Below are 144179 nucleotides of genomic sequence, written 5' to 3'. Positions count from 1 at the left end.
GCTATTGTACAAACATGCATATGAGGCCTAAGTGTTGGCAATGAATGAGGCAAGTTGTTTGTTATTCTGGATGAGCATCCAAACCTTCTCTAACTCTGCCTCTTACCATGTTTTCTTTCCCAAGTCAAGTTGTACCCCTTTGTATTGCATTGACCATTCATGCATGATAGTGATGAAAACTTGTACATTCCTGAGAGTTTTAACAAACTCTTTACACTTCTGCTGCAAGCCATGCAAGTGGAAAACTTCCTTATGCACAATAACAAGCTCCTCATAAAGACTCCGCATGGTTTCTAGTAGTGTCAATACTTCACCAAGTATCGCTTCCCTCAACTCTTCTAGATGGACCTCTACGGAAGCTACATTTTGTACCTCTACTTAGAGTTGTTCAACCTTTTTCCTAGAAACATGCAAGCTATTTTCCAGTTGTTTGTTCTCGACCATCGAATACTCCATGCTTGACTTCAAAGCACTTACAAAGGCCAAGTTGGATGCGACAATGGCACTTGGATTTATTCTGGTGTCTGTCACAATCACCCTTTCTCGAATGAATGTAGGAGATGCAAGGTCATCCAGAAAATGTTTCTTCCTCGATTGTAAAATCATTTTCCGAAGCTCATCATAAGTCAGATTATACGTATCCTTAACTAGACCATCATCGAGAGGAAAAATTTCCTCTTCCACGCTTATAGCTTGCTCTGTTGGAGGACAGGGAGACTGAATGGTGACCTACTGTGTACTTGTCATCAGGTTGAAATCTCAGTTTTTTGGCTCTCATTCCTCCATGTCTTGAATTTTGATCAACTCCTCTATCTCTTGAGCGAGCTCTTTGTCCTGCATCTTTTTTCTCTCCTCCTTTAATTGTCAGTCTTGTTCTAGCTCTTCAACTTGTCTCTGTGTTGTTTCTTTTGCTATTACATTTCACCTTTACACTTCTTCCTATGTTTTCCTTTCCTCCTCCAATCTCTTCTTCTCTCGTTATTCCCTTTGTTTCCACTCTACTTCCTACACCCTCTATTTCCTCTTCTTCTTCGCTTCTATATCTACTCTCATAATGAATGGATATCCTTTCATATTTTGGCTTCATTTTCCCCTTAGACTATGCACAACCTTCCTCTTTCCCCTCTCATGCATTGGGTTTCACTCTTCTTCTGGTGCTTCCTCTAGAGTAGCTTCCTTTTGCGGAGTAATCTATGAAGTTCCTACAAAAATGATTGGTTCATGAGACTTGAAGGAATTGTAAAAATTCTTCCATGGTTCCTCCTCTGACTAGTGAAAGGTCTTGTTTAGCCACTAATAATGAATCCTCACACAATGGTATCTATAAATGTTCCAAGGATCGTATGGATTGAAGTCTAGAGTACCAAATGAAAACATTTATATCACATTCCCTTCAGTATCCATGACTTTCATATTATTGATACTGTATAATCTGATTTGCATAGGAAGAGCAGGCCAAGGTGCTTTCTTCTACCTATGCAAAGTTGCTGAAAACCTTGACGAGAGATGATACACAACTTCTTGCATGAATATCTTATCAGTGGCATACCTCATAAAATATGCGGAGACTTCTATCAATCGAATACACTGAGGAAAGTGTCATTCAATGAGGCAAACCAATCTGTTATTTGAGGTACTGCATCCATTTCCCCATGTGACATGCAAGGTGGCTCTTCCTCAAATATCATCTTGTACAACTAACTGAGGAAGTGATTAGTTAGCTTCTCCATTAATCCTTTATGGTTGCACTCTGAAAGAAGATTGCAATAAACATACACGCCAGGCTGCCATGGTGTCCAAGTTGAATTCATGCTAGGGAATGCATTGTGTGCGTAGATTACATCCAGTAGATATGCAGACATATAAAATATAGCTTTCCCACCCTTGGGAGGACTATGGGAGTTACATACATGGATCCACAACTGTCAAGTCAAAAAATATGAAAAGTTGAATGGTTTACCTTAGTTCACAACCTGGTCCAGAAAGAAGCCCACCCTTCAGGAAAGGTCTTAGTGCTCTACCGACTATGGATTCTACAAAATAAAACTATTAAAAAATGATAGGCTCTCCTAAGATATTTTGTCTTGTATGTGTTGGCGGGTGTGTGAAGAAACTCTGTTGGTTCTTTTACCCTGCCTTTAACAATCTTGTTGGTGGTCAACTAGTTAGTTTTTGCATAGAAGTATTAATGCATGAGAAATTATGGCTCAGGAAAATGGTATATGAGATGATAGTCTACTCCCAAAAAGGAAGCAAGTCTCCATTAGTTGGTACTTATAAGAGTCATAGTATTTGGGTCTATGTCAAATAATATCCAACTAATAACATCTACACATGGTAATGTTGGGTACCTGAATGAAACCCTATGGAACCCTGACTTTTGGACATTGACATACACCTTTCAGTCTTCTAGATATGCTTTAAAGGTTCTTTCTTAGAAAATTTCTTTCACCTTCTTCCATGTGATATCTGATTCCTTTTATACAAATAGTTGAGTGTCTTAGAATACTAGCAAGTAAATTGACGTACTCTCAGCTACCTCCTCGGTGCTATTCTCTATAGTATCCTTTAAAGCATTTCTCTTGGGTGCCATGGTAATAGCGATTGATGAAGAGAAGTGCTCAACACCTGCAATAACTGTGGGAGAAAAATACACTCATTGCAGACATAAGTTAGCTTTAGCAAATCAACTTTCAAACAAATATCAAGCAATATACCAGTGAGCTAATGACGAGTATTGAACAATTCGTGAGGTAAAGGGAGGGATACTGGGTGTAGGAACTATGCATTGCACAATATCAGAAGCCAATGATGTAGCTTGAGGCTAGAGACTGTGCAATGCATAGTCTAACCTCAGATGATTGTGGGAGAGAGTGCACATTGTGTAGTCTTAGTGGCTAAGAGGGAAGGCTTGAACCCTAGAATTTTTCAATGTGTAGTTGGGTCAGCCTGTATTATGCATTTTGAAGTCTTAGAGGACAAGATGAGAGCTTGAGCTTCAAACTTGCGCAATGACCAGCTAGACAAGGTGATGCATGGCCAGTGGAAGGACAAATCTTCCTGGTGAGAGTGTGGGAAGAAAGCATATCTGAGTGATGGTGCATGTTAAAGTGTAGATCTAACTAATTATTGTTAGATCAATGAAAAACAAGTGCGGAAGATGAACATGCAAGAGGAAAAAAAAATATGCATGGAGAGTCTCCTCAACGATGACCACTAATGGGAAAAAACACAAAAACTAATGTGACACTTGTGAAAGGTGAAAGAAACATTCAACAAGATTCATCCCAAGGAAAATGAAATAGTTCATAAGCATAATAATAAGTTAAATAACATACATTATAAACATATAAGAAATAGTCCTATTGTATTCACAACATATGCATGAAAATGTGTTGGCTCTAAGATTTTATTAAGTGAAAGTTATAATCATACATATACCATCCATTGACAACTATCCCCAATAGTGGAACATGAAGTCATCACCTACTCTTCGAAATAAATATACTCCCTCTATGCCATGAAGAAGCTAAGGCTCTCTCAAAATCCCAAGCTCCTGATTCTAAGCCTCAGCCTAGCCAAAATATTGGCTCCCCCAAAATCCCTTTACATGATTTATGATGATCTATTTATAATAAGAGGGAGTGACTCTTCAACTCCCATTTGTGACTCTTGGACTTCATGACTCTTCAACTTCTTTACAAAATGGATCTTCAATTACATTACATCATGACTCTTCACATTATGCAATTGACACTTGGAATTTCACTTACAAACTAATTACAAAATAATGTCACAATTTTCTCGTACCCATATAAGACAAAATTGGGTAGAGCCAACTACACAATCTAATAGGAAAAAATAATTAAAGTTGGTTTTGTCGAAACTCCTGTTAGAAAATTATATATTATAGAGCAATGGAACACATAAAATATTGCAAAACTATAAACATAGAAAATGCATAAAACAAGAAAGAAACAGATATACGTGATTCACCCAGTTTGGGCTACGTCCATGGAGAAACAGCCAGTCCTTCTTTTTATATTATCTAGCAAACTGAAGAGATAAAACCTACATTAAATCCACTGTAATTCCCTCTTCTCTCTCAATCTCCTCTCAATTCCTCACTCAAAATACATGTATACAAAGACGCAATACAATTCCCTCATATATAGCGAGGGGTTACCTTCTAGGGAATAAAACCCTAAATTAAACATAACTTCTACCATCATATCTCTACCTAATGAATGGCCTAGATTGACTACGAAATTACAACATTTTACAAGGCAATTTTACATCTATTGTTAGCTTCGGGGGCGTTGTCCCCAATCCCCCCACCAGGAGGGGGCTCCCAAAGGTCGCAACCACCCCCCTGGACCCCCCCAGTAGGGAATATTTTACGGGTGGCGTTGCTGCCCCATTACGAACTGGGGTCCAATGTGGGGATACCTTTGAATACAGAAGATAATTAGGCTCCACACCCAACAAATCCAATTGAAGAACTTCCACTTAATTTTTCTTAACTATGTAGCGGTGCCAAGACTTGTACTTCTTGATGATATCCCCAAACTATGTGATGGTGTCAGGCTGGAAGAAAGCTCTACCCTCCATGGGATTCAGGTACTATGACTTGGAACCAATTTTTGTTTCTTTCTTGAGAAGGAGAAACATTTTGTTGATTTGGATAGGGCCACCTATTTACTTGTGCATATTCTGGTTGTTCAATTCAAGATCTTCCTTGATGGTTACCTATCTCAACTGTTCCAAGTATTCTTTGGTCTCTTGCTTGACCTGATTCATGCACTTAATCTCTATGACTGAGCCAACTAATGGGATCCCATGTGATTTCACCAAGAAGTCCAGGCTATTGTACAAACATATGCATATGAGGCCCGAGTGTTGGAAATGAATGACGCAAGTTGTTTGTTATTCTGGATGAGAATCCCAAACTTCTCTAACTCTGCCTCTTACCTTGTTTTCTTGCCCAAGTCAAGTTGTACCCCTTTGTATTGCATTGACCATTCATGCACGACAGTGATGACAACTTGTATGTTCCTGAGAGTTTTAACAAACTCTTTACATTTCTGCTGCAAGCCATGCAAGTGGATAACTTCCTTATGCACAATAACGAGCTCCTCATAAAGACTCCGCATGGTCTCTACCAGTGTCAATACTTCACCAAGTATTGCTTCCCTCAACTCTTCTAGATGGACCTGTGAGGAAGCTGCATTCTGTACCTCTGCTCAGAGTTGTACAACCTCTTCCCTAGCAGCATGCAATATCTTTTCCATTTGTTTTTTCTCAGCCATCAAATACTCCATGTTTGACTTTGAAGCACCTATGAAGGCCAATTTGGATGTGACAATGGCACTTGGATTTATTCTAGTGTCTGTCACGATCACCTTTTCTCTAATGAATGTAGGAGATACAAGGTCATCCAAAAGATGTTTCTTCCTCGATTGTACAATCATTTTCTGAAGCTCATCATAAGTCAGATTATACGTATCCTTAACCAGACCATCATTAAGAGGAAAAATTTCCTCTTCCACACTTGTAGCTTTCTTTGTTGGAGGATAGGGAGACTGAATGGTGACCTGCTGTGTACTTGGCATCAGGTTGAAATCTTGGTTTTTTGGCTCTCGTTCTTCCATGTCTTGGCTTCTGATAAACTCCTCTATCTCTTGAGCGAGCTCTTTTTCTTGCATGTTTTTTCTCTCCTCCTTTAACTTTTGGTCGTGTTCTAGCTCTTCAAGTAGTCTTTGTGTTGTTTCTTCTGCTATTGCATTTCACCTTTACACTTCTTCCTATGTTTTCCTTTCATCCTCCAATCTCTTCTTCTCTCGTTATTCCCTTTGTTTCCACTCTACTTCCTGCACCCCCTATTTCCTCTTCTTCTTCGCTTCTATATCTGCTCTCATAATGAATGGATCTTCTTTCATATTTTGGCTTCATTTTCCCCTTGGACTATTCACAACCTTCCTCTTTCCCTTCTCATGCATTGGGTTTCACTCTTCTTCTGGTGCTACCTCTAGAGTAGCTTCCTTTTGCGGAGTAATCTATGAAGTTCCTACAAAAGTGATTGGTTCACGAGACTTGAAGGAATTGTATAAATTCTTCCATGGTTCCTCCTCTGACCAGTGAAAGGTCTCATTTATCCACTAATAATGAATCCTCACACAATGGTATCTATAAATGTTCCAGGGATCGTATGGATTGAAGTCCAGAGTACTGAATGAAAACTTTTATATTGCATTCCCTTTAGTATCCGTGACTTTCATATTATTGATATCGTATAATCTAATTTGCATAGGAAGAGCAAGCCAAGGTGCTTTCTTCTACCTGTTCAAAGTTGTTGAAAACCTTGAAGAGAGATGATATGCAACTTCTTGCATGAATATCTTATTAGTGGCATACCTCAGTAAATATGCATAGACTTCTATCAACTGAATACCTTGAGGAAAGTGCCATCCGATGAGGCAAACCAATTTGTTATTTGAGGTACTGCTTCCGTTTCCCCATGTGACATACAAGGTGGCTCTTCCTCAAAGATCATTTTGTACAATGAAATGAGGAAGTGATTAGTTAGCTTCTCCATTAATCCTTTATGGTTTCACTCTGAAGAAGATTGCAATAAACATACTCACCAGGTTGCCATGGTGTCCAAGTTGAATTCATGCCAGAGAATGCATTGTATGCGTAGATTGCATCGAGTAGATATGCAGACATATAAAATATAGCTTTCCCACCCTTGGGAGGATTATGGGAGTGACATACATGGATCCACAACTGCCGAGCCAAAAAATATGAACAGTTGAATGGTTTACCTTAGTTCACAACCTGGTCCAGAAGGAAGCCCACCCTTCAGGAAAGGTCTCAGTGCTCTGCTGACTATAGATTCTACAAAATAAAAATATTAACAACTGCTAGGCTCTCCTAAGAGATTTTATCTTGTATGTGTTGGTGGCTTTCTGAAGAAACTCTATTGGTTCTTTCACCCAGCCTTTAACAATCTTGTTGGTTGTCAAGTAGTTTGTTTTCGCATAGAAGTATGAATGCATGAGTGATTATGGCTAAGGAAAATGGTATATGAGATGATAGTCTACTCCCATAAAGCAAGCAAGCCACCATCCGTTGGTACTTATGAGAGTCATAGTATTTGGATCCATGTGAGATAATATCCAACTAATAACATCTACACATGGGAATGTTGGGTATTTGTATGAAACCCTGTGTAACCCCGACTTTTGGACATTGACATACACCTTCTGGCCTTCTAGATATGCTTTAAAGGTTCTTGCTGAGAAAATTTCTTTCACCTTCTTCCATGTGATATTTGATTCCTTTTCTACAAACAGTTGAGTGTCTCATAATACTAGCAAGTAAATTGATGTACTCTCAACTACCTCCTCGGTGCTACTCTATGTAGTATCCTTTGAAGCATTTCTCTTGGGTGCCATGATAATAGTGACTGATGAAGTGATCAACACTTGCAATACCTGTGGGAGGAAAATACACTCATGGCAGACATAAGTTAGCTTTAGCAAATCAACTTTCAAAGAAATATCAAGCAATAAACCAGTGAACTAATGAGGAGTATTGAACAATTCGTGAGGTAAAGGGAGGGATACTGGGGGTAGGAACTACACATTGCACAATATCAAAAGGCAGTGATGTAGCTTGAGGCTAGAGACTACGCATTGCTCAAATGATTGTGGGAGAGAGTGAACATTGTGTAATATTAGTGGCTAAGGGGGAAGGCTTGAGCCCTAGAATTTTTCATTGCATATTTGGGTCATCATGTATTTTGCATTTTGAAGTCTCATAGGAGAAGATGAGAGCTTGAGCTTCAAACTTGCACGATGATCAGCTAGACAATGTTATGTATGGCCAGTGGAAGGACAAATCTTCCTGGTGAGAGTGTGGGAAGAAATCATATATGAGTGATGGTGCATGTTAAAGTGTAGATCTAACTAAGTATGTATAGATCAATGAAAAACAAGTGTGGAAGATCAACATGCAAGAGGAAAAACAAACATGCATGGAGAGTCACCACAATGATGACCACTAATGGGAGAAAACAAGAAAACTAATGTGACGCTTGTGAAAGCTGGAAGAAACATTAAACAAGATTCATACCAATGAAGATGAAATAGTTCATAAGCATAATAATAAGTTAAATAGCATACATTGTAAACATAACAAGAATAGTCCTACTGTATTCACAACATATGCATGAAAATGTGTCGGCTTTGTAGGAATTTATAGGGTAAGTTCCTTAGACATAACACCAAAGGACACTGCTCACAAACAGATCACAAATCAATAGACCAATATTCTTAATGTGGTTAAAACCCTCAAAAGGAGAAATAGTCGACGGCCTGAGCTAAGGCGGACACTTCAGGAAATTTACTAATAAAAGAATTAAAAGTTACATAAGCTTCTCTCATGAATGGTTTCCCTACAAATGACACCCCATGCTCTTTAAATAGAGATCAAGGACCAATCGGGTGTTAAGCCACGGATAAAGTGTTAGTAATACTGAGGAGAGAATGAATTGTCGGATCACTACATATCATGACCGTCGGATTGTAAGTTACAAAAGTACATAGTAAAGAAACATACTTTACCTAACTCTAAACTAGACCAAGTGATACTTAACTATTTCCTATGTGTCGGAATATCCTAACATCACCCCTTAAGAACAACTTGGGATAGGATTGAAGGATGTACAAATATGACACAATAGGAGAAGGAAGGAGGCATTAGATATATGACACAATAGGAGAAGGAAGGAGGCATTAGAGCCTAACCCCCCCTAGTGACAACTTCCTAAACTCCAACCATAAATCGAAGTTTACTAAACTTTGCCTCTGTGAGAGCCTTTGTAAAGATGTCTGCAACTTGATGATCTATTGAACAATATTGCACTTCAAGGACATGGTCATGAATGAGCTTTCTGATGAAGTTCATGTGTAATTCAATGTGTTTTCTGCATTGATGTTGGACTGGATCTTTGCATAGTTGAATGGCACTTTGATTATCACGCCAAAGTGTAGTGGGATGCTGCTGCTGAAAGACAAAATCTAACAGGATCTGATAAAGTCACAAGGCTTCCTTACTAGCTTCTATGGCACCATGATACTCTGCTTCTGCTGAAGGAAGAGAAATGGCACTTTGTTTCTTGCAAGCCCATGTAATAGGTCCTGAACCAAGAGTGAGCACATAACTTGCAGTAGACTTTCGATCATCAGGGTCACTAGCCCAATCGGAATCAGTGAAACCAACCAATAGAGGAGATGCTTATGCATTGTAATGAATCCCAAACTGAACTGTACCTCGAACATAATGAAGCATTCTTTTAGTTACTTTCCTATGACATTCATGTGGGTTTTGCATATGTTAGTGTCAGTCTTCCCAGCCTTCCTACAGTGATCAAATATGCTCTTACAAAGTGTTCTCAGAGTGTCAAGGTCAAATTTTCTCATTTCAGTGAGTCTTCAAGCAAAATTTGGTCACTAGGCATTAGGTCTAGGGTTTGCCCAAATGTCAGTCCATGTCATCATTCAGCTGAGCCTATCATCATTCAGAGGGTTTTCATTATCATGTCCGTGTCTAATGAGTCATTTCACACCTTGTTCATGGTTCAGTTGCACCTAGACAAGGTCATGTCCCTCTCCTAGGGTTTTGAAGGCAATTTCTCTTGGATGGTCAAATCACCGGCAAAACTTGTTTCTGGATGTTCATACACCTTCCCCTATCCTTAAAGTACCTTATCAAACACTTCCCAACACTCAGATCCCCCAAATTCCTCATTTTTTCACAAACCCTAGTTTCTAGCTACAACCTGGTAATTTTCTAGGTTTGGCCTGTGTTTTGCCCTTTTCGACCCCTTCCGCTCACTCAATCTCTGAGATTCCACTTTCCCCTGCTTCCTAACATCCCTCCCCACTCCCAAAAATTTCCCCAAGAATTTAGAAGCCCCCTATCCCCTTCATTTCGCTCCATTTCGACAAAATTCCTTGTTTCACACATCGGGACAAGTTGCACTCAAATGATGTTTCAGAGCAATAAAAGATGAATTTTGGAAAAATGAGAGATATTTTTGTCCACAACATGCCAAAGAAGAAAAACCTCCTTCACTTTTGGCACAGGTGTCATGGTTTTAGAGAAATGCCAAAATTACAATCGCCGGATCCAAGGAGTTTGGCCAAGGCACAAAAACGGAAAAAGAAGACCAATCCACTCCGTATCTTGGCTGAGGCATCCCTCAAAGATCATGGCACTCACTAGCATCAGCTACAGCACAAATCCCAAAAATTTTGGAGAATTTTGGGTAATTTTGGTATTTTTGGGAAATTTACAGGTTTTGGCTTCTCAACGGGTCTAACCCCCGGTGAGACCCTTTGTCATCGTAGCTCCGTTTTGTGGAAACTCAGCATTGGTGGATTTTTCATGCAAAGTTACATATTCCCATCCATTACCTTGAGTTTTCATGGAGTTTTGGGCCTCCAAAAGGTCAAAATACAGTCAAATTTTGACTTTCTGCCCCTTTTTTGAGCTGCAGAAGTAGTCTTGGGAGAATTGACTTGTGACTGCGTAAATGACCTCCAAATCCAAAAATTCCAGTTGGGTTATAAAGTAGACTCAGTGACCTTTCCAACGAGATATCCTGCACCTCATTCTGACACCGGGAAGGCCTCCAAACAGGGCTTCAAAGTGCGCGACCCGTTGAGCAGATTTGGCCAGATTTGACCAGTTCAGCCCAGAATTTGCAGATTAGCACCAGTTTGACTTGCTGAGGTCGATGATGATCCTTTTGACTGTACTTGTGGCACTTTTTGGATACTTTTACTCTTGTTTTACTCTTCTAGAAGTTTCTCTCATGTAAAAGGGTAAAATTGACTGTATGAACTGGTTTCCAAGTTTTTAGAGGCAAGTTGTTTTGACTGCCTATTTTGTAGTGCTTAGTTTAGAAGTTGTTCAAACAGCTCCTAGGATAGTGAGCTCGACCCATGGAGGAAGGGAAAGAGGTTAGATCATCTATATTATGTATTTTTATGCTCATTTTCATGGTTGGACTCTTGAGGGAGGAGCTATCATTGTATATTTCACTTGTATCTCTACAATTTTTGGCTAAGGAAGACCAGGGTTTTGCAGTCATCATTGGGATTCTTGTGGACTCATGTGTTGATGGTGTGTTTCTACATGTTATTGTAAGCTTTTTTATGTGATTCATTTCCTTTCTATACTGTTGCATATTAAACAAATGAAGTGATAAAGTTAGAATTCATGCTAGCCATGCTCTGCTTTTAAATTTGTTTAATTTCTATGTTTTCTGTTGTCTAAAGAGAATTCAAATCCATTGTTTTCTCTCTTTAGCCCTCTCATCTTTCTTCCAGATCATTTATTTCAGCTAAAGACATCTACACAAGCTCCTACCTTGCCCCAAAGACCCCCCTGCAGAAACTGTGTCAAATCCCCGCACCCTAAATTGCAGATCCTCAATTTGCCACCAAAAACCCAAAAAACCCCAAATCAACCTTTAAATCAGTTTACTAGCCTAATATCTGTGTTACCTTGATTGGTCATCTCTTCCCATTGAAAATTTAACGAGATTGACCGGAGAGAGCCTTCTCCTGCCCCGTAGGGCTAGCTACGAGGCTGAATGGTTTGATGTAGCTTTGAGATTTGCCTTTTCAGCCTGAGGTGAAATTTCAAGTGCTAACAGCATAAACTTAGCAGTAAGGCCAACAACAAAGGAAAGGTTAGGACGAGTATGGGTCAGATACAAAAATTTTTCTACAAGTTGATGGTATAAGGTAGCATCAAATTTAGGGGAAGTACAAGTGACTGAAAGTTTGGCTCCAGACTGAAAGGGAGAAGGGACTGGATTACCGTATTCCATGTGAAAATGGCGTAGAAGATCACAGGCATACTTGGACTGGGTGTCCTAAGTCTGTCATTTCAAACTTCCTTTTAAGGCTATACTTCACATGGTTTATAAGGTTGGGATCACTACTAGTAAGGATAAGATCATCAACATAAAGAACAAGAATGATAAGAGACTTGCCCAATTTCTTGGTGTAGACAATATTGTCATAATGACACCTAGAAAAGCCAGTTTCTAAAAGAAATCTATCCATTTTGGCATGCCAAGTCTAAGGGGGTTACTTGAGACCATAAAGGGATTTCTTAAGCCGACATACAAGGTTGGAGTTTGTTCGTATAAAGCTAGTAGGTTGTTCCATATAGACTTCTTCATGCAAGTCCCCATGTAAGAAGGCAGATTTAACATCCATCTGATGGACTTACCATTTGAAATAGGTATCAAGGGAAAGAACACGACAGATAGAGTTCATTTTGGCAATAGGGGAGAAGGTTTAAGTATATTCAATGCCTTCAACTTATGAAAAACCCTTAGCAACAAGACAAGCTTTATGTTTATCAACTTTTCCATCTGGTCCATACTTGGTTCTGTAAACCCATTTGCATATAAAAAGTTTTCATCCCTTTGGAAGAGGAACAAGATCCCAAGTATCATTTGTCAATAATGAAAAATATTCTTCATTCATAGCTGCATCCCAATCTGGATGGCCTGAAGCTTCTGCAAAGGTGTCAGGATCATAATTCGTTGAAGCTTGAGCCAGTAGATAAGAGGCTCTATCAAACTGAGAATGTTTACGTCAGTAATCTGTAGGATCACCGGCAAGAGAACCTGCTGCATCCTGAGTAGCACGAACCCATTTTGGAAGCCGAGGAGCTAAAGGAGGATCCCGAGAAGGTGGGGGAGGATTGTCATCCTCGCTGTCATCATCTGAAGAAGAAATATTTTCAGAAATAGAAGGGATAGAGAGAGGTGGCACATCTGTCGAACTAGGCTTGTAGGCCGATATATTTTCAGCAAACTTTACATCTCTTCTAATGATAACATTTTTGGACTTAAGTGGAATAAGTCTATATCCTTTGACATCTTCAGAATATCCAACAAAAATACATTTTCACTCTTAGGTTTGAAAGATTTATGTTTCTCATCTGGAATATGGGTTCATGCTTCACTTCCAAAAACATGAAAGTGACTTACATATGGCTTAATTGAGCTCCATGCTTCTTATGGAGTGATATTCTTTAAAAACTTAGTAGGAGTGCAATTTAATATGTAATTTGCACAGTTAATTGCTTCTGCCCAAAAATTAAGACTAAGTCCTTTAGATTGAAGCATACAATTAGCCATTTCCTTTAAGGTGTGATTCTTCCTTTCAGCGACACCATTTTGTTGTGGAGTATATGGAATAGTATGTTGCATTTGAATTCAATTCTCAGTGCAAAATTTGATGAATTTGTTGTTAACGTATTCTCTGCCATTATCAAGTCTTAGCTTAAGAATTTGATGTCCATATTTTTTTCAACAAAGGTCTTAAAGGCCAAGAACATGTTAAATACTTCACTCCTGAGTTTTAAGAAGCATACCCAAGTGAGTTTGGAGAAATCATCAATGAAATTTAGGAAACACCTGTAGCCAGAGAATGAAACAACTGGAAGTGGACCACATAAATCACTATGCACAAGCTATAAAGGGGCTGAGGCATGCCAAGAGGCATGCTTTTCAAAACTATCTTGATGATTTTTTCCGAGTACACATCCAGAACAAACACCATCTCTACAAGATACTATTAGAAGACCTATCACCATATTTTCTTTACATAGATTCTTAAGGGAGCAATAACTTAAGTGACCAAATCGCTCATGACAAAGTTTTCTCACTTCATGATTATGAGAAACAAATACTGAGTGAAGATTGATCACCCAAAGTTGTTAAACTTATACAACCTTGTAGAATCATCAACAATGCCAATAGCTAAAATCTGTCTACGATCTCTTAGGTCCTTAATTACAACATTGTGAGGTGAAAATTCAACGATTTTACCTTCACCTGAATGAATTATTTGATATACAGATAGAAGGTTGCAGGATAAGCTTGGAACACATAATACATCATTAAATTGACCATTGTCTAGATGGAAAATTCCAGTCCCTAGAACACTAAGAGATCTATCATCACCAACATATATATATATATATATATTTGGTGTTACAATCATTTAAAGAAGAAAACATGGCTTTGTTTTTGGCCATGTGATAAGAAGCTCCAGAATCAATGAGCCACTCATGAGAATGAGAATAAGAAGATACATTTAGTGCATAACCAGACCGAGATGCTTGACAACCATATGTAGAAAGTACTATTCCTGAAGATGAGGTTGAAGTTGAAGAGTTCTACAAATGGTTGTTATGCTTCTTCATTGCTGCTTCTAAGGCTTCCATCTTTTTAAAGCATTTGGATTCTAAGTGGCCATCTTGATTACAGAAGTGGCAATGTCTATCAGTCTTCTTCCCTTTGTTTCTATTTTCCTTATCATTTTATTGAAATGATTTTTCATTTTGAGGCTGAAATTGCTTAGGACCCTTGTTTGGTTTAGGACCATTCTTTTTAGGATACTGCTTCTTAGGATTCTTTGAATTTGGTTGCTACTGGGTGGCTAAGGCTTTCTTAGAAGAGTTTCCAAGATTAAGAAGACTAAGATATAAGAGATTTTCTTGTTCTCTTATTAAAGAATCACAAAAGGCATCAAAAGAGTGGGGCTTGTAGTCTTGTCCTTGAGAAATAAAAGCTTCTCTAGTAGAATGGAAGGTGGAATCAAACACAAAGTAGGTTGGTCCCAACTTAGTAAGAATGGAATAGATAAGGCTACCATATTTTTTCTTAACCTTAACACCTTCCAAGAGAAGTTTAAGGTTCTTGAACTTGGACAAAAAATCTTCAATGGAAGAAAAATTATTGGGGTCCAATGTAAGCAACTCATTTTCGAGTTGATGGGCTCTAATTCATTTTTAATTCCAAAACTTTAGTGATCTATTTCATTGCTTCATTAGGAGTATCAAGTTCTAGGATATGGCATCTAAGGTATGGAGAAATAGACATCCCTATCAACCCACATGCTTGATCTTTCTTATTTTCCCATTTGGATGTCTTATCTTCATCTTGAGGTTTGGTTTTTTGGCTTGAGGCTATTTTGTAAAGACCTTTACTTCTAAGTAAATCCACAATGTAGGACCACCATTGGAAGTAGTTGGTGCTGTCAAGAATAATTTGGCATGGAATTTCCATTTTAATAGAAACTAAAATTGTAGATTTTGAAACTAAGTGTTCCAATGGAAAGATCTTGAAAAAATTGGCTGATTCAAATAAAACAGCTCTGAAAACAGCTTCCGGATGAAGAAGTTATGGCTTTTTGAATAAAATTTGTTGAAGATGCCGATGAAGTGCGTGAATGTGCGGAAATGAATGATAATGTTATATTTAAAAAAAAATCCCCCCTCCCTTTCTGAACATAATCTAATTAGCTCACTTTAAAAAAAAATGTGACTCACTTTTATAAATAAGTTAAAGTCACTTTTACAATGGTACTTTATGAGCTACCCACTAAATTGTAACTTAAATAAAAGATAAATAGACTTTAGAATTATAAGTGACTCACTTTTTATAATGGGTGAGAACACTTTTACATAAAGTAACTTTAAAACATAAGCTACATGTGATTTTTGAAAAAGTAACTCAACAAAAAGAAAGACTTGAACCCAAGACCTCTATTCTCATAAAGCAACTTTGGACCAAGTGAGCTAGTCTAAAAGGTTAGTAATTTTTGGAAAAGAGGAAGGTGTTTTTTTTTTAAGGCACTGAAGCTTTGGGGTGCGTGCTTACTTGAGAAAGATCTTTTTTTTGCCTACAAAACAAAAACCACAAAACCCAACATGGACATACAAACAAAAACAAACCTTATGGTTTGAAGTTGGATTTACCTAAAAACTAAAAAATTTCCTCAATGTTTCTGATTTTCCGAGATCACACTACGGCACAGCGGAAAAGAGCTTACGCATGAAAAAAATCCTTCCTTTCTATTTCTAATTTTCCTAGATCGTACAGAGTCATGGGGAAAAAATAATACAAAAAAATAAGAGGTATATATCCGGTAATACAAAACAAAGAGATAAATAAACCGAAATAAACAGAGATAAAATAACTACAAACTGCAAATAAACACTGTATACATCCAGATCTTAAAAATGACGTAGCTAGGGCTACCAGAAACATTTTCACATGAAACAAAATGGGTTCCTCATTGGAACAGATTCTCCTAACACAATAGAGCAGTCCTCTCAGCCCAAAAGCAGTCAAAAATAGTAGATCTACGAAACGACAGTTGGATGCAGTTGGATCACCAATGGATGCGGCCCTCAAATCGCTCTGATACCATGTAGGAATTTACAGGGTAAGTTCCTTAGAAAGAACACAAAATGACACCACTCACAAAGAGATCATAGATCAATACACCAATATTATTGATGTGGTTAAAACCCTCAAAGATGGAAACAGTCCACGACCTGAGCCAATGCGGCCACTTTAGGAAATTTATTATTAAAAGATTGAAAAATTACATAAGCTTCTCTCATGAATGGTTTCCCTACAAATGACCCTTCATGCTCTTTAAATAGAGATCATGGACCAATTAGGTGTTAAGACATGGATCAAGTGTCAGTAATATCGAGGAGAGAATGAACTGTCAGATCACTACATATCGTGACCATTGGATTGTAAGTTACAAAAGTACATATTAAAGAAACACACTTTACCTAACTCTACACTAGACCAAGTTATACTTAAATATTTCCTATGTTGAATTGAGGCTTCTATGATCCATAACATTTTTAAGAAGAGTTTCGGCGTAAATCACATGTAGAAAACCTTTGTCGATGCGTTTCGAACCAACCAGTGTGGTTCATCGTCAGGACAAGTTGAAGAGTCAGATCATGGCTGCATATTAAATAGGGAGAGAAAATCTTCCAAACGGCTACGTTGACCATCAACGGCTATATAAAAACGGCTAGATTATATAATAATATTATAATGTTAATCATGGGTTAATAAGTCAAAAGGTAATAACTCATAGTAATAATATAATATTATAATCATAGTAAATAATTTTCTTCTTAATAAATAATTCAATAATTTATATATTATAATATATTATATATTTGAATCTTATTCTATTTTATTTTATTTATATGTTTTTATTTGGTTATTAAATTAATTAATTTAATTCTTTTTAATTTATTTAATGATTTAAATCCAATAGGGATAAGATATACTCAATCTAGGACAAGTAAAGGGGGGTTTTATAATAATATTGATTTAATATAACTAATAATTGAATGGAATTAATAAATTATTATTGAATATTGGTTAAATTTTTTGGATTTATTAAGGTAAGGGTAAAAGCTTAATATCAAAATTATAAGTAAAGCCATCTAATGGATCTAGGGATGTTAGTACAAGCAAGGATTGATAATATTAAGATATTATTGATATGGTATTAGTAATAAAATATTATAACAAGAAGGTCAAGAACAGGACAATTAATAAAATAAATTAACCATAGGAGAAACCCTCGAAGGATAGAAAAGTCATGGCTCGAAGGAGAAGGATACAGGATAATACGGGGAAATGCGGGGAAACCTAGAAAGCTAGAAAAGATCAAAAAAAGGGTCCGGGGGCGGGGGGGGGAGGGGAAGACACGACTAGGAAGAAAGGGTAGGGATCTAGCAACAACTAATCTTCCAGATGTCATATCTATTGAGATTGTTTGGCCTTCTTTCTATTTCAATAGCTTCCCTGAATTTACGGTGATGGAACTGTTCAACCTTGGCAATAACCTTGGCCTCCTTAATACAAACATGATGATTGGTCTTTTCCGCATGCTCTGCTAATGCTGAAGACCTGGTTCTCCCATGGTTAGCTACATGTTCGTTGATCCTTTGATGGATGGAGCACCCTGTTTCCCTGATATAGGGGGTCCCACAAGAACAAGGAATCATGTAGACACCCTTCATGTCCTTAGGGTCAATAGGATCCTTCACTGATCGGAGGGATTTACAAATGGTGTTGAGGGGCCTAAAGGTTGAGGGAATATTATACTTCTTAAGAATTCGAGCAATCTTGTCCAGGTTCCCTGGACATAGGGAAGATGGACACCTAGGAGACATTCTTTAGGTTCTCTTTTAATCACTGAATTTTTGGAGGCTTTAAGGAAAGACTTCTAACCAGGGCTTCTACTACAGCCATTCTCCACAAAGACATTAAGGAGATGGGATTTCTCCTTATCGAAGCTCTTATTATTAGAAATCCTAAGGGCACGAGTAGCGAGGGTGTTAAGAACACCCAATTTTTGAGCAGGGAAATGATGGTAATTGGCATGAAGATACTGCTCAGTATGTGTTTTCTTCTGAAACACTGAATATCCTATGTGTCGGAATATCCTAACAGGCTCTGAGATTTTTTAAGTGAATGTTCTAATCATACATATACCATTGATCGACAACTAGCCCCAATAGTGGAACATGAAGTCATCACCTACTCCTCGAAAGAAATATACTCCCTCTATGCTACGGAGAAGCTAAGTCTCTCTCAAAATCCAAAGCTCTTGATTCTAAGCCTAAGCCTAGCCAAAATATTGGCTCCCCAAAAATACCTTTACATGATTTATGAGGATCTATTTATAAGAATAGGGGGTGACTCTTCAACTCCCATTTGTGACTCTTCAACTTCTTTACAAAATGGATCTTCAATTACATTACATCATGACTCTTCACATTCGACAATTGACACTTGGAATTTCACTTACAAATTGATTACAAAATAATATTACAATTTTCTCATACCCATATAAGACAAAATTGGGTATAGCCAACTAGATAACCTAATAGGACAAAACAATTAAAGTTGATTTTGGGGAAACTCCAGTTGAAGAACTTCCACTTGATGTTTCTCAACTACGTAGTGCTGACAAGACCTGTACTTCTTGATGATAACCCAAAACTATGCGATGGTGTTAGGCTAGAAGAAAACTCTACCCTCCATGGAATTCACGTACTATGACTTGGAACCAGTTTGTGTTTCCTTCTTGAGAAGGAGAAACATTTTGCTGATTTGGATAGGGCCACCAATGCACTTGTGCATATTATGCTTTTTTACTTCAAGATCTTCCTTGATGGTTACCTATCTCAACTGTTCCAAGTATTCTTCGATCTCTTTCTTGACTTGATTCATGCACTTGATCTCTATGACTGAGCCAACTGATGGGATCCCATGTGATTTCACCAAGAAGTCAGGCTATTGTACAAACATGCATATGAGGTCTGAGTGTTGGAAATGAATGAGGCAAGTTCTTTATTATTTTGGATGAGAATCCAAAACTTCTCTAACACTGCCTCTTGCCTTGTTTTCTTGCCCAAGTCAAGTTGTACCCCTTTGTATTGCATTGACCATTCATGCACAACAGTGATGAAAACTTGTACATTCCTGAGAGTTTTAACAAAATATTTACATTTCTACTACAGGCCATGCAAGTGGAAAACTTCCTTATGCACAATAGCAAGCTCCTCATAAAGAATTTGCATGGTCTCTACCAGTGTTGATACTTCACCAAGTATCGCTTCCCTCAACACTTTTAGATGTACCTATGTGGAAGCTACATTCTGTACCTCTACTCATAGTTGTTCAACCTATTTCCTAGAAACATGCAAGCTATTTTCCAGTTGTTTGTTCTCGGCCATCAAATACTCCATGTTTGACTTCAAAGCACCTACGAAGGCCAAGTTGGCTGCAATAATGGCACTTGGATATCTTCTGGTGTCTGTCACGATCACCCTTTCTATAATGAATGTAGGAGATGCAAGGTCGTCCAGAAAATGTTTCTTCCTCAATTGTACAATCATTTTCTGAAGCACAACATAAGTCAGATTATATGTATCCTTAACTAGACCATCATCGGGAGGAAAAATGTCCTCTTCCACGCTTGTAACTTGCTCTGTTGGAGGATAGGGAGACTGAATGGTGACTTTCTGTTTACTTGGAATCAGGTTGAAATCTTGGTTTTGTGGCTCTCGTTCTTCCATGTCTTGAATTTTGATAAACTCCTTTATCTCTTGAGTGAGATCTCTGTCCTACATCTTTTTTCTCTCCTCCTTTAATTGTTTGTCTTCTTCTAGCTCTTCAACTTGTCTCTATGTTATTTCTTCTGCTATTACATTTCAACTTTACTATTCTTCCTATTTTTTCCTTTCCTCCTCCAATCTCTTCTTCTCTCGTTATTCCCTTTGTTTCCAATCTATTTCTTGCACCCTCTGTTTCCTCCTCTTCTTCGATTCTATATCTTCTCTCATAATGAATGGATCTTCTTTCATATTTTGGATTCATTTTCTCCCTGTACTATGCACAACCTTCTTCTTTCCCTTCTCATGCATTGGGTTGCACTCTTCTTCTGGTGGTGCCCCTAGAGTAGCTTCCTTTTGCAGAGTAATCTATGAAGTTCCTACAAAAATTATCAGTTCACGGGACTTAGAGGAATCTTAAAAATTCTTCCATGGTTCCTCCTCTAACTAGTGAAAGGTCCTGCTTAGCCACTCATAATGAATCCTCACACAATGGTATCTATAAATGTTCAAGGGATCATACGGATTGAAGTCCAGAGTATCGAATGAAAACTTTTCTATTGCCTTCCGTTCAGTATCCATGACTTTCATATTATTGATCTCTTATAATCTGATTTGCATAGGAAGAGTAGGCAAGGTGCTTTCTTCTTCCTATGCAGAGTTTCTAAAAACCTTGACTATAGATTCTACAAAATAAAACTATTAACAACTGATAGGCCCTCCTAAGAGATTTTTTATTTTATGTGTTGGTGGGTGTCTGAAGAAACTCTTTTGGCTCTTTCACCCACCCTTTAACAATCTTTTTGGTGGTCAAGTAGTTGGTTTTCGCAGAGAAGTATGAATGCATGAGCGATTATGCCTCAGGAAAATGGTATATGAGATGATAGTCTACTCTCAGAAAGGAAGCAAGCTTCCATTCATTGGTAGTTATCAGAGTCATAGTATTTGGATCCATGTGAGATGATATCCAACTAATAACATCTACACATGGGAACGTTGGGTACCTGCATGAAACCCTGTGTAACCCCAGCTTTTGGACATTGACATACACCTTCTGGTCTTCTAGATATGATTTAAAGGTTCTTGCTCAGAAAATTTCTTTCACCTTCTTCCATGTGATATATGATTCCTTTTCCACAAACAGTTGAGTGTCTCAAAATACTAGCAAGTAAATTGACGTACTCTCAACTACCTCCTCGGTTCTACTCTCTGTAATATCCTTTGAAGCATTTATCTTGGGTGCCATGATAACAGTGACTGATGAAGAGAAGTGCTCAACATATGCTCATGGTAGACATAAGTTAGCTTTAGCAAATAAAATTTCAAAGAAATATCAAGCAATAAACCAGTGAACTAATGAGGAGTATTGAACAATTGGTGAGGTAAAGGGAGGGATACTGGGCATTGGAATTGTGCATTGCACAGTCTCAGAAGCCAATGATGCAGCTTGAGGTTAGAGACTGTGCAATGCGCAGTCTAACCTCGGATGATTGTGGGAGGGACTACACATTATGTAGTCTTAGTGGCTAAGGGGTAAGGCCTGAGCCCTAGCATTTTTTATTGCATAGTTGCGTCAGCCTGTATTATGAATTTTGAAGTCTCAGAGGACAATATGAGAGCTCAAGCTTCAGACTTGCACAATGACTAGCTAGACAAGGTGATGCATGGTTAGTGGAAGGACAAATATTCCTAGTGAGAGTGTAGGAAGAAAGCATATATGAGTGATAGTGCATGTTAAAGTGTAGATCTAACTAAGCATGGATAGATGAATGAAAAAAAAGTTCAGAAGATCAACATGCAAGAGGAAAAACAAACATGCATGGAGAGTCGCCACAACGATAACGACTAATGGGAAAAAACAAGAAAAATAATGTGACACTTGTGAAAGGTGAAATATGGCCAAACTAACAATTGTACAAGATAATATACATTAAAACACTAGAAACCATGAAAATAAACAATGAAAAAACACTCACAAAATCCAAACAACAAAAAGCGACAGTAAAAGCGACAAAAGATGACAAAACAAAAACTCACCCAGAAAAGCGCCACAAACTCCACTAGAGGCTCCTTGATCTCCTTGGAAATGCTATAGCTCCAATATTGAATGTACAAATGATCTCTAGCAGTGTCAATTATATATATATAGACTGATCAGGGTTTATGACACACATGCCTAAAATCAAGGAAAAAGTGACACTTGGCAAAAAGTTCGAAAACTAGTAAGTGTGCCACCTTCGGGAAAGTAATATGTGGATTCTTTTTATTTATATTTTTTTCCTTTTTACCTTCTTGGTAAACTTACATGCACACAACCAAGAAGGATTTCACAATTCTCGAGGACCAGGAAACTTCTTGACTCAGTGCATTGTGCATTTTCTGAGCTCAAGGGATGCTTTGTGTTGTTTCCATTAACAAGGCTAGGTTGCCATCTAAAATTGCATAGTTTTCATGCTCAAGGCTATCCTGCCAAGAAGAATTTCGCATTTTCTAGAGGAAATATTGGCCTTCCTTCCAAGATTTTACGGTTTCTAGAGGCAAGCCTAACAATGCTATAAGGTCAAATCAAGAGTTAGCTTGTGTTTGAAAGATGTCAAGCTGAGATTAGTACATCAGAAGAAAAGCATGAAAGGATAAGTCTTTATCATAGCATGAATACTTGACAACAATAAAAGATAAGATCTTATGGATAGAAGGAAGGATCCAAAATCAAAGCATGGGGAAAATTTTGGAGGGTGGTTGTAGCAGCTACAACACTTTCATACTTAAAAATCTTAATATGTTTAGCAATATTTTTTATAGAATAACTACTCGCAAACCCAAGTGATAAAACAAAGACTTATGTTACAATTACAAGTGATATGGCATAATCTATTTGGATGTGAAATGCATGTCATAACTACAGGAACAACCAATCTAAGTCTCATCTTAAAACAACAACATTTAAAAACCAACATGTGAATTCATTTATGCATCAATTTTCTTGAATCCCAATGAGTAACCACTAGAGCTATCCACAATTCACAATTGTTATGAAAAGACCATGTTTCTCCTAATGGGTTGATGCATGAAATGGAGAATTAATTCTAAGTTAATATTGTTTGCAATCAGTGAATGACTAAAGGTTTACGAAGACCATTAATGATAATAGTTTCACTTCCACTAAACTAAATAAAAGGAAGAAAAGTTATTGCAGGTTTTTCAAGTATTTCCAGGCATACTATGAAATTTTCACTTTTGGTTATAAATGAGAAAGATTAAAAAATGCTAAAAAATCCCATGAAACTATATATTTACATTTTCTTCAATCAAATAGGCATAAATTGTGAAGAATAACATATGCCCAACTTTTTACCAACGCTGAGAATAAAGTTCTACTAGTCTCCATTCATGCTTATGATATTATGACATTCTAATGCTAAAACTCACATAACATGATTGTAATACACATAAGCATAGTTGGAATATATTGCCAAGAATTATAGATTGTTTATTTCTCACAAACACACATGTGAAACCTACATTCAAGCATATAAATATAAATTATTGCATAATCATAAATTTCCTTTTTTATGTTTAGTAATATTGTCAAACAATTTGAAGACAAACTTTGCACAACAGTAATATAATTGTTACATCTTCCCAAAAAATGTTATAATTGTCTTGTTTTAAATGTGCAGCATGAGAGGCATCCTCCCGCCAACCCTATGGTTTGAGATATCACCTCATGTCAAACCCCCCCAACAGAGGGAATGCTATGAAGCATTGATCTTGTTAATTAACATGAATAAACAAATCCTCTCCATGAATAAAAAGTGAATGACTTGTAGTTTACTACACCTATAAGGGAAATTCCTCCTTTTGCCCTTGCTCATCCTCCTAGGCATACTATTTGTCAAGTGGATTGGTGGTGCATTTTTCAAGACTTGCATGATCTTGAGTATTATTACTCATATAAATGACACTTGGAATTATCTAAGGTAGCAAAGTTACATTTATCTACACTTCACAAAAATCAAACCTCCACTTCTCAAAATGACTATATTAACATGCAATAGCTTGTGCTTTATGATGATAATTCTTCCTCTTTTGGAAGATTTGTTGTAGAAACTAGGATTCAGCCCTCTAGACCCTTTCTTAAGGAGTTGAGGGGGCCAAAGCTAATATTGAATAAAATGGAAAAATAAATCTATTATGAGTGGTATATCACCTTCTCCTCCCAGGAATACAAAACCCTAGGTCTTGAAAAAGGTTAATTTATCTAATGAACAACAACCTCCATGGTTTTCAATACCAGGACCTTATGACATAGTTGAATATATAGTGAAGGTCCTAACCCATATAAATTTATTAGATGCTCTTAGGGCACTTTCTCAATTTGAATTTATTTCTTTGGTCTTAAAAGCCCCTCCTTCTTAAGTAGAAAGGAGATCTCTACCTTCCAAAGAAGCCTCCTCTCAACCAAAGGAGGAATATAATGTCATTGAATTATGACCAAGAGTTCCTCCTTTCTATTTTTGACTTTGTGCTCCATAATTGTGTCATTGATTTAGGAGCAAGGCACAATGTCATGCCTCTTTAGGTTATAATGATATTGGATCTTGAGTGAATGGGCCCTTGTAAATATGTTCTATCTTTGGATTCAATAACTATAGAAAAAAATTGTTATATCAAAGATTTATCCATTTCCTTTAACCAAGCTCTTGATGTAAGAATGCTAATACATGTCAGTGTAACTGATATACCAAAATAAAATGGATTTCTCTTAGGAAGGGAGTGGTTCACGAAGGTAAAAAAAGGTTTCTATTTCATGGAAGGAACCCACTTAATATTTCCTCAATAGGGGGCAGAGGTTTTCATTAAGAGAGAGCCAAAATATCTAGAACATGTTATACCTACTTCTTACCACCCAAGACAAGTGTATTTTAAAGAAACGTAGATGGATACTGATAATGTATTATCTGAAGAATATCTTCATGTCCTTACTCCTGAACGATCCTAAATTATTTCAAGAATGGATTTTGATGGTGCCAAATCAAAGAATGGATCTAGTTCCAATGTTCTTTTGTGTGATCCCAAGGGAAAGGAAATCCATTTCTCATTTTGACTAGATTTTCCTAATACTAATAACATGTTTGAAAATGAAGCATTGGGCTAGGGTCTCTAAAATGCCTTAAATTTACGAATCCATCATTTTTTGGTTAATGGAGATTCAAAGTTAGTTGTGAATTGAATTAAGGAAATATATATTGTTCATAACCCTCCCCTTAAAAAATACTATAAAAAATCTAAGTTATCAAAAAAATATTATCTTTCAACATTTAATCGATACCTAAGGTTTCAAACCACATAGCTAACACTTTGGCCTTAGAAATCTCATGTTTTACCTAAGATTTCATAAATTTGTTTGAGGATATAAAGGGCCAAATTATACATACTATTGACTCTAAAGTTTTTGATACCAATGAAAAAATATGTAGATTCCTTCATAACAAGGCAAAATTCAAATATTTGCACATTTGTCATGAGATATAAGAGGAAAATAGGAATATAATCCAACTATAAGCCAATAAAATCCCCCCTAGGCTATCCATCTTGGAATCCATTTTTAATTACAATGATTCTTCTATCTCAACACCTAATATTAATAGTAATTTTTTTAGGAAGGTGAAAGGAAATACCCTTATAAACTTGGGAAGAAAATAAAATCCAAAAATGGTTTATTGGGTTAATTCCTTCCCTTTTAAAGTTCACTCAATTCACAAAACTATTAGTAGTGTTCAACAATCATTTTTCAAGTCCTATGAGGACCTCAAAGTATTAAATATGTAGGGGATATTTCATGCCATACCCATAATCCCTAATTCAAAGCATTTTAAATGAAAACAAAAGAAAATAACCTTGCCTTGGAATAGATAATTAAGGATGAATTATATAATATGGAAGCAGTAGGATCATATATTCTATTCATTACTCATAATGGGTATCCAATTTGGTTTGTTATCTTATGGGGCCTAACCTAGGTTCAACGTTAGTTAGCCAAAAAAATACCTACACTACTGGCCCTTTCAGCATTAGCCCCAGAGCATGAACTGAAGTCTCACCCGAAGCAGTATGGGGGGATGCTGGAACCAAGTTTCCGCACCCTTGAGATGGATGTGATGTATTTTTATTCCAGCTATACCTGCCTTCGTGCAGGTTGCTTAACCCTCTATTCCACCCTTTAGTACCTTCACGAAAGGGTACAATCATCTTCCGTGCAACCCTAACCAAGGGTTGAAGTCCTTTCGTGCTGCTAGGGCAATGAACTGTGATATCTTCCTAACTAGGTTAAGTGTCTTTATTATCAGATCTTAATTAGCTTCGTGTAAACAGATGTTCCTACTTGTGGTTACTTATCCAACACAATTACATACATTCACACATTATATAAGCATTATAAGTGAAATTTACACCCAATATAAGAGATGCATAAACAAGAATAAAGACTCAAAAATTGTAGAATACTTATCTTTATTGATACTTCCTAACAATTACAGACCCAGCCCACCCCGCACACTCAGCTGTATGGTGACGCGTACTCAGCTGTAGACTTCTAGGCCTCTGTGCACTCAACTGCAGATCCTCTACCTACGCTACGACCCAAAACTGAGACTTCTACTCAGAGATATCTCTCATACATCATATATTTCTTGATTCCATTATTCAATAATACCTCTAACTACTTATAGCTTGGCTCTATTTATACAAGCCCATGGTCTGCAGACCATGGGTAGATCTTCTACAACCGACATTACATTTTCAAAATAAGGGTGAACAACCCTATGACTCTTTAACAACTATACACTCCGTGACCACAAAATTCAGAGCCTTGACATTTCGATTACAAAATTTGACCAAAATATGGGCTTTTAGCCCCAAAACTTCCCTTGGGGGATCCTGCGCCCAATAGACCCTCAACCAAAAAATCGTGACTCACCCTCGAGTCACTCTACAACTGTGGAGATCTTAGCGTGAAGACCTCCCAACTATGTTTGGATCACCGCAATGTCAGTAGTGCATTGAGTGACCACCTATTGGACTTCTTCCACTCATTGTTTGGTGACATCTGCTAAACTGCTGCTTTGAATCTTCTATTTAGTTGCCTGCAGTTTCGCAAGCTTTCCTTCAATGGAGGCTGTGATCATGTAAGCCTCATCTATCCATGGCTGTAGGCACACTTTTAAGACTGCTTCTTTATGCCGAGTGGCATCCACCTGTTCCTTGAGCACCTTTGCCTCCTGTATCCATGCAAGCCTCTGCGTAAGGGCAACCATTTGCATGGTCCCTTTTACTTCATCATACCTCTGTTGTAGCTTGCTCGCCTATCTCTAGGTGCTCTACATTCGGGTCTTCGTATAGGGTGGTTAGGACCTCGAATGACTGTTCAAACAGCTGCATGCAGTTTACCACTACACTGTCAACCATCACTATTGTTGTTGTAACAACGGTGGTACGTTGTTCCCTGACTTCCTATGGAGTTGAGGGCTGCACCTTCAACTGCAGTTCTGCGATTTGCAGGTTCAGCTTGGCCATCTCTGCTCGAGCGTCGTGTACCCTTGTGGCTAACTTGCGGATGCACACCTCCACCGGTTCTTCTGCCTGAATATCCAGCTCTAGGACCATCCGATAGGCTTCCTCTACTATCTACATAATCTCCTTGTCCTGCTCCATTGCCTCTGTTACACAGTATTTTGTCACCGACCCCACATCCCCTGATCCCAGGTGGAGTTGGTCCCTGAATGGCATCTGTTCTGTGTCATATACCAAAATGTGTCTCCATATCTTCCATATCACTCAAGAAGATCAACCATGCTCATTAATACTAAAGTTGACCCCGTTTTACCTATGTTTTAAGATCGTCGCAAGGCATCAGTGTTCTGTCTGCGATGATGGACCAAAGTGAACCAGAACCTCATGACACCGTTGTAAGAGTACATCTATTCTTTGCGACGGTCAAATTTTAGGGATCGTCGCAAGTCATCAGTATCCTGCTTGCGATGATAGCTCTAAATACACTATTGCCTCGTGATGTCGTCTCTTAGTCTTAGTGTTTGACTTGCAATGACCCAGATATGGTGAATTAGTTCAAGCATAATGCTTTTGGTGGTTTTGGAACTGGTTGTTGGGTCAAGGAAGTTCACCTTTCCTCATTTGAGATGGTGGTTCCTCCTTTTGAGTAACCTCCCATGAAGATAAGCTTCCTCCCCCTCATTTATGGAGGCTCCTCCTCTTATAAAAGCATCCTCCATTTCTATGATTAGCTAATTTTTGGTAGTGAGCAAATTAGCTTGTTCTTGTTGTTGGATTGATAGTTTGCAATGTGAATTGCTGATAGCATAGAAATTGGTTGTGGATTTCCTTAGCCTTATATTGGTGCTTTTGAGTGAGAGAGAGAATCGTTAGCCTTTTTGGGAGACCCTTTGAGAGTGAATTCTTGTGGAGACATCCTGACTAGACCCTTCAAGGAAGCTTGCAACATCAAGGCATGGTTGTAAGCTTTACTTTTGCTCATATTAATACAATCTATGGTTATTTCCTATATCGTGTATGAAATTATTTGATAGCTTATGGTTCCTTGACTCTGTAAGTGAATAGTTGATTATTGTGCTCTATTATGTGTTTCGTTGTTCTCTTGTGTTGTTTCAGGTGAATCACTCATCAAGGAGAAGAAAACAATAGCTGGAGCAGCGTAACAAAGACTGCATCAAACACCGAGATAAGGTAGGCTCTTTCAATGATGGCTATTTAAGGAATTCGCTGTTGTATTTGTCTTGTTATGACTAGACCCACTCTAGGGCTAGAGGGGTTGCTTCTGTCTGCAGAGGGAACTTTAACTACATAATAGCCCCATTGCAATGCAGACCCAACTGCTTAATGTCGATGCACTTCTCACTCATCAACTACAGAGCATGATTCTCCTGGGCCCTGAGTTCCGCGGTGACTCCATCCTGTAAGAGGTAGAGCGTATCCTGATGGAGCGCAACCATGTTCAATCCTACCCCTTTCAAACTGCTAACTGTGGGATTGTTGGCCTCCTTCTCTGTAGTAAGTGCCCCATTTGGTAGCACTATCGTGTTGGTCACCCTTGTGTGCAACATCTCCTCGACAGCTGAAGTGCTGATCACTAGGATGGTGGAAACTATGCCAGCTTGTGGAGTTCGAACCTGCAACTCCTGGAGCTCTGTTCGGAGAGCCCCCAATACCAAATTCTATTGCTCTTCGAACTATTGGAGGGCCTCCGGGGTGACATCCCTCACCGTTTCTCCGATATCATGCAAATCCCCTTCACTAAGGGTGATTGGGTCGAAAGATGTCTTTGATGCCTTTGTTTTCTTTTGTGGCACTGCCTCCTCATGTGGTCGCGAACACTTGAGTTGGGTGGTCGTTGTCTACAGGCCTGCACCACCTTGTTCTATCTTTGTTTCTACCTTAGTGCTGGGCGAAGGTGACTTCTATCCTTTTCGCTCTTCTCCTCTTGTTTTCTATTGTTATTCCAATTTCGCAGTGTTTCACGCTTCCCAGGCTTTAGCCGCTACTTCCTCCTTTCTACGCTACTTCACTAGTTGTGCCATTCAGAGCTTTGTCTCTTCCTTCTTGCGCTACATGACAGACTTATCCATTTCCACCATGGAGCCTGCTGGAGCATGCCATTCCGGCGGCCAAGACTCAAGGACTGTGAAAATTACATCATCAATCGCCAGGTATGGTAGGTTATGCCATGTCTTTGCGGGGTCCTTCCGTGCCCAGATAAAAACATGGTGGAAATCTACTTTGAACTCTACAAAGCTCTTCAAACTTTCGTATACTATGGGTGACAACCGCGGTTTCTGATTGATCCCCATCCTAATGCTCATCTCCATTAAGACCCAAAAGATCTTTCTTTCTTTTATTCATTGCACATCCTTGGTCACCCATAGTGAAGCGTACTTCACTGCCTCTGGAAGCTCTGGCACGATCGAAGGGAATTGGCTGTCTTCAGATAACTCCCATGCCACCAGTACGATAGACAAAAGGAGCCACGCGTAGTGAAATGTTTTTCCCTACTCCTGTGCCTCACGACAGTTCGTAAGGAACTCACTGCATAGATAATTCACCCAGTTTAACTGGACTCTTTCAGCGCATTGGGAAATTAGTGCAATCATAGGCATGAGCACCTCATCTGTGTGACACTTCTGCATCACTTTCCCTACTAGTATTTGTGTCGCTACCTTGTCTGCGGGGCCGTTAATGCTAGATATGGTATATCCTCACTTCTTCTTCTCCAAATTCAACTTCGTCTTCATCACTTCCGCGAGGACCAACTTGCCACCATTTCCCTCTAATATATTCGCTGGTTCCTACCCTGAATAAGGAATCCATGTGATTCGATGAATCAAGTGATCTGTGATGGGAATGGGCTCCTCCAACCACAAACATCCATCATGCACTAAGCAGAGCAACTGCCTGATGATGAAGATGGTCACTGGGGCACGGTGGTAATGTGGCACCCAGAGGAAGTTTAACAACTTGACGTTCTCTACATCTCTAAGTCCCCTAGGGCTTTGGGTCAGAACCCCAACAGAGCAGGAGTAATCTATAGCAAGAAAAAGCATTCAACTCAGGCAATATGCTTAAATAAATGAACTATGCGAGGATGAACATACTTAGATGTCCTTCGCTTGGGTAGTTCCAGCTAGGGTTCAAACCTCTGCAACTCCTGATGATCTTTGAATCTGTAAATCAACCAATTTGAATACACATAGATAAATAATTTTAATGAAATAAACTTTATATCATATAAATAAATGGTTAGTTATACATCAAAATAATCATTCATACATGAACCATAAAAATAACATCTGATGCATAAACAAAGTTGATCTCAGGAACAAGACAACGTTTCCTTTTATTGTAGAAAGCTATAATAAACATGGAAAGAGTTCACTTGAGTCTTCCTCTTCTGGCTCAAAGCAGAACCATCCTCCAGGTCTGTCCAGTCCTAGTCTTCAAAAGCCTCCTTCCATAACTAATACCATGATATCTCAAGCAAGTGGGAGAATATCAACACTCAAGGAAACAAGGGTTTCCTGAACTTGGGGAAGTGCTTAAAGCACAGGGATACTTCAAACTTGATCATGAGACAATCTTGGTATAGTAATTCTATCTCTTCTCTCCTCCTTAATGCCTTCCCATAGAAGTCTTTTTATACTTCACCCAATTAGTTTTTTAGTTGGGGAAACAGTTGGGAACAGTTGGGCCACGGGCACTAGGAGGTAATCAACAGGTAAAACCCATGAACTCCGCCCATAGTTAAGGAAATTTAATTTTTCAAAGTGTTTTAACACATATACGTGGGTTGGGTATTGACTAACCCGCGTGTACAGACTTTTATCACAAGGCAAAGTAGCGTACAGGGATTAAAACACTATTTTTAAAATATTTGGACCAAGTCTGGAAGGAGGGGTTTCCCTAGGCCATAAACCAAGCATCACAAACTTCAAGGGTGACATTTGGAGCTATAACAGATGCCACCTAATATATAAGGTTAGAAGGGGTACATGATGGCTGAAATGTATAGAGTATATGGAAAGGAAACCTGTCAAAAACTGAGAAGGACTTCACCAGATTTCAGCCTGCCAAGCCATCAAAAAGAAGATCAGAAAGAAACAACTGTCTAAGGTGGGCATACCCATGCTCAAATAATGTAAATCATGTCTGTATATCAAGCACAAGCGGGTCCACTATGTATACAAGTATAAAAGACTAAAAGTACATAATGGATCATCTGATTGTGATCGAACAAGTACATGTCTAAACCTTGCACTGATATAGGAGTTTGCATACTCGTAGCACTCATGGTGGATGCCATGCTTCTAGGAGTGGTCATCAAAGGAATAGATGTGTGTGGACCTGGGCTTGAAGGCCTGTGAGTCAGAGTTCCAACGTATAACAATACGTTTGGATGATCAGGAGGGAGAGGAGAATTCAGAGCTGCAACCAACTCTGAAATCTCTTCTACTTCAATACTATCTTCTGATTGGAAGAGTACTCGAGAAAGAACTGGTGTGTTCCTCTCTAACTATGTGGTAGTACCAAGTCTATCTTGTACACTAATTCCCCCAAGCGGAGGATCAATCTCTGATGCACCAGCTGCCACTGGTTGAAAACCACTGGTAGAATCACTCCTATGCCTTTTAGGAGAAGGCTCTGGACTCACAGATGAAAGCCCACGAAGTCTCCAAGACTATTGAGATGGTCGGTCAGCCACTTTGAATTATTTTAATAAGATCTACTTAAAGACTCAAGAAAATTGAAAGCTAGGCCGACTAGGAGCACATAACACACACTAAAAATGTCCCTAAAGAAATCAGCAGTCAAACAACTTCCAAGTATTTCCACTCCGGGTGATTAGGACCAGACACCAAAGTAAAAGAAAGTGAATAAAAAGGGCCTTCCGAAAATATACTAGGGTAATTACGCCCCAGGTCTACTAGCGAAGGTATCAGAGGTAGTTACGCTGACCTCCAAACAATAGCCTTTGCCGGTACAAGCCCCCAAGCTTCGCAAGGGTGCCCTCCAGAAGTACTGCTGAACGTGATGCAATGTCAGCCTTAGGTGCCATGAGATTCCCCTCCGTAGCCACCTGTGTAGATCCCTAGGATTGGCAACTAAAGACACCAACTCGTATCAGAATCCGGGCAGAATAGTTGTGAGGTAAGATTCGACAAGTAAGAGAGGGGGTATCTCTCATCCTTATCTTCACAAACCCTCGTGCTTAACTCATAGCCACGGAACTTTCCCGGTCTCCCTAACGTTATTGGATTTCACTCTTTAATTAGACTTCTATGTTTTACAATTTAGAGTGGCCTTGGAGAGTTTACTCTCCTCTGACCTAATCCAAGGCCCTAAATAAATCGAAAACTTTTTGGTGTATTCTGATGACAATACAAAAAGTTCTAGTTTATTTTATTAAGCACTTGATTTTAAGTGGCTGTTCTTTTTAAGTCAAATGGACAATATGGAAATGAAACTGATGATGTTTATATGATGCAAAAGAAATTAATGAAAAACTAACTTACATGAAATGCACTTGTTTGTTCTTCGATGAAAAGCAACTTCTACTTGGGTTCTAAGAAACTTCTATAAAACAAAAGACCTTTTTCCTTTTCTTTTCTTATAGAAGACTTCACACTCACAAAAACTAAAAAGACAATTGATGCTTTAATGATGCAAAACTACCCTAATGCAATATGTACATGATAATGCAAAAAATCTAGATTACTCTAAAAAGAAATGAAAGCAATTTTTTTTATAAGCCAACTTAAGTGTTTGAAAGGAATATGAATTTTGAACGCAAAATATTTGCCAAAAAAGAAGGACTAATCAAAAAGATCCCAAATCACTCTCAAAAACCAAAAGAAACCAAACTTAAATTTGGCAAAAGAAAGCAAAAACAATGGTTTTGAAGAACTTTTCTTTTTCAAAAACAATGAAAACAACTTTTTAAAAGCACTCAAAATGCTACTAAAGACTCAAAGACTGAAAGCAAAGCACAAGGAAACTTTGTAAGTTATCGATTCAACATGAATAAAAACTTGAACAAAAAAGGGTTTCAACTTGCACTAAATGATCTAAAAGTAGCAAAAGAGCTTTGAGAAACTGACCAAGAAGTCAGGAAAGAAACACTTTCAAATTCACCAAAAGGAAGCTTTCGAAAAGCAAGAAGAGGTATAAGGCCACAAAACGGCGGAAAGAAATTCAAGTAGACCAATAATCAAGTTTGACACAAAGATTGAAGACAATATGCTATTCTGGAAGACTAGAACAATCAAGAACCACGATGAGAAGCCTTGTGTGTTAAAACACAAATCATAAAGCTCACTCAAAAGCAAACCTAGGCCAAAAAATTTTCAAAATAGGAGAGGATTTAAAATAGTAAGCTCACTAAATAATTAAATTCTAAAGACAGAAACTGACCACTCAGAAACCAAGAAGACCAAGTAACAAACCTTTCTTGGCAAAAAAATTTGAAAAAAGCATGCAAAAAATGGTATACATGACTGTGTCTCAGCACAGGTGCGTATACACATGCTTCTGACAAAAGAAACTTGTGTATACGCAGTTTCAGTTCACAGAAACAAGCGTGTGTACACTTTTGTAAACATGCAAAGGTGCGTATACTAAGTTTTACAAGAAAAATAAAAAACAAGGCTTGATTAAAAAGATCAGACTTTACGTCTGAGTTCCTACAGGAGCAGGCAATACTGTCACAACAAGCCAACTAAGAACTAAGCCCTAATTGACACTGAACAACCCAAACTAGGAATAACAAGATTGTTATCCCCAGTGGAGTCACCAATTTTGTTAAGGGAATAACTACCCTAGGGCTTTGGGTTAGAACCCCAACAAAGCAGGAGTAATCTACAACAAGAAACAAGCATTCAACTCGGCAACATGCTTAAATAAACAAACTATGCGAGGATGAACATACTTGGATGTCCTTCGTTTGGGTAGTTCCAACCAGGGTTCAAACCCTTTACAGCTCCTGATGATATTCGAATCTGTAAATCAACCAATTCGAATAAAAATAGTAGCATATATGTTGGGTCCCTATAATACTAGTGATTAACCCATTACTATTGTAGTTATACCCCTTATTAATATTGTTGTGCCCCTATTGCCCCCATAGTGTTATTACTGTGCCCCATAGAATCCCTCTATTTTTATTTTTGTGGCTTTATATTATTATTGTTAGGTCGGCTAGATTATATTGTGACTCCTTAGACTCCTATATATAGAGAGGAGGTTTTTTCATTTGAATCATCCAAGAATTGTTCATTTATGTAATGTAAAGGAGGTTGCCCCCTCGAAGAGGCTGAATTCTAAGGCATTGATCTATCTTTTCTATCTTTTCTTGAGCTGGTTTCATAACATTTGGTATCAGAGCTTTGGATTCTAGGGTTTTTCTGCTCCAAATAGAGCTTTTCACACGATATTGCGGAGATATGATCTGAGGAAGTTGGTCTTTTTGCAGACTCCTGAATTACATTCAAAACAGGTGACCTGGGGAAAATTGTCATAACTTTCTCTCTAGGGATCGGATTGAAATTTCGTAAGAAGGTATAGAAATAGGATGGACTGTAGTTTCTTGTAGGCATGTTTTAGATCCAAAGGTCAGAACAGTGACTCGTGGCATGTCGTACAAGTTCGCTCTACTGAACTAGTCTCTAAGCGAGTCACTGTGGGAGATGTCACATAACTCTTCCTTGGAGAATCCAATTTGGGTCAGACTTGTGGCATTAGAAAGAGGACACAGAGGGCTAATACAGCTCAAAAATTCAGAACTAGATGATTGGAAAGTACAGAGATACATCAGAGGCAATATCGAGCTCCTACAAAGTGAAAAAAGGTGTGTAGATTTTCTTAAATTTTTGCTTGAGCTTGGTTTGAAAATTTATTTTGAAGGAATTCAAAGGGCATAGTAGAGCATTATTTCGGTAACTGATGCCCCGAGGAAAGAAAATGCAAACACCTAGTAAGGAACCTAAAAGCTCTAGCATGACTCATGAAGAAGAGGAAGAAATGCAACATGATATATCAAAATTACAAGACCAAGTGCAACAATTGTCCCTTGCACAAAAAGGAACAGAATCTAAGATGGATGGTTTAAAGAAAGATGTAGAAGCTAAGATGGATGGTTTAAAGAAAGGTGTAGAAGCTAAGATGGATTGTTTAAAGAAAGGCGTAGAAGCTAAGATGATTGACGTGGAAGCTAAGATGGATGATTTGAAGATAGATTTGAAGACAGACATGGACGAATTGAAGATAAATATGAATAAGTTGCTACAAGAAATGGTCCCTAAGGGTGAAAGGGTACTAAAGGAAACTCATGATGAGAACAAAAGAAATGTTAATCATGATTCCATAGACGCTAATTTTGGATCGAAGACTCACCATATTCTAAAAATCGATATGAGGAATTTTGAAGGCAAGGATCCTGCCACATGGATATTACAGATGGAGCAATTCTTTGATCTTAGTAATGTGAAAAAGACACAAAAGGTACGTATGGAAACTTTAAATTTGGAACCAAATCAATTTTTATGGTATCAATGGCTTTTCTCTCATAAACCATTTATCACTTGAGAAATTTTTACGGAAGAATTGATAGCACATTATGAGGATACAAAAAGCAACACTTTTTTTAGCCAATTGATAAGTCTCAAGAAAAAGGGTTCAATAATGGAGCACATTGAGGAGTTCCAAAAATTGAACATAAGGGTAAAAGATATTCCAGAGGAGCATAGGATTGATGTGTTCATAGGGTCTTTAAAGGATAATATCCAACATGATGTTCGCCTTTGGGAACCTGATTCATTAGAGAAGGCATTCAGGTTAGCAAGAAAAATGGAAAGGAAAATTATGGCAACAAGGAAGCATACCACTCACAACTATAAAGATGGAAGTGTTGTTGCCCCTAGTCTTCCACAACCTATAAGGTTGACACCACAACAATTGGAAGAAAAAAGAGCAAAAGGGCTTTGTTACAATTGTGATAGCAAATACACTAAAGGTCATAAGTGTGCTGAGAAGAAATTATTCTACATAGATTGTGAAGAGGAAGAAGAAAAGGAGCAAGAAAGGTCAAAAGAAGAGGATATACTCCAGGAACAAAGCCTAGATGAAGAAAAAATAAATCTGACCATATCTTGTAATGCATTGGTGGGAATTACCACTCCTCAAACCATCAAGATAGAAGGACAAATCAAGAAGAAAAAGGTAATAGTGTTGATTGATTCAGGAAGCACCCACAATTTTATTCATTGTAAGGTAGACAAAGAATTGAATTGCTTCCTATATCCAGCACCAGAGTGTCAAGTGATGATTGCAAATGGAGGAACAATAAATTTCTCTGGAAAGTTCCATAATATCAAGCTATCCATGGGAGAATATGTATTGACTAGCCCAATGCTTTCCATTCGAATGGGAGGTGCTGATGTTGTACTAGGAGTCCAATGGCTACAATCCCTGGGTACAATAGCTTTTAATTTTCAAGAACTTTTCATCAAATTTTCTACGGAAGGAAAGGAAGTGGAATTAAGGGGTATTGCAGGGAAACCAGGAAAGATAATCAGCTCTAATAGTATGACAAAGCTTCTAAAAAAGGAGCAAAGAGGTGTAATTGCACAATTATGCTTGCTAGATGTTTCCACATCGGAATCATCTATTTCTCCAGATCTCCAAAAAGTCCTGGACAATCATTCCAAGGTATTTGAGACTCCCAAAGGTCTCCCACCTATGCGTGATCATGATCATGCTATTCATCTGATTCCAGGAAGTGTTCCTCCAAACATTAGGCCGTATAGATATCCCTATGTCCAAAAGAGTGAAATTGAACGTATGGTTGCAGAAATGCCAGAGGCTGGTATAATTCAACCGAGTCAAAGTTCTTTCTCTGCTCCAATAGTATTGGTGCACATGAAGGATGGATCATGGCGCATGTGTCCGGATTATAGGGAGCTCAATGAGCTCACTATTAAAGATAAGTTCCCTATTCCTATCATTGATGAATTACTGGATGAATTGCATGGATCAATTTACTTCACCAAGTTGGATCTTTGTTCAGGATATCATCAAATCAGAATGAAGACTGAAGACATTCCGAAAACAACATTTAGAACTCATGAGGGTCATTATGATTTTTTGGTCATGCCTTTTGGCCTTACCAATGCACCTTCAACATTTCAAGGTTTGATGAATTCAATTTTCAAACCATTCCTTAGAAAATTTGTGTTAGTATTTAATGATGATATACTAATCTACAGCAAGTCTTGGAAGGATCATGTTGAACAAGTTGACAAGGTGCTAAAACTATTGAAGGAGAAACAATTATATGCAAAAAGATCCAAATGTTTCTTTGGAGTCCAGGAGGTGGAATATTTGGGTCATATTGTATCTCATGAAGGAGTTAAGGTAGACCCTAGCAAAATTAAAGCCATTAAGGAATGGAAAATCCCCACATCCATAAAGCATCTGCGAGGATTTCTAGGTTGACAGGGTATTATCACAAGTTTGTTAAGAATTATGGGAGAATAGCAGCACCTCTAACAACATTATTGAAGAAAGATGCATTTTCATGGACTCCGGAAGCAACAAAGGCCTTTGAACATCTTAAAGAGGCAATGTGCCAAGCACCGGTCTTAGCTACATCGGACTTCAAAAAAACCTTTATTTTGGAATGTGATGCTTCAAGAAATGGAATTGGTGTTGTTCTAATGCAAGATGAAAGACCCATTGCTTTTGAAAGTCATCCAATCAAGGGAAAGTTTTTAAGCAAAGCTATTTATCAGAAGGAAATGTTGGAAATACTCCATGCACTTAAGAAATGGCGACCCTACCTAATGGGTATACACTTCAAGGTAAAAATGGATCATGATAGCCTTAAATACTTTTTACAACAAAGATTATCCTCTGAAGAGCAACAAAAGTGGGTCACAAAGATGTTGGGTTATGACTTTGAAATCATCTACAAAAAAGGGAAGCAAAATGTGGTGGCAGATGCACTCTCAAGAAAGGATGAGGATGTGGAAGCATTGTTGTGCGCCATTTCTATTATCCAACCAGATTGGATAAACGAAGCAAGGGAGGAATGGAAGAGTGTCGAAGAAGTGTGGGCACTTATTCGAAAGTTACAACAAGATTCAAGTATGTCTGGTACATTTAGCTGGAAAAATGATTCGTTATGGTACAAAGATCACTTATACCTCTGTAAGAATTCCCAGCTAAAACAAAAGATTCTTATGGAATTGCACACTTCTCCCTTAGGAGTGCACTCAGGATTTTTAAAAACTTACCACAGGGTTAAGAAGGAATTTTTTTGGTATGGCCTTAAATCAGATATTCAAAAGTTTGTGGCTGAATGTTTGGTTTGCCAACAAAATAAAGTTGAAACAATTAAGACACCGGGTCTATTACAACCTTTATCCATTCCAAGCCAACGTTGGGAGGAGGTTTCAATGGATGTTATCACAGGTTTACCCAAGTCTGAGGAAAAGAGTGTCATCATGGTGGTAGTTGATAGACTTACCAAGTATGCACACTTTTGTGCATTATCACATCCTACTGCATTTATGGAAACAATTCAAAAGCTACATGGAAACTGAAAGATCATTGTAAGTGACAGAGATCCGATTTTCACTGGAAATTTTTGGACATAATTATTTTCTTGTCTTGGTACTCAGTTAGCTCATAGCTCATCTTATCATCCTCAATCTGATGGGCAAACTGAGATAGTAAACAAATGTTTGGAAGGATATCTTCGTTCCTTTGTATCTGATAAACAGACACAATGGGTCAAATGGTTGCCTCTGGCTGAATGGTGGTATAACACTTCCTTCCATACAGCAACAAAAATGACCCCATTTATGGCACTTTATGGGTATCAACCACCATCCATCACATCATATTTAAGAGAAAATTCTAAGGTTCAGGTAGTGGAACATCACATCAAACATCAACAACAAGTCCTCCAACTCTTAAAGGATAACCTCGTGTTGGCACAAAATAGAATGAAACAACAAGCAGATCAACATCGCAGTGAAAGAAGTTTTGATGTAGGTGATTGGGTATTCCTATGGCTACAACCATATAAGCAAATGTCCCTCAAGCAAGCTAAGAAGGATAATAAATTATCACCAAAGTATTATGGTCCATACAAGGTGTTGCAAAATATTGGTACTGTGGCATACAAATTGGAGCTTCCTGCAGCTTCTCGATTGCACCCAGTTTTCCATGTTTCATGTTTAAAGAAGGTTATAGGCGACAAGCTCCCAGTTCAAACAATATTGCCAGAACTTGACGAGGAAGGAAAAATTATATTGGAACCGGAAGCAGTCACAGAAACAAGAACTCGACAGCTACGAAATCGTTCAATTTCAGAGTATCTTATCAAGTGGAAGAACTTATCCGCTGAAGATTCCACATGGGAGGATGAGAATTTTATGCAGAAGTATCCAGAACTACTCAAGCGTTGAGGACAACACTTTTTTGAAGGAGAGGGGCATGTTGGGTCCCTATAATACTAGTGATTACCCCATTACTATTGTAGTTATACCCCTTATTAATATTGTTGTGCCCCTATTGCCCCCATAGTGTTATTACTATGCACCATAGAATCCCTCTATTGTTGTTTTTGTGGCTTTATATTATTATTGTTAGGTCGGTTGGATTATATTGTGACTCCTTAGAATCCTATACTATATAAAGGAGGTTTTTTCATTTGAATCATCCAAGAATTGTTCATTTATGTAATGTAAAGGAGGTTGCCCCCTCGAAGAGGCTAAATTCTAAGGCGTTGATCTATCTTTTCTATCTTTTCTTGAGCTGGTTTCATAACAATATAGATAAAGAATTTTATTGAAATCAACTTTATATCATATAAATAAATGGTTAGTTATACATCAAAATAATCACTCATACATGAACCATAACAATAACATCTGATGCATAAACAAAGTCGATCTCAGGAACAAGGAAACATTTCTTTTTATTGTGGAAAACTATAATAAACATGGAAAGGGTTCACTTGGGTCTTCCTCTTCTAGCTCCAAGTGGAAATGTCCTCCAAGTCCATCCAGTCCCAGTCTTCAACGGCCTCCTTCCATGACCAATACCATGATATCTCAAGCAAGTGGGATAATATCAACACTCAAGGAAACAAGTGTTTCCTAAACTTAGGAAAGTGCTTGAATCATAGGGATACTTCAGACTTGATCAGGGGATAATCTTGGTATAGTAATTCTATCTCTTCTCTCCTCCTTAAGGCCTTCCAATAGAAGTATTTTTATACTTCACCCAATTAGTTTTTTAGTTGGGGAAATAGTTGAGAACAGCTGGGCCATGGGCACTAGGAGGTAATCAACAGGTAAAACCCATGAAATCCACCCATAGTTAAGGAAATCAAATTTTTTAAAGTGTTTTAACACATATACACAGGTTGGGTATTGGATAACCCCCATGTACATGCTTTTATCACAGGGAAAAGTAGCTTACAGGGAGTAAAACACTATTTTTAAAATATTTGGACCAAGTCTGGAAGGAGGGGTTGCCTAGGCCATAAACCAAGCATCACAAACATCAAGGGTGACATTTGGAGCTATAACACATTTGCGTGGCTCTAATTCAATAATTACAGTCATCGTGTCAATCCGTCGATGCATTAGATGCTCAGTCGCTAAATGCGGGAATTTCTCATGATCCATGAGGTCCCAATATTCAAACTTTAGTACAGGAACTCGCCGTCAGTGCAGCCCCTAAAAAACAATATCATACGGGAGCAACGGGGTTTTTCTAGATCTCTTGCTCTCATCTATGTCCTTCAACACTTTGGCTTTTTCTTTGCGCGGAGGAACATATTCGAATAACCGGATAATAGGGTCTACACCCTGGTTTTCAACATCCATTTCTATGTCCTCCTCCTCCACCAGGATTTCTTAAGATTCCTCCTCGTCAGCCTCAAGATTAATGGCCTTCCCCTCTTCCTGCAAGGTGAGCTTGGTCCTCTGTGGGTTTTGTGGTGAGATGCGCACCGATATCATAGCTTGCTTATTCTTCTTAGGTCTCAATGTTCTTGGTGATTTAGGGGCCTCAACTATTATTCCGACGCTCTCTCAGCCTGCTACTACCGCATTTTCCTGCATGACTTCCTCGGTTGTCACTACTCCTGTGTCCATGGATTCTGCCAGTGTTGACATAGTGCTATTCCACAATTCCTGCAGTGTCTATGTTAGTTGCTAAAATAATGAATTCGCTTTCAGAGTCTTGAATAGGTTTTGGTTCATGTATGCTTGAGCACGCAACAAATCACTTCTCAAAATGCCAAGTGTTTTTCGCTGGACAACCACCTATAATTTATAGGGCCTTTTGAATTCAAATTTTACCATTCCCCCCACATTCGGCCCATTAATGCTAGATTAGCGACAGATTTCCAAGAATCTAAGCCATACAAATCGCCTTAAATGCCTACTGCCCGCTCCATTTGGCCTCAAACCAACCATCAAATCGTGAATATGACTTTAACGGTCACTTTCCGGTGGACCTCTGTGCTAGCACAACTGTCTTCGGACTGTCGCAGACCCTATGACACTTTGCTGCATCACACAGTCTTGAAATCACGTAGCTCTCCAAACGAGGTAGTGTAGTTTATAGTCCCATGCCTCCTTTCAGCTGCCTGGAGCACTAAGACTGTGCTTCTGTCGGCTAGTCAGATGGCCCGGCCACTTGAGTATGGCTTCAATTAACTGCCATTCACCTTTCCTGGGAAGGGATCTCCATTCAACTTAACTAACTAGACTGCACTTTCGTCAGTAATATCCTTAATAACATAGGGCCCCAACCAATGCATTCTGAATTTCCGTGGAAATTTATCAAGCTTACTGTCATACAATAGCACCATGTCATTCACCTTAAAGGTGCGTAGCATAATATGTCGGTCGTGCCATGCCTTTTCGCGCTGCTTTTGGACTTGATGGTGAAATCCAACCAAAAATCTCTCTTCTTCAAGGTCATCCAACTATGCGAGCCTCTCTTCGAGGGCTCCACGATCCGTCATACTTGTGAGCACTACTATGCATAGACTAGGCATGATGTATTCCATAGGCATTACAACTTCAACCCCGTATACCAGCCTAAAGGGTGTCTATCCCATTAACTTCTTGAATGTTGTCCAATAAGCCCATAACACTGCAGGTATGTGTAGGTCCCAACCACTTCATTGAGCATTGGATACCTTGGTCAACACATTTTCAAGCACTTTGTTGAATGCCTCCATTGTCCTGTTAGACTATGGGTGATAAGGTGTGCTCTTTTGGTGATACACCTGAAATTCCTTTTTTAGTTAGTTGATCGTCTCATTCAGGAAGTGCATACCTTGATCGCTCATAAGGATCTTTGGACATCCAAATCACGTCATTACATGTTCAAATAGAAACTTCGTGGCCATCGCGCCCGTGCAATCCTTCACCAGCTGCGCTTCTGCCCAACGAGTCAAGTACTCCATCGCAGTGATAATGTACATCGCACTTCCCTTTCCTTGGGGCTGAATTGGTCCTACAAAATCTATTACCCACTTTTCAAAAGGTTACAATTTCATTTGCAGATTCAAAGGCATTTCATCCCTCTGCGATGGCCTGCCTATTCTTTGACATACATCACATGCCTCGCAATATGCTTTTGAATCCTGATGAAGGGTTGGCCACCACAACCCTGCACGTAGAATCTTTTGTGCGGTTGCTCTCCCTGCATAATGTCCTCCCCCGGCAACCCCATGCACATCTAGGAGGATGCTGCTTCATTCAAACTCAGGTACATATCTTCACAGTATCTCATTAGTCCCCATATTGTATAGATGCCCAACAATGACAGAGAAATCTACCACGTGCACCACTAATTCCTTCTTTTTTTGGATAGAGTATCCTTCTAGCAAAGTTCCAGTTGTTAGGAAGTGTATTATATGCTCAAAATGTCCATCCACAACTCGCACAACAAAGAGTTGTGTGTCAAGTAATCCTTCCTCCAAATTAGTGGGTTTGCTCCCCTATCTCAATGCGTAACAGGTGGTCAGGTCCCACGTTCAATCGTCTAGGCTTCACAACAACTTAAAAATTGTATTCTTGGAACAATAAGAGCCATTTGCAAATGCGCCCCCCCAACACAGGCTTATTGACCAAGTACTTTAGCACGGAGTACAGGTGTACCTGCTTAGGTTGTGGCTTTTCTCCATAGGCCTGCATCCATTTGGCCAGATGCGTGTATGGATCATTCTTTCCACTGTACTTGTTTGTCAGTCGCATCTTAGGCTTCCCAAATTGATCTTGCATCATCCTCCTACAATCACACCAGTTATCAAAACTTCCCTTGTGCATACCTCACCATCTTGCAGGCGTAGCGCGCAGTGCCTAGTCCAAGGCCTGGAAGCATTGCTTTTCTGGTACCTCCTTTTCAAATGCATCCAACAAGATATCTACCTCATTCAGTCCTCATAAGTAGGAAATTTTTTTACCTCTGACGACACACATCGCAGCAACCGGGTCATCATGTTGCAATTCAACGTAGTTCCTTCATGTAATTGATTCTGCCAACTTTCTATCTCTTCGTCGGAATCCAAAGTGCAGGAACTCTCACTCTCCCATGTGATCCATCCATCCGCAGTGGGATTCATGTAGTCTTCGTATCGCACTGTTATCTTATAGATGCAGTCCAGATCATCATGACTCTCATAGTCACGGACTGGTTCCGTATTCTGCGATCCTTCAGTAGGATCTAGGGGTATTATTATGTGCAATTATTTCTTCTCAGAGATCATCTTTTTCTTCTTTAGATTGATTACTCGTTCATATTAGTAGGCCAGTCAATCCACAAGAGCGTAGGGTAGGGATTTTTGTCATCAACAATCTCTATTACTTCAAAATCTGCCAGCGCGCTCGGTCCCTCAATATCCAAGGTCACTCCTTACAGCTGCCCCATGGGTATGATTTTTTGCTAATTCGCCATCCTCAACTGTATTGGAGACCATTGCAGCACAGGTCCCCCCATTCGCTCCCATGTATGTTTCGGTAGAAAATTTGCATCTGATCCTAAATCCAAAATGACTTGATCCATTTCATATTCTCCAATCTGCACGATGAGTCTCATTTCACGTCCTGTCCTTGTCTATTGCTTTCCAATCTTGCGAACTACGTGCAGTTCACCTGGTGTGGTCCCAACACATCTATTAATAAGTTCCTGTAACCCTTTCACAACCTTACTGTTGTGTATTAAATTCATACAGGTTTCCAAGAAAGTTGTAAGCATAGAGAGGTCCATCTTTGGTTTATCCTTGCTTCCTGCAATAGAGGCCTCAACAGAGCTCTTCTTAGCTTCCTTGAATGCTTCATGAGTGCACCCCAAATCAAACCCAACCTCTTTTTTCAGGGCTTTACAAACCCATGTACTGTCTTCTGACTATTTCCCTTGTCATCTCTTGTCGTGATTCCACTTTGGAGCACTATATTTACGTTCGGATCTTCCTCGTGCGGCTCAGAGCTCATCATCTACAGGTTCTAAGTCGAGGGAGGTGATAGTGCCCCTTTTTCATGTATCCTAGCTATCAGTGTAGGGAAATCTTCTATTTCATGATCAAACAACGTGCAATACTTGCACGACGGGCACGTTGGATTAGTGCAATCGTGGGCAAAGTGTCCTGGCCCTCTGCAATTGTATCAAATCAATTGTCCTTGACCTCTACCAGGTCTTCCTCTGCCTCAACCTCATCCACGCCCCTAAAATCTTTTCCATGCCATCCTTGCATTCTGGTCAAGGGGTTTCGTTTCGGCCTAAACCCTGTACGTGGGAGTTCTATCCATCATCAATTCATAGCTCCTGTAGGTATGCTCATGTTGTCCTACCGATCTGTAAAAGTTGCAGAACAACTGTTGCGGCATTTTCACATACTTCTGTAGAAAGTGACAGTTATCCATGGCATGTTTTCTGGCTACCTGACAGATAGCACACCATAAAGCAGGCACTGCACTAGGTCCTACTTGAGCTTTTGGCTTTAAAGGCATCGATCCTCCTCCTGCAAGGAAATTTGTAAAGACCGGGCAGTGGTATTTGTCATGACCCTGACTCTTGCATTTCAAACACCATACCTCCTCGTGCACGTCTAGTCGAACTGTCTTGTCCTGCTTCAGACTTTGCATCTCAAGGCACAGATTCTGCAGCTGCGTGTGGATCTGCTGAACTCCTAAATTAGGATCTTGCATCGGAGTATCATGTAGTCTCGTGGCAATATCCAAGGCCTCTGCCTGAGTTGTTAGCTTCTACTGTGATAGCACACTCCTTGAGTGGGGTAGTAGCGAAGCCACAAACCACTTGCGATGTTGTCCATTTGTCAAATTCATATTGGCTTCACGGATTTGACACTTCAATCTTTGATCCAATTCCCATGGTGTCTCGCCTGGTCGCACATGATTTATTTGAATCCCACAATCAACTAATACTCAGACTTAGGCCTGCTAAATTCCCTATTTAGTGCTGCTTGGATGTTTTCTACTCTCGCATTCGGGTTATTGTTGGAGAACTTAATATACCAGGTCAGTGCGTGATCCTGGAGAGCACTAACCAGTGTCACTTTCTTTATATGGTCATTTGTAACACCTTAAGCTTCCCATATGGCCCTTACAATGAACCGGAATTGGTTTGGATCCTCATTTCCCAAACCTTTGAGCAAAGGAAACATCACTGTGCTTTCCATACTGAATCATGGTGGTGGTGGAGGTGGTCCGGGTGATGTTGGAGGTGATGGTAGTGAAGACGGAGGTGGTGTGGGCAGAGGTGGTATTCATGGAAACCCTTGTCTTATCAACTGAATAGAATTTCGTAGAGAGACCTTCGCTATCCCTTCCTCGTCCCCTCGTGGAGGTGAAATCAAGGGGTTATACTATGGACCCTTATTTCCTTCGTTTCTATAAATTTTTCCACTTTGTGTAGTCCCAAACATCAAGGTAGCTACATAACCCGTTTTTCGCACAACAACACTTTAATCCAAGAATTCAAATATTTTACGTACTTACGTCATGGTCCCTTGAAAAATCGTCTCTCTGCTTCACTATAGCTGATTGAGGTGTCGACCGTGAATTCAATAAAAAATCCTCCTATGATGCGATTGAGCCAATGATCAACAATGCGCGCAATCTTATCCCCTGATGCTTCCAACCTTCCCACTAGCTCTGGGGTCCACACAATAGGATTGTTAAGTTTCCACCTTCCTTGGCTATCTGCTAGCTTCATGATCCACTCGTATAGCTTAGTAGGAAAGGAGGTGAAAAATATTTCATGGATCCCCGTATACATGTATCGGTTCAACCACTATTCTTTTGACAGTCGTAGGTTTCTGTTTTCTTCTGCCGCGAACTCGTGAATCCTTTTGTCCAACCAGCCTTCAATTTCTTTCTTAATTGGATTCCAGTGATACAACATCACACATCTGTTATGTAGATTCTGGTCCCGATAACAAATTTTTTTTTTGACTTGTGGGGGCCTGACCCAGGTTCAGCATTAGTTAGCCAAACAAATCCCTACACTACTGGCCCTTTCGGCATCAGTCCACGTAGCGCGAATTGAAGTCTCACCCGAAGAAATATAGGGGGATACTGGAACCAAGTTTCCGCACCCTTGAGATGGATGTGATGTCGTTTTATTCCAGCTATACCTGCTTTTGTGCAGGTTGCTTAACCCTCTGTTCCACCCTTCAGTACCTTCATGAAAGGGTACAATCGTCTTCTGTGCAGCGCTATCCAGGGGCTGGAGTCCTTTCATGCTACTAGGGCAGCGAACTGCGATATCTTCCTAACTAGGCTAAGTGTCTTTATTATCAGATCTTAGTTAGCTTTGCGTAAAAAGATGTTCCTACTTGCGGTTACTTATCCAACACAATTACATACATTCACACATTATATAAGCATTGTAAGTGAAATTATACCTAATATAAAAGATGCATAAACAAGAAATAAAGACACAAAAATTGTAGAATACTTCTCTTTAATGATACCTTCTAACAATTACAGACCCAACCCACCCTGTGCACTCAACTACAGGGGTCCGCGCGTTCAGCTGCGGACTTCTAGGCCTCTGCGCACTCAGCTACAGAGCCTCTACCTATGCTATGACCCAAAACTTAGACTTCTACTCAGAATTATCTCTCATAGATCATATCTTGCTTGATTCCATTATTCAATAATGCCTCTAACTACTTAGAGCTTGGCTCTATTTATACAATCCCATGGTCCGGGGACCATGGGTAGATCTTCTACAGTCGACATTACATTTTCAAAATAAAGGTGGACAACCCCATGACTCTTTAACAACTACACGCTCCGCAAACACAAAATGTGGAGTCTTTACATTTGGATTACAAAATTTGACCAAAATATGGGCTTTTAGCCCCAAAACTTCCCTTGGGGGATCCCGCGCCCAACTGTTCCATTTGTGAATTAAACTAGGGATATTTGATTATGTGTTATTTTTTACACTTGAATAAGGTGTTGTTAAAATAAAACTACCCTATTCCACTGATGGAGGAGATCCTCCAAGAAGTTTCTGGTTCCCAATTGATGCCTCTTTCAAATGGTTTCATTGGATACAAACTACCTTCACCACTCACTATGGCACATATGCACATCACAAGATTCCTTTCAATTTGATTAATACTAGAAGCACCTTTTAACGTGCTAATATATGTCCACCTTTATGTCCACTTGAAAGAGGATTTGGGATTTCTTGTGTAATTTTTTTTGGGATGAAGACACTTTCCAATCCAGAATGAAAAAAAAAATGAATGCAAAAGAACACAACTTTCTCTTTCAATGAAAACTATATAGAGGGAGGAAGAGATATTTTTTATTTGTCAACCTTGTATAGTAAAATAGCAACCTCACACTCTCTTAATAACCATCCAATATGTGCCAAAAAAATTCTTATGCAACCCACAAAATAATATCTTTACAATAATTAAACTTCTAAAGAGACCCTCAAAAGTTTTCATCCTATATTGCTTCTAAAATGCAAATGTTATCTTAGTCTAATAAAAGAAACATAAGCTACAAATCAAACCAACAAACTTATGAAGTTTCAAGGTTGTATGATATTGGTAGAGATATTCACATGAATGCTCCAATATCTATGTTAGATATGATCAACCAAAAATTCAAAACAAATATACAAGTGTTATGCAAATATTTTTATCTCAAGCACGAAACAAATGAAAGGGCTCTACATGTCACAATTATATTTGTTCAAACTTGCCAAAGGTGTTTCCCAATTTAGTTTTCACCAGATGACAAGCTCAAGCAATATTAGACATAAAAGTTTCTCAGAGCGAGAAAAGCCTCAATTTATTTTATTAACACACAAAAATATCAAATAAGAGGCCCATTCAAGCATAAAATCACTATTGAGAATTCAAAAAGAGCCTCTCAAACTTATTGGACAATTAATCTAGAAAGAAAGAGGGAAAAAATCCTTAAAAAGTCACCTACAGGAGGCAGTCACTTATTGATATTATAATAAGAGATGATCAAATAGGGCATTCAGATCTTTCCAATGTAGTAGCATGGGAATAATTTCTCTATCGCTCAAGAAAGGGAATGATCATGCTTAAAAGTTGAGAAATTTGTTAGAAATATCAAGAGGGGGAGGGTGAATCAATATTTCATTTTGATTTAATCTTCAAATGTGCATTCAAAAATTTATACATGAATTTTCTTCAAGAAAATCATGTGTGTTCTCTCTTTTAATGAATAAAACCCACATATATAAAAGTTACTTATTTTTCAACAATTTTTACAAAGTTATCTCTATTATGCTCCTATACCAATAGGAGTCATATATCATGATTGACTTCATGAGCTATGTAATATGTTCATACCTTTACTTGCTGCAAAGGTTTTCCATATTTTCAAAAATCAAAAAATTAAAAAAATGTAAAGAGGGCATACCCTAAAAGAAAAATCAAAGGGTAAAAAGAATAAAGATGGTCAAAAAAATAAAAGAAAATGAACCCCAACAAAAAGGAAGACCAAGGAAAGTGTGCAAGTCTAAATGCCACTACTTTTTACTGTTGTAGAATAAACAATTGTGTGCAGCTTGTCATCTATGCCACAATGTATTAATAGTCAAACAGCTTAAGCTTGGCTACTTCATATTTCAATTTCATGTTGTAGAACTAGAGAATAAAGATCTGACGAAACAGTTTAATCTTGGCAGATAAGTAGACAGGTAGAGTGAATAAAAGGAGCTCAACAGTTTAAGCTGAGCCCTTGGATGTAATAAGGCTAGACTTAGATAGATATCTACATGTAAAAGAAAAAGAAAGTGTGATAAGGTTTTTCCAGTTTAAGTGCACCCTAACAAAGAAGTAAAAATGCTAGGATAAAGTAGGTAGTGTAAGTAAATGGTGGTTGCAGAATAAATGTGTGGTGAATGGTTAAGTTAAATTCTTAAATCTTTTGATTTCATCACTTGGACAAAGCACAACTCACATTGGAGACAACACATCAAGGAGACAAAGTCAAACTAATTAACTTACTCCATTTTTCCTAAAATATTCACTAATTTCCCCTAAGTGCTAAAGGTACCTATAAACAAGTTAGGGGGCTCAGAGCATTTCTCTGACTTTTGGAGGGACCGGACCCTCGACCCAATAATTTGAAATACCTAAAGCACTTAAATCCCCTTCATCAATATTCACCCTTTCATAAAGTCACTCATTCCCTTTATAAAGCTTTTCCTAAGTAAAATCCTATTTTTCTTAGGAAAATTAAAAACATTCTATCTACATGAAACCCTCGTATATCAATAGCCTAAGGTATAAGTGTTGTATGATGAAATGCATTTTCGGAAAACATTAGACTTAGCGTTGTCCCATTCATTTTGGTCATATTAACCACTAATGTTTTATTATATAATTCCCCTATAAAACAAAATTACCCATGCCCATATTATATTATTATACAAAACCCCAAATATTACATATCCCGCCCTGATGGTTAAATATAACTGTAAATCAAACAATAAAATGAGATTAATTAACTAATCTGTAGCTAATTAAGAACCTAACCTCGCCACCATTTAATGGGGATTAATTATGTCATTTGGACTAATTAATAACTCTATAACCAATTGCATCACCCCAGATATGATTAATCCCTTTAAATTATATCGGGCCCACCATTCGTTAACCTTCTACAACTTCACCTCCTCAGCAACCATCTGATCGGCTCTTGCAGATCCAATGGTCATCGCGCATATCGTACGATCATTTTGGTCAACATTTAGTGTGCGATGGAGAGCAGTTTCGTGAACAGTACCCGCACCACGCGTCACCCATCCTATGGAATCGCTCGCTCAAGCTCGAATACCGCCTCCACTCCATGAGCAGTGCGATGAAACCCACTTACCGCCTCCCATAAATGACAAAACGTCACATCATCAAGTTGACACCATCTGTCCATTGTTCATTCAAAGCTTACTCGCCAATATCAACCGTTTACCCGTTTAAACACAAAAACCCCAGTTTTGTTCGTTTTCACCTGATTATGCAATAAAACCCTATGTAACCCATCTGTGCCACCTAAAGCCTCTATTAACCTATTCAAGCATGGTTTACCTCCAAAAAATCATTCTAGTCTCACTCCACAGACCTCTCAAGCTCAAATGAAACCTTTTCAACCTCCCTTGCGAACCAATGGTTTCTTAACAATTTGTTTTGTTTTACAGGTGATCAGAAGACGACATCCTTGGATAAATAGTCTTAATACTAGTTATAAGACCTATTTACTCCAAGATTATTATCAAATCTATTCAAACAGAGATGGAAGATAATACATACAGTTAAAAGACAAGCAAAGGAAACATGGAATTAAAAGGATCTACTATTGAAATAGACAGTAAAAACCTAAAATATACAGTGAAGGTAAAAGGACACAGTAAAGAACAGTCAAAGTGTATTAGGATTAAAGAGTATCAGATTGAAGACCAAGTCAAGTAAATCATCTATCATGAAGATAAACAGTAAAGAAGACAGTTACAAAGCATAGCATACAAATTCATGTCAAAGTGAAGAAAGATGAAAAAACAGAACGGTAAAAGTAAAAAGTAAACAGTAAAAAGTAAAAGTAAACATGAAAACATTAAGTGTTCAACAAAGATGAAAATAATTTTACCAGCTACGATGAAGTTTATCCAAAGTAAAAGTGAAGAACAGTCAAAAGAAGTTTAAGGTTAAAAGATGAAATTAGAGCAAAAGTGGTACATTCTTCAGAAATTTCCTGTTTAAGTCAGAGTTTTACAAAAACTATTGTGGCTAATCCAAGAAGTATTTCGAGACAAAGGAGGAGGTTTTTGTTCCTAATAGGCCAATCTACAAAAACCTATCTCACGTTTTACAAAGGTATTACCAAGGGGGAGATAAGTGCATGTCTTCACAGCCTATTTTTCAGTTTATGCAAAGTCCTGTTTTTGACATCGTTTTGCAGAGAATATTGTTAACAACTGGAGATGAATTTTTGGAAACTGAGAGAGGTTTATCTCACAAACATAATTATCTACAATAATTCTTTCACTTTTTACATATCTATCTCGGATGGAGATATACAAGCATATCATTGGACCCTAAGTTTGCAGAATTTCTGGGGCAGAATGCACAAAGGAAGGATGCAGTTAGTGACTGGGATGCCTCATCATCAACTAATAGTTGCTACCAAATTTAAATTTCTCTTCTTTTTCACCATAAATCCATAGAAATAGTTCCAAATAGATTCATTAGTTTTGAATGTCCTTTATTTAAGTTCTATTAATGTAAACAGTTGGAGACATTTGTGAAACTAATCTTGATATTTTTTCAAGATATTTCAGTTTAGAATTAGTATAAATACTTCTCCATTTGAAGTATTTGGGGTGGATTCTTTGACATTGCTATAATATTGACTATTTTGGAATAAAGTGTTGCTGGAACAACTTTTGTATGGCTTGCTAGATAATGAATTGAAGCAAAGGACTTTTCACATATTTCTTGAAGCAAACACTAGATCAATAAGTCCTCTATACCTTTTGTTTTAAAGTTTTCCTTGTCTATTATATCATCTATGTTTCACATCTAAATGATAAACGAAAAAGAATAATGCAGAATTTTCTTGATTGCACTATGTTTTCAGTCGTTATTATTCTCTATGTTTTCTTCTGAATTAGTATAAACAGTGAAATCTTAATTGCTCATGTTTTCTAGTTCTTTCATTTTTATTATTTATTAAAGAATACTTAATTGCTCTTTAGTAGTAATCATTCAAGTTCCCTCTTTAAATATGTTGAAGGATTCTTAACTGCCCTTCACCGATTTTAAGCCCATTGTTGAAAATAATACTGAGAGGGGGGGGGGGGGTGAATCAGTATTATCAAGTTCTTTTAAGAAATCTTCCTTATTTACACTTTGAATTATTTTTGCATATCAGTACCATAAAATAATGAGCATGAACAAGAAAAATAGATAGTCACACCAAAGAACACCAGATATAAGGTGGAAACCCAATGTGGGTGAAAACCACCTGTTGCAATATGTCTCTATCTTCTTTCAAATTAGAAACTCCTGTTACAATGATTTTGTACTGGTGCAGTCCTTTACCAGTACGCAGGCTGCAACCTGCAGAGAGCTACAACTCTCTCTCGTTTTCGAGTCTCTCCTGGAAGGGAGCTACAACCCCCTACTTCTTTTCTTTCAAGGACCACTTTTCATAAATTTTCAAACTGGATCCAACAACAACATTGAAGCTCATAATCAAACAACCTTCTGAATCACCCAATCACCAGATCCATACATATACAATGATATTATGAGAGTTATCAACCAGCTCTAGTACATAAAGATAAGTCATTAATCATGCTGTTATCTGAACTCAATACCAGTAACCAAACATGAGTTATGCACCCAAAACCCTCTGCACCTGCGCCTTCTGTGGCGCCGTGACCACCGCACCTGCGCTTTCTGTGGTGCCTCTGCACTGTGCCTTCTGTGGCGCCTCCGCACTGCGCCTTCTATGGCGCCTCTGCACTGCGCCTTCTGTGGCGCCTCCGCACTGCCCCTTCTGTGGTGTCTCCGCACTGCGTCTTCTGTGGCGCCTCCGCACTGCGCCTTCTGTGGCGCCTCCGCACTGCACCTTCTGTGGCGTCTCCAGATTGCGCCTTCTGTGGCGCCTCCGCACTGCGCCCTCTGTGGCGCCTCCGCACTGCGCCTTCTGTGGCGCCTCTGTGGCGTCTCCGCACTGCGCCTTCTGTGGCGCCTCCACACTGCGCCTTCTGTGGCGCCTCTGTGGCGTCTCCACACTGCGCCTTCTATGGCGCCTCCGCACTGCGCCTTCTGTGGCGCCTCCGCACTTCCGCAGCTGCAGCGCTCGAGAGATCACCCTTCACAGATTCTCTTTCAACTTCCCTTTCATAGATCAAACTTTTAAAACAATAACCCAATATTTCAGATCTTAAGATATTCGATTTGCAAGAAAGAATTAGCCAAGTGATCTCCTTTGCTTTATATAGGCAAGCTTCTTCCTAAAATCATGGATCAATACCATAGATAACCAATACAAGGGGCCCAAAAACATGGGGCTCAATAATACCAAGGACTAACCACCATGGACCAAAGGTAAGTTCTCCAACATATACGCACTTTTGACGAGGTACCATGGTCCAAAACCATAGGTTCAAATACCAAGGACTAACTACCATGGACCAAAGGTAAGTTCTCCAACATGAAAGTGTGTGAACTTTTTCTCTACATGAAATAAACTTTTCTCTACATGAAATAAACTTTTCTCTGCATAAAAGTGCGTGAACTTTTCTCTACATGAAATAAACTTTTCTCTCCATATAGGTGCGTGAACTTTTCTCTACACTATAATTTATCATCTGAGATGAGTGGGTTGCCATCAAGTACAACATATGTATCATAAATCCATACCAGAATCATAATGCCAACAATCTCCCCCTTTGGACTTGATGGCAACCTCAAAATCTTCAGCTCATTCTCCCCCTTTGACATCAAGGGCAAAGGGTTATGCTCCCCCTAAGAGCATGCTCCCCCTGAATATGAACCAGATCTGTAAAGAAGAAACATAATCTACCAAACACCATAAATGACCATGAAAGAGATAGAGACATATTGCAGTAATATTCAGATCAGCATCCATGATCACCTTTTGTACATCCTCCATAATGCCAACAATGCATTATAAGCTCCCCCTGAACCAGTGCTATTTGATCTTCAACCAATCCGCAACCCAGCACATGTACGCATATTCCCGTACAACCAACAATCAGAAGAGATTCAACAACAAGATGATGCATCAACAACACCCAGCTTTTGCCTGAGGTATTCAAAAGTCTCCCTAGGCAATGGTTTGGTTTGTATATCAACAACTTGTTCCTTAGAAGGAACATACTCCAACTTGACCTTCTGTTCAAGCACTTGTTCCCGAAGAAAATGATACTTGATTGGTATGTGCTTGGTTTTTGAATGCATGGCTGGGTTCTTTGAGATGCTGATTGCACTTGTGTTATCACATAAGATGGAGATAGGTGGTGTACAAGTGATTTGAAAATCCTGCAAGGTCTGCATCATCCAAAGGAGTTGAGTGCAACAATATGCAGCAGCAACATATTTTGCTTCAGTTGTAGATAAGGCAATCGAACTCTGTTTCTTGCTGAACCAAGATACTAGTCTGGAACCCATAAAGAATGCGCCACCACTTGTGCTCTTCCTGTCATCCACGCTTCCGGCCCAATCGGCATCTGTATAAGCATGAAGTGTGAGATTTGTATCTCTAGGATACCATAAACCATAATTTTGAGTCCCTTGAAGATATTTGAAAATTTTCTTCACTGCCTGAAGATGAGTCTCCTTCGGATTTGCCTGAAATCTTCCAACTATTCCAACTGCATGCATGATGTCCGGTCAGGTACCTGTCAGATAAAGTAGACTTCCAATCATAGATCTGTAGGTTGGTTGATGTACTGTTGCAGACTCATCATTTGCACTGAGGCTACATCCTGTGACCATGGGTGTACATACTGGTTTTGCATCTTCCATGCCATATTTCTTCAAAATCTATTTGAGATACTTGGTTTGAGACAAAAAGACTCCTCCTTCCTTTTGTTGGATTTGCAAACCAAGGAAATATGTCAGTTCTCCCAGCAAGGACATTTCAAATTCTTTCTGCATGACCAAGGCAAAGCTTTGACTCATAGCTTCTTCATTGCTTCCAAAGATAATGTCATCTACATACACAACAAGTATTAGCAATTTTTCATTTTCAACTTTTATATAAAGATTGTTATCTGATGATCCTTTTGAAAAACCTTGTTGATGAAGATATTTGTCCAAACGATAGTACCAAGCCCTTGGAGCTTGTTTGAGACCATAGAGAGCCTTTTTCAATCTGCATACAAGATTTGGATCATTTCCAAGAATGAAACCATCTGGCTGCTCAATATATACTTCTTCTTCTAAGTCTCCATTCAGAAAGGCTGATTTCACGTCCATTTGAAATACTTTGAAGTTTTGAAAGCTTGAGAGAGCAAGGAACATTCGGATGGCCTCAAGTCTTGCAACAGGAGCAAAGGTTTCTTCAAAATCTATTCCTTCTTGCTGCGCATACCCTTTACAAACAAGTCTGGCCTTGTTTCTAATTACTTCTCCATTTTCATTCAATTTATTTTTGAAGACCCATTTTGTTCCTATAACATTCTTATCTTTTGGTCTAGGAACCAACTCCCAAGTGTTGTTCTTTTCAATCTGCTCAAGTTCTTCATCCATTGCTTTGACCCAACATTCATCTTTGCATGCCTCTTTCACATTTTGTGGTTCAGTGGAAGAGAGTAATGCCAAATAGCTTGAAGCTTCTGCAATTGTTCTTCTTGTTTGTACACCTGCTTCTTTCTGCCCCACAATCTAAGATTCTGGATGATTCTTCTGAACATATCTGGATGGAGTCTTCTCTTCTATTCTTGTCTGCTCCTCTGGTTCTTCTTGAGGTTCTTCTTCTTCATCATTCTGTCTTTGAGGGTAGCCTTCATCTTCTTCGATGTCTTCATGATGTACTTGCCTAGGAATGTATCCCTTCTCATCAACCACTACATCAATGCTGTCAACAATTCTGCCAAGTCTTTTATTGTAGCACTTGTATGCTTTGCTATGTGGAGAATAACCAAGAAGAATGCCTTCATCTGCTCTAGGTTCAAGTTTGCCAAGTTGCTCATCAGTATTCTTAATATAACATTTGCTCCCAAAGATTTTGAAGTGCTTCACCGAAGGAGTCTCACCACGCCAGAGCTCATGAGGGGTTTGAGTGCTGTTAACACGGACATTTGTTTTGTTGAGAATAACAACCGCAACATGTGCAGCTTCACCCCAGAAAGTTGCGGGAGTACCCGACTCATCAAGCATAGCACGAGCCATTTGTTGGACTGTTCTGTTCATTCTTTCCACAACTCCATTTTGCTGAGGAGTTCTAGCTGTAGAGAATTCTCTTCTTATCCCATGTTCTTCACAGAAATCGAAAAATTCATTCGAGGTAAACTCCCCACCTCTGTCAGATCTGAGGCACTTAATTTTGTATCCTGATTCATTTTCAACCAGGCTTTGAAGGATTTGAATTTTTCGAATGCTTCATCTTTGTGCTTCATTAGTCCTAACCAGACAAACTTGGAGAAATCGTCAATGAATAATATCAAGTATTCTTCTCCTCGAGGTGTTCTTTTTCTGAATGGACCACATGTATCTGTATGTACTAGCTCAAGAGGCATGCTAGCTAATCCTTCCTTCTGTGGAAAATTAGTTCTGGTTTGCTTTCCAAACTGACATGATTTGCATATGGTGTTGTCTGGAATTTTGATATCTGGAAGATCACGAACTGCATGATATTTGCATGCTTTCCTTATTTGTGAAAAGCTTAGATGCCCCAACCTCTGATGCCATAGCCAATGTTCATCATCCTTGCTTGGATAGCATTTTTGTTGTCCTTCTTCAAATACGTATAGATTATTTGGAGTTCTTTTACCTTTGATCACCGTTTTACCTGTATCAAGATCACGAACAAGACATCCATTTGTTCTAAATATCAGCTCGGTTCCTTGATCACACATCTGGCTGACACTTAGAAGATTATGTTTCAATCCATCAACATACAAAACATTTCCAGCCTTGACCTTTTCTTTTAATTGAGCAGTGCCTTTTCCTTTTATAGTTGCAGGAGTATCATTTCCAAAAGAAACTTTCTTTCCCTTTTCTAGAGTAGAATATGACTCAAGTTTTTCTTTATCACCTGTCATATGCTTCGAACATCCACTATCAATGTACCATAGATTTTCCTGTACCTCTGCATAGAATGCTATCCCACATCTTTCTGTTTGTGGTTCCTTTATTCTCCATGTTTTGGTGTTTGAGGCTTGTTCCTTTGTCTGCTGAAACTTGCTCCTGCATTCAGAATCTTCATGACCAAAGTTATTGCAAATAGAACATTCAACTTCATTTTCAAGAGCCGAAAAGTTGTTATAGGTCCTTTTGTAATCCCGATCATACTTCTTTGTTTTTGAGCTTCTCTAGTCATGATTGTTTTATATGCAACACATTGAGCTACTTTGTGACCAAAGTTATGGCAAGAGAAACATTGTCCATTGAAGAAATTTCTGCGGTTATCAAATCTACCGGCCAAATGATTGTAATTTCTATTGTCATCCATTCTTGAACTAAATTGAGAAGATTTTACCTGTGGCTGGTTGTAGCTTTTGTTCACCCTTAAAACGGATTGCCCTTGATAGTCTCTGTTTGCAATTCGTCCCTGCCTTGCCTGATGGTCTTCATTGTGCTTTTGCTCATTCCTTCTTGCTGCATCAAGATAACTTTTTGAAGTGGTTGCTTGAGAAGTTTCTCCATTATAGCCCAGACCTGTCTTGTTTAGTGGAGAACGTTGTACATTGATAATCTCATCCAAAGTTTCAGATCCTTTGACAAACTTAAGATTAATAGATTTTGTTTTCTCAATCTCTTTTCTAAGACCAACAATTTCACCTTCTAATTTTTCAAGATGTTTTTCCTTTTCATCAATTTGAAATTGTAGAGTATCAATGATCATATTCTTTTCTTCTATACATCTCTTGAGTCTAGTAATTTCTTCAAAAAGGCTATCCACATCTATAGCATCCATATAATCATCATCTTCAAATGCCATTAACAGTTTATAGTCATTACCTTGTTCATCTTCATCACTATCTTCATGAGTGTAGTAACTTTTCTTGTTTGCACTCTATTTCTTGTTCCATCTAGCAGGTTCCTTTCCTTTATCCTTATAAGGACATTTTGCATCATAATGACCTACTCTTCCACAAGCAAAACATTTAAAAGGTAACTTACCTCTGAACCTTCCAGAACCCCTTTGAAGATTTCTGACAAAATTTGATTCTTCTTCTTCTTCTTCTGGCACGTGACTTGCTTCATAGTAATCTCCTTTGCCTGAAGCCTTGAAAGCCGCTTCTCTTCTGTCTGATGGACCTCCCTTTCTCATTTCATAAGCAGTTAGAATTCCATGTAGTTGAGACATGGTAAGAGTTTGTAGATTTGCTTTTTCCTCTATAGCGGACACTTTAGATTCAAACTTGGGGGACAAGGATCTTAGGACTTTTTCAACCACAATAGCCTCTTTTATTTCTTCACCCAAGTTTTTCATGCAGTTAACAATTTCATCTACCCTAAGGAAATAGTTAGCAACACTTTCATCATTATACATTCTGAGATTCTCATACTGAATCCTGAAAGTTTGAAGTTTAGCACGCTTTACCTATTCGTCTCCTTCATAGCTCGTGACAATTTTGTCCCATATTTCTTTTGCAGATTTATAGTGCATTACCTTCACAAATTCTGATTGGGATAAGCATCCCAATAGAGTATTGTCTGCTTTCGCATTTGTTTCATATTTCTTCTTCTCGGCCGAATCTGTAGGAGTAGCTGAAGGAAAAGTGTAGCCTGTCTCTATGATATCCCAAACTTCTGTACCAAGAGATTGAAGATAGGCAGTAACTCTTATCTTCCAATAATTGAAGTTCGTCCCATCAAAAATTGGTGCCCTGATTGATGCTTCTCTCTCGTAGTTGCTCATGATGAATGATCTACCTTCAAGCGATCAAGCTTCTCTGAAGGACCTGCTCTGATACCAATTGTTGAAAATAATACTGAGAGGGGGGGGGTGAATCAGTATTATCAAGTTCTTTTAACAAATCTTCCTTATTTACACTTTGAATTATTTTTGCATATCAGTACCATAAAATAATGATCATGAACAAGAAAAACAGATAGTCACACCAAAGAACACCAGATATAAGGTGGAAACCCAATGTGGGTGAAAACCACCTACTGCAATATGTCTCTATCTTCTTTCAAATTAGAAACTCCTGTTACAATGATTTTGTACTGGTGCAGTCCTTTACCAGTACGCAGGCTGCAACCTGCAGAGAGCTACAACTCTCTCTCGTTTTCCAGTCTCTCCTGGAAGGGAGCTACAACCCCCTACTTCTTTTCTTTCAAGGACCACTTTTCATAAATTTTCAAACTGGATCCAACAACAACATTGAAGCTCATAATCAAACAACCTTCTAAATCACCCAATCACCAGATCCATACATATACAATGATATTATGAGAGTTATCAACCAGATCTAGTACATAAATATAAGTCATTAATCATGTTGTTATCTGAACTCAATACCAGTAACAAAACATCAGTTATGCACCCAAAACCCTCCGCACCTGCGCCTTCTGTGGCGTTGCGACCACCGCACCTGCGCCTTCTGTGGTGCCTCCGCACTGTGCCTTCTGTGGCGCCTCCGCATTGCGCCTTCTGTGGCGCCTCTGCACTGCGCCTTCTGTGGCGCCTCCACACTGCGCCTTCTGTGGCGCCTCTGTGGCATCTCCGAACTGCGTCTTCTGTGGCGCCTCCGCACTGCGCCTTCTGTGGCACCTCCGCACTGCGCCTTCTGTGGCGCCTCTGTGGCATCTCCGTACTGCGCCTTCTGTGGCGCCTCCGCACTGCGCCTTCTGTGGCGTCTCCGCACTGCGCCTTCTGTGGCGCCTCCACATTGCACCTTCTGTGGCATCTCCTCACTGCGTCTTCTGTGGCGTCTCTGCACTGCGCCTTCTGTGGCGCCTCCGCACTACACCTTCTGTGGCGCCTCCGCACTTCCGCAGCTGCAGCACTCGAGAGATCACCCTTCACAGATTCGCTTTCAACTTCCCTTTCATAGATCAAACTTTTAAAACAATAACCCAATATTTCAAATCTTAAGATATTCGATTTGCAAGAATGAATTAGCCAAGTGATCTCCTTTGCTTTATATAGGCAATCTTCTTCCTAAAATCATGGATCAATACCATAGATAACCAATACAAGGGGCCCAAAAACATGGGGCTCAATAATACCAAGGACTAACCACCATGGACCAAAGGTAAGTTCTCCAACATATACACACTTTTGACGAGGTACCATGGTCCAAAACCATAGGTTCAAATACCAAGGACTAACTACCATGGACCAAAGGTAAGTTCTCCAACATGAAAGTGCGTGAACTTTTTCTCTACATGAAATAAACTTTTCTCTACATGAAATAAACTTTTCTCTGCATAAAAGTGCGTGAACTTTTCTCCACATGAAATAAACTTTTCTCTCCATATAAGTGCGTGAAATTTTCTCTACACTATAATTTATCATCTGAGATGAGTGGGTTGCCATCAAGTACAACATATGTATCATAAAGCCATACCAGAATCATAATGCCAACACCCATTCCATCTATTCCAAGTTGTTATTTGTTCCCTGTTTGACCATTTTGCCCTGTGAAACCATCTTTTGTTAAGAAACTGAATCTAGTTAAGCCATCTTCTTTTACTCCATTAGTCCAATGAACTAAGCTACTCAGTTTTACCCCTTTGCTATTAAATCTCACCACCCAAACTCAAACAAAACTCCTAAACTTCACAACTAGCCTAATATCTTTCAAAAAAAAGCTAAAACTTAAAGAGAGAGCCATCTCTAGATACAAATTGGCTAGATTTTGTATCTAAAAGATTTGTTTGTGGCTACCTTGGACCCCTTTCCCCTTCTTACAACTTCTGGGAAAATCTGAGTGATAACATAGTGGCAACTCCGCTCTGGATCTGAATAATTTGTTTGTTACTATTGTTTACTTTATAAGCTACAGATGAAGCCTGAAGTTAGCCAGGTAGCCTTTGAACTACTCTTGCTTTGAAATTGCATAAGTAAATGAATGTTGCTTCAGTCTATCTCCGGTCTAGTTTATGGATTGAACATCCAGTTTCAAACACTTGATCAGTTCCTCTTGTCAAATAAGTCTTTAAGAAAATTTAAATCTCATATCTAAAGCCTATGAAAGAAATCATAGAAGTTGTTTTGAAAAATCATAAAAAAGAAAAATAATCATAAAATACTCAAAATTTGGTTTCTTGGAGAACTAACTTTGTCTTCAAAATTGTTTTACAGGTTTAGATTTGATCTATGATGGTGGACAGGGATTAGACACACAAAGGTTAAAATCATCCACCTGGCGACTCCAAATCAATTTCACAATCCAGACTCCACTGGAGAAATGAACCTAAAATAACAATACGAAAAGATCAAGCTTTTAGCTTGAATTGTTATCCAAGACATTATGTTCTTTCTCATTGATAAAATGTTTCAATGTATATTGTATTTTAGAGATGATTTTAGATTAAATTTTTATTATTTTCCTTTGAAAAATGTAGATATAAAGTGTCCTTACACATTTGAACAACAATCTTCTAATTCTTATGAAGAGCATTTTCCAATTGAGGAGAATAAAAAAATTAAGACTAATTGTACAATCCTTGTACATATTCCAGTACCTCATAAAATTCTTGATAGATATAAACCACTCATTTTGCCTCCTACACTTCATGCTTTCCCTAACGATTATCCCAAGTATCTCCCTAGGTTTGATGGATAGAATGGTATCACTACCCAAAAACATATTCAAGCTTTTGAAGATTATCTTAACTTATTTGAAGTAGATGAAGAGGATGTTAGTATTAGGCTTTTTGCACTTTCTTTGCAAGACAAAGTCAAGAGTTGGTTCAAAACCTTGCCTGAGGCAAGCATCTCAAATCTTGAGCAGTTTCTCAAACTCTTCCTTGACAGATGGATAATTAAATTCAATCTTCTTGTGATCATAGAAGAATATAATAAGTTAAAAAGACATCCAGATGAAACAATACAACAATTTTCAGACAGATTTAATCAAAACTATTATTCAATGCCATTAAATAGAAGACCTACCCCTGATTCAGCTCTTTTGCATTGCCCAAGAGCATTTGATTCAGAGATAGAATTTCATCTAAGAGAAAGAAACCCCTCAACAATGGAACAGATGCAGAACATGGCAGTAGATATAGAAGTTAATCTGCAAATTAGAAGAGAAAATTTGGCAGTAGAAAAAGACGAAAAACTCGACATTTTGATAAAGAAAATAGAGGAAATGATTCATAAGATCACAATGAAAGTTGAATGTTTTGTTCAAAATCACCATGACACATTTGTTTCACAAAAAGAAGATGTTGACATCCATGAACAAATCCCTATTAATTCCAACTACCATAGATCAGAAGATAGATTCATAGAGCAATATGTGGAGGAGCAATCTCCTGATCTAATGCATATGTTTGATGACATTACTTCTTTTGATGATTTGCCCAAATATGATCAATATGATGATAATTATGTTCTTCAAATCCAAACCAAATTTACAAAGCAATTAGAAGCTAATTTGAGGAATAATGAAGTTCAGGTTCAACAGCTTGAAAATAGTGATTAGCTTGTTCATTTCAGCTATGAGAATGAGGAGGAAAGTACAGAAAATTTTGAAATCAGTGAAGGAAATTTACCATTTTGTTTTGATTCATTTCAGTTTATCAGAGATAACTATCATGCAATTAGAAATCAAATGTCAGCAAGTCTTGATATTAACTATCTAGAGGACAATAAAATCTTTGTTAAAGACTTCTCATATCTAGATTTGCAGCCCCAAAATGCCATCGAATGTCAGGTTGCAGAAGAAGACTTGGAAGCTGGAACATATGATCAAATGATCCAAGATGATTCCTTGCCTCTTTGTTTTGAATCATTTCAATTTTTAAAGGAAATGTGGTATAAAATTTTTAAAGAAAAGGAGGAGCATCTTGTAGAAATCTATGAAGTTCCATTTGAACCTATATGTAATAAGTTGCAGCAATCCTTCCAAGTTCTTTATGATCCAATAGCTGATAGGTTGAATGATGAATGCAATCAGAATTTTTCTCCATTAACAAACTATGAAAGTCAAAATCAAGATGATAATGGTTTCACCGGACAGACATTACAATCAGTAGAAATATCATCACAAAGATCAGTTGAAAACATGCAGGGTGATAAAGATAAAAGTGACATTTCAGTTTCATGGCATGGAAGCTATCTAGAACAATTACATAGTTGTTTGAATCAGCTCAAGAATAGTGTATATATTTTACAAGATCCTTTTGTACAGTTTCTAGAGTCAACAAAGGAAATCAGGAATTTCCTTATCTTCTCAAAGGTTAACAAAGCTATATTTGATTTTAAGATCTCAATTTTAACCACCAACAAGAACAAGCAACAAAAGTCACCAATATATATGATACTTGAGTGGTTGCATTGGTTGTTTCATTTTACCTAACCAACAGTCAGAAAGATAATTAGAGTAAGTAGGTAGGGTTTCAGTTTGATTTAATTCAATTTTCAGTAGATTATGAAATAAATCCTTAAATATTTGAATCCAATCAAAAGAACCTAAGATATTGATGATTTACTAATTTGGTTTGAAGGTTGCAGCACCTTTTAATTTCACGTCAGATCTCAAGTTGTGCAGGAAAAGGTTAAGAAGAATTTGATAAAAGGACGAAGACTAAAAAATTCCTAACTAAGTGACAAGGTGCTCAAGTGGGATTCAAGAAGGAAGAATAAATGTTTGGTGTTGATTGGATGGTAAGATTGTGAAGTTGAAGCCCGAAGAGAAGGCCCTAAGCTCTAGAAACATTATTGTCATACATACAAATAAAACAACAAGAAGAAGAAGTTTTCATAGTGCAGTCAAAATCATTAAAAGGCTATCTGACCTGTTGTTCTTGACTTTCCACCAGGAAAAGCCATCCCCAAGTGGAGCCAATGTTATGCTCCTATACCAATAGGTGTCATATATCATGATTGACTTGATGAGCTATGTAATATGTTCATACCTTTACTTGTTGCAAAGGTTTTCCATATTTTCAAAAATCAAAAAATTTTAAAAATGTAAAGAGGGTATACCCTAAAAGAAAAATCAAAGGGTAAAAAGAATAAAGATGGTCAAAAAAATAAAAGAAAATGAACCCCAACAAAAAGAAAGACCAAGGAAAGTGTGCAAGTCTAAATGCCACTACTTTTTACTGTTGTAGAATAAACAATTGTGTGCAGCTTGTCATCTATGCCACAATTTATGAATAGTCAAACAGCTTAAGCTTGGCTACTTCATATTTCAATTTCATGTTGTAGAACTAGAGAATAAAGATCTGACCAAATAGTTTAATCTTGGCAGATAAGTAGATAGGTAGAGTGAATAGAAGGAGCTCAATAGTTTACCATGATCCCTTGGATGTAATAAGGCTAGACTTAGATAGATATCTGCATGTAAAAGAAAAAGAAAGTGTGATAAGGTTTTGCTAGTTTAAGTGGACCTTAATAAAGAATTAAAAATGCTAGGATAAAGTAGGTAGTGTAAGTAGATGGTGGTTGCAGAATAAATGTGTGGTGAATGGTTATGTAAATGCTTAAATATTTTTCTTTCATCACTTGGAAAAAGCACAAATCACATTGGAGACAACACATCAAGGAGACAAAGTCAAACTAATTAACTTCCTTACTCCATTTTTCCTAAAAAATTCACTAATTTCCCCTAAGTGCTAAAGGTACCTATAAATAAGTTAGGGGGGCTCAGAGCATTTCTCTAAATTTTGGAGGGACTGGACCCTTGGCCCCAATAATTTGAAATACCTAAAGCACTTAAATTTCCTTCATGAATATTCACCCTTTCATAAAGTCACTCATTCCCTTTATAAAGCTTTTCTTAATTAAAATCCTATTTTTCTTAGGAAAATTAAAAACATTCTATCTACATAAAACCCTCGTATATCAATAGTCTAAGGTATAATTGTTGTATGATGAAATTCATTTTCGGAAAACATTAGACTTAGCGTTGTCCCACTCATTTTGGTCATATTAACCACTAATGTTTTATTATATAATTCCCCTATAAAACAAAATTACCCATGCCTGTATTATATTATTATACAAAACCCCAAATATTACATATCCCGCCCTGATGGTTAAATATAACCGTAAATCAAACAATAAAATGGGATTAATTAACTAATCTATAGCTAATTAAGAACCCGACCTTGCCACCATTCAATGAGGATTAGTTATGTCATTTGGACTAATTAATAACTCTATAACCAATTGCATCACCCCCGATATGATTAATCCTTTTAAATTATATCGGGCCCGTCGTCCATTAACCTTTCACCACTTCACCTCCTCGACAACTATCCGATCGGCTCCCACAGATCCAATGGTCATCGTGCATATTACATGATCCTTTTGGTCGACATTTAGCTTGCGATGGAGAGTGGTTTTGTGAACAGTACCCGCGCCATGCATCGCCCATCCTATGGAATCGCTCGCTCAAGCCCGAATACCAGCCCCCCTCCATGAGTGGTATGATGAAACCCACTTACCACCTCCCATAAATGAAAAAATGTCACATCATCAAGTTGAAGCCATCTGTCTATTGTTCATTCAAAGCTTACTCACCCTAGTTTTGTTCGTTTTCACCTGATTGTGCAGTAAAAACCTATGTAACCCATCTGTGCCACCTGAAGCCTCTGTTAACCGATTCAAGGATGGTTTACCTCCAAAAAATCTTTCTCGAATCACTCCAAAGACCTCTCAAGCTCAAATGAAACCTTTTCGACCTCCCCTGCGAACCAATGCTTTCTTAAAAAATTGTTTTGTTTTACAGGTGATCAGAAGACCACATCCTTGGATAAACAGTATTAATACTAGTCATAAGACCTGTTTACTCCAAGATTGTTATCAAATCTATTCAAACAGAGATGAAAGATAAAACATACAGTTAAAAGACAAGCAGAGGAAACATGGAATTAAAAGCATTTACTGTTGAAATAGACAGTAAAAACCTAAAACATACAATGAAGGTAAAAGGACACAGTAAAGAATAGTCAAAGTGTATCAGGATTAAAGAGTATCAGATTGAAGACCAAGTCAAGTAAATTAGCTAGCATGAAGATAAACAGTAAAGAAGACAGTTACAAAGCATAGCATACAAATTCATGTCAAAGTGAAGACAGATGAAAAAACATAGCGGTAAAAGTAAAAGTAAACAAGAAGACATTAAGGGTTAAACAAAGATGAAAACACTTTTACCAGCTACAATGAATTTTATCCAAAGTAAAAGTGAAAAACAGTCAAAAGAAGTTTAAGATTAAAAGATGAAATTAGAGCAAAAATGGTACATTCTTCAGAAATTTCATGTTTAAGTCATAGTTTTGCAGAAACTATTGTGGCTAATCCAAGAAGTATTTCGAGAAACTAGAGGTGATTTTTGTTCCTAATAGGCCAATCTACAAAAAACTATCTCAAATTTTACAAAGGTATTACCAAGAGGGAGATAATTGCATGTCTTCACAGCCTATTTTTTAGTTTGTGCAAAGTCATGTTTTTGACATCTTTTTGCAGAGAATATTGTGAACAGCTGGAGATGAATTTTTGGAAACTAAGAGAGGTTTATCTCAAAAACATACTTACCTACAATAAACTCTTTCACTTTTTACATATCTATCTCGGATGGAGATATAAAAGCATATCATTGGACCCTAAGTTTGCAGAATGTTCGGGACAGAATGCACAAAGGAAGGATGCAGTTAGTGACTGGGATGCCTCATCATCAACTAAGAGTTTCCACCAAATTCGACTTTCTCTTCTTTGTCACCATAAATCCATAGAAATAGTGCCAAATATATTCATTAGCTTTGAATGTCCTTTATTTAAGTTCTATTAATGTAAACAATTGGAGACATTTGTGAAACTAATATTGATATTTTTTCAAGATATTTCAGTTTAGAATTAGTATAAATACTTCTCCATTTGAAGTATTTGGGGTGGATTCTTTGACATTTCTATAATATTGACTATTTTGGAATAAAGTGTTGTTGGAACAACTTTTGTATGGCTTGCTGGATAAAGAATTGAAGCAAAGGACATTTCACAGATTTCTTGAAGCAAACATCGGATCGATAAGTCCTCTATACCTTCTGTTTTAAAGTTTTCCTTGTTTATTATGTCATCTATGTTTCACATCTGAGTGCTAAACGAAAAAGAATAATGCAGAATTTGCTTGATTGCACTCTGTTTTCAATCATTATTATTCTCTATGTTTTCTTCTGAATTAGTATAAACAATGAAATATTAATTGCTCTTGTTTTCTAGTTCTTTCATTTTGATTATTTATTAAAGAATACTTACTTGCTCTTTAGTAGTAATCACTCAAGTTCCCTCTTTAAATATGCTGAAGGATTCTTATCTTCCCTTCACCGATTTTAAGCCCATTCCATCTATTCCAAGTTGTTATTTGTTCCTTGTTTGACCATCTTGCCCTATGAAACTATCTTTTGTTAAGAAACTGAATCCATTTAAGCCATCTTCTTTGAATCCATTATCCCAATGGACTAAGCTACTCAGTTTTACCCCTTTGCTATTGAATCTCACCACCCAAACTCAAACAAAACTCCTAAATTTCACAACTAGCCTAATATCTTTCAAAACAAAGCTAAAAATTAAAGAGAGAGCCCTCTTTGGATATAGATTGGCTAGATTCTATTTCTAAAAGATTGGTTTGTGGTTACCTTGGACCCCTTTCCCCTTCTTTCAACTTCTGGGAAAATCTGAGTGATAACAATATCTACCATAATATCATTAGCATCACATTATGTTGTATATCTATGTATATTCAGTAACCATGAGCAACTTTTAACATAAGAGCATATAAACCATAAAATGAAACACATTAGCATCATATAAATGCATAGGTACAATTGATTTTTAGGCGTAAACCCAATTGATAGAGAAACACCATTGTTGTTGTTATGTCTTCTTCTTATTATGAATAAAATATTCTTGAACGTTGAACTGGAATAGACTCTTACCAGTGCGCGAGATCCTACCCGCTGGAGGCTTCTACCTCCTCTTAGTTTCTCCAACTCCAACTAGAAGGAAGATCCTACTCCCTGAGATTTACCAGCCAACATTGGAAAGAAGCTACTACTCCGTGATATTTACCAGCCAACACTGGAAGGAAGCTACTACTTCGTGATATTTAACAGCCAACCACCATCGGAAGTAAGTTACTAATCCATCTTTAAAGGCTCTAAACCTTAGAACCTCTATGGACCATGTTTAAAAATATTTCAAACTAGATCCACCTGACTCAAACACAATCCTGTATGCCACATTTCATCCAATTTTCATACTGGACCCATAAGTAGCAGCATGCTCAATCTATGAATACCAATAACCTCGCTGAAACCAAATACTGATCAAACATATATGCTCAAACCAAGCTACTAATTACACCTTTGCAACAAAATCACTAATCAAACTCAAATCAATAACTAATCTCTGATAAACAACAAATATTGTTAGATACCAATTAAGACATCCTTGATAATTAGCAGCAAGCAATACAAAAATCTCTTAGTACCAATTCACTGTCATAACCAAAACAATATCACAAAACCTATGCAAAGTCCAATTATAATACATACGCAAATGTTATTAAAGGTATCTGAATATATACACACCTTTTATGCATAATACGGACATATAGATCTCAAATATTTATGTTCATGTTTTTCATCAAACACTAGCTATTATGCAACCAAATCACAAAGAAGATAGATCAACGACTTAAAAATTATCCTCTTTGAGGCGGGAACCTCCTTTACATCACATAAATGAACAATTATTTGATGATACACATAACAAGACATCCTTTCTATATATATGAGTTTAAGGGGTCACAAAATAATGAGAGCCTACATAACAATAATAATGTAAGGGCACACCAATAACAATAGTTGGCTTCTATGGAGCATAATAATAACAATATGGGGACTACATGGGCACAACAATAACAATAAGGGGGCTACACTAAAAATAAAAATAAGGGGCTACACTAGTATTTTAGGGACCTAACATGCCCCTCTCTTTCAAAAAAGTGTTTTCCTCGATGATTAAGTTGATCTCGATGCTTTTGTATAAAATTATTATCCTCCCATGTGGAATATTTAGTGGGAAAGTTCTTCCACTTGATGAGATACTTTAAAATTTATTTATTTCGTAGCTGTCATGTTCTTGTTTCCGTGATTTCTTTAGGTTCCAATATAATTTTTCCTTCCTCGTCAAGTTCTGGAAATATTGTTTGAACTGGGAGCTTGTCACCTATAACCTTCTTTAAGCATGAAACATGGAAAACTAGGTGCACTCATGAAGATGCAGGAATCTCTAATTTGTATGCCATAGTACCAATCTTTTGGAACACCTTGTAAGGACCATAATACATTGGTGATAATTTATCATCCTTCTTAGCTTGCTTGAGGGATATTTGTTTGTGTGGTTGTAGCTGCTAGTCGCCTAGATCAAAACTTCTTTTGCTGCGATGTTGATCTGCCTGTTGTTTCATTCAACTATGTGCCAAAGTGAGGTTATCCTTTAAGAGTTGGAGAACTTGTTATTGATGATCGATGTGATATTCCACTACTTTAACATTAGAATTTTCTCTTAAATATGATGTGATGAAAGGTGGATGATATCCATAAAGTGCAATAAATGGGGTCATTTTTGTTGTAGTGTGGAAGGAAGTTTTATACCACCATTAAACAAGAGGTAACCACTTGACCCATTGTGTTTTTTATCAGATACAAAGCAACAAATATATCCTTCCAAACATGTTTTCAATATCTTAGTTTATCCATCAGATTGAGGATGATAAGATGAGCTATGAGATAATTGAGTATCCATACAGGAAAATAACTCCATCCAAAAATTTCTAGTGAAAATGGGACCTTTGTCGCTTACAATAATCTTTGGGTTGCCATGTAGCTTTTGAATTGTTTCCATAAATGCAATAGCAATTGTAATAGCTTTAAATGGATGAGATAATGCACAAAAGTGTGCATACTTGGTAAGCCTATCAACTACCACTATGATGACACTCTTTCCTTCAGATTTGGGTAAACCTATGATAAAATCCATTAAGGCATCCTTCCAACGTTGAATTGAACTATCTAAAGGTTGTAACAAACATGAGGTCTTAATTGTGTCAACTTTATTATGTTGGAAAACCAAACATTTCGCCACAAAATTTTGAATATCATATTTAAGGCCATCCCAAAATAATTCCTTCTTGACCCTGCAGTAAGATTTTAAAAATCCTGAGTGCCCTTCTAAGGGAGAGGTGTGCAATTCAAAAAGAATATTTTGTTTGAGTTGGGAATTCTTAGAAAGATATAAGTGATCTTTGTACCATAATGAATCATTTTTACAACTAAATGTATGAAATGTACTGGGATCTTGCTGCAACTTTTGAATGAGTATCCACACTTCATCATTATTCCATTCATACCTTGATTCAGTTATCCAATCTGGTTCAATAATAGAAATGGCACAAAGCAATGCTTCCACATCCTCATCCTTTCTTGAGAGTGCATCTGCAACAACATTTTTCTTCTGTTTTTTGTAGATGATTTCAAAGTCATAACCCAACATCTTTGTCACCCATTTTTTCTACTCTTCTAAAGATAGTATTTGTTCCAAAAATTATTTAAGACTATCATGATCATTTTTTACCTTTAAGTGTCTTCCCATTAGGTAAGGTCGCCATTGCTTTAGTGCATGTAGCATTTCCAACATTTCCTTCTCATAAATAGGTTTTTTTAAATAATTTCGTTTTATTGGGGGACTTTTAAGATCAATGGTTCTTTGTTCTTGCATTAAAACAACACCAATTCCATTTTCTGAGGCATCACATTCCACAATAAAGGGTTTTTTGAAGTCTGGCATATCTAAGACCAATGCTTGGAACATTGCCTCTTTAATATTTTCAAAGGCTTTAGTTTCTTCTGGAGTCCAAGAAAATGCATCTTTCTTCAGTAATGTTGTTAGAGGTGCTACTATTCTCCCATAATTCTTAACAAACTTGCAATGATACCTTGTAAACTCGAGAAATTCTCAAATATGCCTTACATTCATGGGGATTTTATATTGCTTGATGGATTTAATTTTGTTAGGATCTACCTTAACACCCTCATGAGATACAATATGACCTAGATATTCCACCTCCTATACTCCAAAGAAACATTTGGAGGTTTTTGCATATATTTGTTTCTCCGCCAATAGTTTGAGCACCCTTTCAACATGTTGAACATGATCCTTCCAAGACGTGTTGTAGATTAGTATATCATCAAAAACTACTAACACAAATTTTCTAAGGAAGTTTTTGAAAATGGAATTCATCAAAACTTGAAATGTGCAAAGGTGCATTAGCAAGGCCAAAGGGCATGACCAAAAATTCTTAATGAACCTCATGAGTCCTGAATGTTGTTTTCGGAATGCGTTTGGTTTGAATTCTAATTTGTTGATATCATGAATGAATATCCATATTGGTGAAGTCAATTTCTCGATGTAATTCATCCAAAAATTCATCAATGGTAGGAATGGAAATTTGATCTTTAATATTGAGCTTGTTGAGCTCACTATATTCCAAACACATGTGCCATGATCCACCCTTCTTGTGTACCAATACTACTGGAGCAGAGAAAAGGCTTTGACTAGGTTGAATTATACTATCCTCTAGCATTTCTACAACCATGCATTCAATTTCACTCTTTTGGGAATAGGGATATATGTAAGGCTTGATGTTTGTAGGAACACTCCCTAGAATCAAATGAATATCATCATCACGATCATGAATAGGTGGGGGGACTTTGGGAGTCTTAAATACCTTGGAATGATTTTCCAAGATTTTTTGGATATCTGGAGAAATAGATGATTTCGATGTTTGAACCTCTAGTGAGCATAATTGTGCAATTACGACCTGTTGTTATTTCTTTAGAATCTTTTGCATGCCATTAGATATGATTATATTTCTTAGTTTCCCTGCAAAACCTCTTAATTTAACTTCCTTTCCTTCCCAATTTTTTTTTCAAGAAACGTTCTTGAAAATTAAAAGCTATCATACCCAAAGATTGTAACCATTAGAATCATAGTATAACATCAACACCACACATTGGAATGGAATGAATTGGACTATTTAATACATATTACCCCATGGTTAGATTGATATTATGGCACTTTCTAGAGAAATATATAGTTCCTCCATTCATAACCATCACTTGACCCTCTCGTGCCAGATACAAGAGGAAATCCAATTCCTTAGCTATCCTACAATGAATAAAATTATGGGTACTACCCAAATCAATCAACACTATTACATTTTTTTTCTTGATATGTCCTCCTATCTTTAGAGTTTGAGGAGTGGTAATTCCTACTAATGCATTACAAGATATCGTCATATTCATTTCTTCTTTCTCTAGGGTTGGTTCCTGGTGCATATCCTCTTATTTTGAAGTTCTTTTTCCGTTTCTTCCTCCTCTTCACAATCTATGTAAAATAATTTCTTCTCGACACACTTATGAACTTTAGTGTATTCACTATTACAACTACAACAAATCCCTTTTTATATTTTTTATTCCAATTGTTGTATTTTCAACCTTGTAGGTCATGGAATGTTAGGAGCAACAACACTTACATATTTTTAGTTGTGAGCGGTAAACTTCCTTATTTCCATAAGTTTTATTTCAAATTTTATTGCCACATTGAATTCCTTCTCCAATGAATCAGGTTTCCAAAGGCAAACCACATTTTTGATGTTATATTTTAAAAACCCTATGAAGACATAAATCCTATGCTCCTATGGAATATCATTTACCCTTATATTCAATTTGGACGTCCTCAATTTGCTATACCATTGAACCCTTTTGTTTGAGATTTGTTAATTGGCTAAAGAAGGTGTTGCTCTTTGTATCCTCATAATGTGCTATCATTTCCTTCCTAAAAATTGACGAAGTGAAAAGTGGTTTATGAGAAAAAAAAACCATCGATACCATACAAATTAAATATATATATGCAATGCATACCTTTTGTGTGTTTGACACATCATGTAGATCAAATAATTTCTCCATATGTAGTATCTATGTCATCAGATCCTTGCCATCAACTTCCTCATATCGATCTTTGGAATGTTATTAGTCTTCAACCCACAATGTTAGTCTCTAAAATCATAATTTTAATTCCTTTTATCTTCATCATGATTTTCATGGAGTACCTTGTCACCACTAGGAAGCATTTCTTGTAGCAATATTGTCAAACCTTCAAACCTTCTAGGTCCCTTTACAAATATGTTTTTAAACCATCCTTCAAACCTTCCATATTTAAATTCATAATTTCTTCCATGTGATATTTCAAACCATACATATTAGCTTCCATTTAAATTTTGGTTAGTCTTTGCGAGAGTGAAATAGTTGCACTTGATCTCACAATTTTGATATATCATGTTGCATTTCTTGCTCTCAATTAGGCATCATAGAAGAAAATTTTGGTTGCTTAATAGGTATTTCAATTCTTTCGTTTTGAGGATTTTTTAAATAAAAAAATGATATCTATGCTTCACTATTCCCTTTGAATCACTTCAAACTGGTTATTCAACCAAAAGGTATGAAAAATGTAAAAAATACACACCTTTTTCTTATTTTTTAGGAGCTCGATATTGAAGTTGTTGTATCTCTATAATTTCCAATCTCCAAGGTCTGAAATTTTGTCTTGGGGTATCCTTCTGAGTCTTCTTTCCAACTCCACAAGCCAGACCAATATTGGATTCTTTAAGAAAGATTTATTCTCGATCTCCCACGATGACCCAATTATAGACTAGTTCAGTAGAGCGAACTTGTATAGAGCGAGATGTGTCCCTGTTTCAACCTTCAGCCCTAAAAACGATACACAAGAAACTAGAGTCCATGCAATTTCAGTAAATTTTTATGAAATTCATATCTGATTCTCAAAGAGAAAGTTATGATGATTTACTCTAGGTCAATTGTTTGATATGGAATTTTGGAGCCTACACATACCGTAACTTCCTCAGACCATATCTCGATAAATATAGTGAACCAAGATCTCAAATTCGTACACAAATTTCACCAAGATGTCCTCTCTATGTGGTAGAAATTTCCTTGTTTGAAGTCTTGTAGAAAAAAAGGTTATACTGAAAATAAGAATATGTCTTGTGTGAAGCTACGAAACCTAGAATCCAAAGCTCTAATACCAAACGTTATGCAACCATTGCACAAAAAAGATAGATCAACAACTTAAAAATTATCCTCTTTGAGGGGGAAACCTCCTTTACATTAAATAAATGAACAATTATTAGATGATACAAAGGATAAGACCTCCTTTCTATATATAGGAGTCTAAGCGGTCACAATATAATTAGAGCCTACATAACAATAATAATGTAAGGGCACAACAATACCAATAGTGGGCTTCTATGGGGCACAATAAAGATATGGGGACTACATGGGCACAAAAATAACAATAAGGGGGCTACACTAACAATAAAAATAAGGGGCTACACTAGTATTATAAGGACCTAACACTGGATCAAACCATACATCATAGTGACTTCATCAAGCTCTGACATTCATCAATCAATAGAAGGAATGACTATATTCTACAATAAGAAGCAATATTAATCAAGGTTCATTTACTCAAATAATATAAGAAATTGTTTAGAAGAAGATCCATGTATGCATGCGTTATTCAGGAAGACAATCAGCATATATATCTCAGGAAAAATTATTCATTAAACACTCTCTGCAACAAACACAATCTTTACATATAGATATTCTCCATAGCATGTCAATCAAAACATTTTACATACTAATCTATTTCAAAAATATATGGATACATTGTCAAATCAAAACACTAATCTATACAACAAAAACATCAATGACAACATTACAAATGTAGTGAATCAAACATATGTTAGTCTCTACAAAATTTCCTTCATCTACAACACATAATCAACCCTCTGATCCCTGCATTCTCATAAATATATATGTATTGAAACAAACTTTTACAGAAATCAAACCATTAGATCTACTCCTGCAGGAAAGTGACTTCACACATTAAAGATCAAACAAAAAAATAGTAATTTATGTCATATCACCATTATAACTCTCATATCCAGGCCTCCTTCTTATGCCCTGGTGCACAAATATACGATAGAAACCATAAGAAACACTAAGAATGCACACCCAACTGCTCAATCTCCTTCTCCTTTTATACATTTTTTTGATTTCCAATACCATGGAAATTCCATGGGATTTATTGATGGTAATTGTTGATGACATCAAATAGACATTGTTGATTCAAAACTTTGGGATATTACATGGAAAATGCTCATGGTTTTTATTTTTCATGCTTAGGTTCATGTACGTGACTCTTTTTCCTAACATCTGTGTATGTACGTGCTTTTGGTTCATAGAAGTAGTATATGTTTCAAAAAATTTATATTTTTCAATCTACTTTAAATGAAACCCATGACTAAGTTTCTAATGCATTTCCTCATCTTCTACAACACTGATACACACATTCATATTACATGCAATCATTAGGAGCATCCTCCATTCATGACCTAACTAAGCACATTAGTTCCACTTCGATCAGAATGTGATATAATGTAACAAGATTGTGTGACAAAACCATGAGGTTGACATCAAGGACAACACATTAGCCATAAATCCAACAAAATTCACTTGAATCTAGTCTAGATCCGAGAGATTTTAGGGATCTAAACACCCAGGCAGTAACTCAATATAAAAAATAGATGCAAAACACAGTCAAAAATAGGAAAGAACAAAGGATTTTCGAAATCTAATGAAGAAACACTAGATCCTTTGATAATTGAGTTACCACTTATGTTAAGGAAAAACATTCAGGTAGACAATTGAGCACTCTCTTAGATATTACATTGATCCATGATAAAATGTGGGATAGATTACAATGTGATTTTCCACTACATCTAATGCAATCAATCCTAATACATGCTAAGGGAATGGAGAATATGGCTCATTCCCTTTATTTGATAGTTGTCATTTCATAATCTTGGCTGATATAGCCCCAAAGATCTAACTCCAGCTCCTAGCACTTGCTTCTTACACACAAGAGAACAAGAACACCAATATAAAACCATTTCAAGTAATAGGAATATTGAATACTATTAGATCTAACCTAATATAACCAAGGAATATTATATCTACCATTTTTTTCCATAAAATATTGAATACACAAGGTAATGAAGGGGAAATCATATAGATCTATATCCATAAAAAGAGACACATTACGTCAACCAAGTTGTTTTTACCTTAAGTCCCAATTGAATATCTCTTAGATTCTTACTCCAACTCCTCCTTAGCCCTCACAAAAAGATGAATGCCCTAATCTCTAAAGGTTGTTGTAGAATATTTTTGCAGAAGATTCAAACAACACTTAGAGAATCAAAAAAATAATAAAATAAATTCATAAACATTTTTATGACTAAATAATAATTAAAAGGACTTGAGTGAGTGAATAGCTAAATGATATCCTCTTGGTTTCGATAATAATTTATTGTAGTAGTCTAATCTTGGAGCAAACCTCCAAACCTCCCTCTATTTGACAGATAAGTAGTGAAATCAACATTGACTTTATTGTTGCTCTATTGGAGGGAGGTTTTATCCATGATTATTAAAATCCTAATTTATTCTCTATTGAATAGGATAAACCACATGAAGGTGGAAGATCTTATGCATCCTCCCTCACCTCACATCACTCTCATTTCCCCAGTACCTAATCTATCTACTAGAAAATAGTTTGAAGCAACACATTGAGATTCACACATAAACACTAGCAAAACAAAAAAATCATAAAGAAACATATGTGGTTTTGTACATAAATAAACATATAACGTACATTCATCCATTCATCATAGACAAAAAATACTTCATATGAATAAATTTTACAATCAAAAATATGTTTTCATAATATTGTACATGATGTTTCTAGATATAAAACTAGTTCAAACATTTTTTTTATTTTTATTTTACATGTATTGAGAAAGGAAGACATTTGTTTCTTCTTCCCCTTTAGATGTTAGGGCCTCTATAAGTCTTCTTGAAAACCTGGTTGTGTACTCATGACGTCAAGGATATTTTAAGAGTAGAAAATGATCAACTGCAACAAGAAATAAATGTCAAATTGATATTTTTTGTTATTATTATTACAACTATTTCATAATAAAAATAACACTAGATTGTTCTTTACCTACTTGAGTAGCAAAGGTAGGAAGAGTAATTTATTGTCCCCTCATCCTCTACATTCTCTAGAGTTTAAATAGGAAAGGTTGTAATTAATACACCATTTGAAATTAAATATTTTTAATTGTAATCCTCGTTCTAAACGAAGAAAAGGTTAATCTACCCAATAATTCAAAGAACTCATTCAAAGGAAATATCATTGAATTTGTTCATTAATACTAAAAAATACCTTTGCAATGTAATTATTGACCTGGTGCACTAGTTGACACTATTGGAATGGTTGCCCCATGCTCCGCTTCTGGTATATGATCCTCATGTACAACATGCTCCACCATTCAAAGCACAAAATTTATGAGTACACAATTGTAAATTACCATCATAAAATTCATAACGCAATTGTAAAATTACTGTGTTGGGCCTCATATAAAGAAATATCATGGGGTTGCACCCCACTGTCATGGGGCTACACAAGAGCAATATGTTCTTTCTGGTCTCCACTATCAACAGACTAATCATTGAAGTTGTTTCTCCCCTGCATAAAACAAATCAATACATTAAACTTATGGATCATATTAAACGTGATTTCATTTTATAACTAATGCAAGGTTAATGTGGATTGATTTTTATTTACCATGTCTAGTAAACTAGAGCTTGGATTTTGTCCCATTCATATTCGGAAATCAACAACTTGAAAGACGAACTTGAAACCGAGCCAAGAGTGAGCCCTCTACGGATTGGGTTCTGAACTCATTTCCTTCCAATGCATAAGAGTATTTTTTTTACTGGCTAGTGAAATTACCATACATTTGGAATGTGATATAACAAATATTATTGTTAATATGTTTGGGTACTTACAACTTGTGCATATAATTTCAAATAACCACCCTGGCATAGTTTCTGTTGCCCATGTTTCTTAAGCCTTTCCTTGGCAGCTTTTGAAGTGTTAGGGAGGCTATAAAAAGTTTCAAGTATGTTATATACCACAATTTTATTAAAACTAAAGAAAATTAAAAGTATTGGATTGAAAATGTAATTTTCCTTGGTGCACTAGGGTTGTTTTTCCTTCTTTTCTTAGTTTCTTTGCCTTTGTGTCAGTGACGAGGGCCTTCCATTACCTCACCAAAACTCATGGGTGGATCCTCATACCTAGAGTTATTTTCTAAGCGAACCCTACACATGTCTCGTATATATTTTAAATAGTTGTCCACTGCAGAGGTGGCCACGCTCTTACTGAAGGTTTCTCTCCAAATGGACCTTTAAGGTAGTCCATAAGCTCTTTCTTCAGTTTGGAATTTTGGGATTTCCACCTTGTGTGTATGGTGGGCCCAAAAAAAAAATTAAAAAAATTCATTCATGTGTTTATAAAACAAGTTGTTTCCTACATGCAAAAATATATGATTGAAAATAATAATCTAGATGATTTATGTTTGAGATAAACAACATGAAACATTAAAAACATTTAAAAAATTAAAAATTAATTAGTAATTTTGGTGTTTTTATTGGAATTCCTTCTTCATTCACCAAAAATGTATACAAAATTGTCTCTGTGTTGATAACATGTTACGATCTAGGAAATGAAACCATAGTGTCACCAATAGGATCACCTCCATCACCACCTCCAAAAGTTGGTTGTGTGTTTTCCTTTGGGGGCATGTTCTCATGGGTTAGAGCAAAGATGTGGACCCAGTCTGACTAATGGGGTTATGACCACTTGAAGGCGGAGAAGTGAATAACCTCACAGGTACATGTTGGCTCATGGTGGAAGGATGATATGGCGTCTCTATAAAAAAATACTATATAAGAAGGAAAATGATTTTTCGATTAGAGAATGTAAAAGTTAAAAAACAAAATTTCATAATTCAACTTATGACATAAAATAAATCAATTTAAAATATGGTTATTACCTAATGTCTCTAAAGATCTTCATTCAATATGTCCACCCTATGTTTAATATCAAGAGTTTTATTGCTAATGTGAATCAAACAAATAAGTTCTTTGCTCACTTTAACCACAAGTTCTTTGTTCTCTTTAACCTCAAGTTCTTTGTTCTCTTTAACCTCAAGTTCTTTGTTCTCTTTAACCTCAAGTTATTTTATTGTTTCAATTGGGTTAGGATAATTGAACAACTCCTCATCAAACCAATCATAATCACCACAACCATGTCCCTCAGACAACATATTTCAACAAAATAAAAGTTTCTTCGATTATTTAAACAAATAATCAATTTCACATTCAATTTAAATTGAAATTATTTATTGCTTACCTTCTTAACCCTTTTGGCACATTTCCACAATCAACCTGCCACATTAGAAGCTAATTTTTGGCTTAATAAATATATAATAAATGAGATGAAGAACAAATTTGGACTTTGGTTAGTTGGATCATATATACACATTCTTACAAAAATGTTAGCCATAAATTCATTTATTTACCCCTCAAAAATGCAAAACGAAAAAATATATAATTTTTTTATAAGTCAGTCACATGATGTTCATTGGCCATGAAATTTTGATAATAGGTAGTTGAAAATCACATCTTGAAATCCCCCAAATTTCAGCATCAAATTCATTTAATTTATTTCCCAAACGGTGAAAATCATGCCATTAATACTAGAATATATAAATGTAATTCAAGGATAGAACATGGAACTAGTTATTTCATAAGTTCTTTCATGGAGATAGTTCTTCTCATTGATAAATATAAAAGATAAGAATCATTAATGAGAGGTTACATACCACCCCCATAATAGCAATTCCAACTATATATATTTGATTTAAGTTGTAATTGATCAACAACTTTTCTCCTGCAACTATTGATTTTATTGCACATACGAATATCCTTCACATCCATTAAATATGAAATTGGGTTGCTTATTTTTTTTTATCTTGGGTCGTGTACTGTTTATAAACCCTACAATATTCCTTGATGATTTTTTCCTTCCATAAATATAAATAGACACTCATTTACTTTTATTATTGTCTCTTAGTTGTATATAATTTGCAACTACTCTACATCTCTGCATAAGTCGCATAGATTGGAACAACTGCATCCAATTATTGTAACTGTAATAAGTTATGACATAGTCCATCAATTCAGTTAATCCACTGTAACAAACTTTATGCCATCCATTAAAAATAGCCCCAAACCATGTAACGATGATGGAGAAATGCAATATATCCTCTCGTTGAGACAAACATCATTGTTTACTTGAGGAAGGTCCTTGGGTATCCATTGTTTCACTAGATGTTTGTACGTCAAGGGAACCTTAATGTCGTTTGTGCTCTCAACATCATAAGAAGATGAACTCCTTCAGAAATAAAACATTCCATGCATCTATGAAATTTTCTTATGATCTTCTCACCTCTAGTTGATCTTTTTATGTTAGACGTAATATATATATGACTTTCCTCCACTATACCTGAACTTCCCTCACTTGAAAAAAATAGATATGAAAAGTACCTATTTGGTTTTACCTACATTCCATCGAATTAGAGAATCAATTAATGAATTTATGGCTTTTAACATGCAACTTATTTCTATCCAAAGAACTCTAAAGATACTTCAATGTGGTTATCTAGTTGGAAGCAATATAAGATAACCTCATTGACTAACAATATGGTTAATCATAGATTTGGTAGCTCATAGATCCTTGAGAATTTAACCCTTGAAGAAAATTAAAAGTATTTAATTGAAAATGTAATTTACCTTGGTGCACCAAGAAATTTTTTCCTTGTTGTAATAGCTAAAAGAGATCCAACAAGAATAGTGCAAGGGAGATTGTGTCATAACTGGAAGGTAATCTTCAAAATTCATATGGATGGGTTATAAAATATTAAGAATAGATCATAACACTCTTTTAGAACTCATGGAAATAATTTTATTTTTATTAGCCTCTGTGACGAATTTGACTTCATTCTTCAAACTATGGCTAAGAAGGCTAGCATTTATTTTTTACACCTCCTCCCTAAACTCTAGAAAACTTCCTTGATAGGGATAAATTTTTGAGCCCACCTATAAATGGCTTCAACATTAATTGTATGATAATATCTTATTTACAAAATAAAAACATTTGATTTATTTCGTAACTCTAATAAAATATCTCATTAGAAGACCCATCTCTTAGGGTGTTTCCTATTCACTGTTGTTATTGAGAAACTTTACCCAAGAATTCATACACAGGTAGGGCTTCAAGCTCTATAACACTTAATTAAATAATATTTTGCGAACAATAAAGTACATCGAATAACTGGTTCTGACCAAAAATTATGTGGAGTTCAGTGAGAGGTTCTAAAGACAAAAAATGGAACAACAATGGGTAATAAATTTGCAGTTGTTTATGCTTGCTTGTTTCTATATTTCTAGTGCTTAAAATGAAGAATATGGTTAACATATTTGGCCTATTATACTACAAGATCCTCATTAATTATTCATTTTAAATTTGACATGTCTGAAAGGATGGATTGGCTATCTCATTGGAGAAACATGTTTTAGGATACCCTACAATCAATATCATTCCATTGTCCCTATGAAAGAAGTTAAAATTTGGGACATCATAGTCTTCAAGGTTCCTAATTTTTCTTTTACAATTTAATCGACAACAAATTCTACTAGAAACATATGAATTCATATCAATATGTTCCTTTCAGATCCAATCATCCTATTCGTCAGAAGAAAACTCTTTTCAATAGTGAGTTGACGCATATTTTCACTCAAGAAAGAAATGAATATGGCCCCAAGGCTACCTATTCAAATTTCTTCTTTCACCTTCTATTAAGGGGACCATCAACAACATAGTTTCTCTCTTGGTTGAAGTTAGATCTTTATCCTTGAAAACGGTATTCTAAAAGAAACAGAACTTAATATATTCATAGATTAGGTGACTATAACCATAAAAAAATATCAAACTTAGCACATGTATTTTAGGCTATGATACATACATACATACATACATATATATATAGATATATATTAAATGGGTTTAGATCCAAGAGCTCACCCTTTTCATGATTTTCTCAGTTATCATACTTTGGATGAATCTAGATAGAAACCTTAGTCTATGTAAAAACATATTTATAACAAAGTAGATGTAAACTATTGTATGATGTAGGAAATTAGAGTCTAGGAAACAAATTAACATAATATTCCAATTTGAATATTCTATTAAAATGATCCTCTAATGTATAGGAATTATAATTTTGTACCAATATCTAAATGGTTTACCAAAAGTCAATTATTTTCTACTTCTTGATGGTGCAAGAACCTTTTAATGTCAAAAAATATAATCAAATGAGGTATTCATTTCCCCTTGAAATGTGTTCTTCATTTGCAAAATTTTAGAACAAATCCTTATTTCTTCTTTTAATGTAGCTTCTCTTGGCAAGTTTTGAATTCAAATTTCCAAATTCTAAGGTGCCGAATGAAAATTCCCTCATCATGGAATGAGATGTATGTAACATGGAATTTAAGTTATAAGGGAATTATCAAGACTAATGGAGTTTTCAAAAATTTCAAGCCATCCATGCCTAAATACCCATGTTGGAAGATAATTCTTACTCAAAGAAATAGTTAATTCAAGGCACACAATGGGAAAAGAAATATTGTTGTTATCCTAGCATTTTCTAGCTCAGAGTAAAGGAAATTGGGGAAAATATATCTTAGAGATAGATGAGGAATCATGGTTTTAGCAATATCATATTCTAAAATAAATGTTTCAAAGAGTAATAAGAAGGGAATTTTTTAGGTCATGTTGGTAGCTCCAAATATCTGAGAACGACTTGTATCTATGGAAATTAGCACAAGAATAAAACTTCTTGTTTTTTTATGGGAATTCAAAAGGAAATATATGGGTTGAATGAGTGGGAGGGATCATTCAAGATCCACAAGGAAAAGTGGAATTGTAATATTCTTGGACTCTTGGAATCAACACAAACAATCAAAGAGAGGCTTTCTCTCTCCTTAGATATCTAAATTAGTTATAGCTTCAAAAATCCAAGCAATGATTGTAATTGAATACTTTCCAATTGCCATTCAAATAATGGCCAAAGATTGAATCTCGAGCTTTTATACGTTGTAATCAGTCATATTGAGAGTAAATTAGGAGGTGTCCCACTTCAAATTAGAACATCAAGCTTTTTGAATTCTTATGAAATAAAAACAAGGAGGAATGCATTTTAACCCATAAGGCTATAAAATAAAATCTTGTGAATTTAAGGTCAAATGCTAATTCCAATTTCAAGTCATTCCTTACATAGAATTTCAACTCTTTTCAAGTAAAATGATTCAAATGAAAGCACTTTTTGTTATGAAACCAGCTCACAAAAAGATAGAAAAGATAGATAAACACCTTCAAAATAAGCCTCTTCGATGGGGAAACTTCCTTTACATTACACAAATGAGCAATTCTTCGATGATACAAATGAAAAGACCTCCTTTCTGTATATAGGAGTCTAAGGGGTCATAATACAATCAGATTCGACATAACAATAATAATGTAATTGCAAAATAATAACAATAGTGGGCTTTGAAGGGGCACAATAATAACAATATGGGGACTACATGGGAACGAAAATATAATAAAGGGGTTGCACTAATAACAATAAGGGGTTACACTAGTAGTATAGGGACCTAACATGCCCCTCTCCTTCAAAAAGTGTTGTCCTCAATGCTTGAGTAGTTCTGCATGCTTCTGTATAAAATTCTTGTCCTCCCATGTGGAATCTTCAGCGGGTAAGTTCTTCCACTTGATGAAATACTTTGAAATTGATCAATTTCATAGTTGTCGGGTTCTTGTTTCTATGACTTATCTAGGTTCCAATATGAATTTTATTTCCTCATAAAGTTCTAGCAATATTGTTTGAACTGGGATCTTCTGCAACTTTTGAATGAGTTTTGAACTTTTTTTGACATTCTTCCATTCATCACTTGCTTCGTTTATCAAATTTGGTTGGATAATTATACCAACCTCTAGCATTTATTCAACCATACGTTCAATTTCACTCTTTTGGGCATATGGATATGTGTAAGGCCTGATGTTTGGAGGAACACTTCTTGGAATCAAATGAATAGCATGATCATGATCACGAATAGGTGGGAGGCCTTTGGGAGTCTCAAATACCTTGGAATGATTGTCCAAGACTTTTTGGAGATCTAGAGAAATAGATGATTTCGATGTGGGAACCTCTAGAGAACATAATTGTACAATTATACCTCGTTTTTTCTTTCTTTAGAAGGTTTGTCGTTCCGTTAGAGCTAATTATGTTTCCAGGTTTCCTTGTGATACCCCTTAATTCAAATTCCTTTCCTTCCGAAGAAAATTTCATGAAAATTTCTTGAAAATTAAATGCTATTGTACCCAAGGATTGTATCCATTGGACTCCTAGTACAACATCAACACCAGCCATTGGAATGGAAAGCATCGGGCTATTCAATACATATTCTCCCATGGATTGCTTGATAATATGGCACTTTCCAGAGCAATTTATGGTTCCTCCACTTGCAACCATCACTTGACACTCTGGAGCTGGGTATAGGAAGAAATTCAATTCCTTGGATATTTTACAATGAATAAAATTATGGGTACTACCCGAGACAATCAACACTATTACCTTTTTCTTCTTGATATGTCCTTCTATCTCGATAGTTTGAGGAGTTGTGATTATGGCCAATGCATTACAAGATATGGTCAGATTCATTTCTTCTTTCTCCAAGGTTTTTTCCTAGTGTATATCTTCTTCTTTTGATGTTTCTTGTTCCTCCTCTTGCTCCTCTTCCCCATCTATGTAAATTAATTTCTGCTTAGCACACTTATGATCTTTAGTGTATTTTATATCACAATTGTAACAAAGCCCTTTTTCTCTTTTTTCTTCCAATTGTTTTATGTCAACCTTATAGGTGGTGAAAGGCTAGGAGCAACAACAGTTCCATCTTTATAGTTATGAGTGGTAGGCTTCCTTGTTGCCATAATTTTGATTTCAATTTTTCTTGCCAATATGTATGCCATATCCAATGAATCAGGTTCCCAAAGGCGAACCTCATGTTGGATGCTATCATTTAAATTCCCTATGAAGACTTCAATCCTACACTTCTCTAGAATATCATTTACCCTTATATTCAAATTTTGAAAATGCTCAATGTGCTCTACCATTGAACCCTTTTTTTTATAGATTTATCAATTCGCTAAAGAAGGTGTTGCTCTTTGTATTATCATAATGTGATATCATTTCCTCTGTGAAAATTGACTAGGTGACAAGTTGTTTATGAGAGAAAATCTCTCTATACCATACAAACTGATTCGGTTCTAAATATAAAGATGCAATATGTACCTTTTGTGTGTTTTGCACATTATGTAGATCAAAATATTTCTCCATATGTAGTGTCCATGTTATGAGATCCTTGCCAACAAACTTCCTCATATCTATCTTTGGAATATGTTGGGTCTTCAATCCAACATTAGATTCTATGAAATCATGATTAACATTACTTTTGTTCTCATCATGAGTTTCCTCTACTACCTTTTCGCCATTAGGAGGCCTTTCTTGCAGTAGCTTTTTCCCACCTTCCTTCAAACCTTCCATGTATTTCTTCAAATATTCCATGCATCTCTTCCAATATCATTTCATACCATTTCTATCAGCTTCCATGGCATAGATAAAACTATTTATCTTAGTTTTGATCTCATTCTTCAAATCATCCATCCATTTTTGCTTACTAGGTGTTTCTATTTTCTTGATTCGAGTCATTCTTTTTCTTGCTTTTAGCAGCTTGATCTTGAATATTTTATATCTCTTAAATTTTGGATATCCAAGGTTTGAAATTGCGACCTGCAGTAGCCCTCTTTGTCTTCTTTCCAATGCCACCAGTCTGATAGAAATTGGATTCTCCAAGGAAGAGTTATGCCCAATCTCCTAAGATGACATGATTATATAATGTTTCCATAGAGAAAAAATGTATGACGTGACACGTCTCACTGTTTTGACCTTCGGATCTGAAAAATATACATAGAAAACTACAGTCCATCCTCTTTCTATAACATTTTACGGAATTTCAATCTGATGCGTAGAGAGAAATCTATGAAGATTTTCCCAAGGACACATGTTTAGAATGTAATTCGGGAGTCTACAAAAACCCTAAATTCCTCACATTATATCTTCGGAAATATAGCACGACAAGATCTAAAATTTGGACCCGATATTCACTACACTTGCAGCTCAAACATATGTTAATTTCAGAGTCCGATCCTTTGTAGAAAGCAAATTATAGCGAAAATTCCACGATGACCTATTTGAGATGAAATTCTATAGCTTGCAAAAACCCTAACTTCCTCAGATCATATCTCTGAAAATTTAGTGAGAAAAGATCTGAAATTCAGATCTTAGGTTCAGACCGATTTCTTCTCAAATGGGTTTTTTTTAGCTTCTGAAACTTTGTAGCGACAAAGTTATAGCTCAAATTCCACGGTGACCAGTTTGGAGCAGCGAAACCCTAGAATCCAAGCTCTGATACCAAATGTTATTAAAACAGCTCACAAAAATATAGAAAAGATAGATAAACACCTTAAAAATAAGCCTCTTTGAGGGGGAAACCTCCTTTACATTACAAAAATGAACAATTCTTCTATAATACAAATGAAAATACCTCCTTTCTATATATAGGAGTGTAAGGGGTCATAATACAATCAAAGTCGACATAACAATAATAATGTAACTGCACAATAATAACAATAGTGGGCTTCTATGGGGCACAATAATAATAATATGGAGACTACATGGGAACAACAATATAATAAGAGGGTTGCACTAATAAAAATAAGGGGTTACACTAGTAGTATAGGGACCTAACATTGTTGGTTCATTTTTTTACTAGATTCTTTATTCACTAAGACTGCTCCAAAAGGATATTTGATGCCAAGGGTGTCATAAGAATGTTAACAAAGTTTCCATTATAGGGACAATGTTATTATTGAATGAAATAGCCAACCATCAAAATTATACAAAGAATCTCATGAGAAACTCTTAATTAGTCATTATTCACCTCAATATCCTCATTACAAATAAAATTGACATAATTTCAAATCCATGGCATTAAATATAGATGGAAACATGGAAAAATAAATATGATACCTTCCTAGAGTGACCATATTACCATTATCCAAACATATAGTTGAATCTCTTCTTGTTCAGGAAAAGTAAATCACCTGCATTAAGGGTCCCACATCCATAGAAACCAAATTATTATAAAATATAGAACTCCAAAACATAATATCAAAAGGATATTAAAGCCATTGTCAAATAGATATGATAATGAGTTTAGGGAAAGACAAAGACGACCACGTAAATCATAGTGGAGGATTAATATTAATACAACAGGCATGGTTGTTGCTTCCAGCAGGTGTCTATAGCCTCGACAGGGATGTCTTTTAACCCAATGAAATTCCTATTTACCATTAATTAGATATAGATTCAGAGCCATTTAAAAGAATTTACGATGGTTTAGAAGTTAATTGAATACCATTTCTCTAACTTGCTAACCAGCTAATGATAGTGGCATTTGTTAGTGTCAGTCTTTTCATACTGCCATCAGTGATCAAATCTACTATTTTTCATTTGCATAATAGGAGTCTCCTACTATAAATTTTTCATCACTCCATTAGGTAATGGATCCACTAATGGTTGTGTTCACTTCAACTTTTCCCTCATGGAGTATACTTGTTGATCCTCTTCCATATAGTCTTCAGTCATGGTTCATATTCACTTTGCAGTTCATTTCATTACGTCTTTAGGGTTTTTCAAGGTTTCATTAGGTCATTAGGGTTGCCAAGGTTCCATTCCATCGCATGAGACCGGCAAGTAAAGGCTGATCAAATAAAATCCCTTCACCATGTGAAGATGATTTGTAAAGAGAAATTCTTATTTCATTATGTAGTTTTATGTCTTTCAAATGTAATAATTTCATCATCCCAAGCTGTTAACTCAGTGTTCCAAAGATTCTAGACCATAAAAAGATCAATTTTTCAAAGGAAGTAGTCAAGTGAAAGGGTTAAGTGCATGCCAAAGGGATTTTTTTTTTCCCAAGGGTGTCCAAATCGTTATTTTCCACAAGCACTAAACCCTAATTTTTCTAACCCATTGAGCTAGGGTTGGCTATGGAATCAGAGAAATATGAGTATATAAGGCATAAGGGAGGTCATTTCAGTGAGTATGAGGCCATTCCAACTCATACACATGATGTCTCCATAATTTTTCAATAAGTCCTTCCAAGGGACAAATCATTTGTCACACATAGGGTTGGTTTTTCTTCAAACTATGTTTTAGAAAAAACAAGGCAGAATTTGGAAAAGGTGAGAGAGGTTTTTTTCCACAATAGGCCAAGGAAGAAATACTTCCATCACTGTTTACACAGGTGTCATGGTTTTAGAGAAATTTCAAACATATAGTTGCCTCAGGAGAGTTGATGCACTTCTGGAGTGACCCAATGACTTTCGTGATGAGTCAAATGATAACTAGACACTGTGAGCTCTCCAATGAGCCATCATGACCTCGATTTGGGCTTTAGGAAGAGCTACAAAAGTTGATTGAAACAACACTCTGCATTTTTTCAGCCTTATTTTGCACATTTTGACCAGTCTTGGGATATTGAGCTTTTGACAGGGAAAATGAGCTCCACATTGAAAATTCAAGATGTTCTAGAAGTTAGACTCAATAAACTTTCGAACAATCTATCCCACGCCCAATTTGGACACTAGGAAGGCCTCCAAAAGTGGCCTGCAAAAAGGCACTACGCTTCTGAGTGAAGGCACTGAGCTTCTGGGTGAAGGCATTGTACGTAGGGCAGTGAGCTTCAAAATGGCCTCAAACACCAAAATTTCACAATTTTTTTTGCAATTCCCTCTTCTACAAGTAATTTTCCCTACTTCACTTGATGTTTCTCTTGTACATTTAATGTTTTATACATCTCCTTCACTCTTAATATCAAACCCTAGTTTTCCACTACAAACCCTAACTAGCTTGTTTTTCCCATTACCTATCATTATAACTAAAACCCTTTTTACATCATTTTCTTTCCCCTAATCTATATTCCCTCATCTATCCATCATTCTAAAAACCCTCTCCCTCACCCTCATGATTCATAGTTTACCCATAAGTGGCTAAATTCACTCAAAACTCATCCCTACAAACCCTAAAGCATCCCACTCATTCCCATCTTCATTGCCTGAGATTGTGCAACTAAAAAGCTGGTTAACATGGATAGAGGAGATTATGATTATGATGAGGAGAATACAACAAGCGATAGTTCAACAGAGAGAAAAAGGTAGCATAGAAAACCTCATAAGGGAGGCAAGATCACAAGAGAAGAGCCAACTAACCTAAGAGAACTACAAGCCTCTCCATTGGAAGTTTCATGTTTTAGACACCTTGAATGTTATGAATTTTGTGAACTAGTGGAGAGAATCCAATTTCACCATGAACTGGCTAGAATTTTTGTAGCCCACCTTCACAACAATGGAGTGACTCTTGCTGGGGTGACTTTCACAGTGTCACCATCAATCATTTTAGAGGCCATCAGGATTCCTAATGTTGGTGAGAAATGGTATAAAGCTCAGGATCTTGATGAGAATTATTATGAGCCTTACATTAAACCTCAACATAGAAGTTAGGTGAAGAGGCTTTTCCCTTTCAAATTTCTTGAGAACAGATATGTCCCCTTGATGAGGATCATCATCAAATACTTCACTTGTGAGGGCATATTTTCTAGGTTATACACTTATCACATCAGAATCCTCATGCACTGTACAAGGGTGAAATGTTGAACCTCCCATACTTTTTGTTTAGAAACATTGATAAGATGGCTTACCTTGTGTAGAAGAAGACATACACTCAGTAGACGAACAACATCTATCACTACTCCTTGATCAAGATTATTGTTCTTCACCATCTCAATCTCCTCAACATCCCTTGGGAGACTTTCATTGCTCATGACATGTTTAGGGGACTCCAAATTCCTCCATCAATGGTTCAAGAAACAGGTGGGCCTTCTAGTCATGTGGAAACAGGAGAAGAAACAAAGGAGACAAAAATTGCTGAGGTGCTAGTATACTTGACATATCAAAGAGGTACAAGGAAATTGTTTGCAGCTGCTAGGCAAGTGTTTCCTCCACAGGATGTGGAAGGGACCTTTCCATCTTCATCAGCCCATAGGCAAATTCTATCTCCACAAAATGTGGAAGGGGCTTTGCCTTCTTCATCAACACAACAGTTACAGGTACAACAGCTGAACAAATGGAAGGAAAAGGTGTAGGAGGAAGACTTGTACGATGAGAAAGAAAGAGAGTTTGAGTTGGAAGAACATGATGAGCCTGAGTAGCTTGACACTGAGATTATTGAGTTAGAAGCTCAGGAGAGGGAAACTATCAACTACATCATCATTCAAGAGAAGGAAGCTCAGATAAAAGCCTTGATAGACAATCTAGAGAGAGCCATGTTTGTCATCACATACTTGGAGCAGGAGAACAAACAATTGAGTGACAAACAAGTCCTCATGGAGCTAGAAGTACTCAAATCAAAGAGGCAAAGTGACAAAGAGGCTCATGTCACTTTGACTCCTATCGAGCAAGAAATTGAAAAGGATAGGGAGACTTGTCTTGAAAGAGTCAATCTACATATTGAGTAGCTGATTAAGAAGGCCAACAGGGATAACAGAATGCTTAGACACATGGCATATCACTACATGACCCGCAATAAGATTTGGTATATGAGAATAAAAAAGATGAAGGCTAGATTAAGGAGGGATTTAGAAGGCAAAAAGGAGGAGGATAGAATTAAGATGTTGGATGAAGCCTCCTTAGCTAATCAAAGAACTTGATGGTGGTTCTTCATACCAATTTTGGGCACATTTTAAGAAAATTTTGTCATTTTTGAATTTTTGAAATTCAATACACAAAAAAGCTGCCTAGAAGTGCAGCGCCACCGGCATTGCGCTTTTTCTAGGGGCACCCAATGGACAAATGGCTTGCATTTTTGGATTTAGGGCATGAAGGACATGCACCCTAGCAATTTTCAAAATTTTTGGAGCATAAATGGTCCACCAAAAGGTCCAAAAACACCCTAAAAATGACCTTTCTGCCACTTTTTGGACACACAGAAGCAGCCTTGGGAGAATCCACTTTTGAGGGTCAAATGAGCTCCAAATGCAAAACTTCCAGGTGTTCTGGAAATTTGACTTGTAGAAATTTCCAATGACATATCCTAGGCTCAATTTGGCTGATGGGAAGGCCTCCAAAAGTGGCCTGAAAGTGGTGTTGTGTGTAGGACTAGTGGCACTGCGCATAGGGCAATTTGGCTCAAGATGCCTATTTTGCGAATTTTCGATATTTCCATGATTTCTCTCTCATGATGGATGATCCACTGATGTAATTAATGTCATGTCTTGTAAATATCATGTTCAAACACTTGTAGATGGTAGATTCATTAGATTAAAAGTGGTTTTGAGGGTAATGAATCAATTTCCCCTCTTTTAGAGGCAAGTTGTTTGGTTGCCTAGATTCTAGTTCCTTGTTTAGAAATGGTTGAAACAACTCCTCTTCTCATGTTTTCGACCCCTAATGGTTAGGATGAGTGATTTGGATGTATATATCATGTATTCTCTTTGTCATTTGAATGGGTTGGATTCAGCTAGATGCTCATGTACTGAACACATATCACTTTGTAGCAGTTTTGGCAGGAAACTAATAAAGTTGCAACTAGTTTTATGGGATCCCTATGGTATGGCCTTTAGCATGTGTTTTTTCTTCTATTATTATCTTCTCATGTTATTTATGTATGCCTCTTTCATATAATTGCTTATGATTGGTTGTTTTCAAGTCAGATAGTTGGAATACATGAGGTTTTAATGCTCTGCCTTGGGAAAACACCAGTATTTCATGTCTTTTCTACTGTTTAGGAAGGATTCATGACTTTCTCATGCCCTTCTTAGCTCGTCACTAGTCTAGCATTACACCCCATCAATCCTAAGGTGCTGAATCTCATGCCTACCTTGCCCCATAGAACACCCTGCAATTCTTACTTTGTTTCCTAGACCCGAATTCCCTAGCTCCTCTTGATATGGAAAAACACAAACAAAACCTATAAAACTCTTTGAGTACTATACCTAGCATAAAATCTTGTTCCTGATCTAGTCATATTGACTAAGATCCATAAGGAGAGAGCCCTCTCCCAACCTAGTAGGGCTAGCTACTAGGTTAAGCGTGGTTTATGGTTACCCTAGAATTGCCTCCCTTTAGCCTGAGGTCAATCTAGGTGATAACATAGCGGTGACCATACTGGGGAACGTAGTTTTATGTTCCTCAGTAAAATGTATCAAGTTTAGATTTGATTGTTGATGTTGGACAATGATCAAACGCCAAAAGGCTGAAATCATTCACCTGGTGACTCTAAATCAGTTTTGAGATCAGATCCAAGGACTCCACTGGAGGATGAACTTGACCAGTAGAAACATGAAAGGACAATATGGAAAGATTGGGTATTGAAGTTGGAATATCATCCAAGACATTATTTTCTTTGTTATAAATTATTTCTTCTCTTTTCCTGATAATTTCAAGAAGGCTTTACAAAGTATACTGTATTTGAGAAAATATCCTAGACCTGCATGTGATTCCTTCCCTTTGAAGATTGTGAATACAAAATATTCGCATGCCTTTGATCTTGATCAAGACCATTCTTCCGAATTTTATGATGACTGTCTTCAAATTGATGATCCTCAAGAGACCAAGACTGATTCTACACCTTCTGTACATATTCCTATACCTTGTAAAATTCCAGATAGATACAAGCCTCTAATTTTACCTCCTATATCCCATGCTTTCCCTAAAAATCATTACCTATATCTACCAAGATTTGATGGTGAATGTGACAACATCACTGCTAAGAGACATGTACTGAATTTTGAGTCTTTTATTGACCATTTTGAAGCTGATGAAGAGGATGTTAGTGTTAGGCTTTTTGCTCTTTCTTTGCAAGGAAAAGTCAAGAGTTGGTTCAAAACCCTGTTTGATGTGAGCATCTCAGATTTCGAGTAGTTCTTCAAAGTTTTCCTCAACAAGTGGGTGGTCAAACAAAACCCTTTCTTGATTCTAGAAGAGTATAACCAGCTGAGAAGATAGCCAGGGGAGACAGTACAACAATTTTCTACCAGGTTTAACCAAGTCTATTTTTTGATGCCTGCTAATATAAGACCTCTCCCTGGATCCACTCTTTTACACTACATGGAAGCCTTTGATCCAGAAATGGAGTTTCAGCTGAGAGAAAGGAACCTTGCAACACTTGAAGAGATGAAAAACAATGCAATATATGTAGAGACTAATTTTTTTATCAGAAGGGCAATGTCGAAGGAAGAAGAGATGAAGAACATAGATCCAGAGGAATCGACATATTTAGAGGTAAAGATAGACATTTTGGTAAGTGCAGTGGGAGAGATGATGCAAAAGATCACCACAAGGAATGAGCATGATGTTCAAGACCATGGCTCGCTGATTGAAGAAGAACAAGTGGTTGATCCAAAACATTTTCTTTCTTATCCCATTTGTCATAGATTTGATAATGATTGTTTTATAGATGAACTTGGAGAAGATAGATCTGTTGATATGACATGTATGCTTGATGATGTGTTTTATACTAATGATTTCCCTAAGTTTGATCAGTATGATGATGATGATCTTCTCCAAATAGAAGCTAGTCTTGAATACAAATCAACAGTTGGTTTGTGGAAGGAGGAAGTTCGCTTTCAGCAGCTCGAATACAATGATCAGCCGATGCATATCGGCTATGGAAGTGAGCAGGAAAGTGCAGAAAATTTTGAAGTAAGTAAAGGATCTTTGCCTTTTTGTTTTACTTCATTTTAGTTCATCAGAGACAACTTTCGTGCAATCAGAAATCAACCGTCAATAAGTTTTGATCTTGACCATCTAGAGGGAAATGAAATCCTTGTTCAAGACTTTTCATATCTAGATTTGTGGCCCCTGAATGCCATTGATTGTCAGGCTGCAGATGAAGGCTTGGAAGCTGGAACATATGATCAAATGATGCAAGATGATTCTGTACCATTATGTTTTGAATCATTTCAGTTTTTGAAGGGAATTTTGCATAGCATATCTTCAAATGAGCAGCGTGTAGAAAATCATGCAATCTCATTAGAACCAATAGAAAATGGGTTGCAACAGTCTTTTCAAGTTTTCATTATCCAATAGATGATGTGTTGGATGGTGTCTTTAGTCAAAGTCCTTCTCCATTAGCTAACTGTGAGCTTGAAACAAGTATTGATACAAATTTGATCCGACAGTTGGTTTCTTTGTCATTTTCAGCAGGCATCTCGTCACAAAGCTCAGATGAAAGTTTGCATTCATGGTATGAGGAGAAGCAAAGTAATCCATTGGATAAGCTAAGTCCCAGTTCTCATGAATTTCAAGATCCTTATGTAGTATTTTTGGAGTCAGATAGAGCACCCATATTATTCAATTTGGGAAAATTTGGATCTGTTTACAAGTTTTCATGGAGTTGCCTTTCAGTAGTTCTCTCTTGTTGTTCATAAGCAAGCAATTGCAAAGAATTCAAACAACAACTAGAATGTTTACTTGGTTGCATTGATTGTTTCATTTCACCTGATCAGGTGCTGAGTTGAATAGTTAGAGTAGGTTTTATTGAATAAGCTTCATTTTGAGAATCTTTTCCAGTTTGTCAGTTCTGTTTTAGAATTGAGTCAGTTTTTAGTTGAGTAAAAGCCAGTTTGTGTCTTTGAGTTATCAGTATTCAATTATGTATTTCAGATTGAGTTTTTTTTACTCCATGCCGAATGGATAAGGCTACTAGGTCTATGGTGTTCTTGGCACCTCCAAGGAGCTACCATCCCCAATGGAGCCAATATTAGTGTTAGTCCTTTCATACTTCCATTAGTGATCAAAATCTTCTCTTTTGCATTTGCATAATAGGAGTCTCATACTGTAAATTTTTCATCACTCCATTAGGTCATGGATCCACTGATGGTTGTGTTCACTTCAGCTTTTCCCTCATGGAGTATACTTGATGATCCTCTTCCATATAGTCTTCAGTCATGGTTCATATTCACTTTGCAGTTAATTTCATTAGGTCTTTAGGGGTTTTCAAGATTTCATTAGGTCATTAGGGTTGCTAAGGTTCCATTCCATTGCATGAGACCAGCAAGTAAAGGGTGATCAAATAACATCCCTTCACCATGTGAAGATGATTTGTAAAGAGAAATACTTATTTCATTATGTAATTTTATCTCTTTCAAATGTAATAATTTCATCATCCCAAGCTGTTAACTCGATGTACCAAAGATGCCAGACCATCAAAAGATCAATTTTTCAAAGGAAGTAGTCAAGTGAAAAGGTAAAGTTTCAAAGGGTTAAGTGCATGCCAAAGGGAGTTGTTTTTTTCCCAAGGGTGTCCAAATAATTATTTTCCACAAGCACTAAACCCTAATTTCTCTCACCCATTGAGCTAGGGTTGGCTATGGAATCAGAGACATCTGAGTATATAATGCATAAGGGAGGTCACTTTAGCAAGTATGAGGCCATTCCAACTCATACACATCAAGTCTCCATCATTTTTCAATAAGTCATTCCAAGGGACAAATCATTTGCCACATATAGGGTCAGTTTTTATTCAAACTATGTTTTAGACAAAAGAGGGTAGAATTTGGAAAACGTGAGAGAGGTTTTTTTCCACAATAGGCCAAGAAAGAAACACCTCCTTCACTGTTTACACAGGTGTCATGGTTTTATATAAATGTCAAAAATACAGTTGCCTCAGGAGAGTTGATGCACTTCTGGAGTGACCTTGGTAAAATCAATTTTTCTCCTATCTAGAGTGACCCAATGACTTGTTTTATGATTCAAATGATAACTAGACACAAAGATCTTTCCAATGAGCCATCCTGACCTCAATTTGGACTTGAGGAAGACCTGCAAAAGTTGACTGAAACAACACTCTGCATTTTGGCAGCCTCATTTTGCACATTTTGACCAGTCTTGGGATATTGAGCTTTTGACAGGGCAAATGAGCTCCACATTGACAATTCAAGATGTTCTGGATATTAGACTCGACAAAATTTTGAGTGAGCTATCCCACACCCAATTTGGGCACCGGGAAGGCCTCCAAAAGTGGCCTGCAAAAAGGTACTGCGCTTCTAGGTGAAAGGCACTGCGCGTAGGGCAGTGAGATTCAAAATCGCCTTAAACACCAAAATTTCACAAAATTTTTTGCAATTTCCTCTTCTACAAGTAAGTTTCCCTACTTCACTTGATGTTTCACTTGCACATTTAATGTTTTAGACATCTCCTTCACTCTTAATATCAAACCCTAGTTTTCCACTACAAACCCTAACTAGCTTGTTTTTCCCATTACCTATCATTTTAACTAAAACCATTTTTACATCATTTCCTTTCCCCTAATCTATATTCCCTCATCCATCCATCATTTTAAAAACCCTCTCCCTCACCCTGATGATTCATAGTTTACCCATAAGTGGCTAAATTCACTCAAAACTCATCCCTACAAACCTTAAAGCATCCCACTCATTCCCATCTTCATTGTCTGGGATTGTGCAACTAAAAAGATGGTTAACATGGATAGAGGAGATTATGATTATGATGAGGAGAATACAGCAAGCGACAGTTCAATAGAGAGAAAAAGGCAGCATAGAAAACCTCATAAGGGAGGCAAGATCACAAGAGAAGAGCCAACTAACCTAAGAGAACTACAAGCCTCTCCATTGGCAGTTTCATGTTTTAGACACCTTAAATGTTATGAATTTTGTGAACTAGTGGAGAGAGTCCAATTTCACCATGAATTGGCTAGAATTTTTGTAGCCCACCTGCATAACAATGGAGTGACTCTTGTTGGGGTGACTTTCACAGTGTCACCATCAATCATTTTAGAGGCCATCAGGATTTCTAATTTTGGTGAGAAATGGTATAAGGCTCAGGATCTTAATGAGCATTATTATGAGCCTTACATTAAACCTTAGCATAGAAGTCAGGTGAAGAGGCTTTTCCCTTTCAAATTTCTTGAGAACAGGTATATCCCCTTGATGAGGATCATCATCAAATACTTCACTTGTGAGGGTAGATTTTCCAGGTTATACACTTATCACATCAGACTCCTCGTGCACTTTACAAGGGTTAAATGTTGAACCTCCCATACTTTTTGTTTAGAAACATTAATAAGATGGCTTACCTTGTGTAGAAGAATCCATACCCTCAGTAGATGAACAACATCTATCACTACTCCTTCATCAAGATTATTGTTCTTCACCATCTCAATCTCCCCAACATTCCTTGGGAGACTTTCATTTCTCATGACATGTTTATTGTGCCAACTGACCAAGTGACAACCTACAGTGAGAGCTAGTACTTGTGCATACAACACCGTCGCTTCCAAGTTTGTTACGAACTACCGGGTTTATAAAAGTAAAGTAGGAAGCCCTAGGAGTTGTATCATTATTGCTGCAATACTAGTGCTCACCACTTTTTGGTGCCGTTGCCGGGGAAGCGTCAGAGTATTTTGTGATTACTGCTTTCATCTATTTTCTACTGCAACATTCTGCTAAGTAGTTTATTTCAGCAAAAGTATAGTAGTTGTTTCATTTCAATTCTACAAAAGTAGATTAGGCATTTTCTACTTTCATTTCAATTCTGCAATTTCCATTTCAGTAAAGTAGATTAAGCATTTTCTGCTTTCATTTCAATTCTGCAATTTTCATTTTAGCAAAAGTAGATTAGCCCTTTCAATCCTGTAATTTCCACTTCAGCAAAGTAGATTAAGCATTTCTGGCTTTCATTTCAATTCTGCAATTTCCATTTCAGCAAAAGTAGATTAGTCATTTCCTTGCTTTCATTTCAATTCTGCAAGTTCATTTCAGTTAGTTGCAATTTGTTGTTCAATCCATTTCAGTTTTGTAGGTACAAAAAAAAAACAAAAATCACCCAAAAAGAGATTTCCTTTCATGCCTCGTAGGAACAAAGATAATTCAGGAAAATTCCTATCCAACACCCCCACCACATCACAAAGTCACCCTTCTCTCTTCTTTGGTGGCAGTGATCCAGAAGAACCTATAGGTGAACCACCAGAGAAATACGAAGATCCTATAGCAGAAGAAGAGCAAGAGACCATTCCTCCTGAGCCCATGGTTGAAAACAGAAATGTTAGAGGGAATGGGGAAGAGTAGAGGTTACCTTTCCTATCCGAGAGACCAATGGGGACACTAAAATGAAAAACATAAGTCCTTCAGCCTTACCTCACTTCCATGGGTTGACTACCGAAGATCCTAATACCTTTTTGTTTGAATTTACTGTTATCCGTCGAACCTATGACTATGCAGAAGATGAGCAGAAGTTGAAACTGTTTCCTTCTACCCTCAAGGATGTAGTGTTGCGCTGGTTCATGGGGTTACCTGGCAACAACATCACAACTTGGGCTCAGATGTAGCAAGCCTTTAATAACAAATACCGGGACTACTATAGGTCAAAGGATACCAAGGAAGAAATCTTCCGAATGACCATGGGAAGCGATGAATCCTTCGAAGATTATGAAGAGATGATTCAGCTCAGTTATAAAAGGGCCAGGTGAACACTTGACCCTGAATCTCTAAATCTAGTCCTACTTAGAGGGGTCCCAGAAGACCTTCTAGATACCCTCCTGTTATGCTCCTATACCAATAGGTGTCATATTTCATGATTGACTGGTTAAAAGTCCCTAATATGTTCATCCTTTCCCTGCTGCAAAGGTTTTCCATATTTTGAAAAAATAAAAAAATTTAAAAATGTAAAGAGGGTATGCCCTAAAAGAAAGATCAAAGGGCAAAAAGAATGTAGTGGTCAAAAGAAAAAATGAAAGAAATGAACCCCAAAGAAAAGGACCAGGAAAGTGTGCAAGTCCAAATGCCACTACCATTTCATGTTCTGTAAATCAAGTTTCATGTGCATTCTGTTGAACTTTATAATGCAATTGATGAATGGCCAAACAACTTAATCCTAGCCATTTCATCTTTGAATTTCCTATTTTAGAGATAATAATAATAATAAAAATAAAATAAAATAAAAAAATTCCTTTGTCAAAAAATGTTTAAACTTGGTAGATAAATAGTTAGGTAGAGAAGCAAAGGAGCTCAACTATTAAACCTGAGCCCGTGGATGTGATAAGGATAGATCTAGATAGGATTGCAATGAAAAGAAAAGAAAATTTGTAAGGGTTTTCTAGTCCAAGTGCACCCATGAAAGAAGAACAAAAAATGTTAGATATAATAGGCTGGGTAGGTAGTTTTGGTGTTGCAGAAGCATGCTTATGATTAACTTTGTCTCTCAAAGATATTCATCTTATGGTTATCATAAGTACCATGGCAACTGTCTGGTTACAAATCAAGTGAGGCATGACTAACTTCCCTTCACACTTCTCCCAAAATCACTTACTAACCTCCCCCCAAGGATATTAAGATCTGCTTAATATCACTAAATAACTCCATCTCATTTCATAAAAAAGGGCCTAAGTAAAACCTCATTTTTACTTTAGGCAAAGAAGCCACATTTCTTGTGTAAAACCCTTTTCATTCCCTTAGCCTAAGTTTCTCAAAAATTAGACTCAACGCTTCCTAGTTCATAAACCATATTCATATTAACTGCTAACTTCGTTATATATAAATCCCTTATATAAACTCCCCTTTCCCATATATTATTAATACATTAAAATCCCTATATTCTACATACCCTGCCCAGGTTTAAATATAAACCATATTATTATGAGAGTGGGGATTAAAGGTTTGTTTGAAACCTTATAATAACCCTTCATGCGCAAACATGGGATTGATTAACCTTTGGTTAATTAATAACCAAACCCGCAGCATCCCAAACCAATCATAAATCACCCCGATGTATTATAAATTTTAAATATATTGAATGGGTCCCATGCCATAACCTTCCGCCACTTCCAATGAGTGCCAGCCGTTAGATCTGACCCCGCTCATCGGATGGTCCACGCTTATATCGCATCCCCCCTTCCATCCGACCGTTAACTCCCGGGGAGTCGGTGGTATTATTGCCGTACTAGGGACACGTATCGCCATCCCGTCGTGCTCGCTGCCTTCCTTCCCCAAACCATTTTAGCTCATAAGTAGTGCGGCCCAATACCGCTTACCGCCTTACCGCTGACCCCGCCTGCTGACATCACCACCACATCACCGCCACATCATCATCCCGTACCCCTGCGTCACGACAAAACGTCACATCCCGATGACGTCATCCGACCAAAAAGTGCCAAAAAGCCTCGCGAAAGCCAAATTTTGTTAAAACATCAAGAAAATATCATTTTTGCCCATTTGTATTCATTTTTCTCCACAAAACTGTTTCATGTAAACTACGTCCAAACAACAGCTTGAGCATACAATTCGCCACCCGGCCAAGCAAAGTCCAGCATCCTGCTCCACAGGTCGTAGGTCAAGCTGCAATTGCACTGTGCACCTCTAAAAAATAGGTATTTACCCCAATTTGCCTCCCAAAACTATAATTTCGCTTTTTCTCTATGAATTTTACCCAAAGAGCCGAATTCAAGCTAAATTCAATCCATAAATCTAAAAAAAGACACCCATAACTGCTGTTTTGCCATTTTTTCCATAGAAACTTGACCTCCAGCTCAAAAAACATAGAGAACTAAACATGGAAGCACCTGTGGCCCTCAATGTCGCGCCCATCATTGCACCTCATAAAGACCAGGATTGGTTACCCTTGGCTGACAAAGATTTTCAAATTAAAGAGTTATCTGGTGATATGAACCATCTCCAGGCATTTTTCCAAATTAGGAATACTCATCTGAGCAACTCTAATATCTATGGAATATGGGAATCCAATCTCCCCAGGTATTACCTTCCCTCAGTCAATGTGTTCCCAGATATTATCCACCAATGCTGTGCCAATTATGACCCTATCAGTAAAGCAGTTATGACCCCATCCCAAACTGTTCTCTTTTACATAACTGCTGAATCTATCAATGAGATGTTACACTTCCATCCAGCTCAGCCCCTTGCTCCTCTTTCCATGGGATTTTTGCTTGAGCAAGGCTCTCAATTGCCCAGTGCAGAAATAACCTAGATTGCTCAATTATTCATGAAACCAGATTGCCAGCCCAAAAGCCCACCTCCCTATGTGCATTCCTGGTTTACTAAAACTGGAAGGCTTATTCTTGACATGATATCCTATATCTTGGGATTCAAAACTAGTGAATTTGTTGATGAGACCATCTTAGTTATGTTTTTAATGTTTACTCCAGGACAGCCCCCTGCTGTCAAATATGATTATGCCTCTTTCATTGCCAATAAAATCAATGAGCAATTGATAAATATGGAAAGAGAAGGAGTCTTCAAGTACACCTCATTCATATATCACCTCCTGCTATACTATTAGCCAGACAATTTTTTATTTCCCATCAGGAAGTTGGATTCCAAAGGAGAGAGGAGGTCTGTGATCTTTTGGACCTTAGTCTTCCACAATGTTTGTGAATCCCCTTATACCTACTGTGAATTTATTTATCGGTTTATACATCCAGCCTCCACTCTATTGATAGGAGCTCCTCCTCCTAGGCTCTCTAGTGATATAAAGAAGATTTTACAGCTTTCCAAAAACTACAGAATAGGTGACTGATACCTCTACCAGAATCACACCGAAATCAGAATATATGGCTGTGAAATGTGGCCTTACAAGCTTCCTAGATATGTGCCCATGAGACTATTTGCACTAGAGTATTTCAAGAAACTTATCAATGCAGATTTAACTCACTTTTGCAATGTAAAGAAAAAGGCTCAGCTGAGAATAAGAAACCAGTTAAGCCCTTTTATCATTAATTAGAGGGAGGCATGGGAAGATGCTGATAAGATATTAGGGGAAGACCTTAAATTGAAGAAAATTTTCTGGTGGGTGCCATATGACCCAAATAGCTTTATAAGTGACAGAAAAGTAAGAAACATGCTATCAGCTTACATACATCATAGGATCCCTGAAGTAGAACAATTTTCTAATCAGGATGAGTGGGTAGAGGACACATTAATAGAAGAACTTACTCAACAAGAAAAGATGGAACAAACTATGAAAGATTTACAAAAGACCATTGACCTAGACTCTTTTGGACAAGTGTCTTTCAAGCTGCCTCGGCAAACCAAAGTGGGTGCATCCTCTGCTGGAACTTCACAACAACCTGTACAAAAGACCAACACACTAGTTACAGGGTCTACTAAGGGCAAGGAAGTGGCAGGCACGGAGCAGCAAGCAATAACTGATCAGTAGGGGCAGATTCCTCCGGTCCAGACCAAAGTAGCAGAGATTCCTGCATTATAGACTCCTCTAAATGAGGAAAAAGGCAAGAAAAGAGACAGAGAAGAGGCCACACCCATCAGTGGACCTACATAACAGCCAGGTGCAAAAAGGCAAAGACTGAATCCTCTGTCAGAAGAGGAAATCATTGAAGAAACAACTGAAAGTTTAAGAGGTGAGAGGGTTACCCAACAGACTTCCCCAGTGGTGGACACATCAACTAGCTCACACAGGTAGGAGCTAGAAAGGCAACACAGTGTGGAGGTTTCATCCACTAGGCCACGAGGCTAGCAGACCTCTGACATCAAAAGAACATTCACAGAGGTAAAGGCAAAAAATGATCCATTGAGGCTGCAAAATTACAATTAATATCTTAAGATGCCCCCCACAAAGTAGCAAAGGTTGATGTCTGCATATGACATAAAAGAGGGCAAAATGATCATGAGTTATTTCAAGCCCAAGGTGCAGCAACCACAATCAACAGCTGATTACATTAGGACAAATCTAGAGGTCCTGGCCAAGGATATTCACCCAATAGACCAGAGTGAGCTGCACAAACAGAATGGAGAGATGGTATACTCCACACTAGCTGATAAAGCAATGTTGGCTCATAAATTGCAAAATTCCTTAAATAATACCTCTACTCAGTTAGATTTGGAGAAAGCCTCTTCCCTTGGTAAGGACAACAGGATAAAATCATTGGAGGACATCATCATTGAACTGGGACATGATCCCAAAGATGCCAAAGGCATAAGGGGACTAATGAAGAAGAAAGAAGAGGACATTGCTACCATCAGAAAACAGCTTAAAATGCCTCCTTCCATGCATCCACAAACTGCAAATTTTGTGCAGCAGAAATCTGAAGAGGACATGATGGACCTGCTCATGAGACTGAATGAGAGATTGAGTGAGATAGATCAGGCATTGGAGAAAGCTCTACAAGAAAACCAGGGAGAGTAGACCTCCCAGCCACCTGAAGTAGCTCCAACAGTTACTACTGCACCCTCCACACTTACAACAGCAGTGCCTCCCACTATCCCGGCATCAACAACAGAGGTCATCATAGGAGCAACATCAACAGCCACAACACTAGGTAGCAATACATTCATGAGCACAGAGCAATTAATAAAAGCCATGGAGGAATTAAAGCTACAAGTGTCAGAGCTGAAACAAGTTAAAGAAAAATTGGCAAAAGTTGAACAAAGTTATGATAAATCCAAGATGAATGTGGCAGAGAAAACAAGGGAGATCAAAACATTGGAGAAAAAGGTAAGAGCATTAGAAAGTGATCTCTCTCTGGATAAACCTCTGGTAGAAATCAGAGGAATTTTGTGGAACAACATGACTCAATCCTTTAGTGATGTATGGAGGTCTATTCAAACTATTTATGAGCATATTGACTTGATAAAAGTGGCCCAAGCAGAGATTCAGAAAACAAGAGCTTTATTGGGACAGATGCCTGAGCAAGCCAACTGGCTAATACATTTTTTTAACACCAAGACCAGTGAAGAACTAGAAGCACTGGAAATCAGAGACAGAACAGGCACCATTCTAGACGTCAAGAGAGTTCTAACCATGAGAACTCTAATGCAAAATTTGGACAGAAGATGCCAGGACATGCAGGTAGAGATTAACTCTTTCACAGAAAAGTTTACAGTCCTGCATCAAAAAGGTTTGCCAAGTCCTTTGGGAAGTAATGATCGTCTAATGAAACACAAGGACTATGTACATAAATTGAATACATATGTTGTTAACCAAGCTAATACATCATCAAGTACTTCAGGAGAAAGAGCACTTCCATCTGGCTAGTCCCTCTATAATAGCTTGGAAAATTTGTTTTAAATTGAGCATGAGGTGAAGCATTTGTTCACCATCCCACCTAATTTCTTCAGGTACACAGAGACTGACGAAACTCTGAGGAAGTTGCATAGACATAAATTACCAGGACCGGAGTGGTGGCAAAGCATGTTAGAAATCCTATAAACTTATCTTTGGTCAGTTAAAAATTGCGGACCATCTACTGTAATGCAGAGAACATAAATGGATCACACTCATGCGGGTCAAAGTGCATCACATCAAAGCTAAAGAAAGTTCAGCTAGGGAAGAATAAACAGCACAGAGTATTAGCAGAAGACGAACCTGAACCGACTTGCAGCACCTACCTCCAGTACATCTCATAAAGACGGAGCAACCAGCGCAGCATGAATTTATTGCATCTATTTATTGTCTCCCTGTTTTCGAGACTGTCTGTCTCTATCTAAGTAAAAGAAGCATTAATTATCAGCAGATATTATTTCTATCAGATATTATGTAAGATATTTTGATGTTTTTGTATAAAGACCCCCCCAAAACGAAGTATTAGGGGTTGGTTGGTGGGTTGATTGGGAGGCATTCTCAGACTTTGTTGTAATTCTGAAGTTTTGGAATAAAAGGCTGTTGGAACCATTTTTGTCTAGCTTACTGAATGAGGAATTGCTGCTAAGGAATATGCTACAGAATTCTTGAATCATCTTATGGAACAATAAGTCCCTTCTAACTTGTGTTTTATAGTTTCTGTGTTTACTATATCATCTATGTTTCATGATCTAAATAATAGAGAAAAAGAATAACTCATAATGCTTGATTGCACTCTGTGTTCAATATTTGTTATTATTAATGTTTTCTTTAGAATTAGAATAAATAGTGAATTCTTAATTTCTCTTGTTTCCCCTAGTTCTTCCATCTTGAATATTTGCTAAGGAATTATTAACTGCTCCTTAACAATAGTCAGCCACTTTCCCTCTATCAACATGATGAAGGATTCGTAATTTCCCTTCACCCATTGACTTCATTCCACCTGATTCCAGCCTATGAATTGTCCCATGTTTGTGTTGGCATTATGATGCATGTGTTGTACTTGATGGCAACCCACTCATAGAAGAACATCTCACTTATTTATAACTAGATGAATCTTCAGAAGAGATACCAGATGTGACTGAATGCATGGGATGCAGGACATCTCAAAGGAATTAGATGATAGTTCTAAGTATGACAAGTTAGCTTTGCCATCAAGTCCAAAGGGGGAGATTGTTGGCATTTTGAGACAAGTGTTGTCCTTGATGGAAAATCACACAGATGACAGATCATAGTGCAGCAGGTCAGCAACAAGGATTTGATGATCAAACTACAAGAATGAAGAGAAAATATATATACGCAAGTTCATCATGACCGAGTCGCGTATACACGCGGGTTAGTCATTGAAAAGATGCGTATGCATATACAACACTTTCATGCAAGAGAATGTGCGTACATTGGGTTAAGGTCCATGGTAGTTAGTCCTTGGTATTTGAACATATGGTTTGGGACCATAGTATCTCGTCAGATGTGTTGATCCCAAGTATTGGGTCCATGGTATTGGTTTGTTATGGTTTTGGACCATGGTATTGAGCAAGGCCTAAGAATATAAAAGGAGAAGAAGATCATTAGGCATGGGTATCGAAAAAGTCTTGAATATCTGATGAAGGATGAGATCCAGTATGCAGGTTATGGGTTTATGATGCATTGCGTGATCTAAGCTAAGGAGGGATCTCACCAGTTGATGGAGAACAAGATCTAAGGATAGATCGGGATCAAATGGTTTGAAATGAACTATCTCTATATGGTTGATTATGTTTATTCTAGATCTGTATACTGACGCATGTAATGATCTGAACTGGGTATAACTTAAGTTTGAAATCGCTGCAAGTCATGATTGAATATTTATAGATATGTATGCGGGTTTGGTTCATTGTAGTAGCGTATACAATTTGAGCTATGATGTTTGAAGTTACAGGTGGTTCTGGTTGTTGATGAGTTCTGATGACAGCTTAAAGGTGTCAGTAGTCTGCATATCCTGTTTGGTTGATTGTGTTTAGCTTTAGTATTGATGGATGAGAACTAATATTGGATCAGGATCATAATGACTCATATTTATGTGATCTGATGGACTAGATCTGGGTGCTAACACACATATTATCCTTGTATATGTAATAATCTGGATATGTCTGAAGATAGGAAGTGCATCAAGTTATAAGTAAGCAATTGATGACATATACATTGGTTCACCTTGGTGAAGTTGCGTATACATGTTGGTTCAGCACTTCCAAGTAGCGTATGCACTATGATGCATGATTTTGATGATACAGTTGGTTCTGAATATTGTTGCAGAGTTCAGTGTTCTGCTCTGTGTTCTGGTGACTGTGTTGTTGACAGGGTTTCAGTGATTCAGAAATTGATGATGCTAGTATTGATTGTTTTGTGCTTCAATGATATTTATGGGTCCAGTATGAAAATTTGATGAAACGTGGCCTTCAGATTATAGTGTTGTGCTTCAGGAGTATCCAGTATGAAAATGTATGAAATGTGGTCCCTGGAGGGTGAAAGGAGATTGTAGGCTGGCGCCTACGTACTAGTACATCAGCTAGTACAAGAGCAAAGGGGGTAGTAGCTCCCTTCCAGTAGCAGCTAGAGAACAAGTGAAGATTGGAGCATTCAGTAGGCAGGCACCTATGTACTAGTAAATGGATCAGCTAGTACAAGAGCTAAGGGGGTTGTAGCTCCCATCCAGGAGAGTCTGGAGAACAAGAGAAGGTTGTAGCCTTCTACAGGTAGAAGCCTGTGTACTGGTATAAGACTGCACCAGTACAGAACTATTGTAAAATGAAGTTTCTTATTAAAAGAAGATAGAGACGACTTGCAGCAGGTGGTTTTCACCCACATTGGGTTTCCACCTTATATCATGGTGTTCATGTGTGCTTCTTGTGTGTGATGATCTGTTCTGTTTTACTGCACCTGCTTACTATACATATGGTTAATGAAGTTCTGATGCACTAACTAAAGATCAACATTTAATGAATTAACTGAATCATAAGTATTCTGGATATATGCTAGTTACATTAGACACAGTTGTGTATACACGTGGGTTCCGTTAACTAAAGTAGCATATACGTATCTAAGTATGGAAATGAAAAAGTTTTATTGATTTGATAATACTGATTCACCCCCCCCCCCCTCTCAGTATTATTTCCAACAATTTCATTTCCTTTCTCTGTGATACCTCCTCTGTTAAGAAATCTAGTCCAGGAAGCTATCCTCCTTTGACTCCATCATGCCCAATGGACTAAAACTATTCAGTTTTACCTCACTGTTCTGTTGAATCTCCATTCCTCCAACCAAACACAAAACAAAACCCTGTACTTCATAACTAGCCTAACACATATCAAAACAAAGCTAAATCATAAAGAGAGATCTCTCTCTGGATACAGATTGGCTAGAAGCTGTATCTAAAAGATTGGTCTGTGGTTACCTCGGCCATATTCCCTTCCTTTAAACTTTAGGGAACAACCTGAGTGATAACATCTCCATTTGCTGGTTGGGGGGGACATCTACCAACTACCTTATGAAGACATAAAGACTGTGTTTAGAAACCATTCTAGGGCAGCCAGAAAGACAGGTAGGGGAAGTCAACCCTTAGCCAGTACATCCTCATCCAGTTCATCCCTTAGAGGTGAATTTGGAAATCTGCTAGAAGATTTCAAGAGCGAGATGATGTAGACTCTTGCCATGCAAATGGATACCTTGCATATCAAAAGAAAACAAGAGGAAGCAGAGAGGGCTTTGGCCATATTTTTTCCTAGGTGCACCAGAAGGCATCCTAGGAATGAATGTCCATTGAACTCTATAGAAGTGTGTTCAGTCTGCGAAGAAGACCATTCTATGAATCAGTGCCCCTCCTTGCCCAGACTTAAAGCTACATACCAAGGGGCCGAAGGAACCACTGAACCACTCTATTTCATGAACCAGAGGAGGCCACATGGGCCCAGACCTTACTTGCAGGGAATGCAAGGGACATCCCAGACATATTACAACCCCAATCAACCCACTCATCTTTCCTAGTCCAAACCCCCTCCTTGGTCATATCCATCTCAGTACCATGCTCAACCAGCGGCTCATTCATTTCACTCTTATGCTCAACGACAGCCTCAGTGGAATGCACCTAATCAGGGGTGGAGGCCCTAGTACAACTCTCCTCCCATTCTTTTGCCTCCACCACCTACTCAACCACAACCATTGCCTCCTACTCCACCAAGGCAACCCCAAATACCTGCTCAACCGAACCTGAACCCAAATAACAGACAGACCCAGCAGGTATATAGTGGGGAAACATCATGCCCGAACTATGCTGTGGAGATTCAGGAGATTAACCTACAATCTGGGAAGGTTCTCCCCGATTACCAACCTCCCCCTAAGGAGGATGAGGAAGAAAAAGAGGAAAGTGAACCAAAAGCCACTCCACCCTTTCCTGAGAGATTAATTAGAACAACACAACCTACCCCAGAAGAAACTGAACTTCTTGGAGAATTGAAAAAATTGTGTGTGAAGATACCACTTCTCTAAGCCATAAAGGATGTGTTTATATACAACAAGATGATCAAGGAGAAGTGCTTCAGGCACCCAAGCAGGCACAGGAGAGATGCTCCAACTATCAATGTCATAAGACAAATGTCCGACCTAATGTTGGGGCAGGTAATCTGTCCGAAATATCTAGACCCTGGAAGTCCTATAGTCGATGTCCACATTAATGGCACCATAATCCCCCATACCCTGATTGATCTAGGGGCTGCCATTAATGTGATGACCAAGGACACTATGCTCATGCTCAACCCTTAGGGCTCCCTGAGAAAGACTACAACAATACTACAGTTAACAAACCGCTCCACCATGACCCTTGAAGAGATTGTGGAAGATGTAATGGTCTCCATCGATTCTTGGGAGTACCCTGTTGATTTCCTGGTTCTCCAACCAAAGGAAAAGCTCACCAGGTATCCTATCATCCTGGGAAGACCTTGGTTGGCTACTACAGATGCCTACATCAATTTTTGAGCTAGGAACATGACAATCAAGAATGGGCATATGTCCAAGCAGCTAGTCCTATATCTTCCTGCCCAACCTTTGTTAGAACATGTTTTACCACTCTGGTTGGAGGAGGAAGATGAGGATGAAGTCTATTCCGCACCACTGTGTGCAGTGGAAGCTACCATGGGGGGGGCCACAAACTGAGGATGATCTTATTGAAAACTTGATTCAGAATCCACCCCCCAGTGTGTTGCCATTAGAAGAGCTGGTGGAAGAAACCTAAGCCAATCCTTTAGTTGATCTTTGTGTGGCTGACCCGACCTCTCTCTGAGTTAAGAATGTGGAATTCAGCCTAGAAAGAACCTTGAATATCAACTCATCCCTATCCACCTCTCAAGAGAAAGAATTGTGTAGCTTATTAAGAAACCACTTGGATGCTTTTGCTTGGAGCTATAAGGAGATGAAGGGGGTGCACCATTTAGTCTGTACTCATCACATTTACATTAAGGAAGATTGCAAACCAGGCAGCCTCAAAGGAGGATGAATCTAGCCCTTGAGGACATTGTCAAAGAAGAACTACAAAAGTTACTGGATGCAGGATTCATCTACCCTATCTCTGACAACAAATGGATCTCTCCTTTGCAGGGAAAATTTTAAGAACCCCCCTAAATTTATATGTATAATAAATGGGTTAATCTCCATGGTATATAGGAAAAATGGAAGGCGATTTTATCAATAATATAATATGTATATATAATTTTTTGGCGAATATCTCACCAAGCATGGCGAATATTTTACTCAATTATAAAATATTGTAAGATATTGGTATTACCATGGGTCAATACCATGGGTTATCATAAACCTGGAGCTTAAAAATTACTGTGAGTAATTTATAAAAATTAATAAAATTAATAGTTGATTTTTGTTTTATTTTTTATTTTAACCAAGCTAAAATGTTTAACATACATTAAATTACAACATCCATTTTTACTCTTATCCACTAAGCCCCGAGAGGGATCAAATATTTTTCACTCTATGCTAGTTTACATATCACGATATTTGATACCTCTCGGGGGTTAGTAGATCCAGAGTAAAGATGGATCTATGCTGGTTTAATTCCCCCATTTAAATAGGCTACATTCAATGTGAATACCATGGGTCAATACCATGTGCCATTTTTATTTTTATTAATACTAATATTAGGGTTAATAATGTTTTTTTGCATGGTATTAATAACAATCTAGTCCTTGGTATTTGTCCCATAGTATTTTGCCCATAGGTTTCACCTAAATATAACACATTTTTTGAGTGTTCCTAAATATAAGGTGACTTATGGAGTAAATATAAAAAAATGTTTTATTTGTTTACCATACCTCTCGTTTATTTATATTTTTATTAATTTACCATACCTCTTTTACAAATATGGCATTTGGCCCATAGGATTCACTTAAATAAAACCTCTTTCTTGAGCCTTCATAAATAGAATGAGGGTTATGGACTAAATACAAAAAGAGGTTTTATTTATTTACCATACGTCTAGTTTATTTATATTTTTATTTATTTACCATACCTTTTGAGTAAGTATAAAAAGACGTTTTATTTATTTACCATACCTCCACATTACTTATATTTTTGTTTGTTCACACCCTTGCATGTATATAAGGTGACTTATGGAGTAAATATAAAAAATGTTTTATTTATTTACCATACCTCTCATTTATTTAAACTTTTATTAATTTACCATACCTCTTTTATAAATATGGTATTTGGCCCATAGGATTCACTTAAATAAAACCTATTCTTGAAAATGGGCGAATGGATTCACTTAAATAAAATCTATCCTTGAAAATGGGCGAATGGAAGGTTGTAACTCCTAATTCCAAGGGCTAAATTTACCTTTTTTACCCTCTCCCTTAAAATAAGGTGGGCTATTTGAGGTGATTTGTAAAAATGTACTATGATACAAAATATTCGCCCACTAAAAATTTAAAACCCCTTAATTTCGCCAAAGGGCGAACATTCTCCCCTAAAATTTGCTATGCTCCTCTGATTCTAGTGCCAAAGAAAAATGGGAAGTGGAGAACCTGTGTCGATTATCGCGAACTAAGCAAGGCCACCAAGAAGGACCAGTTTCCTTTGTCTTTCATAGATCATGTGTTAGATGGCCTAGAAGGAAAGAAGTTTTTCTCCTTCCTAGATGGGTTTAGCGGGTACAACCAGATCCAAATCAGCCCAGAAGACCAAGATAAGACCACTTTCACTTGTCCTTGGGGTACCTTTGCATACCGGGTCCTTCGCTTTGGATTGTGCAATGCTCCCGCCACTTTCCAGAGAGCACTATTGAGTATATTTGCTAAACTGGTTCATGATGCAGTGGAAATCTATATGGATGACTTTACCCCTTATGGTTCTAACTTCCAGGAAGCTTTGTCTAACCTAGGAAAAGTTTTGGACAAGTGTATTGAAATTAACCTGTCCCTCAGTCCTAAAAAATGTGAATTCCGGATGACTGAAGGGATCGTGCTAGGTCATGCAATCTCTTAGCAAGGATTACAGGTGGACCCCAACAAAAGCATCCCACCTCCTCAAAAGGTAAGAGATGTTCGAAGTTTCCTAGGTTTAGTAGGGTTAAAGGGCCCCGCCTCCTCAAAAGTTAAGTGATGTTCGAAGTTTCCTAGGTTTAGCGGGGTATTATAGAAGAGTCATTAAAGATTTTAGTAAGCTAGCCTCTCCATTGTTTGGTATTTTGGGAAAAGTTGTTGAGTTCATATGGACTGACAACTGTCAAGAGGCTCTGGATACCTTGAAAAGTAAACTAGTGACTGCCTCAATTTTGAGAGGTCCAAACTAGGCCCTACCTTTCCACATTCATATAGATGCCTCAAACAAAGCGATAGGAGTAGCCTCAGGGAAAATTGATGAGAAACAAAAATTGATTTTTGGTTTCCCTGGCAACAGCACCAAAAAGTGATATCCCTCTTTACCAGGGAAAATTGGATGCCTTTCTTTGAAAAATTTCATGGGTATGATGAGGAAGTCACAGAGGAATTTTTATTGTCTTTAAAACCTCACTCAAAAACCCATGCCACTGTCAGTTTCAGGGGTCTAACCATAGAACTCACACCAGAATTCATCAGTAGGGTCACCGGTCTTCCGCTTGGGCTACCCTCGAGCAAAGAAGAAAAACCACTGGGCGAAGTTGCCAAAAAGACCTTTTTCTAGCCTAATGAACATCATGTGGAGGATAGGAATGGCATCAGGAGGACAAGTATACCTTATCCATGGGGTGAGGTCAGTTATCAGATCATGAAATATATCTCCTATGAAGGAAGATACAACATATTTTATGGGTATCATTTCAGACTATTACATGAACTAAGATATGGCATGGACCTTCCTGCATCCAGAAAACTCAGTATTCCATATTTTCTCCTCCAATCCTTGATAAAGTCTAGCACCAAATTAAAGGCAGGGGTTCTAGACCAATTGGCTCACCATGGGATAATTAAATTGCTGGTGGAGGATGCCCTCCACACTTTCACAGTCCCCATAGTTTGGGATATTTTCAGGAACATGACTAAAGAGGATGATATAAAAACTCTCACTGATGACCTTAGTCCATCTGGAAGTGAAGAGGAGGAACAAAAAGGGGAAGCTGAGAAGGAAATCCATGAAGAAGAAAAGAAACAATGGGAAGAGGTGGATAGAAAGGCAGGATTCCATGATGAAGAGGAAGATATCACATCAGAAGGATGGGATGTCAGAGAATCTGTTAGAGACATCAAGGATGAAGAGCTAGACTAGTTGCTTAGAGGATGAGCAACCCATTCAGTAGGGGGCTGATGATGAGCCCCAGAAATAAGTAATTATATGGGATCATTTTTCCTCTTAATTTGACTTAATCCACCATTCTCATTAGTTTATTGCATGTTTTTGAATATATTTATGCTAATAGAGTGAATTGGGTTAGTCATTTTTCCATGTAGTCTAATGTGTGCTTTATGCAGATTTTTTGGTCAATTTTGGACAAAGTCAAGGGATTTATGAGCAAATGGTAGCAAATACTTGAGGGAAATAGGGAAGAGGATTTGTAGGGGGTGTCTCCTTCATTTATGACCCCTTTCCTCGAATCCTCCATCAGCAACTCAGACCACAAAGGTCCACATTCCAAGGGGAAACCGAGCAAGTAAAGAAGGACTGTTGTTTATCTCTAGTTCTAGGAAGCCGAGCTCCTTGACTTTAGGAGGACTGTTGGAGGACTCCATTTGTATAAAAAATGGGGCTTAGAGCCTCAGTAGTTTATCCATTCAATAGTATAATTTTCGCACTTTTGTGTAGCAGTTCTTCAACGAAAACTTGATTCAGAATCCACCCCCCATTGTGTTGCCATTAGAAGAGCTGGTGGAAGAAACCTAAGCCAATCCTTTAGTTGATCTCTGTGTGGCTGACCCGACCTCTCTCCGAGTTAAGAATGTGGAATTTTTCCTAGAAAGAACCTTGAAGATCAACCCATCCCTATCCACCTCTCAGGAGAAAGAACTATGTAGCTTATTAAGAAACCACTTGGATTCTTTTGCTTGGAGCTATAAGGAGATGAAGGGAGTGCACCCTTCAGTCTATACTCATCACATTTACATTAAGGAAGATTGAAAACCAGTCAGGCAACCTCAAAGGAGGATGAATCTAGACCTTAAGGACATTGTCAAAGAAGAACTGCAAAAGTTACTAGATGCAGGATTCATCTACCCTATTTCTAACAACAAATGGGTATCCCCTTTGGTGCTAGTACGAAAGAAAAATGGGAAGTGGAGAATCTGTGTTGATTATTGGGAGCTAAACAAGGTCACCAAGAAGGACCATTTTCCTTTGCCTTTCATAGATCAAGTGTTAGATGGCCTGGCAGGAAAAAAGTTTTTCTCCTTCCTAGATGGGTTTAGCGGGTACAACCAGATGAAAATTAGCCCGAAAGACCAAGAAAAGACCACTTTCACTTTTCCTTGGAGTACCTTTACATACCGGGTCCTTCCCTTTGGATTATGCAATGCTCCCGCCACTTTCCAGAGAGCACTATTGAGTATATTTGCTGAACTGGTTCATGATGCAGTGGAAATCTATATGGATGACTTTACCCCTTATGGTTCTAACTTCCAGGAAGCTTTGTATAACTTGGGAAAAGTTTTGGACAAGTGTATTGAAATGAACCTGTTCCTCAGTCTTGAAAAATGTGAATTCTTGATGACTAAAGGGACCGTGCTAGGTCATGCAATCTCTCAGCAAGGATTACAGGTGGACCCCAACAAAATTGCCATCATCCAAAGGGTCCCACCTCCTCAAAAGGTAAGATATGTTCGAAGTTTCCTAGGTTTAGTAGGGTATTATAGAAGATTCATTAAGGATTTCGGTAAGCTAGCCTCTCCATTTTTTGGTCTTTTGGGAAAGGATGTTGAGTTCATATGGACTAACAACTGTCAAGAGGCTTTGGATACCTTGAAAAGTAAACTAGTGACTGCCCCAATTTTGAGAGGTCCAAACTGGGCCCTACCTTTCCACATTCACACAGATGCCTCGAACAAAGTGATATGAGTAGCTTTAGGGCAAATTGATGAGAATTTGCCTTATGCCATATATTTTGTAAGTAAAAACTTGTCGAAGGAAGAATTAAACTACACTTTAACCGAAAAGGAGTTCCTAGCTATAGTTCATTCCCTAAATAAGTTCAGACACTACATCACTGGCTATCAAACATTTGTATACACCGATCATGCTACAATTAGGTATTTAATGAACAAACCAGATGTAAATGCTCGCATTATTAGATGGTTGCTTTTGTTGCAGCAATTTGATTTAACCATTGTTGATAAGCCAGGTAAGGAAGATGTTGTTACTGATTTTTTGTCTAGAATAGATCTGCCTGCAGGTGAAGAAGGAATGGTGGATGACCAAATGCCAGATGAAAACCTACTTGCTATCTCAATACTCTCTCCATGATTTGTTGATATAGCAAATTACTTGGTTTCCACACAGTTCCCGCCACACCTGTCCTCAAAAGAGAAGAGCAAGATCGTGAGGAAAAGTGCCCCTTTCACTTGGATTGGGAGAAATCTCTTCAAACTTGGCCCAAATTAGGTTTTGAGGAAATGTGTCAGGGAGGAGGAATTTTTTGACATTCTCCTAACCTATCATGATGGGCCCTGTGGGGGCCATTTTGCAACAAAGATCACAGCCTTTGAAATCCTGCAAGAAGGTTATTATTGGCCCACCCTTCATCAATATGTAAGGAGATATATCAGTAAATGTGACCGATGTCAAAGGATGGGGAAACCTACTCCAAGGGATGAGATTCCCCTGCAACCTCAAGTGACGTTAGAGCCATTTGAGAAGTGGGGCATGGACTTTGTGGGTCCTGTCAACCCTTCTTCAAAGAAGAAATCTTACATCATCGTATGCACTGATTATCTGACAAAATGGGCAGAAACAAAGGCGATCAAGGCAGCAACAGAAGAAAAATTAGCTGAGTTTTTGAGAGAGAATATATTCTACAAGTTTGGATATCCAATAGAATTAGTCACAAATCAAGGGAGTTAGTTTACCTCTAATCTGATTGAAGACTTGCTCACACATCACAAAATTAAGCACAGAACTTCCACTCCTTATCATCCACAAGCAAATGGACAGGTGGAAGTTACTAACCGAGCTTTGGAAGGGATTTTGACCAAGGTAGTGAGCAGCAACAGAAAGGATTGGGCAGATCGATTGGTTGAGGCCACCTAGGCCTATAACACCACCCGGAAGACCACCATAGGGTTCACACCCTTGTTGGAAATAATACTGAGAGGGGGGGTGAATCATTATTATCAAACTCAATTATTTGCAGATCTTACTAATGAAACTTGCGTATATCTTCCAGACTTATAATTTAATATATTCTTCAGATGTGGATTATTAATCTGTGTGTCAGAAGCATATAACAGTAAACAAGAACAGAGCAAACAGTCACACCAAAGAACACAAGATATAAGGTGGAAATCCAATGTGGGTGAAAACCACCTACTGCAATATGTCTCTATCTTCTTTCAATAAGAAACTTCTTTTTACAATGATTCTGTACATGTGCAGTCTTATACCAGCACGCAGGCTTCAACCTGCAGAAGGCTACAACCTTCTCCTTTCCCTCAAGGACCACGTTTCATGAATTTTCAGACTGGATCCATGAATTTCAATCAAACATCAAATAGATTTGCAATTAACCAACTTCCTTGTGCAACTACTGAATCAATAACTTCTCAGAACATAGTACCAGTAAACAATTCAGAACCCTGAACACTGCAGTAATAAGCAAAAGGAACTAAACAATATTTCAAGAAAAAAGTTTGCAACTTCACCAATAGTAACCTGTGCACATCCGCACCTTATCTGTGTTGAATCTGCGGGTCTCCGCGCTCACACTGTGTGCAAAACCTACGAACCTCCACACCTGCACCTTGACTGACCTGCGGGTCTCTGCACCCGCTCCTTGACTGGCCTGCTGTTCTCCGCACTTGTGCCTTGTCTGCCCTGCGGTTCTCCGCACCTGCGGTCCTGAAGGTCTAGATACTTTTCAGACTTCAAGTATACCCCAGACTAATAGATTTATAGATCTGATCATGCGCCAAGGAGATCTTGACCCCTCAATAGATCCGTCTTGTAATGCTCAAGTTTCTCCTTGATTCAGATCCAGCTATCACTCACCAACCGATCACCAGAATTTCAGATCTTGCTCTTCTTAATCTATTCAACACATCAGTGCTCAACCAAATGATCTCCTTTCCTTTTTATAGACAATCCCTCACTCAAACCATGGACCAAAACCATAGAAACCCAATACAAGGGACCCAAAACCTAGGTTCAATACTTTAGAAGCAAAACCATGGACCAAAACCATAAGATCAAAATCGTCGGACAAATACCATGGAATAACCACAAGATTTCCCATGTGCACGTGTTTTTCACTGCATGAAAGTTCGTGTACTTTATGACTGCACTTTTTGTTCGGCACACCCGGGAACATGTCCACACCTTTTGTTATGCGCGCTTGCGGAACCTACCGATGACCGCAGCTTTGTGAACAGGAACCTACGAACTTGCCATTTTCTATCATTATGAGAGCATGAACTTGTGATCTGCTACTTGAGTGAATTTCCATCAAGGACAACACTTATGTCATCGGGTGAAACCTGTGTCATAATGCCAACAATCTCCCCCTTTGGACTTGATGGCAACCCAACGTCACTCAAGGTCTTTCCTCCCCCTTTGACATCAAGGGCAAAGGGTTATGCTCCCCCTGAATGCTGCTGAAGTTCCAAGCTCCCCCTGAGAAATAGGCAAGATCTTGACAAAAGAAAGATAGAGACAAAATATTAGCAACATCTATCAAGCACTATTCAGATCAGTATCCATGTTCTCCTTTTTCACTTGCTCCTCCTGAATTCAAGACAACCGAAGAATTAAACCAAGATCTTCTATGATAATGCCAACAATGCATTATTAGAAGACTATATGCTCCCCCTGAACTTGTGCCAGATTGTCTTTGACAGACCCATATCAGACTCTTCATCCTTGCTCTTCCTCAAGTCAACTGTACCAGCATATGTACGCGTATACCCCATATGAAACTCACGTACAACCAACAATCTCTGAAACAGACAAGATTCAACAACAAGATGATGCATCAACTACCCCCAGCTCTTGTTTGAGATATTCAAAAATCTCCCTGGGAAGTGGTTTGGTGAGGATATCAACAACTTGTTCCTTAGAGGGAACATATTCCAATTTGACCTTTTGTTCAAGCACTTGTTCCCAGAGAAAGTGATACTTGATTGGTATGTGCTTAGTCTTTGAATGCATGATAGGATTCTTTGAAATACTAATTGTTCTTGTATTATCACAGAAGATGGAGATAGTTGGAGTACAAGTGATTTTCATGTCTTGCAATGTTTGCATCATCCAAAGGAGTTGTTTTCAGTAAGATGCAACATCTACATATTCTGCTTCAGCTGTAGATAATGCAATAGAGCTTTGTTTCTTGCTAAACCAAGATACTAATCTAGGACCCATGAATAATGCATCACCACTAGTGCTTTTCCTGTCATCCATGCTTTCTGCCCAATCTGCATCTGTGTATGCATGAAGTGTGAGATCTTACCTCTAGGATACCATAAGCCATAGTTTTGAGTTCCTTGAAGATACTCGAAAATTATCTTAACTGCTTGAAGATGAGTTTCTTTTGGATTTGCCTGAAACCTTCCAACTATTCCCACTGCATGCATAATGTCTAGTCGGGTACCTATTAGATAGAGAAGACTACCAATCATGGATCTATAGGTTGGTTGATGTACTGCTGCCAATTCATCATTTGTGCTGAGGCTGCATCCTGTCACCATAGGGGTACACACTGGTTTCGAATCCTCCATCCCATATTTCTTCAAGATCTTCTTGAGATAATTGGTTTGTGATAGAAAAATACCGTCTTTGTTTTGTTGGATTTGTAAACCAAGGAAATATGTGAGCTCACCAAGCATAGACATTTCAAACTCCTTTTGCATCACCAAGGCAAAATTTTGACTCATTTCTTCCTCATTGCTGCCAAAGATGATATCATCAACATAGACAACAAGTATTAGCAACTTTTCATTGTCAACCTTTATATATAGGTTGCTATCAATTGATCCTTTTATAAAGCCTTGTTGATGGAGGTACTTATCCCACCAATAATACCACGCCCTAGGAGCCTGTTTAAGGCCATAGAGATCCTTTTTGAGTCTGCATACAGGTTTTGGATCATTTCCAAGAATAAACCCATCTGGTTGTTCAATATATACTTCTTTCTCCAAGTCTCCATTCAGGAAAGCAGACTTCACGTCCATTTGAAATAATTTAAACTTCTGAAAGCTAGACAGAGCAAGGAACATCCTTATAGCCTCAAGTCTGGTGACTGGTGCAAATGTTTCTTCAAAGTCTATGCCTTCTTGTTGCGCATACCCTTTACAAACAAGTCTTGCCTTGTTTCTAACCACATCCCCATTTTCATTCAACTTATTTTTGAAGATCCTTTTTGTCCCTATGACATTCTTATCTTTTGGTCTAGGAACCAACTCCTAGGTATTATTATTTTCAATATGCTCGAGTTCTTCATCCATGGCCTTGACCCAGCATTCATCTTTGCAAGCCTCTCTTACATCTTGTGGTTCAGTGGAGGAGAGCAATGCTAGATAACTTGAAGCTTCTAAAATGGTTCTCCTTTTTTGTACACCTGCCTCTTTCTGCCCCAAATTTTGAGATTCTAGATGATTCTTCTGAACGTATCTGGATGGAGTCTTTTCTTCTATCCTTATATCTTCTTCTGGTGCTTCATGGGTTTCTTCTTCATCATGAATCTGATTTGATGTTGACGGATAGTCTTCGCCATATTTGAAATATTCAGATTTTACCTACCTATGAGTGTTTCCTACTTCATCCACCACCACATCAATACTTTCAACAATTTTACCAAGTATTTTATTATAACATTTGTAAGATTTGTTGTGAGAAGAGTAACCAGGTAAGATGCCTTAATCTGCTCTAGGTTCAAACTTGCCAAGATTTTCATCAGTCCTTTTAATGTAGCATTTGCTTCCAAAAATTTTGAAGTATTTTACCGTGGGAGTCTTACCGTACCAAAGTTCATGAGGAGTCTAAGTCCTATTTACCCGAAAGTTTGTCATGTTGAGAATAGTAACAACGGCAAATGCGGCTTCACCCTAGAAGGTTGCAGGAGTTCTAGACTCATCAAGCATAGCACGAGCCATTTGTTGAACTGTTTTGTTCATCTGTTCCGCAACTCCATTATGCTGAGGAGTCCTTGCAGCAGAAAATTCCCTTCTTATTCCATGTTCTTCACAAAAATCGAAAAATTAATTTAAGTTAAATTCCCCTCCTCGATCAGATCTGAGGCATTTGATTCTGTGATATGATTAGTTTTCAACCAAAGCTTTGAATGACTTGAACTTTTCGAAAGCTTCATCTTTATACTTCATGAGTCCTATCCAACACATCCTTGAAAAATCGTCAATGAACAATATGAAATACTCTTCTCCTCGAGGTGACCTCTTCCTAGTTGGACCACATATATCAGTGTGGACAAGTTAAAGTGGCCTGCTAGCTGATCCTTCCTTCTCAGGGAAATTAGTTCTGGTTTGCTTACCAATTTGACATGATTTGCATATTGTATTGTCTAGAATTCTGATATCAGGAAGATCCTGAACTGCCTGATATTTGCATGCTTTCCTTATCTAAGAGAAGCTAAGATGCCCCAGTCTTCTGTGCCATAGCCATGTTCATCATTCTTTCTTAAATAGCATTGTTGTTGTCCTCCCTTGAGTACATATAAGTTATTTGGAGTTCTAATGCCTTTGATCACTGTTTTTCCTGTATCAAGCTCACGAACAATACATCCATTTGATCGAAATATTACCTTCGTTCCTTGATCACACATCTGACTGACACTCAATAGATTATTCTTTAAGCCATCAACATACATAACATTTCTAGCCTTGATCTTTCTTTCAAACGAACAGAGCCTTTACCTTTTATGTATGCAGGGGTGTCATTTCCAAATGAGACCTTCTTTTCTTTTTCTAAGGCACTATATGACTGAAGTTTCTCTCTATCACCAGTCATATGTTTCGAGTAGCCACTGTCGATGTGCCATTGATTTTCTTGTCCTTCCGCATGTAAGGCGATCCCACATCTTTCCGGTTGCGCTTCTTTCTTTTTCCATATTTTGGAACTCAATGAAGCTTGCTCCTTCTGAGTTGCTTGCTGAAACCTGCTCCTGCATTCAAAATATTCATGACCAAAGTTGTTACATATAGAGCATTCTATTTCATTTTCAAGAGCAGAGAAGTTATTATAGGTTCTTTTCATGATTCCTGTCATACTCCTTTGTTTTTGAGCTTCCCTAGTCATGATGGTCTTGTAGGCAACACATTGAGCAGCTTTATGACCAAAGCTATGACAAGAGAAACATTGGCCATTGAAGAAACTCCTGTGATTATCAAATATACCAATCATATGATTATAGTTCCCATCCATTCTTGAGCCAAATTGATAATGATTTACCTGTGATCTGTTGAGGCTTCTGTTCATTCTTGAAATAAATTTCCCCCGATTTACTTGCAGATCTGCAATATGCTTTTGCTGTCGATTGTCCACTTGTTCACTTCTCCTTGCTGCATCAAGATAACTTTTGGAGGTGGATGGCTTCTGTTCTTGCTTCTAAGCTTGAGATGCTTCTTCAAAATATTCGAGACCTGTCTTGATTAGAGGAGAATGCTGCACTTTGATAATCTCATCTAGAGTTTCAGATCCTTTAGCAAATCTGAGATTAAGGGCTTTTGTTTTCTCAATTTCTTTTCTAAGTCTCACAATTTCACATTCTAACTCTTCATTGTGTTTATCTTTTTCAGCAAGTTGGAATGTTAGAGTATCTATAATCATATATTTTCCTCTATACTAACTTTAAGTTTAGATATTTCTTCATAAAGCCCTTCTTCATTTGTAGCATCCAAGAAATCATCATCTTCAAAAGCCATCAAAAGTCTATCATCATTACCTGGTTCTTCCTCATCATCATTTGACAATCCATCACTGTCTTCATGAGTGTAATAGCTCTTCTTATTTACATTCTGTTTTCTATTCCATCTAACAAGTTACTTACCTTTGTCTAGTTTATCTTTATGAGGACATTTTGCAGCATAATGACCGACTCTTCCACAAGCAAAGCATTTGAAAGGCAGCTTACCTCTGAATCTTCCAGATCCCCGTTGGAGGTTCTTGAAAAAATTTGATTCTTCCTCATCTTGTGACTCATAGTAATCTCCTTTTCCTGAAGTCTTGAATGCAGTGTCTCTTCTGTCTGATAGTCCTCCTTTTCTCATTTCGTAAGCCATTAGAATTCCATGCAGCTATGACATGGTAAGGCTCTGTAGATTCTACTTTTCTTCTATGGCAGAAACTTTTGAATCAAACTTAGGAGATAAAGATCTTAGAACCTTTTCAACCAAAACCACTTCTTTTATTTCTTCACCCAAGTTTTTCATACAATTTATGATCTCATCTATACCTAGGAAATAGCTAGCCACAATTTCATCATTATGCATTCTGAGACTTTCATATTGAATTCTAAGAGTTTGTAATTTTGCTCGTTTTACTTGTTCATCTCCTTCATAGCTTAGAACGATCTTGTCCCATATTTCTTTTGCGCTTTTGAGCTGCATCACTTTGACAAATTCTGATTGAGATAGACTTCCTAATAGAGTATTGACAGCCTTTGCATTTGTTTCATACTGCTTCTTACTAGCTTCATATGTAGGAGTTGTTGATGGAAATGCGTATCCTATTTCCACAATATCCCAAACTTCTGTACCAAGAGATTGAAGATAAGCAGTGATTCTTACCTTCCAATAGACGAAGTTGCTCCCATCAAAAATCGGTGGCCTGATAGATGCTTCTTTCTCGTAGTTGCTCATGATGATAGATCTTCCTTCAAGCGATCAAGCTTTTCCTGAAGGACCTGCTCTGATACCAATTGTTGGAAATAATACTGGGGGGGTGAATTAGTATTATCAAACTCAATTATTTCCAGATCTTACTAATGAAACTTGTGTATATATTCCTGATTTATAATTTAATATATTCTTCAGATGTGGATTATTAATCTGTGTGTCAGAACCATATAACAGTAAACAAGAACAGAGCAAACAGTCACACCAAAGAACACAAGATATAAGGTGGAAACCCAATGTGGGTGAAAACCACCTGCTGCAATATGTCTCTATCTTATTTCAATTAGAAACTTCTTTTTACAATGATTCTATACTGGTGCAATCTTATACTAGCACACAGGCTTCAACCTGCAGAAGGCTACAACCTTCTCTTTTCCCTCAAGGACCACGTTTCATGAATTTTCAGACTTGATCCATGAATTTCAATCAAACATAAAATAGATTTTCAATTAACCAACTTCCTTGTGCAACTACTAAATCAATAACTTCTCAGAACACAATACCAGTAAACAATTCAGAACCCTGAACACTGCAGTAATAAGCAAAAGAAGCTAAACAATATTTCGAGAAAAATGTCTGCAACTTCACCAATAGTAACCTGCGCACACCCGCGCCTTATTTGTGTTGAATCTATGGGTCTTCACACTCACACTGTGTGCAAAAACTTCGAACCTCCGCACCTGCACCTTGACTGACCTGCGGGTCTCTGCACTTGCTCCTTGACTGGCCTACGGTTCTCTGCACCTGCGCCTTGTCTGCCCTGTGGTTCTTCACACCTGCACCATGTCGCACCTACGGTCCTGAGGGTATAGATATTTTTCAGGCTTCAAGTATACCCTAGACTAATAGATTTACATATCTGATCATGCACCAAGGAGATCTCGACCCCTCAGTAGATCTGTCTTGTAATGCTCAGGTTTCTCCTTGATTCAGATCCAGCTATCACTCACCAACCGATCACCAGAAGTTTAGATCTTGCTCTTCTTAAGATATTCAACACATCAGTGCTCAGCCAAATGATCTCCTTTCCTTTTTATAGACAAGCCCTCACTCAAACCATGGACCAAAACCATAGAAACCCAATACAAGGGACCCAAAACCTGGGTTCAATAATTTAGAAGCAAAACCATGGACCAAAACCATAAGATCAAAATCGTCAGACAAATACCATGGACTAACAGGAAGATTTCCCACGTGCGCGCCTTTTTCTCTGTATGAAAGTTAGTGTACTTTACAACACACCCGCAAACATGTCTGCACCTTTTGTTCTGCGCGCCTGAGGAACCTGCCGATGACCCCACCTTTGTGAATAGGAACTTGCGAACCTGCCATTTTCTATCATTCTGAGAGCATGAACTTGTGATCTGCTTCTTGAGTGAATTTCCATCAAGGACAACACTTATGTCATCGAGTGAAACCTGTGTCATAATGCCAACAATCTCCCCCTTTGGACTTGATGGCAACCCAACGTCACTCAAGGTCTTTCCTCCCCCTTTGACATCAAGGGAAAAGGGTTATGCTCCCCCTAAATGCTACAGAAGTTCCAAGCTCCCCCTAAGAAATAGGCAATATCTTGACAAAAGAAAGATAGAGACAAAATATTAGGAGCATCTGTCAAGTACTATTCAGATCAGTATCCATGTTCTCCTTTTTCACTTGCTCCTCCTGAAATCAAGACAACCGAAGAATTGAACCAAGATCTTCTATGATAATACCAACAATGCATTATTAGAAGAATATATGCTCCCCCTGAACTTGTACCAGATTGTCTCTGACAGACCCATATCAGACTCTTCATCCTTGCTCTTCTTCAAGTTGACTGTACCAGCATATGTACGTGTATACCCCATATGAAACTCGCGTACAACCAACAATCTCTGAAACAGACAAGATTCAACAACCAGATGATGCATCAACTACCCCCAGCTTTTTTTTGAGATATTCAAAAGTCTCCCTGGGCAGTGGTTTTATGAGGATATCAGCAACTTGTTCCTTAGAGGGAACATATTCCAATTTGACTTTTGTTCAAGTACTTGTTCCCGGAGAAAGTGATACTTGATTGGTATGTGCTTAGTCTTTGAATGCATGACAGGATTCTTTAAAATACTGATTGCACTTTTATTATCACAGAAGATGGAGATAGGTGGAGTACAAGTGATTTGCATGTCTTGCAATGTTGGCATCATCCAAAGGAGTTGTGTGCAGCAGGATGCAACAGCTACATATTCTGCTTTAGCTCTAGATAATGCAATAGAGCTTTGTTTCTTGTTGAACCACGATACTAATCTAGGACCCATGAAGAATACACCACCACTAGTGCTTTTCCTGTCATCCACGCTTCCTGCCCAATCCACATATGTGTATGCATGAAGTGTGAGATCTGTACCTCTAGGATACCATGAGCCATAGTTTTGAGTTCCTTGAAGATACTTGAAAATTCTCTTAACTGCCTAAAGATGAGTTTCTTTTGGATTTTCCTAAAACCTTCCAACTATTCCCATTGCATGCATAATGTTTGTTCGGGTACCTGTTAGATAGAGTAGACTACCAATCATAGATCTATAGGTTGGTGGATGTACTGCTGCCGATTCGTCATTTGCGCTGAGGCTGCATCCTGTCACCATAGGGGTACACACTGGTTTCGAATCCTCCATCCAATATTTCTTCAAGATCTACTTGAGATACTTGGTTTTTGATAGAAAAATACCGTCTTTGTTTTGTTGGATTTGTAAACCAAGGAAATATGTGAGCTCACCAAGCATGGAAATTCCAAACTCCTTTTGCATCACCAAGGCAAAATTTTGACTCATGTCTTCCTCATTGCTGCCAAAGATGATATCATCAACATACACAACAAGTATTAGCAACTTTTCATTGTCAACCTTTATATATAGGTTGCTATCAGTTGATCCTTTTATAAAGCCTTGTTGATGGAGGTACTTATCCCACCGATAATACCACACCCTAGGAGCTTGTTTAAGGCCATAGAGAGCCTTTTTGAGTTCGCATACAAGTTTTGGATCATTTCCAAGAATAAACACATCTGGTTGTTCAATATACACTTCTTCCTCTAAGTCTCCATTCAGGAAAGAAGACTTCACGTCCATTTGAAATACTTTGAACTTCTGAAAGCTAGACAGAGCAAGGAAAATCCTTATAGCCTCAGGCCTGGCGACTGGTGCAAATGTTTCTTCAAAGTCTATGCCTTCTTGTTGTGCATATCCTTTACAAACAAGTCTTGCCTTGTTTATAACCACATCCCCATTTTCATTCAGCTTATTTTTGAAGATCCATTTTGTACCTATGACATTCTTATCTTTTGGTCTAGGAACCAACTCCCAAGTATTATTCTCTTCAATCTGCTCGAGTTCTTCATCCATGGCATTGACCTAACATTCATCTTTGCAATCCTCTCTTACATTCTGTGGTTTAGTGGAGGAGAGCAATTCTAGATAACTTGAAGCTTTTGAAATGGTTCGCCTTGTTTGTACACCTGCCTCTTTCTACCCCAAAATTTGAGATTCTGGATGATTCTTCTGAACGTATCTGGATGGAGTCTTTTCTTCTATCCTTATCTCTTCTTCTGGTGCTTCATGGGTTTCTTGTTCATCATGAATCTGATTTGATGTCAATGGATAGTCTTCGCCATCTTCGAAATCTTCAGATTTTACCTGCTTAGGAGTGTTTCCTTCTTCATCCACCACCACATCAATTCTTTCAACAATTTTAACAAGTCTTTTATTATAACATTTGTAAGCTTTGCTGTGGGGAGAGTAACCAAGTAAGATGCCTTCATCTACTCTAGGTTCAAACTTGCCAAGTTTTTCATCAGTCCTTTTAATGTAGCATTTGCTTCCAAAAATTTTGAATTATTTTACCGTGGGAGTCTTACTGTACCAAAGTTCATGTGGAGTCTGAGTGCTGTTTACCCGGACGTTTGTCTTGTTGAGAATAGTAACAGCGGCAAATGCGGCTTCACCGCAGAAGGTTGCAGGAGTTCCAGACTCATCAATCATAGCACGAGCCATTTGCTGAACTGTTCTGTTCATCCTTTCCATAACTCCATTATGCTGAGGAGTCCTTGCAGCAGAAAATTCCCTTCTTATTCCATGTTCTTCACAAAAATCGAAAAATTCATCTGAGGTAAATTCCCCTCCTCGATCAGATCTGAGGCATTTGATTCTGCGATCTGATTGGTTTTCAACCAAATATTTGAATGACTTGAACTTTTCGAAAGCTTCATCTTTATAATTCATGAGTCCTATCCAACACATCCTTGAAAAATCGTCAATGAACAATATGAAATACTCTTCTCCTCGAGGTGACCACTTCCTAGTTGGACCGCATATATCAATGTGGATAAGTTCAAGTGGCCTGCTAGCTGATCCTTCCTTCTCAAGGAAATTAGTTCTAGTTTGCTTACCAATTTGACATGATTTTCATATTGTATTGTCCAGAATTCTGATATTAGGAAGATCCCGAACTGCCTGATATTTGCATGCTTTCCTCATCTAAGAGAAGCTACGATGCCCCAGTCTTTTGTGCCATAGCCAGCGTTCATCATTCTTGTTTAAATAGAATTGTTGTTGTCCTCCCTTGAGTACGTATAAGTTATTTGGAGTTCTAATGCCTCTTATCACTGTTTTTCCTGTATCAAGCTCACAAACAATACATCCATTTGATCGAAATATTACCTTCGCTCCTTGATCACACATCTGACTGACACTCAATAGATGATGCTTTAAGCCATCAACATACATAACATTTCCAGCCTTGACCTTTTCTTTCTAATGAGCAGAGCCTTTACCTTTTATGTATGCAAGGGTGTCGTTTCCAAATGAGACCTTCTTTTCTTTTTCTAAGGCACTATATGACTAAAGTTTCTCTCTATCACCTGTCATATGTTTCAAGCAGCCACTGTTGATGTACCATTGATTTTCTTATCCTTCTGCATATAAGGCTATCCCACATCTTTCCGGTTGCACTTCTTTCTTTTTCCATATTTTGGAACTCAATGAAGCTAGCTCCTTCTAAGTTGCTTGCCGAAACCTGCTCCTGCATTTAGAATCTTCAAAACCGAAGTTGTTACATATAGAGCATTCTATTTCATTTTCAAGAGCAGAGAAGTTATTGTAGGTTCTTTTCATGATTCCTATCATACTCCTTTGTTTTTGAGCTTCCCTAGTCATGATGGTCTTGTAGGCAACACATTGAGCAGCTTTATGACCAAAGTTACGACAAGAGAAACATTGGCCATTGACGAAACTCCTACGTTTATCAAATCTATCAACCATATGATTATAGTTCCCATCCATTCTTGAGCCAAATTTAGAATGATTTACCTGTGATCTGTTGAGACTTCTGTTCATTCTTGAAGTAAATTGCCCCCGATTTACTTGCTGATTTGCAATATGCTTTTGCTGTCGATTGTCCACTTGTTCACTTCTCCTTGCTACATCAAGATAACTTTTGGAGGTGGATGGCTTCTGTGCTTGCTTTTGAGCTTTAGATGCTTCTTCGGAATATCTGAGACCTGTCTTGATTAGAGGAGAACACTGCACTTTGATAATCTCATCTAGAGTTTCAGATCCTTGAGCAAATCTGAGATTAAGGGCTTTTGTTTTCTCAATTTCTTTTCTAAGTCTCAGAATTTCACATTCTAACTCTTCATTGTGTTTATCTTTTTCAGCAAGTTGGAATGTTAAAGTATCTATAATCATATTCTTTTCCTCTAAACTAACTTTAAGTTTAGAGATTTCTTCATAAATCCCTTCTTCATTTGTAGCATCCAAGAAATCATCATCTTCAAAAGCCATCAAAAGTCTATCATCATTACCTGGTTCTTCTTCATCACTATTTGACAATCCATCACTGTCTTCATGAGTGTAATAGCTCTTCTTATTTACATTCTTTTTTTTGTTCCATCTAACAGGTTCCTTACCTTTTTCTAGTTTATCTTTATGAGGACATTTTGCAGCATAATGACCGACTCTTCCATAAGCAAAGCATTTCAAAGGCAGCTTACCTCTGAATCTTCAAGATCCCCGTTGGAGGTTCTTGACAAAATTTGATTCTTCCTCATCTTCTGACTCATAGTAATCTCCTTTTCCTAAAGTCTTGGATTCAACTTCTATTCTGTCTGATAGTCCTCCTTTTCTCATTTCGTAAGCTGTTAGAATTCCGTGCAGTTGTGACATGGTAAGGCTCTATAGATTCTGCTTTTCTTCTATGGCAGAAACTTTTGAATCAAACTTAGGAGATAAATATTTTAGAACCTTTTCAACCAAAACCACTTCTTTTATTTCTTCACCCAAGTTTTTCCTACAATTTACAATCTCATATATACGTAGGAAATAGCTAGCCACACTTTCATCATTATGCATTCTGAGACTTTCATATTGAATTCTAAGAGTTTGTAATTTTGCTCGTTTTACCTGTTCATCTCCTTCATAGATTATAATGATCTTGTCCCATATTTATTTTGCGCTTTTGAGCTGCATCACTTTGACAAATTCTAATTGAGGTAGAATTCCTAATAGAGTATTGACAGCCTTTGAATTTGTTTCATACTTCTTCTTACCAGCTGCATCTGTAGGAGTTGTTGATGGAAATGCGTATCTTGTTTCCACAATATCCCAAACTTCTGTACCAAGAGATTGAAGATAAGCAGTGATTCTTACCTTCCAATAGACGAAGTTGCTCCCATAAAAAATCGGTGGCTTGATAGATGCTTCTTTCTCGTAGTTTCTCATGATGATAGATCTTCCTTCAAGTGATCAAGCTTTTCCTGAAGGACCTATTCTGATACCAATTGTTGGAAATAATACTGAGAGGGGGGGTGAATCAGTATTATCAAACTCAATTATTTGCAGATATTACTAATGAAACTTTCGTATATCTTCCAGAATTATAATTTAATATATTCTTCAGATGTGGATTATTAATCTGTGTGTTAGAACCATATAATAGTAAACAAGAACAGAGTAAACAGCCACACCAAAGAACACAAGATATAAGGTGGAAACCCAATGTGGGTGAAAACCACTTGTTGCAATATGTCTCTATCTTTTTTCAATTAGAAACTTCTTTTTACAATGATTCTGTACTGGTGCGGTCTTATACCAGCACGCAGGCTTCAACTTGCATAAGGCTACAACCTTCTCTTTTTCCTCAAGGACCACGTTTCATGAATTTTCAGATTGGATCCATGAATTTCAATCAAACATCAAATAGATCTGCAATTAACCAACTTCCTTGTGCAACTACTGAATTAATAACTTCTCAGAACACAGTACCAGTAAACAATTCAGAGCCCTGAACACTACAGTAATAAGCAAAAGTAGCTAAACAATATTTCAAGAAAAATGTCCGCAACTTCACCAATAGTAACCTATGCACATTCGTGCCTTATATGTGTTGAATCTGCGGGTCTCCGTGCTCACTCTGTGTCCAAAACCTGTGAACCTCCACACCTGTGCCTTGACTGACCTGCGGGTCTCCGCACCCGCTCCTTGACTGGCCTGTGGTTCTCCACACTTGCACCTTGTCTTCCCTACGGTTCTCCGCACTTGCACCGTGTCGCACCTATGGTCCTGAGGGTATAGATATTTTTCAAACTTCAATTATACCCCTGACTAATAGATTTATAGATCTAATCATGTGTCAAGGAGATCTCGACCCCTTAGTAGAGTCGTCTTGTAATGCTCAAGTTTCTCCTTGATTCAGATTCAGCTATCACTCACCAACCGATCACCAGAATTTCAGATCTTGCTCTTCTTAAGATATTCAACACATTAGTGCTTAGCCGAATGATCTCCTTTCCTTTTTATAGACAAGAACTCACTCAAACCATGGACCAAAACCATAGAAACCCAATACAAGGGACCCAAAACTTGGGTTCAATACTTTAGAAGCAAAACCATGGACCAAAACCATAAGATCAAAATCGTCGGACAAATACCATGGACTAACCACAATATTTCCCACGTGCACGCGTTTTTATTTGCATGAAAGTTTGTGTACTTTACGACCACACTTTTTGTCCAGCACACCGGTGAACATGTCTGCACCTTTTGTTCTACGCACCTGTGAAACCTGCCGATGACCGCAACTTTGTGAACAGGAACTTGCAAACCTGCCATTTTCTATCATTCTGAGAGCATGAACTTTTTATCTGCTTCTTGAGTGAATTTCCATCAACGACAACACTTATGTCATCGAGTGAAACCTGTGTCATAATGCCAACAACCCTATGATCTGGTCTATGGGAAGAAGGCTTTGTTATCAATAGAATTTGAATATAACACACTAAGGATGGCAGCTCAGCTGGACCTAGATCTCACCCATGCACAAAAGGAAAGGTTACTTCAGCTAAATGGTTTGGATGAACAAAGATTGCAGGCCCTTCTCCACTCAGAGGTAGTCCAGCTTCAAAGGAAAATATGGCATGACAGGCACCTCAAAGAGAAACAATTCCAGGAAGGAGATTTGGCACTACTGTATGATTCAAGGTATAAGGATTTCAAGGGCAAACTGAGGACAAGATGGCTGGGACCGTACAAAGTAGAAAGGTGCAATGACAGTGGTTTAGTTCTGATCAGGACCATCGATGAAGAAGCCATCTCATGCTTCTCAATCGGTATAGGTTGAAAATCTACAGGAAGCCCCTCTCCAAGCAAGAATTCATTGAGAATCTGAGTAAAACAGTGTTGGTAGTGGAGCAAGTCTCTGCCTCCACTCCACCCACACCCTAAAAAAAAGGGGAAAAAAACAAAAAATAAAAATGAGAAAAATAAAAGATCCCTAGGTGAAAACCTCCCTTTGGAGGCGCCCAGGGCAGGTAGTGAGGGTGAAAACCTCTTGGAGGCGCCCCAACTGTGAGGGTGAAAACAAAAAATTAACTTCTTTTGAATGCATTGCAGATTGCAGGAGGGGCACAGAAGAAAAAGGGACATGTCCAAGCCAAAGACACCTCTGACAGATCATTCTCCAATACTATTTTCTTTTCTCAGCCCCTGGTCTCACTTGTTCTGGAAAATTATGCATCCTATAGGAGGCTCTGTGCATTCTATAGGAGGCTCCTGTAGAAAAAACAGAGAGCTCGAAATCAAGTCCAAAAAAGGATCAGAGGGCTAGAAACTCGTCCAAAAGACCTGTGGACCCCCCTACCACCATTCATCCTCCTAACTCTCCATTCCATACCCACACCACTGCATTTCCACTCGCTTCTTTCTTCCCTGCACAAAAAACACAGAAATCCTGTTTCTTTTGTCTTAAAAAAAATGAAGAATAAACTAGTAGCACCCTTAACTTAACTCTTACCTAGTGTATACCAGCTACTTTTCCTTGACTGACAGAACCTTCCTTAGCTACCTCTCCAATCCCTGCTCAAGCCTCAACCAAAAGTTTTAGAGGGAGAAGCAGCTACAGGAAATCCTGCAGGATTCCTATAGCAGTTGATCCCCTTAAAAGTCGAGCTCTAGAGGCAGGGTCAGTGCATCCACAGATGATAAAACATGCAAGGAGCTGATCCTGATTAAAGATCACCAGCATGAGGTAGCCAAGCCACCAATTCAAAAGCCACAGGCACCATCAGCAACAATCCATGAATAGAACGCCAAAGTTTGAGCATGCAACAACACGGTAGCGACTAACAGGTAAGTGACTAAATCCGTTCCTTTGTTGCATGACTATAATTTAAAAACTGCATGGACAAGTGAGATCGTTGCAATTAAACAAGATTGGTGGCCAGCTAACTGGCCACCCTCCTCTAGTTCAAATAGTGCTCAGTGGGTGCAATTAGCACATGTGTTCAGTTAATTCGAGAAAAACTCAAAACATGTAGTGGCGGCGTTTAACGGGAATGATGGAAGTGATTGTGGGCAGGCCGCATGAAGTTTCATAATGGCACTGAAGTAGGGACTAATGGTCCAGATGAGCGTAATGTACCCTTCCTACCACCTCACCTCGTCACTGCAGAACACTCCCGTAAGCTTAAGTACGATGCAGTCGACCACCTCGACTACCTTTGTTTTCATTTGTATCGACGAGTTCTTGGCTGTAGCAACCTACCTACCACCTCCAGAGCCTCGAAATAGTTTCTCTATGTCAGTTTCAGAACCCTTCCACTTATCGGGCTCTACAGGAGCATTATCGAACTGTATAGGAGCAAAAACATAGTCCTACACAAGCCTTTCTTTAGGAGGGCCAGTGAGCAGCACCGCAGAGGAAAATTCGGGATTTTATGGAAAATTTGAGCTTGAAGAAGTAGGCTTTTGTGGCGCGATAAAAAGGTGTCTTTTGAACTCCTAATTACCTTCACATTAATTATCAACCCAGGGACGACTTTTTATTTCAAGAGTGTACTCAGTCTGAGGCGGCTATTTACTTAAGAGTAATGTTTTGCAGTATAGTGCTTAAAATCCAAAAGTAAATGAAATCTGGAAATAAAATCTAATTACAACAAAGCACTTTAAGACTTAAATCATGCATTCGGAAAAATAAGCAATGCATCAGTCAAGGGTCCAGTAGAAATAACTCATCCCTTTGGAAACTGATGTAACCAAAAGTAATCAAGGAACAGGTCATCAATCTGGGGACTAGACAGAAAATACCAATGCCCACTACAGTTTCAGATCATTCTTCACACCAAAGCAAAGATAATGTGAATAACAGGAAATGGAACAACAGATAAGAAATGGAACAACAATTAAGAAATGGAATAGCAAGAAACTGAAATGTTTTTAAACTAAATCATTCAGTCAAACAACCCTCAATTGAGGATACAGTAGCAATAAATCATTCCTCTAGAGATTGATGCAATTGAAATCAAACCGGAACAAGACAATCAATCTGGGAACGAGGAAGCAATAACCAATGTTCTCTACAGTTGACAGTCCTGCTTTAAAGCAATCAAAAGGAAATCGAAATTGAATTAAAGCTGTCATTGAAAGTAAACTAGGAAAACTCTTTAAAAGCAAACTTTTGCAATTAATCAACCAAACTGAACAGCGAAGTAAATGGACAGAAAACTTATAATTAAAGGAATTAAACAATGAGTCATATTTAATAAATCTGAACAGCAAACTCTGATTAGTGGAATCGAATAACCAACAATCTGAAATGAACAGCGAAGCTTTACATTTGAAATGAACAGTGTAACAATATAAGTTGAAAAGGATAATAATCTCTGTTATGATGGAAAAGAACAGCCACGCGATTCAATCTCAACTTGTGCAATAAAACAATTCCATAAAATATTCTAACAACACACTATAAAAACATGAAACTGTAAAATAATGCAATTCAAAAGAATAGGAAATAAATCAAACCATCACACAACAACAATTGTAAAGACATGATACACAGCAGTAGCGTACTCCACCAGAGGCTGGGCCCTTAGCTTCCAGCGGATGCTGCTGGGCTACTTCAGATGAAAAGAATGAACAACAACTCCCAAATCAGGTATTAATCATTAAATGGTAAAATCATTACAACAATAGCAGCTTTGAGACTTACATCCTGAAACAATCCTTTCTTCCTCCTATCCTATCATGAATTCTTAATTCTAAATCTCTAATTCTAAATCCTCAATTCCATCATTTTTCCATCATTCGAATCCCCCAAATCCCCATCTCTGATCTCTGTTTTGATTTAAATAAAGAGAGATCAGAGAGCAGTTACAATAAAGATAAGTACAACATGAATTCTATTACAAAATTGGTTTGCTTCTAACCAATTGATCAACAAGAAGATATATTTCCATCCAGCTTTCAACAAGAGCAAGACGAATTTGGCTTTGTAGCTGAGATTTGGAGGACGGCCACAACAACAAATCTGAGAAAATCGTGCTCAAAGAACCTTGTGTTTCTCTCAGTACAAGCCGAATTTGGGCAAACCGTTCTTAGCTAAAGTTAACTGGGTCTGTTATGGACAAAACCCATGTTCTGGATTTTCCAAATTCTGCTTCATTTACTCAAAATCTCAACTGGAAAACCGTCACTTCTTATTCCAGCGAATTTCCGAGTTGGCACTTTTAATGATCAAATCTTCAATCTGGAAATTATCTTGGAGGCTAAAAATGGTGAATAATGTTACAACTGATTTATTAAAACTATCATTGATAAAAGCATGCATAATCATCAATTTATTAGAAATAAAGGAGAATAAATAATATTCATTCATAGAAGCATAAATCATCATAAAATGGATTTATATAATAAATTATAATAAATGACATGATGACGAATAATAGAAATGGGTGGAATAAGTGTTCAAAAGTGATAATAATAATGGCATATTAACGGCCCAACATACCCCCACACTCAATATGTTGCATGTCCTCATGCAACGAAAACTGAATATATTGCATGTCCTCATGCAACCCAAAGACAAAAACCCATGTGTTAACCAAGCAATAAAAAATATGTTCATCTCAGCTCATGAAATGGATAGAACAAATGAATTCTTCCTTAATTAATGAATATTCACTTTTAGTAATCTTGATGAAGACATAACAATTTTTACATTGACATTCAACTATATGTATATATGAAGTTGCAACAAAATATGATATAAGTAACAGCAAACTTCATTAACCATTTTCTCAAAAACTACAAACCAACTTTTGTTGAAATTTGGCGAGTAAATTTATAATATATGAATTCCTTTATGATCCAAGAAATTATACTGTTTTGATGCACGGATCATGAGATATAAAAAAATGGCTATAGGTGAGAGTGCATGATTTCCGAAATTCTATGAACCAATTTATCTTGAAGTTGTCTGGGTTTTGATTAATGATACGTCTGGGTTTTCCAAAAATCACAAGAATTGAGTTCATAGCTTTAAAAATATTATGGAAATCAATTTCTACACTGAAATTATATGCCTTAAATGAGAAAGAAAATAGAAAACATCCATCATGCGTAGCAATTCCTCCCACTCTTTGAAAAATTAGCATGCCCTCATGCGATGCTAGAAAACAAATAGAGGTGGTTGCTACTATATGTTGAAGTCTATGCTTGATGTAAAAAAACATGGAATAAGGGACGTGTTGAGAATGAATAAGAATAGCAATGGATGATAAAGAATATGAATGACATGGTCATAAGAAAGAAATGAATGAAAGCAACACTCCCCCAAACTGAAAGATAATATGCCGCTGAAAAAGGGGAAGTGGTAAAGATGTGGAATGAAGGATGATAAATAATGCTCAAAATGGATTTCATTAAATTCTCCTAAATTCATAATAAATCAGAAAATTATGTTATTTTACCTCAAGTTTTACCTCCAAAAAGAAAATTGTGGAATGACATATATGTACTGGCATTTGTTGAAACTGATGTAGGCAGAGTTGGCACTGAAAGTGATGCAAAAGGTGGGATCCAGGTAAGCACATCATGTCTGAAGAATTGTTCACGTTCACGAGTTGCTCGAGCCTCTTCTGTTAGTTGCAATAGTGTGGTCATGCTGCGAATAGAGTTTCCCCCCATACTTGTTGTTCTCCTGTAAACAAATCACTATTTTGCATACAATGTTCTTGAATCCATAGTGTTAGCTTTGAAGAGAAATAGATAAGATGCATGCAAAACTTTCAGTCAGAAAAACTTTTGTATACATGCAATATTAATATTTTGTCAAATCAACAAGTTATGGCAGAGTGTAGTAATCATATCACATGCAATCCCATAATGCATACATTACCCCCCCTCCAATTGGAAAATGAATTCCATGACCATAAAGCGTATGAGAGGGGTTATGTTGACGGCAAGGCACAGGAATGAACAATATATCAGTAAATGAAGCAGAGTACACTTATCAATGATAGGACAGTGAGAGTTATGGTTATAATGAGAGCAAAGTATGTAAAGATAGTTATGAATAAGAGATAGGACGCTTAGGATTGATGATAAGTTATGAAAAAGATAAAAAGAACAACAATATGCCAAAAAGATGCTTTACTGATAGTATGCTAGCTGAAAATGATGCGATTGATCATAAAACAATTTCTCATGCATAAAGGTTCAAAATAGGGAAAAACAATTAAGGAAATAACTTCTCTGATAAAAAGAAAAAATAATAAAAGGGTATTATAGTAATAATTGATGATAAGATATAACTTCAATACCATAAGCAGAGCCTCTACTGCCAGCAGGTGTCCATAGCCTCGGCAGGGTTGCTTTTTAACCTATATGAGCCAGAATCCTCAATTTATAACTAGAGAGTTTCAGTGTTGTTCTTACAGAAGAGCCCAGTGCGCTGGTGTGGTAACCAGATAACCACACTGCCATTCACTGGGATGTAGCAGAAGTGATCAGGCCGACTCGTGATGAGACCTCCTGTTCCAAGGATAATTTGGCTATCCAGTGGATCCTAACCCTGGTGTGGTGGCCATAATGGGAATGTCACTTTGTTACAGCCTTATGAACATGGTAGGCTGGCTCGTAATGAGACCCCCTATCCTCCATCTGCAAACAAAATTTTGTTGTTATTACACATTTTTATGATAAAAAGAAGGAGGCTCAGTACTCCTTAAGAGTAGGGATGGTGGAAGAAGTTGAACATGTCAATAGAAAAAAAAATATACCCATAATCTTATTTATTACAGACATAGAAGATTATAACCAAGAAGGGTGGAACCAGCATGGTATTAAGATGATCAATCAGTATCATGTACAACAGAAAACAATGCAGTAAAGTAGTATATAAATAATTGTGTCCCTTTTGAAAATAATCTATCATCAAGGAGCTGTCATGTTAAAGATTATAACATGAATGATATTAACTTGCTTCAAAAGAATCCATAATTCTTGTCTTCATAAAAATAGTGTACTTCATGCCACGAAAGGGAATCAATAAAATGTGGTTGAGATGAACTAAGAATAATTCCACAAGAGGAAGGAGGGGTTGCTCTCGAAAATACTCCCAAAGTGTTGCTCTTTTGAAGGAACAACAAAAACACTCAAAAAGTGGTGTTCCGTGTAGGGAACAGCAAAGGAAATGCACACAAAAAAAGCAAAAATACACACAAAAAAAAGTGTGAAAATGCGAATGTTGTTCCTTTGGAAAAAGGAACAGCAAAAACTAAAAGTGTCGTTCCTTTAGAAAAGGAACAGCAAAAACGCAAGTGCCGTTCCTTTGGAAAAGGAACAGCAAAAATCAAAAGTGTCGTTTCTTTGGAAAAGGAACAGCAAAAATGCAAGTGCCGTTCCTTTGGAAAAGGAACAGCAAAAATGAAAAGTGTTGTTCCTTTGGAAAAGGAACAGCAAAAACGAAAAGTGTTGTTTCTTTGGAAAAGGAACAACAAAAATGCAAGTGTCATTCCTTTGGAAAAGGAATAGCAAAAATGAAAAGTGTCATTCCTTTGGAAAAGGAACATCAAAAACGCAAGTGTTGTTCCTTTGGAAAAGGAACAGAAAAAATGAAAAGTGTCGTTCCTTTGGAAAAGGAACAGCAAAAATGCAAGTGTCGTTCCTTTGGAAAAGGAACAACAAAAATGAAAAGTGTCGTTCCTTTAGAAAAGGACCAGCAAAAATGAAAAGTGCAGAAGTGTTGTTCCATTCGAAAAGGAACAGCAAAAACTAAAAGTGCAGAAGTGCTGTTCCATTCAAAAAGGAACCGCAAAACATGAAAGTGCAGAAGTGTTGTTCCATTCAGAAAGGAACAGCAAAATGGACAATCATAATATGCAAACATGCAAAAAAACAAATTAGTTGTTCATGGCATTGATGTTGAGGATGAGTTAAACTTTGAATGAAGCAATACTCGAAACACGAAATATAAGAGAAATTAGAAAAGAAACAACATTTTATTTAAAAACAATATGTAAATTAAGTTACAACAGCTATGATATTATGTAAAAAAAATGATATTTTTGAAAACTGTTTTGGCAGCAGTGACAAGACATGAATCTTCAAATCGAAATCAATTCTTCATTTCTTCTATTATGAAATTGTTGGGTAATGACTCGGATGAAATTCCTTTGTTTCATTAAAATTTTTTCAAAAATCACTCGTCCATAAATTGACCTTCTTTATTTTCCCAAGACCTGCAAAAAATGAGTGTCTACCTGCAATAAAACATCAAATCATGGAGAAAGAGAGGTGATCGGGCTCCCCTAATTCAAGAATTATGCAAAAAAATAACAAGTAGTTACTCTATATAACAAATCCACAAAGAAAATAACAAAGTAAAATTTATTTGTCACTTGCGGGAGAGCAGTGGTCGACCATACTAACCAGCGGTATTTTAATCACAAATTATTTGTTTTTCGTCCAAATTGAGTGATTCCAAAGCAAAATGAGAGCTAATTCAAAGGCGTATCTCCAATAGAAACAGGTTTTAAAAATTTAATGATATCATATGTCAATTTTAGTTAGAATAACCTGCATAACAGAGTCGTTTTCGATTACCCAGCTCAGACCAACAGTTAATGTTTTAAGCATACGTTTTTCGTTTGATGTCAGATTCGAATGATTTAAATTGGAAATGAAAGTATATTCATTTATGTATCTCCAATAGAAACAGGTTTTGAAGAAAAGAAGAATTGATAGGTCAAATATTGTAAGGAACAGCCGGAAAGACATAGTTTTAAGGGTGTTGATTTACGATAGACAGTCAGTATTTTGATCATAACGTCCCTATACGATATCAAAAATGAGTGATTCTAATTGCATTGTAAACTATATTCATAGGGGAATCTACCATAGTAACAGTTTTTAAAAATTCAAACATTTAGGCCTCCAAAAACCGACTGTCCCAACTCTGTTCCTGAGCTGCCCACTAGACACCTTGTCAATGTTTTGTTTCTGACTTTTTCGTTTCAAATCCAAATTGAGTGATTCAAATTGGGTTAGAAAGTAGACATCGAGGGCTACTTAGGGTAGAAACTGGTTTTTAGAATATTGACTTTTGGTCCCTCAAAACATGACTGTCCCGACTGTCTTTCTAGAAATCTCATCAAGCCCGCAAGCCAAAAAAATGATATTCAACCATTTTTTCATATTGATGATAAAGATGAATATAAGTGTTTGTAGAATTTTTATTTCTATTATAAATCATCTACATACACAAATGAATTGAAATATTTATCATCGATGTTAATTTCAATAGCGTGTTGCAACAAAAGAAACAACTAGTTTTACCAAAAAAAACAAAATGCATTTATTTATTCCCTTATTTATTTTATTTTCTACACCAACCTATTTTGATTTGAAAAATGAATATGACTATGTATAGGAGTACTTCCAATGTAACCATTTTCGAAATAGGGCTTCATGTATGCACATACCCAAATTTGAAAAATGCATGTTAATGAGTATTAGGGTATGAGAAGCCAACTTCCCTTCAAAAAATGGTATCAAAAATTGTTGAAGCATAGAGTGATGTTGCAAGCAAATGATGGAGTGAAACCAATGTTCAATGTATCCGTTACTTTCTTGATTTCTCATATCCATAAGATCATGAAGTTCTTGAGCTTTTAAAATAGCTTGTTGATACATACTATAAGAAACCTCATTTTCTTCAATAGCTTCTACAATTTTTGAATTTGAAACATCCTGAATCTCATTATAAGTTTTCTCTAATGGCGCATGTGAGATAGAATGGGTGGGAAGGGTGAGTAAATTTGGTAGTTCAACATTGTAAGCATGTTGTACTGGTTTATTATGGTGAGGGTGTGGAATTAGTTGAGCAGGAAAATGTGTAAGGAATGGAGCATTGTGATTATGTGGTTGATTGGGTTGAGTGGATGAATTTGGTATGCAAGCAGGATGTTGTGGAAGAGCTGGTGAAAAATATGGAGAATATGTTTGTGCTACAAGATGAGGGAAAGTAGTCATGCCATCATAAGATGAACCATGCCCAACTTGTAAACAAGATTGGTGGTTATATTGAAATTGACATGGCTGCCCTAACACATTAGTATTCCATAATGGATTATGCAAGTAAGAGAATGAAGAGGAAGTGTTTTGAACCATACCTGTAGGCCATGATTTCCATGGTTTTGACTTTGTTGCATCTTCCTCATCTTTTTGATATGATACTTCCATCCTAGATAAGGAAGAACAACTATCTATGGACTGCTCCTTTCGGTCATGAGTGGAAAACACTTCATCAAATTCTTGATTTTTCCGAACCTGCAAAGCATCCAATTTTGAACTTAGAGAGCTAATAAAATCAACTTTAAAATTTTCAAATAAAGTATTGATTTCAGCTCTTATGTCTGTTATTCTTGTAGCAGATTTGAAAAAGAAGGAACAAACATCTCTAGAATTCTTACCAGCCTTGGAGATTCCTCTTGAATACCTTATGCACAATTCACAAACATCATCATATGATAACTGAAAAACATCACCTTTTCCTATCAGATTTAAGAGTTCTAAAAATTCATCTTTGATTCATTTAAGGAGTGTTCTTAAGATCTCTTTTTCCAAATGCTTATGCTTTGATTTTTGAAGGTTATAATGAAATCGATCTACATAATCCTCCAAACTTTCATCTTCCCCTTGTATCATACCGAAAATATCTTCATTGGATTTGCAATAGTCTTGGTACTTCTTCAAGAATATGTTCTTCATGTCCTCCCATGTTTGGATGCAATTCCCACTTAGGCTCATGAACCATCGGAGAGCTGCTCCTTTTAGAGTAAGAGGAATCACTTTCAATCTTTGATCATTAGTACAATAATCATATCCTCTACAAAGTATTTCGAACTCAAATAAGAATGTATCTGGATCTTCATTTGTCAAGCCATGAAAATTTGGTAGAGACAATGGGGGAATTATGTGCATTTGTGTCACTCCTCCTAGATCTTTGATAGGAAATTCAAAAGTAAAAATGTGATCCATTTCTTACCATAACAGAAGATGTTCTTCATGTGTTTCTTCGAGGCCCCTTCTTCAAATGTTCCTGTCAATCGGTTAGTGAAATGGGTGGTGCTTACATCACCACTTGAGAGAAATCATGAGATTTGTTTTTCAAAATTTCTATTTTTTTCTTTTAATTAATTCACACAAAAATTCAAAACATCTATTTCTACCCTAGGTTCTTTGACAGTCCTGCTGGAAAGCGGGTGGGGGAGCAGGGCTTTTACATGCTCCGTACGCAGGTTCTTACCTTCCGTTTTTAATACCCAATTCTCTCCTAACAGGCACTCATCAGATGCACACTACTCTTTTAAAATGGCTACACTCTCCCCGGCAACGGCGCCAAAATGTGGCGCGATAAAAAGGTGTCTTTTGAACTCCTAATTACCTTCACATTAATTATCAACCCAGGGACGACTTTTTATTTCAAGAGTGTACTCAGTCTGAGGCGGCTATTTACTCAAGAATAATGTTTTGCAGTATAGTTCTTAAAATCCAAAAGTAAATGAAAGCTGGAAATAAAATCTACTTACAACAAAGCACTTTAAGACTTAAATCATGCATTCATAAAAATAAGCAATGCATCAGTTAAGGGTCCAGTAGCAATAACTCATCCCTTTGGAAACTGATGTAACCAAAAGTAATCAAGGAACAGGTCATCAATCTAGGGACTAGACAACAAATTCCAATGCCCACTACAGTTTCAGATCATTCTTCACACGAAAGCAAAGATAATGCGAATAACAGGAAATGGAACGGCAGATAAGAAATGGAACAACAATTAAGAAATGGAATAGCAAGAAACTGAAATGTTTTTAAACTAAATCATTCACTGAAACAACCCTCAATTGAGGATACAGTAACAATAACTCATTCCTCTAGAGATTGATCCAATTGAAATCAAACCGGAACAAGACAATCAATCTGGGAACGAGGAAGCAATAACCAATGTTCTCTACAGTTGACAGTCCTACTTTAAAGCAATCAAAAGGAAATCGAAATTGAACTAAAGCTGCCATTGAAAGTAAAATAGGAAAACTCTTTACAAGCAAACTCTTGCAATTAATCAACCAAACTGAATATCGAAGTAAATGGACAACAAACTTATAATTAAAGGAATTAAACAATGAATCATATTTAATAAATCTGAACAACAAACTCTGATTAGTGGAATCGAATAACCAACAATCTGAGATGAACAGCGAAGCTTTACATTTGAAATGAACAACGTAACAATATAA

The sequence above is a fragment of the Pinus tabuliformis genome, chromosome X, assembly GCF_031772625.1.
Source record: "Pinus tabuliformis cultivar Carrire ecotype Pingquan chromosome X, CPIR1, whole genome shotgun sequence".
Lineage (NCBI taxonomy): Eukaryota > Viridiplantae > Streptophyta > Pinopsida > Pinales > Pinaceae > Pinus > Pinus tabuliformis.
The sequence above is the reverse complement of the archived record's forward strand: the minus strand, read 5'-3'. Positions refer to the sequence as shown.